Genomic DNA, 144179 nt, shown 5'->3' with positions numbered 1-144179 from the left:
ATCCAGCAAAGCTATCATTCAGAATTGAAGGTCAGATAAAGAGCTTCACAGATAAGGAAAAGCTAAAGGAGTTCATCACCACCAAACCAGGATTATATGAAATGCTGAAAGGTATCCTTTAAGAAGAGGAAGAGGAAGAAAAAGGTAAAGATACAAATTATGAACAACAAATATGCATCTATCAACAAGTGAATCTAAGAATCAAGTGAATAAATAATCTGATGAACAGAATGAACTGGTGATTATAATAGAATCAGGGACATAGAAAGGGAATGGACTGACTATTCTTGGGGGGGGAAAGGGGTGTGGGAGATGTGGGAAGAGACTGGACAAAAATCGTGCACCTATGGATGAGGACAGTGGGTGGGGAGTGAGGGCGGAGGGTGGGGCGGGAACTGGGAGGAGGGGAGTTATGGGGGGGAAAAAAAAGGAACAAATGTAATAATCTGAACAATAAAGATTTAATTAAAAAAAAATTAAAACTAACTTTAAAAGAGATTAATATACAAATGAAGCCCATAGGATAGTTCTGGGCACTCTATCCCTAAATATTAATATTCCCAATGGGAGTCGGGCAGAATTCCAGGAAAGGGTGGCCTGAGATGCTCGAGGCAGGCCCCACTCAAAACCTTCAGAATCTGATTCTTACTGCCCTCCCTCCCAAGCACACCTCTTCGCCAACCTGACATTCCTTTAACAGGAGGAGAGCCTTTCATTTGAAGTTATGGCTAGAACAGAATACCTGGGAGCTTCCAGAGGATTAACTTTACACGGAGGTGTGAATGGCATGCATCTGATCCTTCCTTGGAAGGGTCAAAGGGCAGAGGTCAGGAGAGTAATAAGAGCCTGAGATGGAGATAAAGGGGGAGGAGAAGGCTGAAGTGGGGGAGGATAAGAAAGGGGCAGCTGAAACAAAGAAGGCAAACTTCAACTACTTTTATCTAATTCTGGACTAATGGCCTCTTCCTCGGCTCTAAAGAAACCCTTTATGAAGCCAATTCGCGTCTGAACGTTAATTAATGACCCCAGCTGGTGGCTTTCAGAGGGGAGAGTCTCTGCCCCCTATTCTCTTCTCTGGTCCCTGGGTCAAGGAAAACTGTGTTCTACCCCCTGAAGGAGGGCGACTGCCTGCCGCTTTGGGTCACCTTAGAAGAATGGCGTTATTATCCCGCAGTCAGCACTATCTTCCCTGACACATCTACAGGTGTACCCTTTCTTACTGTGCTCTCCCGGTTTCTTTTTCCCTCCGCTGTTGGCCTATGGATACAGGAGCCCGCCTGTTATTCACCATGCGGTGTATTGTTACCCGCTTTGATTTGCTGCTGTTTGAACCAGATGCTGTCTTGTAGCATTTAATCCCTTGAAAGGTTGAAAGATGCAATTTATGTGAATGATGGCTCTTTCTAAGAAGGCAAAGTCATATTGTACTTCATGCTTATCTTGAGCAGATTTCCCTGTCTCCACTCCCACCGGAGATTAATGAATCGAGAAGTACATTTTGGTGGCTTTAAACTGACTGTCTCCTGAGAAATGCCAGCTCATTCCAGTGATCACTCAGAGTCTGGAGGGTTCAGTTGCTGGTCTCTCCTTTCTGCACTGAGACATCTCAACTCTATCCTGCGTCATAAATCCAGGGAGTGTGAAACCTCCATAGAGGAAAGGCACTCTTCCTTGTGGCATTTTAAATGTCTAGAAAGGAACAGTCTAGAGAGGTTCCTTTTATTTTATTATTTTAATACTAGAGGCCTGGTGCACAAAATTCGTGCACTCAGGGGGGTTCCCTCAGCCCTGCCTGTGCCCTCTCACAGTCCAGGAGCCCTCGGGGGATGTCCAACTGCCGACTCCCCATGGGCCTACAGGTGGGAGAGGCTCCTGCCACTGCCGCTGCACTTGCCAGCCTTAAGCCTGGCTTCTGGCTGAGCAGCGCTCCCCCTGTAGGAGTGCACTGACCACCAGGGGGCAGCTCCTGCATTGAGCATCTGCCCCCTGGTGGTCAGTGCACATCATAGTGACTGGTCATTCCGCCGTTCAGTCTATTTGTATATTAGCCTTTTATTATATAAGATATTTTTATTAATTTCAGAGAGGAAGGGAGAGGGAGAGACAGAGCGATAGAAACATCAATGATGAGAGAGAATCATTGATCGGCTGCTTCCTGCACACCCCCTACTGGAATCAAGCCCACACCCAGGCATGTGCCCTTGACTGGAATTGCACCCAGGACCCTTCAGTCAGCAGGCCAACGCTCTATCCACTGAGTCAAACTGGTTAGGGCATGGAGAGGGTCCTTTTAAGCTAAATTTCTGTGTATTAAATCTTCTGTATATTTTGAACCATTTTCCCCCTTTGACTTGTATTAAAATTTTGAGATATATTGGGATGGACGTAATAAACAAAATCACTCTTCCAATTATTCCTTTTGCATTTTTAAAGCCTACAAGGAAAAGAAAACAAGAAAAACAGCAACCCTCTCAGATGAGTGGACCCAAGACGTCCAGCTTACGCTTGCCTGCCATAGAAGTGGAACCCCCAGATCAACTGGAGACAATTGCCATTATTGACCCTTACAAATCTACAATGAAATGTCAGACCTAATACTATACAGACATGAGGTCACGTAAGTAACCACCATTAAAGAAAAGCACATCTTATACAAATAAATCCAATAGGGGGAAAAGCACTTAAAACAGTACCTGGCACATAGGAAATGCTCAATAAACATCTTTAGGTAGATTATTTTAGTACATGACTATCATATAAAAATAACCACTGCCCTAGCTGGTTTGGCTCAGTGGATAGAGCGTCGGCCTGCGGACTGAAGGGGCCCGGGTTCGATTCTGGTCAAGGACACATGCCCGGGTTGTGGGCTTGATCCCCAATGTGGGGCATGCAGGAGGCAGCCAATCAATGATTCCCTCTCATCATTGATGTTCCTATCTCTCTCTCTTCCTCTCTGAAATCAATAAAAATATTTAAAATAATAATAATTAAAAACCAAAATAAATAAATAACCACAGACCCTTGTCCAGGAAAATGTTGGATTATGGCCCACCCCCAGTTCCCACCCCAGGCAGTTTCTGAGGAAACAAGGCTCCTGGTTTGGGGAGGGAGCGAGGTAGCCTAGAGAAAAGGAACAAGCCATTGGCAGGGGGTGTTTGGATGCTGAGATGTTTCTTGGCGGATGGACCTTTAACCTGTGTCCTGAAAGATGAGTAGGGGTTCACCAGATGAGCCAAGGAGAGGATTTCCACAGGCAGAGGGCGTATGAAAATAGCTGGGGAAGAGCAGTGGGAGGAAAGGGCATGCTGCAGGGAAGAGGACAAGGGATGAAACTGGAAGGTGAGCAGTAGATACTGGGGAGCCTTAAATGCAGCTTTAAGAAGTTTGGACTTTACTCAGTGGAGCTATGGAAGGGATGTCAGCAGAAGGTGTGTTTGCACACGTATTTGGTGTGTGTGGATTATGTTAGTCATCACAAACATTGAGGCTATTTAGAGGTTAAGGGACAATCTGGGAAAGAACTAGAGATTAGGTGAACAAGTTGAATAATAGAATGATGACCAAAGGAACCAAATCATTTAGGGACTAGGCAGATAGCAAAGATAAAGGCGGAAGAAGTTCAGGAAGGGGAAATCTCCCAGGAAGGGAGGGGTCAGGTATGATAAGAGTGGAAACTATTGAATGTTACTTCCTCAGTGGAGGAGATAGAGAGAGCTCCTCCTACACAGCGTTTATCGTTTATCGAAGTGCAGTGAGTCCCACAGATCCCCTGGGGTAAGTGGGGAGACGGGGAGGAGCAAGCCTGATAAAAATGCAGACTCCTGGCCCGGCCCCAGGCCTGAGAATCGGTGTGTACAACTCACTCTGTGGATGATTCTCAAGCATGTCCACTGGTGCACTACTCACGTTGGGTGGGCAGACGGGGAGGGGGTGGGTGTGAGGAGAGAACACGCATCACAAGCAGGGGTGACCCTCCCCTCCCAGGTGAGAAGCAGCCTGGAATCCAGAGCCAAGGCACTGTCTGATTTGGTTAGAGGTGGGCTCCAGATGTCTGCATCCTGACCAGTTCCCACTCCATTAGGGCATAGCTTTGTGCTCTCCCGAAAGCTAGGGAGCCCAGAGGAAACCTGGAGGGGTTGGCTTTGGCCATCGCACTGGTCCTTACTTGCCAGGAGCAAATGCTTGACCTCTCAGAGCTTCAAGCTAATCACTTTTTAAAAGAATGAGAGGAGTCTGCCCAAGCTCCCTCATCTGGCCGTGGAGGGAGTGGCTGAGGGGAGGGAAGGACTGCAGCTGAGTTGGTGGCCAGCCACAGGGACAACCAGCGCAAGAAGCTCCAAGTGAGAAGAGAGTTCGATAGCTTTGTAAGACATTCCCAGGGTGGCTTTAAAAGTCCAAGAACATGATGGGCAGGAGGAGATTTCGTGGGATCTTGAGTTGGGTGGAGGTTAAATGAGGAATATTTTCATACATTTATTTGTCAAAATGCATTGAGCTCTACGAATAAAATGTTGCGATATGTAAATTATGCCTCAGTTTAAGAAAACCAAGAAGATAAAGACATCTGAGCAGAGAGTGGTTGGCTGTTTTCACCTGTGGCATGGCAGCAGGCAAGGCCACGGGGAAAACCACTCGGTGGAGCCAAGCCTGAGACCCACAGAAGTTCTGGGCCAGCGCCCTCCTCACATCCCAACAAGAGCCAGCCATGCTCCTTCTAGTTACTCAGAAGCTGCTGTCTCAATGCATTTTGGGAAAGTTTTTGGCTTTTAGAGACAAATAGGATGACCTGAGCTGGACGGATGGATGGGGGGGATGTGGACTCAGAACCACAGCTAAAGTTATAATGAAAAGTGCAGCCATCAGTGAATGAGTGGAAGAACAAGGGCCCTGGGACACTGAGCATTGTGGGAAGTCGATCAGTGAACCATGTACCAGCTCACTGATCTGTACCTTCCGAAAGGAGCCATTTCTAGAGTAAAGTTTCTGAAGACAGATGTCTAAGTGTCACAAGCCTAGCGCCCAGGGCTGTTTGTAGCATGTTAATCTGCACTTGATAATGACTGTCATTTCCCCTTGGCTCCCTGAACAGTGCTCTCTGCTCAGAGAGGGGGTTCTATCAGCGTGGCTGCCTGGCTGTGTCTCCGTGTCCCTAACTACCCACAGGAAAACACATCTTTCTCTCTAAGCCACATGACCTCCTCTGGTGGAACAGAACACAGTTACTTAAGAGTTTACAGAACAAACATTACAAACCACCTCCCTGAGGGGGTGTTAGAGTCGTCACTTGTCCAGGCAGGAAGCTTGGAATCTGAGCAGCCACCCTTCCTGCAAAGAACCCTGGGGGGAGAGACTCCAGGCCCACGCTCATCTCCGGAGGCCAGAACCCTGCAGGGAGAAGGAATGAAGCGGGTGGGGGAATCCAGCTTTCTCCAGAAGATGGGGACACGGGCAAGTAATCCTGCTGGTGTTTCTCCCGGGAGTCACTATCAGGGGAATTTCAGTCTCCTTTATGGCTGCTGTAATTAAGACCATAACAGACGTTTCAGAAAGGCAGCTGGCATGAAAAGTCCAGGACCTTAGCTATCCTAGTGTCCACAGCACCTTCCCCCATGTTCTGAAAGGGAACTTTTCCAATAAAGCAACAGGAGAGGCGCTGGATGTGAATGGAGAGTGGGGGCACGGGGATGGAGCCTGAACGAGATAGCAGCAGAAAGCCAGCTGGTGGCCCCACCAGAAGCATCGCATTCAGCATTCCAACCTTTTTCTCCCGGGCCTTCTATCACACAGGGCAATTGCCCTCCTTTAATTAGCTCTGGAACACGGAGACCAGAGGACCTTGCGGAGACTAGGGGCTTCTTCTGGGTCACCAGGGGCTCCACTTCTTTTGACCAGTTAAAGGGCGCAGCTCTTTTATTACAGGAGTGTGACTTCCATAATCACTTTGCTCCCGCTGTTGAGTTGGTTGGCCCCCGTGAAATGATCGCTTTCATCCCAGAAATACCATGAGCTGCAATGGTATTCAGAAGGACACCAAACGGAGGGGGAAACATTGTTGGGAGACAGTTTACTGGTATAAAACTGTCTAGGCCTTTAGGGAACAATGGACAAGTTCCTCGTTTCCAACCCTGAGAACAGCCAGTAGTACAAGCTGCAGGCGTGTTCCAGGGCAGTTCCTGTGACTGGCCCTGCTTCTTCCCCTTATGGCCTCTGCTGGTTCCAATTCTGGACTTTAACCAGTACTTCCAGCTGTTTCACACAGATGCAAGCACAGACACACTCAACATACACGCAACCTCGCATGCCTTCCACCCCTGGCGGTGGTCTGGAGTTGCACTAAATATCACTCAGTGTCAGCAAACGGATTTTACAAAGATTAACCCCAGAATGACAGTTGGGTACCTACTATGTGTTCCTACAGTGATTGCAACAGTTATAGATGGGTGTGTTTTATTGCAGTCTCCTGCTTCCTTTGCCGACTTCGACTTCGTAATGCAGGCTGAGGGCTGGTTTTAAAGCCTTTGGGATGGGACTGATGCCAAAGTGCCCAGTTTCCCATTCGTCCTTGGACTTGGCTGCCTGAAAAACATGTCTAAAATTATCCCTAATTCTAAGTCCATTCTACACAATCAACCTCTCCAATATAATAATTCCAAAACCTTTCTTGATTCCTGCTTTTAATAAAGTACATTTACAGAGGATATGAATTCCAGATTTGATTTCAGACTCTGGGGATGTATATTCCTCTTCTGGAACTTGTATATCCGGTCCTGGAATTAAAAGGGGGGGGGGGAGCGGGAATGAGGAAAGAAAGAAAGAGAAAGAGAGGGGGAGAGAGTCCATAACATAACAAGCATTCCTTGTATTTCTTCTGTCTTCTACACGCTGAGCATGGAGGAGAGAGACAGGCTGATACACAGCATCTGGTTAAAGTCAGGTAAGTAACACTCTGGGGGGAAAAGCCTGAAGTCCTTTGCCAACCTCCTTCTCTATGTTTTTGCAGATGGATAAAAACTGCAACCAATAAAGGTTTCAATTTAGGTGATACTTCAGAGGAAAGAAGCACCTGGTTCAAACCCTGCTCTATCAGCTTCATGCCATTTCAAGCATTTGGCATAATTAAAGGCACGTAGAATCACAACACCCCCTCACTTCCCTCAGGTGTAATTATATCCAAGGAACATCTTCAGCCATAGGAGTCTCCTGAAAGGAGACGAGAGGATAGGATGGAGGCCCGAGCACAGGAAACTGAGCATGTGCTTTGGAGTGTAAACACCTTTCGCCGTTGCTCCCTGGGCCCAGGTACTGGGGCACCTCCTGCAGGGTCGCTGGAGAGGCTCAGGCCCTGCAGGGGGAACATGTGGTGGGATGAGGAGGACTAGCTCCTGTTGTGGTTTTGCCACCCAGTTGACCATGGATGAGATCTCTCACTGCTGGACCTTGGTTTCTGCATATGTAACATCCACCTCACCTGGCCCTGTGGTCCATATGAGCTTTATTTCTGCACAGAAAGGGGAAGGTCAGGCTAGGGAGCAGGGTCACCAAAGCACTCACCCTACTCTCAGAGTAGAGTACAGAGGACTTGTAGAAATGCTCTGATTTTTTTCAATGAGCCTCATCCCACTGGGATGTGGGAAACTGAATTTACTGCAACCCTCTAATCTCAGTCCAACCCCATGCTCTGGAACAACATTCTTTGTTCTTTGGATAACTCAGTCTTTCTTTCTTTTTCCTTTTTGGAAAAATGCCCAGCGTTTCAGATGTCTCTCCCCTTCCCTCTCTCACCAAGAGGGTGTCTAGGTGCATGAGGGAGGCTTACTGTATTCTCTTGGGTAGAGGGAACAGGCCTGGGTCCTCACTGGGTCTGCTGTAGGGTGGCTGGCTGGGCTGCTCCCAGGACTGGTGGCCACTGATGTGCAGCTTGTCCCATTCCTTGGCTCTCGGCAGTGTGGGCTGCTGAAGTATGGGTTGGGTAGCTTGCGGTTCATTTTCTCTCTTGGCTGAGTCAGAGCCCAGCTTTCGTTTTTCCTAATTTAGCCCCTCTTGGAACTCCGTTGGTGCTATTGGCCCCTGGGTCTGGTTGTGAGGCCAGGGCACAGGCACTTCATTGTGTATCCTTGGCCATGGGGCCATCTTGCCCACCATGGTCACCCTTCTCTGGAATATCCTCTAGCCAGACTCCAAGTAACATCTGTGCGCACCCTCCCCCCCCCCCCCCCCGCAGGGCAAGCAGGATATTTTGTGTTCCCTCCCCACCACATAGGAAATGAGGGTAGTTTGGGAAAGTTAAACCCCAACCCTTCCACTCCTAACCACGCTGTGCTGCTGAGTTTACTCTGATGTGGCCACTCCCAGATCAGTGTGGGGAGCCTGTCTCCATGCAGTCTTAAATGGAGGAAAGGCCTTGTGTTGATTTTAATTTATGTAACAAACCTCCCCCTCTGGATAGCCCAGAGACAGAAAATCAAGATCAATGTGTGTCTCCAGCATCTGTCTCCCTTCTCCTTCTCATGGTCCTTTAGAGAAATGAGCAGGCTTCCTGCCTTTACAATTCATCATTCTCAGCTAATCCTAAAGCACTTAGCCTCGTGGCCTAGTCATCACAGATAGAACCAGTACTTGCACCCCATGGAAACAGTTTTATGATCTGAGACCTACCTACAGGCTTGGTTCTTGTTACGCTAAATGGGAGCTAACGAAATGTAGAAAGTCCTACTTCTCTCTCAACAAAACCTAGTTTTGCAACTGTTATTCCTACAACATCCATTTTTGTTTGTGAGATCTTAAACGTTAACGTTTTTTTTGGCATTCATGCTGTAGAAATCTAAAAGGTAGACATACTAGTAATGTCTCTGACAAAATGGGAAGGTAAAGGGATAGGTCAGTCAATGAAATACCAAAGAAGCATATATAATAATATGCAAAAATGCTACCCCTATTTCAACCAGATAACCTTCAGCACTCTTTCCAACTCTAAAGAATTTAATCCTAAAATGGTACTTGAGAATGCAGTTTGGAAAGTATGACAAACTTTTCAGATGTGTACATATTTACTAACTTTATTATTATCATTATTATCAATACTCTGGTTCCAAAGCACTAGTCTCAGAAGTTGGCCTGGGGCAAATTTAACGTTGATGAATGGCGATTTAACAGGCTGATTCTGAACAATGCTTACCAGCGTCCAACAAGTTCTCTCTGGTAAAAACTGTTTCATGAATTATTTTAAACATCTGCCTTGAGCTACTTCCCACTCTCTAACGTATTGCTTTGAAGATTATAAATCAGATTCTGCTTGCTGTGGTCTTTCACTTGGATAACTCACTTTGCCTTCACTCTCATTCTTCCCTTATCATGTCTCTGTAAAGAATAGCTACTGTGACCTGGCAAAGGACTCAGAGGAGATGGTTCCTCAGCTGCTCAAGGAGGTGGGTAAATAGGCAACTCTACTACAGAAAGTGAGTTGGCCTTCTTGTAATCTCCTGACCTTCAAATGAATTTATGTTGGTATCAAGTATTGGAGACATAAATTTCCTAGTGCAAGCATGTCAAACTTTAGGCCCACGGGCCACATGAGGCCCACAATGACTATTTTTGTGGCCCAGCCAATATAACGGTACGTAAGAAATGTTTTAATAAAAATTTCATAACTTAATTTTTACAATATCCTGCTATACATAATTATTAATAACAAACTATAATGTTCGCTAATGACTGATTACTATAATCGTGTTGCATTCATTTCCCTTATGTGCCTTACACACAGGCACACTATTTCTCTCCACTAATACTAGCAGCGAATATTTTAGCAGCCGATTGCCATGTCATTAGTCTTGTACTGACTTGTTTGGTGTGCGCAACAGGAAATATTTTGCTTTTGGAGAACAAGAAAAATAGGTTTATTTGCGTTATGCTTATTAATTTGTGCAGTTATTCAGTGTCTGGTAAGTTAATGTTCAAGAAAAATATTAATTTTTAATAAAATGTTCTATTATTTTATGTTAATGATTACTCACTTATTTCAGCCTTTAGTATTCAGCATGTCTCTATTGAAATAAACCTATGTTTTTATGAAAATTAAAGCTTTTGTTTTTTTGCGGCCACATAAACTTAAACGTTGTTTATTTGGCCCATGTTAGCCTTTGAGTTTGACATGCTTGTCCTAGAGTAGTGGTTCTCAACCTTCTGGCCCTTTAAATAAATACAGTTCCTCATGTTGTGACCCAACAATAAAATTATTTTCGTTGCTACTTCATAACTGTAATGTTGCTACTATTATGAATTGTAATGTAAATATCTGATATGCAGGATGGTCTTAGGTGACCCCTGTGAGAGGGTCATTCGACCGCCAAAGGGGTCGCGACCCACAGTTTGAGAACCGCTGTCCTAGAGCCAGGCCACTGAGTTGTTCAGTGAAGCTACTAAATCAACCTGTGCTAGTTTGCTTTCTGGGCTGATGCCAATTACCTCCACCAAGTGAAATCAGTCAACCAAACAGGCTCCATCTCTGAGTTCAGTGCTCTCTTATTACCAGTGAGGATCATGAAAAACATCTGAGAGGGTCCTTGACCTGGGAAACTTACAGTCTAGTGGAGGACATAAAATTAATAGTGAGACAATCAGAAAACAAAATTAAACATTAAACAAAATTTGGGCGCATTTTCTGTAGGAACAATAGAATCCAAGAAGAAAAACTAGTCTGAGAAGATTTCATAGAAGGCTGTGAGGAGATCTAGATTGGAAAAAGCATGAGAGAAGAGAAATAACATAAGAGGGAAAATAACAAGGAAGGCACAGAGATGTGGAGATGAGCACGTGTTGGGTACTGTGAAGAGACTCACTTAACAAGAGGAGAAGGGAGAGAGAACAAATCGGTAGAAAAAGTAGTACAGACAACGAAGGATCTAAAAAACAGGGCTTGTGATAGACAAGAGGGTGCTATTTGTAGGTTCAAGCACAAAATGTGATGACGACAGCTGTGCTTTTTGGATGACTGGAAACAAGAGTGATTATACTAATATAGGGAAGTACCTGAAGCTAGAGAGGCTATTGTCTAGTTATTTGAACTGGGCTGTGGTAGGGGCAGTAGGTGAGAGGAGGAAAAGCAGGTTCTAGAGACATACACAACAAAGAAATAGGAATTCCTGATAATTGACTGAATATGGAAAATGAGGGAGAAGGAACTTAATGATTTTTAGTATCAGGAATGGGAGTAATAGTGATGCCATTGCGAAGAAAAAGCTAGCTAACAGGAAAGGAGAGCTGTCCTGAGTGGAAGAGTAGCAGGGGAAGGACCCAATCTAAAAGCAGAGTGGTTGGTTTCTACTGGTTATTTGGCGTCTTTCTATTAGTTATTGGTTATTTCTATTGGTTCCAGCTTAGCCTTCCAGCTGAAACAATCAACATAGATCCCAAAGATGCCAAACATCTTGGCAATGTGGATGGTTCTGTCTACTAGCAACTAGACTTATGGTTCTTCAATTGTCAATTAAAGAAGTCACAAGCCTCCCTATCTCACCAGATGGATGTGAGGGTGGGAGGCTGCATAACACTGCAGTTAAGGCTCTGGAGTCATGCTGACTGTTTTCAAATCTCTGTTCCACTGCTTACTAGCTGTGTGGTTGGGCAAATTACAAACACCTCTTTGTGCCCAGTTTCCTCATCTATAGGCAGAATAATACCAACTCATAAATGAGAAAGTTTGTGTTGAACATCTGACACTTAATACAATGACTCTATTTAGTAATGACAATAAATGTTAGCTATTTATTTCTATCAAATAAAATAAGTGCTAAAACAATATAAATGTTAATGCTTTCAAGAAAAAAAAAAGGTGTTTGTGGGTTTGTTTGTTTTTTGTAGAGACAGTGGGGTGGATTAGAAAATATATTGGACTTAAAGTCTCTATTCTCATCCTACATCCAATACCAATTAGTTCTGTTACTCAAGGCAAGGCTCTTGACCTCCAAGAAGCCCCAGTTTCCTTATTCACTTAATGTCAATAATAATACAGAATCATGGGGTTCTGAAAATAAAAGAGATGATTCATGTGAAGCTATTTTGTAAGCTATAAACGTTTTACAAAGGAAAGGTATTAATTAGTAGCTATCATTCATAGGATATTAACGAACCATACTGCATTTATGTGTGATGGTCAGAATGAATACTCAGTTCATTCCATCAAAATCTCATTTGCACAGGTTCCATGATTTAATTGCCTCAGAGGACGTTCAGTAGCCCTCTGCAGAGAAGTCCTGGGTGACTTTATATTGGGCTGGGCTTTAGACATGGGTGGCAGTAACTCTAAATAGAATCACTATTGAGCTTTACACATTTACTATTTATTTTGGTAGGGCAACCTCAGAGTGGGTTAGGCTTTGGTGGGGTAGAGTAGCCAGGTGAATGGTTAATCTGTGAATTTCCAGCTCTAATAAATCCTTTTAGGAACAGCCCCAGCCCTCCTCATTTCTAATGAATGTCCACCTTGAACTGTCCACCCCGGCCTTCCCCGGTCCAGCAATGCTGAGCCGTTAGTATACATGGCTCATATAAAAACAAAGCTTGGAAAGGCAGAACAGGAACAGATTCTGATTTGACCTCAGACTACTTGTGGAGCTCAGGGCTCTCGTTCCCACTCTGCATGCCAGTCTCAGCTCCCGGGTTGGCAAGATGGGAGCAGAGTTCACGGCGCCCTTCAATCAGGTGTGCTGCTTTAGGCAGCAAGGATGAACTTCCGTTATGTGAGCTCATAAGAGTCTGTTTCCTTAGTCTCTTTGTGTTCCTTTACAGAACTTACTTCTGTAATGGGCTTGGACCTGAAAGAAACAAGGATTTAAGTCGACATTACCTTCACCTGGCATATTAGAAAGACATCTCTTGCATCTCAGTACCCTCTCTCCCTTCCTTCCATGGCTTATTTGTGCAGTTCTAATTGTTTGGAGGTTACATTCATTTATTTGTAAGCTCAATTTAGGTATTGGAAATTCTAATTGTTGCTTGGCAAAAGGACACCAGCTTCATAATTTTCCCTACAAACATCCATTTGGGATAGCCATTGTGCTACACCTCAGTTACAAGACCAAGCTGAAGTCAGAAGTATGTTTTCCACCCACAAGCCTGCACAGCTCCATAAATCAAGACCTGTCCTTGGCCCCGTTCCTCCTGGGCTGTGGCAATCATAGTAGAGGGGACTGGCTCCAGTTCTGCTCAGACCTTGGGGCTCTGAGCAAAGGGCTCTACCTGCCTTGGCTCCCAGGAATCCTGTATCAGCAACCTTTGGGAATGAAGCACTCTTGGAGCAGCTGCAAAATGAAATGTAACTATGGTCTATTTCAGAAGGTGGGGCTTTTTCTTTCACTTCACAGAGTATCAAGGTGTGATTTGGAAATCATAATTAAAATACCCTTGTAGTGCTGTTGAGAATGGATTTAAAAGGTGGGGAACCACCAGATGGATTTTTGCTATTACTTTTCAACTGACAGTATTCACTGTCACTAAATATTTTATTTAATCAGGGTGGGGCTACGAATCTGCTTTTTATTCTAAACACGTTGGCATTTTCTTTTCAAGTGCATTGCATTCAATGTAAAACTATATTTGCACATGGAATTTATCTCTGTTTAAATGGATTCACCACATTAACACCTGATGTAATTATTTTACAGCAGGGTACCTGGGAACCACACTGTGGTTCTCAATCTTCCAGCTAGCCTGCCCAGTAGAGTGGATAGAGACAGAGGGAGCCGAGTGATTTAAGTAATTTGCAACGAGATCCCATTTCTCTTGCAGCAGGAGGTTTTCAGTAGGAGAGACTGCACCTTCTCGACTTTGAAAATAATTACCTTGTAAAAATTAAAAACCCCGAGAGACTTTAGCATAAAAATTCTGCTAAGCAGCAAAGTAGCAAAACCCCCTTTGGTCCTAGAAAGTGCGTTCATGTCAGTGTTGTCAGGTGCCTGGCTCTGCATTCCCAACCAATTCAGAGAAGCAGATTTCTGCGAGGACATTTTTACACAGAAGTATAAACTCTTCTGCAAGTCCAGCCCAGGGAGTCATGAGCAAATGAACCCACCACCCTTTCTTCTTTCTTCCAGTTCTAACAAGACGGAAGTTTCGAGCCATGATGAGTGTGGTCATGTGCATGGTTCTGCTGCTGCTCATTGAACACCACTGCACTTCAGGCTGGTCAAACAAAAGATAGATGGGAATACTGGCTTTCAGTCACTGTGAACCATGTCATCAGTGATGGTAAGGGGGAGAGCTTCTCCTCATTCCCTTTCCGGGTTCTTCTCTGTCCAATTTACTGAAACGTTCATGAGGGCAGCTGGGTCATTTCAGGTTTAGAAATGCAAAGTGCAGCACTGGCTCCCCTCACACCGGGTTGTGAGTTTATCATTTAACAGGTGCAGTTCGAAGAGCCTTAGATGGGGTCTGTGCAGCACGTCTTAATTCCCCTTCGGAAAATTGACACTCAGGCTCTATGGAAAGAAAAACCAAACAGACCAGTTAATAAAGTCTCATCATGGTCTAACAGCCTGTGCATCTGAAGGGGCCTGTGAAGCATCGTTCACTTTCTGGGGCCCTTAGACATGCTACTAACCTCCAGGCTCTGAGCCAGCGAGGCCACGTTACACTGTCTACTGCAACGCTTTCTCTCCTGGAGGGTTGGGCTGCTCCACCTGGCTGACCTGGTTTTGGAGTGTGTTGTTTCTGGGATGAGCACTTCCAGAGAAGGTATCCCCTGGAAGTTCTGCCCAGCCTCCAGCCATCCCAGAGTAGACTGCAGTATGCCAGGCCCCTTGAACTTGGTAATTTGGACTACTGCTCCTCCCTGAAAGCATTCCCTTTGTCCTTTATCTTTCACCACAGACAACCTTGGCTTAACCCCAGTACAGGTTCCACAGTAACCTGCAGACCAGTTTCTATATTGCTAATATTTCTGAGATAACTTTATTAGTTAGAATTAGTCACGTCAGGTTGTACTCTGATAACAAAGTAACCCCTAGATCCCAAAGTTGAACACAAAAAAGATTTATTTCTTGCATATGTTACATGTCCATGGCAAGTCGAGGGTAGGGGTGTATGTGTTGGGGAAGTTCTACTCCATCATTCACACAAGGATCCAGGCTGATGGAGGCTCTACTATCTGTAGGTGCAACATCTGGAACACAGGACTCCTGCGGTCTCCTCAGCAGAAAAGAGACTGGATGTCTCATCTGCTTTTCAACACTTCAATGCTTCAGCCCCGAGGTGACCAGTGTCCCTTCAGCTCACACCCCATTGGGCCTAAACCAGCTACACAGCCCCATCCAACCACAGAAGGCTGGGCAGTCTAGTCTGCCATGTGCCTGGAAAGATAGGAGAACCAGGTACTGGTGGGCGCTAGTATTATTTACCACAATGCTTATGCTTTTGTTTTAGGCATGGATTATTCATTTACTTAACATAATAAATAAATGCCAGGCACCACAGGGAAGATCTCACCCCTAGCGATGAGATGTTTCATGAATCTCAGTAACTTTGCTTCTGTAGCCTTGAGCAGCAACATGCGGGGTTCAAAGGAAGTTTTCTCTTTTTTTCTGTTTTTTTTTTTTCTTCTGGTTTTTTTTTTCCCCTCCCACTGAAGAGGTGGAGCACCAAAAACATGTCGAGGTGCACTGTCGGAGATAGCCAAGCTACAGGCAGCAGCAACCGGGAACCCTGAGTAGTGGGGCCACGCCGCCTGAAACAGCCTCGGGCTAATTAACCCCATGGCAGTTTGTGGTCCGTCTGCCCGCAGGCATGCAGATTCAGCCTTAGTCTGTGCTCAGAATTCATCTTTAGCATGGCAGCCGCGCCAGCTCTGAGATGCCAGAGTTTAACTTACTGGAACAGAAACCACATCAAAAGCCAGTCACGTGACAGTGCCAAGGAACGCAAACCCCACATCAGAACGCGCTGGCTAGTGTAGAAGTCCTGAAAAGTAATGTGTATTCTTCCCTGGGAATTAAGAACATGTGGGCCCAGGCCTAAGTATAAGCTACCCTTACAGTGTTTGGAATTAAGATTTGAGACACTTGGGCTTTAGTGGCCAGACCTGACCTAGCTACTAACTTCCAGAGAACTTAAATGACCTGCACACAGTAGGTACTCAAAAAGGGTTTTCTTTATGGTGATGACATGCTGGTGGTAGGGATAAAACTTGATTGATTTTACTCTGTTGGTTCTTTAGAGGATATAGACACATAGCCAGGTGCTATGTGTCTTAACTTCTTGGCAGTGAGTAGAAAAAGTTGCTAATTTCCAGGATCTGAGAACTATCAGCAAGCTTTAGTTCTCAACAACAATATTAGCTGGTACTATTTATGGTATGCTTCTAAGGCACTGTTTGAAGAACTTTACATAGATTATTTCATTTAATTCTCACAACTACATATGAGGAAGGTACTGTTGTTATTGTTTTATATACAAATGATAAAACTGAGGCTTAAAAAGACTAAGGGACTTGTCCAAAGTCACAAATTTAAGAAGTTGGGGAGCTGGGTTCTAACATAGGTCTGTCTGTCCATGTATGTTTCAAAAATAATTTCTTTTTAACAACACAACTAATAGAAAACTGTAAAAAATACAAAATGAAGAGGGAATGAATTAAATACTATTTGTAATCAAATACTCAGAGATACTTGCAGTCACAATCTGGTGTATGTATATTTTGGACTTTTTCTACTTGGATATTACTCACAAGTGACTTGAACTTTCTTAGGCTACTCTTGTTCCCTTCGGGCCTGGGTCAACTCTCAGTGATGTCAACATCACTTAGAATTAGCCCCAAAAGAACATAATCCAATACCAAAAACAAGTGCTGAACAATGCGGGTTTTACTAAAAGATTTGTAGCAACCTGGAGATTTCCTGCAGCCAAAGTACCAAAATTATCTCCCACCCATCCCTTTAAACAACTCATCTTTGATACTTTACTTCCTTTACACAGCTCTTCTTTTTCTCATGAAAAACAATTTTTCATTATCTCTCTCTCTCTTTTTTTTTTCTAATTTGTACCCTCATACCCCTACCCCCGCTGCCCGCCCCCTCAGGAAAACAGCAGATTCTTCTCAGGATCCTCTCTTCCTAATGACAGATGTTAGGATTGTGAATAAGGAAAAATTTACTCTTGTCTTTCTCACTCACACTTTCTTACAAAAATGAGTTTCTACTGTTCAGTAACCTACTTTATTTTTCTCAAGAGTATATCATGTTATAGAAGAGAAATATTTAAGCTCTGTTTATAATTATTTTCCTTGATTGATGAGAAAGGAAAAGCAGGTGTCAACCTGTGCACTGGGAAATTTTTTCTCAGCCTCGCCTTCAGGGATTGGGCCAAAAAGGCTCTCCGACATCCCCCGAGCGGTCCCGGATTGCAAGGGGGTGGTTCTCGGGTGGCACACCTCGGAATCAGGCTCCCTCCTCTCTGGTTCTGGGTGCATCACACGAGAACTGCAGCTGCCAGTCACTGCAGCTCAGCAGCTCCTGTGTTGAGCGTCTGCCCCTGGTGGTCACTGTGCTTCATAGCTACCAGTCAGACCGTTGCTTAGGCTTTTATATATATAGATCCTTTTGAGAAATGTGTCATTTTAATCACATTTAGGTTAATATTCAACATATTTTGGTTTATAGTAGACTATGTAAAAGATACATTATTTATAGGTCACCAAGACCTGGCCAGATAAATGTTTTATTTATACTTTTAACTAAACTCAGTTTTATTAAGCAAGAAAGTGCAGTGGCACCAATGAGTTAAACTCTATTTTCCCCCACATTATGCTGCATATTATTCTGATTATGCCTTTGGAGTAAAAAAGTCATTAAGAGAATAAACCTGAGCTCATTTCTGATGAACAGCTTTGAGGAGGTGCACCAGTGAGAGCAGACCAACTTCTGAGGCCCATGAGTTTCTTATATAAGAAAACTGAGCCCTAATCTGGGGGTTGAGCTGCTGGTATACATTCTGTTTACCTAAATTAGTGGTCTTCAGACATTTTTTATCACATACCATGTGGTGGAATAAAGATGGCCAGAAATTCTTTGGCAGACCACTCATTGAGAGATGGAATCTACACCTCCACCCAGATGGACTCAGATGGTTTTGACCAATAGAATATGACGGAAGGTACACTGTTTTCTTGCTCTGGGCCTTAAGAAACTGATAGCTTCTACTTCCTCTCTTGGAACATTCCTTTTTGAAACCAGCCTCCATATCATGAGGAAGCCTAAGCAGCCCAATGGAGAAGCCATATGGAAAAAAACTGAGACCTCCCATTCCCCCAACAGCCAACAGCCCTGGGTGCGGTCCCAACTGGGCCAGGACCAGCCTGCCATCCATGTGAATAAGCCATCTTGGAAGTGAATCTTCTAGATCTAATTGAGTTGCTCCAACTGATAGTGATTGAGGCAAAAATAAACTATGCAGATTAGTCCTTCACCAATTTCTGATCTACAAGATTGGGAACAAAATAAAATGGTGTTTTAAGCCACTAAGTTTTTGGATTGTGTGTTGCACAACAATAGATAACCAGAACACAGCTTTATCATCAAAAACATTTTAGCAATCTTTGTTATTTATTTGTTGTATACTATCCAGTTACATCATATACATTATAAAACAAAAATATAAAATAAAAAAGGGTTATTCATAACTGAAAGTTCTAAAATTTGCTTCTGATAGCTCAGTGGTTTGTTTTGAGCATGTACAAATTTGGTGAATATTGGTCTAGAAATAGGTGATAGTTGAGTCCCATCTCACTGCCAATAAATAATCTCCCAATATTAGTCAAGTGTTTAAAAATGGAGAGTGTAGAGATAGTATATGGTCCAAGAAGGGATAATTAACACCAAGTTTATGGAGAGCCAAATTTGACCCAAACAAGAATGCCCAAACTGTACTAGTAAGAATAGAAGGGCAATTTTTGCCACTTCTATATTTTTTCATTTTTAATTACCACAACCAATAAATTAAAAAAGCTTTTCTGATTGTTTTGTTTTGTTATTGTTGTTTTAAAAACATGGGGTTAAAAGTGAACCATTTACTGGAATCTTGCTGTGGCCTAGGGAGAATTTAGACATACTAGTTCAAAGCCATGTTACAATATGTGATTATTATTCCACATCATTATCTTAAACACAGTGAATAAAATTCCACATCATTATCTTAAAAACACATTAGCATATTTATTAAATTAAATAAATGATATTCTAATGAGTGGACATATCAGTTTTTGGCTCATAATGTATTATTGGGTATTCAGGCTGTTTTCCAATTTTTAGTGATTATAATAGTCATTCTTTTGTTTTTTAAGTATTCATCCAAGGATATGTTTTTATTGATTTTTAGAGAGAGAGAGAATGATCTGTTGCCTCCTGTATATGTCCCAATTGGGGACTGAACCCATAACCTAGGTATATGCCCTGACTGGGAATTGAACCCTCAGTCTTTTGGTGTATAGAACCACGCTCCAACCAACTGAGCCAGCCACCTGACGAGGGCTGTAATAGTAATTCCTGTAGGTAAATCTTTGCATGCATGCTTTTTTATTTGATTATTAGAGGCCTGATGCACGAAAATTCTGCAAGAGTAGGCCTTCTTTCCCTTGGCTGCTGGTACCAGCTTCCCTCTGGCACCTGGGACCCAGGCTTCACTGCACCCCGGCTTCATTGGGAAGGTCATCGGGAAGGATGTCTGGTCTAATTAGCATATTATGCTTTTATTATAGATTTCCTTTGGATTTATTCTTAAAAGTAGAATTATTGATTGTGGGAATACTGGATATAAATAAGTATTGTCAAGTTTTTCTCCAGAAATTTTGAACCAATTTATAATTTCTCCAACAGTATCCATTTCCTAGTACCCTTCATGATACTTGGAATTATAAATTTTAAAATAATATTTTCAATTTAATATAAAGATTATGCTCTACATATGATATGGATTTCATGTATTAAACTTATCCTTTCATTGAATTTTGGCTTTTTTGCCTATTTTTCCTATTTACTTTTATAAGCTGCCTCAGAATCTTTTTTAGGGGGGGCCGGGGGTGTGGAGGAATAAAGCATACTACAAATAAACAGTTTTAAAGAGGTAATATCTTAATTCTGGGGGAGACAGAAATGGCAGTTTTATTAGTCAATAACTCCTTTCATTTGCAAGTGTCATAAATAGAACTCCAATTGGCTGAAACAAAAAAGGAATTTTTTGGCTCACTGAATAGTTTCAGGCACAGCTGGACTCCATGGTTCAAATAATATCAAGACTCTCTCTATCTTTCAGCTCTGGTTGCCTCTGCTTACTCTCATTCCCAGTCAGACTCTCGTTCCGTGTCTGCAAGGACCCAGAGAAAGAGAGTGCATCTTTCCCACGAGCCTAACAAAAGGCCCAGAGGAGACTGCTCTCAGCTTCGGTCATGGGGCCATTCATGAGCCAATCAGTGTGTCCGGGAAAATAGGAAACTCTGATTGGCTGGGCTTTAGTTCCATATCTTCAGTTAGAAGCCTGGTGGGTTCTGCCATAGTCAAACTAAATGAATATTACAGAATTAAGAGCAAGGTGATTCCCCAAAGAAGGGATCCTGGGCAGAAAAAAAGCACATGTCCACGTGAGCAGATGTGCTGGGTTTTGACCACCCACAGCTCCCTCTGGGTCTTAATGAAGGGCGATGTGATACAATAGGAATAGGGTCTACGAGCCAGGAAGTCTGGGATTAGTCCTACCTTTTCACTATTACCTGTGGGAGCTGTCTGAGCTTCAGCTATCTCATTCATCAAAGGGAAAGATTAATCCCCACCGTACCTACCTCAAGGCAGTCTGGTAAAGCTCAAATGAGATTATGAATGAGAAAGTGCTTGCCAAAAAAAAAAGTATCATGCAAATATATGCTGCATACAAATACAACGAAAACCAGGAAATTCTGTGTATTCCCAATTGCAGGTTTTGCATGTGTACCCCCTTGAGAAATCAAATTTAAGAATTTAGTGCACTGTGGCTCTAAGGCCTACACACCCCATAACATTGGCTCTGTCTAAAGCAGTTTGTTTTAATTGTGCTGGAAGTCATGCTGAACTATTGTCCTCAGGAAGCAGGAAAGGGTAGTGGCCATAATCACCACTGAAGTTTGGAAACAGTACTGACGTCACACCATGCTAGTGTCTTTCTAGGAAAATTCATATCCTGTCTGTCTTTGCTTTCCATCTAATTAACAAGCCTGTGACCTTCCCTTGCACGGGAATGACCCACAGTCCAGCGCAAAGTGGCAGGAAGCACCCGAGAGTGTCTGGGCAGCCCTGGAATCGCAGTGCTGCCGAATCCCACTCGGGACAGGGCCAGAGAGAGAAGCCAGGCCTGGGGTCTCTCTAAGAGGCTGTCTTCTGCTGGGGAAATTTGTTTGGAAATGGCCGTATACAGGCAAGGAATGATGCATGAGGCCTGTTTTTTCCCCTGGTTACCTAGGGAAACCTGCACTAATTGTTCTCAGCCAACAACGTAGACTAGACCATGGTTTGTGCTGCACAGGAAAGCAAGGCTTTCACAGGAATCCTGCCAGGAAGTGGAAGGAGGTGAGAGCCAGCCTCAAACCAGGGAATGCTCTTGTGCAGGCAGCCCCTGTCTGCAGAGTGGTGGTTTAGAGACATACCAACCCCCCAAATGCAACCAGCTCCTTCCCCACAAGCCCACCAGGTTGCTGCCTAAAATCCCCACAATTTCAACATGCTTTCAGAGGCATTATCTCCCAAAAGCCCTGTTAAAATGCAAATAAGAGGTGAGGGTATGGTAGTGGAGGAAAAAGGCTAACAAACCCATCATGTCATTATCCTCCAAGAGCTGTAATCTGTGGGGGGCAGAGAGGGCAATTAAGTAGAGGCCAGAATGAGGACACCAGATATTTGAGGGGAATGAAGTCTTGAAGATAAATTTTGCCTGTCTCCGAGGCCAGTCTCTATAAGTTAAAAATTACTTAAGATGCATCTCCACAGACCATCACATCTCCAGGCACTTGGTCACGTCTGACCTCATCTCTTGATTTAAATAGAGAAGACAACAGCCTTCATCTGTCATTTTGACTGCGGATTTTGCCAAATGATTGTTTATATCTTAGTGCCCTGTTGGAAACTTCTGAGATTTGAGGTTCCCTGGCTGGAACTGGTTTTCAGTACAAGTCTGTAAAAACAAAATTTGAGTTTTCTGGATTTCCAGATGGTATCTGTTAACGTTGACACTGCTGCTTCGGGGACACTTTCAAGCTCACTTTCTTCTACACAAAACGAAGCTCTGGGCCCGAGGGCGGCTTCCCTCCATTTTGTGGAGCTTAGATTCCAGGTTGCCCATTCCTTTGCTCTTCTTATCAATTCTTCTTTTGCTTTCTCTTGCCAATTCTTCCTTTGCCTCTGATTAGTGACTAGAACTGTGTTTGCTGACTGTCAGGCCACTGCTTTCACTGGCTGTGCAGCCCCATGCAAGGATCCGTATTACCTCATGACATATGGCACAGTGCACACTTTGAAAGCTAAGAGCTGGAAAGTTTCTCTTTTGGCAAGTTTTCCCCAGTCGCCCAGGCAATTTCCATATGCAACACTTTCCACCCTCATTGAGCACAGAGTTTAGAGGGTTTGAAAGAAAAAGGCCTGTCAGGTTTTCAGGCCCATCAAAAAAAAAAAAAAGGCCATCTCTACCAGATGCCCAGACAACTGGTCAGTTCAAACAATGGTCTGAAGCACCAGTTCAAGCAGAGGAATTGAAGGGGCTCAGGTCTTATTCTAGGGGTAGCCTTAATAGTAGATTTTTCCCCCCAGGCTGACATTTAACCCACTTATAAAATCAAGCAATGAGACAGTCAGCTTTGGGACCAGCAGGGCTTCTGCTACTGAAAATAAATGCAACCAGTGAGGAAGACAAAAATTACCATAGAGAAGGGTGGTTGGTAGCCGGGGCTACCGGATGGAATCCAGGCAGGACCCTAATGGCAGTCACAGATGGTCCTCAGAGGGGCATGCAGCGACAGGAGAGCCAAGCCAACTTACAAGCTCTGGTCAAGCCAAGCGAGGCCAGATCATGTATGAAACAGCCTGCTCCCTTCGCCTGAGGAGGCCACCGGGGCCAGTAGCAACCAGGAAGACACAAGGAAGTGCACTGGGCCTCCCAGGACGCTCAGGACACATCCGAGGCCCTCCCTCATGGGAGCCACACAGCTCTTCCTCTCCAGCGCAGACACTATCTTAGTGTGAGATGGAGGAGGAGAATTTTTTTTAAAATATATTTTTTATTGATTTCAGAGAGGAAGAGAGAGGGAGAAAGAGATAGAAACATCAATGATGACAGAATCACTGATCGGCTGCCTCCTGCAGGCCCCACACCAAAGATCAAGCCTGCAACCCAGGCATGTGCCCTGACCGGGAATCGAACCGGGACCTCCAGGTTCATAGGTCGATGCTCAACCACTGAGGCACATCAGCTGGGTGAGGACAAGCATTTTTCTCATGAGAGACCAAACTCAACCTAAAGTGACTCTTTAAGTTATTGAAGCTTTAACTAGGTTGAGCAGTTAGTTACTTTTTTGCCTTCTAATCAGTGGACGACGATGGCTCAGGAGAAAGGCCAGGCAAGTTCTAGACATAATAAAGTAATTGTGTCTTCTCTGCACAGCAGCACTGCAGTGTGGGTTAATTCTGTCATCTTGCTACAGGAAAAGCTGCGCCTGCCCCCTCTGCTCCTTGGCCCACACTGTTGACCTGCACACAGGACACTCCGGGCTTTTGCTCCTGCTCAGACCCTCTCTGCGGATGGCCAGCTGGGATTGCACTCAGTCCATTTCTGGGCTCTTGGGTTCCGCGGTCCCTCACATGCGTTTGCTGCAAGTGGCTCACATGTTTGTCATTTGCTTAGCTCCTCTCTGCACATTCTCTTCCTAACTCCTGTCCCTTGGGGAGTTTTCCTCTGTTCTCTTCCACAGTTCCAAGGGGCAGGGCCAGACCTCAGACTGACCCCAAAGCAATGAAGGAAAATGCAAAAAGAAGCCCTTAAGCAGAGTCTCAAAGCTACATGCCAATTGACAAAATGCAGGTTCCTTGGGCCATCTTATATAGAAACAGCATACCTAGAATTAAGTCAAACATAGATCTAGCATTGAGGTCATTCTTTCACCTCATCCCCATTCTCACTCTACTCCTCCCTGGTATACTGTTTTTCCTTTTTGTTTGCACATTTGGTTTCTAAAGACTCTAAATAAAAAATAATATCAATAGCTAACATGTACTGAGCACTTGCTATGTGACCGGCTCTGTGTTACATGCTTGTCATATGAAGCCACATAATATCCTCTGAAGTTGAAAAAATACTTGGGATCTAAAACTAAATGGGAGAAACTGTGGTAGGGATGTGGAAAGGCGGACGGAAGCTGCTGGGTTGGAATATGAACAAGACACATACACTAACTAATACTGGACTCTCCTCTTTTCTAGCTAATTTCCAGACTTTCCTCTTCTGTTTGCTGCCAAAATTCCCCATGTGGTGGCCAACACTCAATGCCTCCATCTCCTATTTCCTTAACCGCCGACTTCCACCCCCACAGTTTTATTGAAACTTCTCTCGTCAAGGTCACTATGACTTTCTTTTTGCCAAACACAATGGTTTTTTCCTTAGTCCCCATTCTTTCTGACCTTGTGGCAATATCTGACATGGTTTTATTACCCACCTCATGAGGACCCTTCCCTACCCTCCTCTCTCCTGCTTGCTTATTGCTGGGTCCTCCAACATGCCCATGAGTGTGGGGTCTGCCAGGGCTCCTCTCACTTAGGCATCTGCTCTCTCCCGGTTTGAACCAGCAGATCTCGGTATGACTCCCAGATCAACCTCTCCAGCCCCCAGGCTTCTCGATACTCTATGGTTTTCCCACACCTTCCATGTCCAAAAATAAATGTGTCTTCTCCCCTCAAGTTACTCTTCCAAACATGCCCATTTCCAACATGTATCTAAGGCAAGTGCAAGCCCAAAGCTTTGGAGCCATGTCCTCTACCCCCTTCCACTCTACACACCCAGACTCCCAGGGTGGGGCTGCTGCTAACCCTTCCCACTTCTGACCCTCCTCTCCACCACTGCTGTCCTTTAGGTCAGACCCTTCCCACCTCACACCTCCCTGGTACATTGGCCTTCTAGGCAATCTCAGAGGCTCCACCTCCTCACATCTCAATATGTTCCTAAAACTTGTCATTTGAAAGCAGTTTTTGTTCATCAACAACTTGAAAATGTCTTTGATCTAGAGATTCTACTTAGAGAATTCTACCCCAAAGGACTAATCAGAGATATGTAAGAACAAAGATTCATGTACAAGAATATTAAGTGAGAACAAGTTAAGTGGACAACAGTGGGGGTGGTGAGTCCACTACAGGGAATATGGTGTGGCTATTAAAAGAATCGTACTTCGAAAGGATCTTCAATGACATGGGGAAGTGTTCATCCTTTATTGTTAAATGAAAAAAGCAGACTATACACAAGAAAGTAAGCATGGCCCCCATCTCAGCCCACTCTCCTTACTCATGACATCCCAGAAACATTCCTCTCCTTTCAGTTCTGTTAAGCCCTTTCCTTTCCCAGGGTATTTGCACATGTCAGAAAAAAACTGTGAAAGATTTTGAAATAAAGAGAAAAAAACTTGTGGGTGTCCTGACTAGCTTACCCATCCTGGTTACATCCATTTTTCATTCTCTCTGAGCTAGTTTATAACTCTATAAGCTGTAATGATGGAGTAAATGGAAAAGATAATTTTCCATATGCCAGTGAATTCTGTCCAGGAGAGGGACAGGTGATTTTCCTCCTCACCCAACTTGGCATCTCTTTATATTTCATTTCAGGTTCTTAACTGGTACTTTGAATTCTCCTTTGAATTAGTTGTAACATCTTACTGATTCCTTCATTAATTGTTGAGTTAAATACAATGTTTGGCATATGCCCATTTTATATTTGTCTAATCATTGATTTACTTAAAAATATATATGTTCTGTAACACACACCTGCCTGTTAGTCTCTTTCTTCCTCTCTTCACCTGGGTAACCCTTGCTCATCCTCTAGGTCTCAGCCTAAGTGCCACACCCTCAGAGAGGCCTCCTCTAGATCAGGTCCTCCACTATTTAGTCTCTCTCTCTCTCTTTTTTTAAATTTCTTTATTGGTTAAGGTATTACAAATGTGTCCTCACTATTTAGTCTCTTATTAACCTGTTCCCTCCTAACACTTGTTACAGTTTATAGTCATATATTCTGTGTGTTTACAAATGTCTGGGAGTCAAATTGCCTGTGATTTAAATGTCCTTCTTTATATTTCTCTTCATTTTACAAGTTTTCTATAATGAATATGTGCCCTTTTATAATATGTAATTGTTATCTCTAATCACTACTTTTAAAAGGAGAAAATTAAGGACCACTGGTGTTCACTGTCAATGGCCTCTTGCATCTCCATTGTGTCTCCTCCTACAACTCCTCCTGCCCACCCAGCTGGCTCCCTGACACAAACTCCTATTGCAATTATATTCTGCTCCACACAATTAGCTTACTGGAGCAGTCAGGAACAGCAGGACAAGCACCTAACGGCGTGTGTAGCATTCTGCTGTGCATGTGTGTGTGATGAGACCCTCAGAAGGGGAAACTGTCCTTCTTACTCTGGAGGAGTTTATAACTCAATGGGTGATAGAGGACATAAAAGAAAAATTATGTAACAATGTGAGGTACTACGGAACAAAGCTTGAGCTCAACAAGGGCCGGAATGGTCATGTGGCCTCACATTATGATCTCAGCCTTGCAATGTTTGTTAGCCTTGTGAGTTGAGCTAGAATGCAACCTCACAGAAGCCAGGACTTGCTTTGGCTTCTTTAATGTGACCCACAGTACCAAACACAGCCCAGGCACTCGGCAGAGGCTCATTGATTCACTTATTGTCCATGAAGACCGGCTGGGTCAAGTCTTAGCACTTAGCTTACCTGGAAGATGGAAGTTGTACTGAGAAGCCCTCCCCATTCAGCAGATGTGTATCCGTGTTTACCACATCTGTGTCCAGCTTGTTGTCAAAGTCATCTATCTGTGATTGCTTGATTCCTGCTGGGGCTGCTTACGGAGGCGATGGAGAATCACGCCGAGGTTGATGAAACTGAGCAGCCTGAGCCTGGGCGGGAGGTTTCGTGACCCCCTCCTTGGGGCCCCTCCTGATGCAGTGCCTGGGGAGGGCAGCCACGGCTGCTTCCTGCGAGTGCTTCTGCTGCTGTGGCCCAGGGCCAGACAGCAAGAGTGCTTCCAGGAAGGTGAGCCTTTGCCTCAACAGAAGCTGGACACCAGCCACTTCCACACACCTGGTCGGGATCTCTCCTCCTCGGTCTAGTCACAAGGGTGTCAAGTGTTGGAAAACAACTTGCTTAACTCTAGTTCAGAGCACTGAGGTCAGTGCTCCGCCATCATCCCGTTGTTTCACATCATGTGTAATCTGAGTCTTGTCTGGGGCCTCCTTCAATGTCCCCACCATCTACAGATGAACGTTGGGTATGGGACGCAACCCAGCCACGTCCAAGTCCATGTTTAGATTTGAAGTATAACCTGTGACAAAATAAGTAGACCAGTGGAATTTTGATTGGAGAGGGAGTTCTTTTTTAATCATAGTGTTCTATATATTGCATACCCTGCCTCCTCCAGGCAGGCTTAGAAATTTGCCTAAAAATATGTTTCTTACCCTTTTGACTTCAAACTAGTTTGTTACTTCCTATATCCTAAAGAAAGAAGGGGAGGAAGGAAAGAAGGAAGGAAGGAAGGAAGGAAGGAAGGAAGGAAGGAAGGAAGGAAGGAAGGAAGGAAGGAAGGTAGGAAACAAGAAACACCCTGTCTGCACAATCAGACCTTTCTTTCGAAAAGAGACACCAAGAATCTGGTGTCTCCCTTTTTGTCTCTCAGATTTGTGAGGCATTCCTTTCAGACCGATGTCAATAAGTCACTATATCATCTCCCAAATTCTGTTAGATACTGTTTTTAGGAGACACCGTGGGCAGGATGGGCCAGGGTTTAAAGCAGCGTGGCAGTGATTCCTGTTGTTGGAGGGACATCACTGGGTCACAATACCGGGCACAGAAGCCATAGACACTGAGTGGTGGCTGGAAGGGCAGCCAGGGTGCCAAGAAGTAGACTCTGGGGCACAGTGGGAGGCTCAGTGCTCGGTGTGACTCAGGAACACAGTGGGTTGCCTCTCTCTGAATGTGAAAATCTAGGGCACAACAAGAGCAGCCAGATGTGGGACTGGAATACCCGGGCAATTGTATTCTGCACTCACAGTGGGGCCTTTCATCCGAGTCCAGGAAAGGAGAAAAAAACTGCCATGTAAGTTCTGCAGCTTGGCCGCGATGATTTCCACGCACGCATGTGGGCCGCATTGCTCTGCCCCTCCTGGCAGATCTTTGGCTCTCAGAGGGGCTTGGTACTCAATCCCTTGGCTGGCTCCTGCGGCTCTGCTCTGGGGTCTGGATGCCCAGGCCTGAACAGCGCAGCCCAGTTCTCCCCAAAGATGCCAAGGGGGGGACTAAACAGTCTAATTAATCAGCTTTATTTCTCCTTTGCCATTGACTTCCTGTTTACTTCTCCTTCCAGCTTATATGAACCATTTGCAGCCACATGATGCTTTAAGATTCTCTTCATTCAGGGAGAGCCAAGAGACAAAACTGCAGTCTGCCTGTGAAAACAAAAGAAGCGATGGCTCCAAGGAGCTCTGGGCTGACTGGTTCCCCTGGTGCGGAGGTGGCTGCCGACAGCTTGGCCCTGCCATGTGATGATTGCCAGTTATTAAGTCTGTCTGGTGGAGGAAGAGGCCAGGAGAGAAACGACAACAATAAAAGGCAGAAAAATGACTCCCAGGGACTAAGAACTATAGGCCCGCGCGCGTGCGCGCGTGCGCACACACACACACACACACACACACACACACACACACACACACTCCTTTTAGAGTTCATAGCCAGGAGGATAAACACCATTTAATTTGCAAATGATTGCCATTTGGAGATGATAAAAAATTAAATGTCGCTGGCAGAAAAGTTTACACGAAAATCGCAAGATCCTGTGCTGAGAACATTTGTGAATCCTCCTCAGCAAGCTCCTGAAGCAACTGGACTCCATGACATCTATTCTATTCCATGGGCAGTTTGCTTTTTTTTTTTTTTTTTTACAACATAGAGGCAGTGATTCTCAAACCAGGGTGACAGGGTGATTCCACCCCTCCATTCCTGGGGACATTTGGCCATGTCTGTAGACATTTTTGGTTATCACGCTGTGTGTGTGTGTGTGTGTGTGTGTGTGTGTTAGGGTGGGGGAGAGAGGGTAGCAAGTACTATTGGCAACTAGTTCGTAGAGGCCAGGGATGCTGTTAGACATCCTATAATGCCCCTCCACAAAAAACATTCCAAATGTCGGTAGTGGGGAGATTGAGAACTACTGGTAATAAGGTGTCTGAAAGCAGAAAGGGGCAGAGATGTATTTGGCTTTAAATTCTGAAGGGTAAAGGGGCGGGGGGGGGGGCGGTCCTTACTAGGGAGTTCCCCAGTATCTGGACACACGGAGAGCTAATAAGATCTATGGAACTGGCGTGACAGTCTTGGTGTGATCAGACTGTCTGGAGGGATTTCTAAAATCTCGGTGGAGATGTGGGCACCCATCACTACCTTCTAGAGGCGCCTAGCACTCCGATGTCCATGTATGGGCAGCCACTGCCCTCTAGGGGAAGAAATGCACGGCTGCTCACCGTGTATGTTTCAAGGCAATGTGATAAACCCTCAAGGCTCCTTCTTCACTCGGGGTGTATAACCCCATTTTTGTGGTTAGGAGACTACTGGTTTCAAATCCCAGCTCTGCCATGTGCTCACACTAGCAAACCTTCAAACCTTTCTTAGCCCCACTGAGTCCTTTATAATTCACAGGTTGTGGGCATGAATGAGCAGGAACTATGTAAGGGTGGATCAGCATCACATAAGGAAATGTACATTGCTATTGTACCTCTAGAATTCTAAGACTGGAGATGCTTAAATACTAATGAACAGTATTGAGGCCTGTCACGTGTCATGCTCTCTTGTAACAGCTGAGTATGTAAAGTAGATATGACAAAACCCATGGTGTGTATGTGTGTGTGTAGAGGGGCAATAATAAACAATCAACAAATAAGATATAATGGAATTCCAGAGAGTGGTAACTGCTATGAAGAAAAGCAACTAGGAGAGTGGATAGAGAATGACTGAGATGGGAAGGTGGTCACCATTTCAGTTAGTCAGCGTGGTCAGGGAAGGCCTTTCTATGCCTGTAAGTCCAGGAAGGAAATGACCTTGTGAACAGAACTACCCTTGAACCAAGGCAATAGGGGCTTCTGTCTGCACCTGTGTGAGAAGACCCTGAGCATCCTCATTATTTAACACGGTTTGGGCTCCAGAGAACTGCTTTTGCACCTCTGCATCCAAATGAAAAACTACCATGGAGAGGATGAGCATGATGCAAGTAGAGGAAGGACAAATGACTCGGGTTAAATAAACATGTTGTGAAATAAACATGTTATGAATAATGTCTGTCTCTGTTAATCATTTAAGAATCACTAATCATGAACACCTTACTATGCACAATAATAATTAAATTAAATTGTCCTTTACATTTCACAAACTTAGATAAGAGAAAGGAGAAATAAATTGGGTTAGCCCAGTGGTTCTCAACCTTCCTAATGCTGCGACCCTTTAATACAGTTCCTCATGTTGTGGTGACCCTCAACCATAAAATTATTTTCGTTGCTACTTCATAACTGTAATTTTGCTACTGTTATGAATTGTAATGTAAATATCTTATATGCAGGATGTATTTCCATTGTTACAAATTGAACATAATTAAAGCATAGTGATTAATCACAAAACAATATGTAATTATATATATGTTTTCCGATGGTCTTAGGTGGCCCCTGTGAAAGGGTCGTTCGAGAACCGCTGGGCTAGCCCTTTTTCTCAGATAGTGCCGGGGTCCAACCCCAGCAGGTCCAGGGGTCCCCAAAGGTGTGGACGGAGTCGGCGAAGAAGGAATGACATGGAGACAGTGTTCAGTTGATCAGCAGCCTAGCCAGGATCTCCAGCCAGGATCTCCAGCCAAGTTCTGGTCTGGATCTCCAGAGAGGTTCTGCTTCAGATCTCCAGCCAGGTTCTGTGGCCATGTTCCCTCGCTAGGTTCTCCAGCCAGATTCTGTCTGAGATCTCCAGCCAGGTTCGGTCACCAGGTTCTAGTCAGGTTCTCTTGCCATATTTCTGTAGTCAGGTTCAGTCCAGGATCTTTTGCCATGTTCTCTCCAGCGAAGTTCTTCTGTCTGTAGGTTCTGTGCCTAGGCTCTGTCTCTCTTGGTCCTGTCTTCCAAGCCCTGTGTCCTTAGTTCTGTGTTCTGAGTTCTGAGTGTTTCTGTCTTGTTACAACTGTATTTATACCAGTTGATTCAATCCTATCAATCTCTATTACAAAGGTTAGGGCGTTTCTTATCTCCATTCCAGGGAGAAAAGATTATGTAGTTTAAGCATGATTGTTCGTAGTTAAAGGGATTAATTACCCGCCTGGCACTTAGTTGAGGGGTTTTATTCCCTCCCTAACTTCAGGGGAAAATCCCTACCTGGGGATTCAACCTTTCTCGGAGAGGTGACTTTGGTTAAAACACAGCGCCAAGAAGGTGAGCAAACATATTAAGAACCGTATGCCATATATGCCAGGTCCCTTGAAACAGCAAGAATGGACCGGCTCCCAGCAAGATAGCATCAATGCAATAGATGATTGCATAAAGAATTATTTCCCAGAGTTCTGAGCATCCATTTTGTGGTTGTTGTTCTTCTTGTGTTTGGAGATGTTTGGATTAGGGTGGTATTTGCAACATTTGCACATGGTATGTGAGAAACATTTACATTGTTAAATAATTCATATATCTCTTAAACTTTTATGTACATTGATCTAAATGTAAGATGCTGAAATCATACCAATTCTTTACTTTGACAGCCACATGAACACTAGTATTGAGAATAATTCTGTTAATATAAGAATATTTTATATAATTTAGATAAAGTTTCCAAGAAAGTTCTTCACCTTTATTTAAATAATTCTAAGTTAAAATACTCCTATCTACTGGTTATAATTTGCATTTATTAAATTTTAAGAAATTTTAATTGTTTAAGAAAAATAACTTTTTGAAAGCACCTGTGAAAACATTTTAGCTTTTTATTTTTTATACATATTTTCAGTTATTTTAAGAAAAATTAAAATTGACTTTTAGAGAGAGGGAAAGGAGAAGGAGGGAGAGAGAGAAACATCAATGTGAGAGCCAAGGATCGAGCCAAAACCAGGGCATCTGCCCTGGCCAGGATTGAAACCAGCAACCTTTTGGTGCATGGAATGACACCCAACCAACCGAGGCACACTAGCCAGGGCTCAGTTATATTTTTAATGATAATATACTTAAATTTGGTACACTTGAAGACAATAACATTTAAAAAATATTTTACATCACTCCTTTCAATAGAACACAATTATTTGAAAATGATTAATTTCCTGATTTCATCTAAGTGAAAACCAAAAATAAATTTTTGTGAAACAAACATGTTATGAATAGTGTCTGTCTCTGTTACTCATTTAAGTATCACCACCCACGAACACCCAAATATGCGCAATAATAATTAAATCCAATTGTCCTTTCTGTTTCACAAACTTACAGTCATAAAAAACACATACATTTACACAAATTTTTCAATTTTGTCATTATGAAGGCATTTGTCATGGTAAGAGGATAGAAAATAGGTTATGTAACAGTTTTTAGTGGTATGGGGGCCTCCATGTGTCTAGGCCCCACGAATGTTAGGGGTGGACCTGTGTAAGAGGATCTGGAGGAAGAAGCAATAATGCATTCAAAAGTCCTGAAATAGAAAGTGCTTGGTTGGCATAGTGAAGGGACAGAAGGGCCAGGGTGGCTACAGCCTGGGAGGTGAGGTTGAAGAGGTGGGCAGGGGCCTTGTGCCAGGGCAAGCCATTTGGATCTTCCTGTACCAACAATGTGAAGCCCTGGGAGAACTTTAAGCTGGAGAAGATGGTTTGGCTGCCATGTAGAGAATGATGTCCAGGGAGCAAGAACAGAGGCAGGGGCCCAACCAGAAGGCTGTTGCATTAGTTCTGGCAAGATGACAGTGATTTTGACTTGGGTTTTAGCAGTGGAGGTTTTGAGAAGTGGTCAGACTGGGAATCTATTTAAAGGAAAAGATGAGAGCATTTACTGATGGATTGAGTGTTAGAGGTAGGGAAAAGAGAGAATGATTTATAGGTCTTTGGTTTGAGCAATTGGTGTGTGGTGGAATGGGGAAATGGAGAATACCTTGTATTTGGAGCAGAAATTCTGGTTTTGTAGAAGTGCCTACATTAGTGATAATGGCTAGAGGAGAAACTAACAAGGCAGGAGAAATTTCTTCTTAACTTACCTTCTTACTTTCCCATCAGCAGCTTGCAGCTTATTACCCAGGTGCCCATCAGAGCCTGTCCTATTCATTGTCCATCAACTATCCCTGCAAGGTTTTGACAAGATGACTGAATTATTATCTACTAAACTCCTTTCCAGCCTCAAAATGCTATAATCTTAAGGTAAAAAGGTGGGACCCAGGAGTATTTGCGTTTTAGAAGAAGACTTTGTGAAGACAGAAGAGGAATCAATCTGTAAAGGTGGAAGTGTTTGGGTGAGTCTTCGAATTGGTCACCAACCACACTGCTGGCATCTGTATCCACCATCCTGTCTCTGTAGACACTTGGGTGCATATTCCCATACACATCCTATTTTTAGAACAAGCAAATTAAATTAGATGTCATCATATGTCCAAATAACCCACAGCTCCACGCACTCAAAATAAAGCCACAGAAGATTAGAACTTCAAGGAACAGTTGCTTTGACTCTTTGTCGCCCAGAGAAGGAGGCTAAGGTGCTATGTGACTGTCAGTGATGTGATCTCACAGTTGGCTAGTGAAAGGCATGGGTCCCGAGTGCAAGATTTATGTTACTTTCTGATCTATAGAACTTTATCATACCTCCCAAGAGCTCAAAGCTCTTTCATAAATACAGTAACATTGCCCTAGCTTGTTTGCCTCAGTGCATAGAGCATTGGCCTGCGGACTGAAGGGTCCCAGGTTCAATTCTGGTCAAGGGCACATATCCGGGTTGCAGGCTCGATTCCCAGTAGGGGGCGTGCAGGAGGTACCTGGTCAATGATTCTCTCATCATTGATGTTTCTATCTCTCTCCCTCTCCCTTCCTCTCTGAAATAAATAAAAATATATTAAATAGCCCTTACTGGTTTGGCTCAGTGGCTAGAGCATCAGCCTGCGGACTGAAGGGTCCCAGGTTGGATTCTGGTCAAGGGCATGTACCTTGGTTGTGGGCACATCCCCAGTAGGGAGTGTGCAGGAGGCAGCTGAATTGATGTTTCTCTCTCATTGATGTTTCTAACTCTCTATCCCTCTCCCTCCCTCTCTGTAAAAAATCAATAAAATATACATTATATATATATACATAAAATAAGCAAACACAGTAACATCAATCTTCACCACTATTCGTTCAATCCGCCAACAGTTATTTGAACGGCAAGCCCAGTGGTTTTAAGGACACAAAGAAGAATTGGGTGTGCTCTGAAGGTGCTGCCAGTGTATGTGTGTGGTGGGTGGGGTGAGGTGGGTTTGGAAGTGAGAGGGACACTGTTCAGTGATGTGTTGGCAATGTGCAAAGGGTCACTTGGGAGGACTCAGGACAGACTGGAAAAGAAGGGTAGGTAAGGCATCTGGAGCACCTGAGTAACACCGGTGATCTTGATCCGGCATCAATAAGGGTTCGGAAGTCTGGAGAGGGGCTGTGTGGAAATTAAATAAGAGTCCAGAGATGAAACATAATTTTGAGAGGCATTATGGGGAGTCAGAGAAGACTTAGCTAAAGGAACTAAGTTCTCCTTGTCTCAGGACCCCTTGCTATTTATTAACACAAATTGTCCTAAGGCAAGGTGGAGATATACACTTCAAAGGGTAGGGTTAGGTACAGAGTCCATTGTCAGACTGGAAGAATTTGCCTATAGCTGTTCAGGTGTTTGGCCAGTAGGAGGCAATAACATGTAGATTAAGATGCCCTGAACTGTCTGGCAGCAAGCAATCATCGCTTTTCAGGTTTGGGGAAATGCCCTCAGCCATTCCCAACAGGTGACAACATATGTGACTCAGTCCTTGTTTAGTCCCCAAGTTCCATCAACCTTTTGATGAAACTCTTGCACTTATGACATGCTGGAATTGGCTTCCGGCACCTGAGCCCTGGGTTGTGCTGAGGAACTACCAGGAGTTAAACAGGAGAGAAGGGAGGGGTGGTAAAGGCAGTTTCAGGAAAAGGGAAGAGCATGTGCAAAGGCAAAAGAGGAAGGCAGAATCTGGCATGTTTGAAGAACTGCAAGCACTTGATATCACCGGAGCATAGCGGGGGAGGGAGGGAGAAGACGATGCCGTGGGCAGAGCCAGGTATTGTTGTCTCCGTTATACTGGTGGTGAGTCTGTAACAGACTGGAATCTGCAGCAGAGTGATTCCCAGGACTTTGGGCTATTTACTGAGGAGTCGAGAAAGGCCTACAGGTGAGCTGCCTTTGAAGCACATCTTTTGCCCTCTGACTCCATCAGCCACCCCTCTTCCAGGGCAGAAGTTTAACCAGAAATCTTCAGAGTGAAAAACAAAGATGGTATGAAAGGTTTAGAATGGATGGAAAAGGCAGCCAGCGTGTGGCCGAGCCCTAGGAACAGGATCTTTCCCTTCTCTTTCCGCAGCCTCGGGCGCAGCCACCTCCTTCTGGATCTTACGTTTGCCTCACCCAGTGACGCTATGGCCTGAGTAATGCCTGGAGTCCAACCAAGACAATCCCTGAGTTTACCCATGAGGAGGGCAGAAACTCAGCAGTAGACTATAAGCCTATTAATCACAAAGTATCTGGCACGCACTAGTGTGGTAGGCAGTTAGACAGACATGAGCAGAGCCAGGACGAGGGGAAAGTACAGAAGGTCACTAGGGCAGCATATTGCTGTTCTTTGGTTTGGATCCCCTGACCTTTCTTCCCTAGAGATAATATCTAGGCCTCCCTTGTATTTCAGCTCCAGGCCCAGAAAAGCAGCAAAACCAGACAAAGCCAACCATAGCTGACCTCAGGACCAGCTGCCTTGAGTAATGACCAATCCATCAGTGGAGGCCACAAACCTGAAAGGGCACACGTGGAAGACTGGTGACTATTCTGTTGGGATCTTCCCCTGGAACCTCCCCTAAAATCTCCGCCCTTAAACCCTCAGGAAGGAGGACCCAGTGGACTCTCCCTCCTGGGAACATGTCCTCCTCGCCTTTCCCTTTTCCCTCCCAACCCCCAGGTGCAGGGCCATTACCTTCCTCACTCCCAAGCTCCTAGGGCCCTCCCTTTACCTCTATAACTTGTTTCCTCAGCCCATTTCTTCCACAAATTCCTTCTCCTACCTCTGTGGTTTTATAACTAGTGGTCTCTTATGGTCGGAGTCTTGGCCCTGCACTCTTTCCTAGCCAGAACTCAACTACTGATGTTGCCAAACCCAGGTCCAGTTGGACACCTGGTGCTGTTCCCGCTGCCGGCAACAGCGGGTACTTAATATATCTCCGTTGTCTGAATGAATGACATGAAGGCAACAAGAGGAATTCTTTGCCTTTTATTCCTCCTCGGCTTTCTCGTGTATTCCAGACCCCCAATCTGATGGCTCCGGTGGGAGAGAAAAGGTCCCTTGAGAGCTTTAGACAAGTCACCTCCTTCCATCCTAACCACACCCTTGCTGTCAGTATGGCAGGTCCAATATCTCTTACCCCAAACCCCTCAGGATTCTGATCCTCCCACCCCCGCACTCAGATTTTGGGAAGGTAATACTGCATAACATGTTTTATTCAATCAAACCTCAGTGAGTGGGGGAGCACCTTGCAAGGAAGCACATAATCCCTTTTCTTACTGAAACGTAAGAATATTCACACCATGTGGGAAGATACATCGCACCTTGCTGCCGAGTGAGTTAGGAAATGCTTCTGGTGTTCAGAATGTGGGGGTTTGGTGGTGGATCTGAATGACACCGTGGACCTGTGAAACCCTCACTTTTTGGATGAGGCAACCTAGGTTCAGAGAACCAAGATAAGGTGCTCAAGGTCACTCCACAAAGGCAAAGAGTCGGGATTCCGACACAGCTGCAGCCAGTTCCACAGCCCATGCTCTCTCCACTGCATACTCCCGGGCTGCTGTCTGGCCTGCGGCCCAGGGCCAAAGGGAGCAAATGGCAGCCGATTCTGGTGCTCAGCTGCCTTGAACGATATGCAAGACCAAGTTTTGAAAGAATTTTCTTTCTGGAACAGCAATGCCTCCATCTACTGGGTACACGCGGAATGACGCCTGGCCCACACAGAGAACTGAAGTTTGCCCCATAATGGATTCTTAAGAAGGGCGGCGGGATTGTCTTCCCCTTCGGTAACAGGTAACTGTCGAGTTGTGTTTTGGGTGCCAGAAAGCTGCTTCTAAATTACCCATACATAGCCCATCCTTAAAAACAACAACAACAACAAAAACTTCTACTTGCCAGAAACTCTAGAGTGAAAGGTCCAGCTTCACCATTCTCGGTACCGCCTTGTTACCACACCTGCCACCTGCCATACCAGCTGTTCCCCACTTCTTGCCCTCGCTGGGCCCTTCTGGTACCTGTGTTTTCCATTATAGTATTTGGAGCTGCCTACGGCATTTGTTTCTTTGCTTGCTTCCTCCGTAGACTCCCAGCTCCGGCACCTTTAGGATACTTAGAATATAAAGGGGATTTGGTCACTTCTGAGAGACGAAAGATTAGAGTAAATGTATTTCATTAGCTTAAGACACTAAAAAGTTTGTTCATTAATGATATTCACATAGAAGTCATTGCCAGACTCCTAAATCTCAGTGTAATTACACTTTTAAAGTCCTGTGGATATGAATTTTGGTAGAGGGCAGGAAAGAGCTTGGGGATAGTTGTTTCACTAAAGACGGAAGATTGTCAAAGAATCCCAGCATGCAGAATAATTTGTTCCTATGAGTGATTCTTTCCTTTAATTTTCCACATCATCTTTTCTTTGCTCAGGCAATGTCTTGAATTTCTCAAAATAAAGCCCCAAAATGAATTAGTCAAGGAAATAAGAAATTACACATGGAATATGGCACTTTAGAAGTTGGGGTGGGTTACAAAATAAACAGGTATAGTTATTTTTTTCAGGTTATTTTGTTTTGTGATAGTTTTATTTGGGTAAAATTTACATACCTTTTAGAGTAGACAATTCAGTGGTTTTTAGTATATTCACAAAGTTGTGCACCCATTGCCACAATCAATTCTAGAACATTTTCATCATCTCCCAAAGAAACCCCATATTGCTTTCACTATCAACCCTCAAGTTTCTGCTACTGACAGACCATCACCCCAGCCCCTGGCAGCCACTAATCTACTCTTTGTCTCTGTGGATTTGTCTGTTGTAGACATTTCATGTAAATAAAATTACATAATGCTAGAGGCCTGGTGCACGACATTTGTGCACAGGTAGGGTCCCTAGGCCTGGCTGACGATCAGGGCCAATCTGTGGGGCCACCAGTGGGGTGGTTGTCCTCCCCTGCCCCCGCTGACACCCGCCTGCAGGCTGGGGGCAGCTCCTGCGTTGAGCATCTGCCCCCTGGTGGTCAGTGTGTGTCATTCTGCCCTTTGGTTGAATTGCATATTAGGCTTTTATTATATAAAATGTGGTGTTTTGTGAACTGGCTTCTTTTATTTAGTATAATGTATTCAAGGTTTATCCATGTTGTAGCATATATCTGTACTTAATTTCTTTTTTCTTTTAAAAAATATATTTTTATTGATTTTAGAGAGGAAGGGAGAGAGAGAGATAGAAACATCAATGATGAGAGAGAATCATTGATCAGCAGCCTCCTGCACACCACACACCAGGGATCGAGCTTGCAACCCAAGCATATGGCTCGACCGGTAATCGAACCATGACCTCCTGGTTTATAGGTCGATGCTCAAGCACTGAGCCACGCCAGCCAGGCCTGTAGTTCATTTCCTTTTATGGATGAATAATATTCTATTATGTGGCTATATCTCATTTGCTTATCCTTTCATCAGCTGGTAGATATTTGAGTTGTTTCCACAGCAGCTGTTATGCATAATGCTACTGTGAGCATTCATGTATAGCAGTGGTTCTCAACCTTGGCTGCACATTAGAATCACCTGGGAATCTTTTTAAAATCCTGATTTATGGGCCTCATCCTCAGGAGATTCTGTTTCTTTGTTATGGGGTGGGGCCACAACATTAGTAACAAAGAAACAGAATCTCCGGAGGATGAGGACCAGAAATCAGGATTTTAAAAAGATTCCCAGGTGATTCTAATGTGCAGCCAAGGTTGAGAACCACTGGTGTATAGGTTTTTGTGTGGACATAAGTTTTCAGTTCTCTTGGGTATATATCCAGGGGTGGAGTTTCTGCATTGAATGATATAGGTGTGTTTATTTCCTCCCCCCACTAGATTAAAAGCACCCCCAGGACAGAGATTGAAGCATTCATCTCCTGTCCCAGGACTATGCACATGGATGCTCAGTCAATGTTGATTGACTAGAATGAATGAGTGGAAGATATTTGCAATTCTAACGTGAAACTTGGTAAGGAGCTGGGAGACTAGACAGGCAGTGTGAATAAAATGGCTCTTTAAAAAAAACAAACTGAAATCATGAACAATTTTAACACTGACAGGTAAAATTGCAATGCGGACTTCTCAGAACCCCAGCTCCACGTCTGAATAATGACAGCAACAATACCTCTTAGGGTTGTTGTATTAAAATTGTTTTCATCTGAGGAGGACGCTAACAGACCTGGCACGCACAGTAGGTACTCAATCAATGTTTTGTAGGTAAATTCATTATGGCCCTTCACCCACAAACCAATCCAAGCTTTGTCCTTCTGTGAAACCCTGCCTAGCTTTCTCCTTTAAAAGACTGGGTTTTCCTCTCACCTTCAGCTCTGTCTTTTGCTGCCCAATATGAGATCATTACGCTTGTGTCTACATTCAGGATACCAAAGCAGCTAGTTTAACAAGTAAAAGGAGGTGACTAAGCTAGTGAATCGTGCTCTGACGATGAGAACTGGAAGTGCCACCTCCCCAGTTCTGCCTGGCGACAGCCCCACAAGCTTGTGGTGAGCTGCGCACTCCTCAAGTCTGTGATTTTTGCCCTCAGTTGGGGGCTCGACCGATCTTGTAAAAACATGTGTTGTCTATTTTTAGATATCAAATAGACCCAATCTGCCTACCTCTTTTCGGAGTGTGATTCTTGAAACCATCTGGAGACAAAACCGAGTGAGGGAATTATATGTTTATTTTACTGTTATGTTTAAATATGTTTAAAAATAGGCATCTAGTTGAATCCTTTTAATGGTGGGTTAAATGTTGTGTAATAGGATTATTTCCACACTAAAACGAGTTTAAAATGACAGAATCTCTAACCTCAAAATATTAATGCATTTCAATTACTTTCAAGTTCAGGTACAAAATTCAGGCTAGAACAGAAAACATCACCTAGGTCAGTCTTACTTTCCTGACTGGGATAAAAAATAATATGTAACCAGTACATCAAATCAACAGTCTAAAAATTACCAGCCTCAGCCTATTATGTAAGCAGTGTAATTTTTTAAATTCAGGGTACTTCTAAAACACTGGAAGCTTTCTAATCTGACAAATGGGCAAAAAAAAATTTTTTTTCTTATAATCTTGTTTACACTATTAATTTCTTTATTATTCACTTTTTTAAATAAATAGAGCAGAGGAGACAATGTCATTTCCTGTTTATGAACAAATCTCTAATTAGCCCTGTGAGAACTGCCCAGTTTTGTTGCAAGGGCCAACAAGTCCCCTCAAGGTCCCCAATCTGTGGTGGCATTTGACAATTCACAGACATGCCCCTCTCCAGGCATCAACCAACAACTGAATCGTAAGATGGCCTCTCACCTTCATGCACCTCCACTCCGGCACCTCCAAGAATCACAGCCACAAGTCTTCCAGCCCCATTCCTGGGGGGCCAAGGAGGCAGAGTTTGTAACTTGGAACGGCACCCCATTTGGGAAATGTAGTTAATTCCTCTGTTACCATCATAGAAAGACCTAGAACTTAGAGAGGGCCTTGAAGAGAATCGTTACCCTTCCTACCACACACCACACACCACACACCACACACCACACACCACACACCACACACCACACACCACACACCACACACACACCACACACACACCATACACACACACCACACACACTGCACTGTGGGCCCAGATGGGAACATCAGGAGGTTGACCTGAGCCCACAGTTTAAGAACATTTTCACTGCGATCATTTGACCAGTTGTTATTATTGTTGTTTTTGTTGTTGTTGTTAGAAGGGGGAAAACAGTCAAGAGGGACGTGGGCATGTATATTTCTTGGAATTCAGAGGTTCATGGGGGAAGGGGTGGAAATCCATCAAAAATGTCCTTAGTACAAGAGTTGGCAAAACAAATAGCTCTCTCTCTCAAAAAAAAAAAAAAAAAAAAAAAAAAAAAAAAAAAAAAAAGCTGAACTGTGTAACAGGAGAAATTCTCTCACAAGAGAGCGTGTTCCTGAGCCAAGCTTCGGCAGAGGAAAATTTTTCCAGCATGTCAGGAACGAAACTGACATTCCACTAAGGAATAAAAGGGGCTGGAGGGAAGAGTAAGGGGGGAAAGGCAGCAGGATTCCGACGGAGCTTTCCATTTTAAATTCCAGACGGGCCCTGGGCGAGGGCTCGCCCCCCTCGGCAGGCACACCACGGCCGGTTTCTCTCTTGGGACCCCAGTGGACATTTCCTGTTCAGCCTCTGGAAATTCAAGCCAAAAATGACAAAACATCCTTTTCCCCGAAACCAAGTGCTTGGTTCAGAGACCATCCCCTCCGCACGTCCGTGATCTCAGCCCTGCCCTCCCCTTCCTTCCGCGGAACCCCTCCCTGACCAGCGGCTCGGCCTTCCAAGGAGAGATGATGGATCTGTAGCAGGTGGTGCGAAACCAGAGAGAAACGACCCTGGGACCAAGGCCGAAGAGGTAGGAACCAGGGGCTGGACATTCTTGCGATCCTTTGACGTTTATTGCGCAAAACGAGGCGCTTGTCCTTTAAGCCTCGGGCGAGGGCATTTTCGCGGATGGGTGTGTGTCGTGGGTGGGTGGACTCAGACAGAGAATAAGGTCAGGCGTTTCTTTTCCCACTCTCTTTCCAAATTTAACTTTAATGCCTGGGTCCCTGGGAGCACACGTTTTGTTTGGGTTCTGATGTGAAAAGTGTTATGGCAGAATTCTGGGAATTCCCTTCCTCCTTCCTTCCTTCCTTCCTTCCTTCCTTTCTTTATTTTCTCTTCTTTTCTTTTTTTACTTTACTTTTTTTTTTGAGTCCCTGGAATGCCAAGGAGCATTTACAAATACCTCCAGCTCTGAATAGATTCAGAGAGAAATGACCGGAATGGAAAGGCTGGGAAAAGGCACTTTCGCCCTGATGAACTGGGGCCCAGCTGTTTCCCAGGACCTGGACCGTGCTCTTCTCACTCCCCACTGCTCTCTCCTTCCCTCTCCCACCCACCATCGTGGATGGGGACACCCCTTGACTTGTCCCTCGGGACATGGACATGGAGATGTGGCACGTTGAGCATCGTGCTGCACGTTTCTGGGCAGAGCCCAGGGGCAGTGTCTGCGGCAGAGCTAACTGATCTACCCGGACAGCCGTATGTGGCCCTCGGCTTCCTTGGGGACATGCTCCCAGCTGTCGTCGCTGAAAGGCTAGCTGTGGCAACACATGTGCTGCCATTGGACTGACTGGAAGGGCTCAGCATGGCTTCTGGTGAGGAGTACTCGAAAATTGATGGAGCGGCCATAAATGAGACATTTCAAATGCCCTTTCTGGGCACTCCCACGGCACTGGCTTCTCTGAACCACACATTTTTCTCCTTCGCCACATGCTGCTGTGCACTGTCCTCTAACAGCCTAGCTAATGGCAGAATGAAATGAACAAATCCAGTTATAACCGATTAGTTGGTGATCCCAAGACAGCCACTAACTCTTGCTGAGCACTTGCTGTGTGCCCGGCATCATTCCAAGGGTGGTCGGTATCATCATCATCATCCCCACTTTACAGATGAGGAAACCGAGGCAAGAGACACAACTGGCAAGTGGCAGAGGAGGGATCTGAACTGAGGTAGCTCCAGTCTGGAGTCCATGCCACCATGCTCTGAGACCAGGAACACTGGGCTTTAAATCTTGGTTCCAGCATTGTCTAGCTAGGTGACTTTGGACAAGTTCAATGTCGTCAGCCTCAGTTTCCTCATCTGTGAAATGGGATAGTCATAACCCCACCTCACAAGGTGTTGTGAAAGGTAAGTTAACTGTAAAAGATTATTTTTCTGAAGCAGGTGAACAATGCAAACACATTTCCTCCCCCCTACCTCCCCCCCGACCCGAGAGTGTGCTATGTGAATGTGGAGGAATCCCTGGCAACTGAAAGGCTCAAGTTCTGCAGAATGTAGCAATGGGGCCCTGTTAGGTTTGTACCTTCCATCAGGGACATTGGGGTTCAGTTGCCAGCCAGTGCAAGACTGTAGCTGACAGCTTACTAGAGTCTAAGCTCCCTAAGGACAGGCTTCGTGTTTTATGTACATTTGTTTCTCTTAGAAAATGTTTCTTAAGCCTCCGTCTAAGGACATTGCTCTTCAGAAGGGACACAGGCTCCCCTTTGGGGAGGAGTTCAACCGGGAGCCTGTAGGTGCTCCAGGAGCCGCCTCTTCCCACTTCCAGCAAAGCAGCTACCTCTCTAACTGACTTACATGGCGGGGTGCCATTTGAAAGAAAGTTTTGAAAATTTTTCAACTGCTGGCCTGGAACAAGGAATGTTTTGTCTCAGCTGAAATGACTGATTGTGGGACTGAGTGGATTTTCAGAGGGATTCTAGCTTGTCCTGTCTAGACTTTCACTGGGGCCTCCCCATCTGCCTCCTACTTAATGATCATCTCCTGCCCTGGGGAGGTATGTGCCTGCAGGCTCGGGAGGTGAGAGCGAGCTTCCCTCTCGGGCAGCCCGTCCTCACGTGCAGGGGCAGACACGGGGCAGGGCCCCAGATGGCTGAGATTACAACCTGGCCTCTCTCTGAGTTTTTTCTGAATGTGCCCTCCTCACTTCTGCTCATAGTTATGAGCTGCCTGATCAATTATCGTAATAGCTAGTGTAGATCTTCCTTAATGATAACAGCTTCCTTATTGAGCCATTGTGCTGGGCACATTACACAGATTAACTCATGCCCTCCCCACAAAAGCCCTAAAAGGCAGCCTTCAGCATGATGTCCCCTCTGCTGATGAGGAAGCTAAAGGCAGAGACACTAAGCGACTTGCTCCAGGTCACACAGCCAGTTAGTGGTGGTGAAGGTGGGATTGAAGCGATAGCCCCTGAGTCTGAGCAAACTGCCTTGAATATTTTTGTAGCCCTCTTTGACAGAGGTAAGAGGAATACTGTGAATATAGTTCTTTCATATTTTTGGCAACGGATGCCCCTGAGAATAGGCTGAGAAGAACAGTGACAGAGCAAGGGCAAGAAGTTCCCTGGGAGGGAGGGTACCTCTGTGAAAGAGTGGACTCAGGATTCTTGTCCATCTCTGATAAACTTGACCTCTCCTCTGAGAGGTTGTGGGGTTTAGTGAGAAAGAGCCATCTCTGAAGCCAGACTCCCAGGTTCAAATCCCAGCTCCTCCACATATTAGCTAGGTCATCTTAGGGAAATTATCAAAATAATGATATCCTAATGTAGAGGGATGAAAATAACAGTGCCTATTTCACAAAGATAATATGATACCTTAGTCCACATAAAGCATTTAGAACTGTGTCTGGCACAAAGTAAGCACTCAGTAAATATGTTATTATGTGTAAAAGAGGTTGTGAGATTAATTTAGGTAAGGTAGCTGGGTGCAGTCTGGACATAAGAAGTAACTGATGTTTGAGACTATAAAATGGGCCCTAATCATTCGAACTGAGGATGAAAAGATTGTGCTTGGACCCCAGCCAGGAAGGACCCAGGTCCCTGGGAGATAACTTAGGACCCACGTGAAAGAGCTTAGATGTTCTGCCAGGGATTAAAGAGGCAGAATTGAAACGACACATCTTTAGGGTTGGCCTCGCCAAATTGGATCTTTGATTAAATGAAATGTAATTTATTTATCCTTGCCATTATGGAAATTAGTATCAACCATTAGACCTATTGTTATTTCAAAAAAATTGCTTTGTTTTTCTCAATGACTAAATGACATTGGCTGAATCACTTGTATTTTTGGAAGGATGACTTTAGGATTTCAAGCTGAGATATAAAGGTTAAGAGCTAAATATAGCTGATTTTAAAAAAGAAAAACAGTAAGGAAAGCGTGACTTACAGAAGAATGCTGTGGCTTTATCAAAGAACAAATACGTGAGCATAGCTTAAGTCCAGATTAAATTTGCAGTGATTTTGAAAGTAGGGTGCATGCGTTGGCCAACCTTTCCCAGGAAGTAAAAGTAGGCAAGAAGTAAATTAACAACTGCCATTTAGTGAGCACTTACTATGAGCCATGCCTTGTGCTAAGTGCTTCATGTGCGTTACCTCATTTGTTTAATCCTCATGACCACCTATCAGGTGAGAGCTATTATTACCCCCCAGTTTACAAATGATGATAGAAGGGTGAACAGAAGGAAAGAACATGCATGGACACACACAGCTGGTAAGTGCTAGCATTGGGATTTTAACTCAGGACAGTCTGGTTTGGGTATGGGTGCCTAAATCTCACATGATGGCTCTAGTCCATTGAACCCTCCCTAATAGAAGTCATTTCTGTTTTTTTGAAGGGCGCTGTATTTGGAAGTGGATGGAGAGGGCCATAACTCTTACAGCACAAGGTCTAAGTCAGTGGTTCTCAACCTTGGCTGCACATTAGAATCACCTGGGAAACTTTTAAAAATCCTGATTTCTGGGCCTCATCCTCCGGAATTCTGTTTCTTTGTTATGGGGTGGGGCCACAACATTAGTGACAAAGAAACAGAATCTCCGGAGGATGAGGCCCAGAAATCAGGATTTTAAAAAGATTCCCAGGTGATTCTAATGTGCAGCCGAGGTTGAGAACCACTGGTCTAAGTGTGACACTCTTAGCCGTTTTGAAGAGCAGGGGTCAGCAGGTGGAAAGGGCACGTGACAGGGGAGGCCACTGTACCTGTGTAAGCAGACCTTCAGCATAGCCAGGTGTGGGCGAACCTGTGAAGCAGGTTGTCTTTTTTTTTTTTTAAATGTATTTTATTGATTTTTTACAGAGAGGAAGGGAGAGAGATAGAGAGTTAGAAACGTCGATGAGAGAGAAACATCGATCAGCTGCCTCCTGCACATCTCCCACTGGGGATGTGCCCGCAACCCAGGCACATGCCCTTGACCGGAATCGAACCTGGGACCTTTCAGTCCGCAGGCCGACGCTCTATCCACTGAGCCAAACCGGTTCCGGCAGGTTGTCTTCTTAACCCTTCCTGGTGCACTCCCCGAGGCCCCCATCTCCAGGATTCCGCTCTCCTTTTCTTTTTTATTTATTTTCTCCTTTTTATTGAATTTATTGGCGTGAAACTGGTTAACAAAGTTACACAGGTTTCCGGTGCACAATTCTTTAACATATCATCTCTACACTGTACTGTGTGTTCACCACCCCAAATCAAGTCTCCTTCCATCACCATTTATTTCCCTACACCCTCCTTTACCTCTCTCACCTCCTTCCACGGACAGTCACTACCCTGTTGTCTGTGTCCATGAGTTTTTCTCTGTTTTGTTCAATCCCTCCAACCGCCCACCGAGTACTCCCCCACACAGCTCTCAGCCTGCTCTCTATCTATGCCTCTGCCTCTATTTTGCTTGTTAGTTCATTTTGTTCATTAGATTCCACATGTGAGTGCAATCATATGGCACTTGTCTTTCTCTGACTGGCTTGTTTCACTTAGCATAAAACTCTCCAGGTTCATCCATGCTATTGCAAAGAGTGAGGTTCCCTTCCTTTTTTACAGCTGTGTAGTATTCCAATATACCACAGCTCTTTTATCCACTCATCTACTGATGGACACTTGGACTGCTGCCAAATCTTGGCTGTTGCAAATAACACTGCAATGAACATAGGGGTGCCTATATTCTTTTGAATTAGTGTTTCCAGTTTCTTCAGATAAATTCCCAGAAGTGGAATTGCTGGGCCATAAGGCAGTTCCATTTTTAATTTTTTGAGGTAACTCCATACTGCTTTCCGCAGTGGCGGCCTCTCTCCTTTTCTTAATGGATCTGGTCACTCCCTAACAACACAGAGGGTCCCAGCAGTGGCCTCTCACTGAGCCCTGCTGTGCCCGTAATCCCCCAGGAGCCCATATCTAAAATTAATCCTAATTGTTGTTCACCAAAGCCTCCGCTTGACTTTTAGCAAACCATTAATTAATAAATGAAACAATATGCAGGTACAGCTCTAGTGGGAGACTTTGATTTCTCCGTGACCGCGAAGAAGAGAAGCATATTGGAGTAAGGAGACTCCCTAGGTCAGTGAAGGCGAACCTTTTGAGCTCAGCGTGCCAGCATTTGGAAAAACCCTGACTTAACTCTGGTGCCATGTCACATCTAGAAATTTTTTGATATTTTCAACCATGGTAAAACAAAGATTTATATTTTTGATATTTATTTTATATATTTAAATGCCCTTTAACAAAGAAAAATCAACCAAAACAATGAGTTCGCGTGTCACCTCTGACACGCGTGTCATAGGTTCGCCATCACTGCCCTAGGTAGCCCTCATCACACACCACAGTTGTTAAACTCTCCAAAGCTAGAAAGATAAACTCCTTGCTGAGGGCCTGCAGTCCAGATTGGAAGTTTTTCCTGTTACTTGATAGAGAAGTTGCTTTTTTTAAATTTTAAAACATTTAGAGCACCAACTCAGCTGGGACAGCTCAGGAGCCATTGAAGTATGTGATGTCCTTCCTCATGCTCAGAGCACTGTCTTTGTCCTCTTCTGTTTCCACTGGCCCTTTACCATCCACTCCTCAGCCTCTCACACCTACACTCCCCTTCCTTCCTCAGCTGTATGCAGTAAGGCCTTTAGGACCCTAATTCCCTCAACAACCTTAAAGCACTCATGTCCCAAGTGTGGGTGTGTTTACAACAGGATTCAATTTTTCTTTCTGGAAGCAAGATGACAATAGAATTTAGGAATCAGCCGTTTGGGGATGTTTTGTTTGTTTGTTCTTTTTACCTAAAGTTTATTTTTCTATTAAAGTTTACAGTCAATATTATTTTTTATTAGTTTCAGGTGTACTGCATAGTGGTTAGACAATCATATTCTTTACAAAGTGCTCCCCTTGATATTTCCAGTGCCCAACTGCACCATACATAGTTATTATACTACTAGAGGCCCAGTGCACGGATTCGTGCACCAGTGGGGTCCCTCCGTGGGCTGAAACCAGCATCCAAATCCCCCAGGGATGTAGTAGTGGGCCAAGTGGCAGGCAGCCGGGGAGGAGCTGCTCTGCTCATCCCCGCCTGTTCATCCCCGCCAGCTGAGTGTTTGACCCCATCTTCAACCGCCGACCCTAGCATCTCGTGGTCTGCCACACCCAGCTATGGAGAAGGGGGTCCCTACAGCAGAGACTGGGGCTAGGAGAAGTGGGGTGAGTGCCCGAGGGGAACCTGGGGCAGACTGGGGAATCGCGGTAGCTGTGCAGCGAGGCCGCCCACTTCGAATGCTATCCTACAAGGCCTGGGGTGGCTCTGGTCTAATAGGAGGAGGTGGGTGCTAGGGACAGAGTTCCTGGTCTCTTCTTTCCCTCCCTCCATCCCTCTGTCCCTGCTGCCCAGGGAGGACACGGTTGGAGGGGTTTATGGGGGTGAGGGGGACACCATGCCTGGGGAGCAGCAGAATTTGGGCCAATGGCCCGGCCTCCCAGTGGGAACTGCAGTTCGGCCCCACCTGCTTGTGATCTTTTATAGACTCAATCGCCTGTTTCTCTTTTCGGCCGTCCAAGTTGACTGCCCCCTGGTGGTCAGTGAGTGTCATAGCAAAATTCATGCACCGGTGTGGTCCCTAGGCCTAGCTGGCAATCAAAGTGTGAGCGTCTAGCATGGAAGGGAGGTCCCAACTGACCTCTGTGCCCTGGGCAGCACCTGAGCCCCCAGGCCCCCATGCACGCCCCCCCACTTGAGTCATCGGGGCCCCGCCTGACTCCCTTGGCGCCTGGGAGCCAGGTGGTGGCCTTGCCACCGAGCATGCGCCCCCCTCCCCCCACCACCGCTGGTCACTGTCTGTGGGGTGATTGGTGGGGCAATTGGGCCCTGCTCACATCCACCTTGGCCTGGCGCCACCCGCTCACCTGCTCCACCATCCCGCCATGGTCTCGCTTTTGGGGCCCATCAGGCTGGCAGTGCCTCCACTGCTGCCAGCGCCACATTGCCGATGTCCACCATGTTCTGCGCTGACCCCTGGTGGTCAGTGCACATCATAGCAAGCAGTCGAACTCCTGGGTCGAACTTCCAGTTGAGGGGACAATTTGCCTATTAGGCTTTTATTATATAGGACTAGAGGCCCGGTGCACAAAAATTTGTGCACTCGGGGGGGATGGGGGGGTTCCTCAGCCCGGCCTGTGCCCTCTCGCAGTCTGGGACCCCTCAGGGGATGACCACCTGCTGGCTTAGGCCCGCTCCCCAGGGGATTAGGCCTAAGATGGCAATCGGACATCCCTCTGGCAGCCTGGCAGCACTCGGGGGATGTCCACTTGCCAGCAGGGAGCAGGCCTAAACTGCAGTCGGACATCCTTAGCGCTGCTGAGGAGGCAGGAGAGGCTCCCACCACCACCGCTGTACTGGCAGCCATCAGCCTGGCTTGTGGCTGAGCAGAGCTCCTCCCATGTGAGAGCACCCTGACCACCAGAGGGCAGCTTCTGCATTGAGCGTCTGCCCCCTGGTGGTCAGTGTGTGTCATAGTGACCAGTCATTCCCAGTCCTTCTGCTGTTAGGGTCAGTTTGCATATTACCCGTTTATTATATAGAATAGAGGCCTGGTGCACGGGTGGGGGCCGGCTGGTTTGCCCTGAAGGGTGTCCCAGATCAGGGTGAGGGTCCTGCTTGGGTGCCTGGCCAGCCTGGATGAGGGGAGGATGGCTGTTTGCAGCTGGTCACATCCCCTTCAGGGTGGGGGTCCCGCTTGGGTGCCTGGCCAGCCTGGATGAGGGGATGATGTCTGTTTGCAGCTGGTTACACCCCCTTCAGGGTGGGGGTCCCCACTGGGGTGCCTGGCCAGTCTGGGTGAGGGTCTGAGGGCTGTTTTCAGGCTGGTGGGCGACTGAAGCTCCCAGCCTCTCCTTTTTTCTTTTTTTTTTTTTATTCTGGGATTAATTTACCTTCTATAGCTGTCGCTGGAGCTGAGAGCAGGCTCCAGCTCTGAGGGCATTGCTGGCTGAAAGCAGGTACCTGGGTTTGTTTAGATTCTATAATTGAAACTCTGTTGCCATCACTGGCCGCTCTAAGCTCTGAGGCTGCGCTGGCTGAAAGCAGGTTTCTGGGGTTTGTTTAGGTTCTATAATTGCAACATTGTTTCATCCGGAGCTCAGAGCTGAGCTGCGGCAGGTGGGGAACGTTGACTTCCTCCATCACTGGAGTAAGCAAGCCTCATGTTCATGTTCGCTTCAGCTGCCTGGCTGCTGGCCGCCATCTTGGTTGGCAGTTAATTTGCATATCTCCCTGATTAGCCAATGGGAAGGGTAGCGAAGTTATGGCTAATTACCATGTTTCTCTTTTATTAGATAGGATTATTGACTATATTTCCTATGCTGTACTTCACACCCCCATGACTATTCTGTAACTACCAATCTGTACTTCTCAATCCCTTCACTTTCTTCACCAGCCTCCCAAACACCCACCCCTCTGGCAACCATCAGTCTGTTCTCTGTATCTGTGAGTCAACTTCTATTTTGTTTGTTTATTTTTTCTTTATATTCCACATATATGTGAGAACATATGGTACTTATCTTTTTTCTAACTGATTTATTTCACTTAGCATAATGCCCTCTCTAGTTCATACAAGTACATGCTGTCACAAATGAAAAGATTTCACTCTATTTTTATGGTTGAGTAATATTCCATTGTATATATGTACCACAACTTCTTTATTTACTTGTCTATGACAAGTACTTCATTGCTTCCACATGTTGGCTATTGTAAATACTGCTGTAATGGACATAGGGGTGCATATATTCTTTGAAATTAGTGTTTTGGATTTTTTTTGGATAAAGACCCAAAAGTTGAATCACTGGGTCATAAGGCAGTTCCATTTTTAATTTTTTGAGGTAACTCCATACTGTTTTCCACAGTGGCTGTACCAATCTGCATTCCTACCAACAGTGCACTAGGGTTCCCTTTTCTCCACATCCTTGCCAACACTTGTTGTTTGTTGATTTATTGATAGTCCCATTCTTACAGGTGTGAGGTGATATCTCATTGTGGTTTTAATTTGCATTTCTCTGGTGATTAGTGATATTGAACATCTTTTCATATGTCTATTGGCATTTGTAAGTCCTCTTTAGAGAAGTGTCTTTTCAGATCCTCAGCCCATTTTTTAATTGGATTTTTTGTTTTTATGTTGAATTTTATAAGTTATTTATAATTTTGGATATTTATCCCTTATAAGATATATCATTGGCAAATATCTTCTCCTATTCAGTAGGTTGTCTTTCATTTTGTTGATGGTTTCCTTTGCTATGCAAAAACTTTTTAGTTTGATATAGTCCCATTTGTTTATTTTTTCTTTTGTTTCCCTTGCCCAAGGAGATATATCAGAAAAATACTGCTAAGAGAAATGTCAGAGATTTTACTACTTATGTTTTCTTTTAGGAGTTTTATGGTTTCAAGTCTTACATTTAAATCTTTAATCCATTTTGAATTTATTCTTGTATTGGTGTAAGAAGGTGGTCTGGTTTCATTTTCTTGCTATATCTATCCAATGTTTTGGGGAAGGTTTTTAAGGATTTTGGAATATGGGTCCTTCTAGACACCCCAATCACACTATGAACCAGCACTCATGTGGGGCCCATCGGTAGTTATGGAGAGTCTTAGCTTAATGACTAGGGGTGGAGTTAGGGAAAGGGAGGAAATCTGTTGTGTATCCCAGGCCACCCAAGATATGTGGGGTTGGGAGTGGTGGGCTTACACCTTCTGCATTTTCATTCCTGAAGAGGTAATAGGAATATTCCCTTCCTAGCCTCACCCTCTATTTTCAAAACAGGAGGTTTGAAGAGACTGAAGCAGACAGTAGCTGAGAAGGCAGACACAAAACAGAACAAAATGTCCCAAGGCAGCCGGGGAAGGCTTGTATACATGTTCATTGTTCAATGTGAGGCTCTCTTGGACGCTTGGAACTTTCCATAGTTTGACTTTCTGGCTAATTATTACCATCTGCGTGGTTGCTGGCAGCCGACCCTTTGCTGGGCCTGCCAGTCGAGTTGCCGGGCCAACCCGAGGGCTGCAGCAGCTGCTGCCAGCTGCAGAGGCCCCCTCAAGTGTTCTTCAGGAACAACAGGCATGCCCGCTGACTGCTGGCCCGGCCGCTGGTGAGTGGCTTGCTCTTCTGCCTGCCTCCTTGCCTCTTGCAGTTGGTTGTCCAGAGCCTAGTCTGGTTTCTCAGTCTCGGGTTTCCTCTCGCAGCAGGCCTGTGACATGTCTGCATATGTGAGTGAGCAAAGCCTGCTCCTTTCTTTGGAGTGGCTCAGTAACCAACATGCACTGCACAGCCTCGCACAGATGCAGAGATACGTCATGGAAAAAAGAGGCCTGCATATACTTTAGAAAATAAACAGCTGTCAGGACTCTAGGCACGTATGCTGTAGCCTGGTGAGGCATTTAGTTTGCTTCCAGAATCATGGGCATCAGGGCGGAAAGGGATCTCAGAGACTTTCTAGTCTAAACCCTTCATTTTACAGATGAGGAGAATGAGGCTTATAGTAGTCACTTCCCCAAGATCACAGAACTAGGGTCCAGGGGACCCTTTATCTCATAAAACCAATCTGTTGTGTGGATGCTCTTGAAAAGTGATTAAAACTATATGGGTGCTGGATATTTTCATTTACCCTTATAAACCCACTCTCCAGCCTTCTCCAGTCTCCTCTGTGTCCAGGAGGTTGATCTCCCTTGCATTTGACTTTCAGTTAGGTTCTGCCAAAGGAGGCCTCGGTTGGAAATCAGAGGGAGGGAAGAGTGTGATTCAGAGCTATTTATTCCCCTTTCTCCTTTCCTGCTGAGTTGGGGGTGGGGGGCGGTGGCGGAGGGGGCGGGCGCTGGCGGGCGGGCGGGGGGGTGGGGGGGTCCTCTGACTGAAGACCACAACTCCTCTCAGACTGCCCTCTCCACGTGGCTCTGTCCCTCTGACCCTTCAGGCCTAGGGAGGAGCAGAGTCTCCCCACTCTACGTCCCTGGGAAATGGCTATCTCTTGAGGTCACTCACATTCCACTCAGGCCAGTGGTTCTCAACCTTCTGGCCCTTTAAATACAGTTCCTCACGTTGTGACCCAACCATAAAATTATTTTCGTTGCTACTTCATAACTGTAATGTTGCTACTGTTATGAATCATAATGTAAATATCTGATATGCAGGATGGTCTTAGGCGACCCCTGTGAAAGGGTCGTTTGACCGCCAAAGGAGTCGCGACCCACAGGTTGAGAACCACTGACTCAGGCCTTTGAAACAGTCCCTTTATGAAACTCTCAAATTGGAGAGTGTTATCTGCCAGGGTTCTGACGGATACATGTGGCTTTGTTTGTAAGAGAAAGAAAAATCTATAGCCTTGACTCTTCAGATTACCTTGGCTTGACAGCTTCTCAGGATTTTTTATTTTTTTATTTTTTTTATTTTTGGTGCCCGTGACCAGAATCAAACCTGGGACCCTTCAGTCCACAGGCCAATGCTCTATGCATAGTAACTGAGCCAAACCAGTCAGGGCAGAATTTTTTTTTTAATGACCTTGAACTCTTTGAGGACTGCTAATCCAGTATTTTGTTTGACATCTCTCAATTGGGATTTGTCTTACGTTTTTCTCATTGTTACGCTGGGGTTGTGCGTTCTTGGGAATGTCACAGAAGCCACGTGCCATTTCATTGTGTCCCATCACAGGTACGTACTATCAACATGACTTATCATTGTTGGTGTTAATCTTGATTACCTGGCTGAAGCAGTGTTTGTCAGATTTCTCCATGTAAAGTCTTCTCTCCTTTCCCCTGTGCACTTTTCGAAGGAAGTTACTATGCACAGTTCATGCTAACTGAGTGGAAGTTAAGCATTGCCTCATTGAGGGTGGAGTATCTATATAAATTACTTGGAATTCTTCTTCATGGAATATTTGTCTCATCTCTTGATTTATATAGTTGTTAAATCATTATTTATATTCATAGAGACTCGTGCATATTTATTTTATACATTAAGTTTGTAATCCAATACTAATTTATTAATTTTATTGCTCAATTTGTCTCAACTTTGGCCATTGGGAACTCTTTTATTTATTTATTTTTTTTAATTAAATCTTTATTGTTCAGATTATTACATTTGTTCCTTTTTTTTCCCCCCCATAACTCCCCTCCTCCCAGTTCCCACCCCACCCTCCGCCCTCATTCCCCACCCACTGTCCTCATCCATAGGTGCACGATTTTTGTCCAGTCTCTTCCCACATCTCCCACACCCCTTTCCCCCCACAAGAATAGTCAGTCCATTCCCTTTCTATGTCTCTGATTCTATTATAATCAACAGTTCATTCTGTTCATCAGATTATTTATTCACTTGATTCTTAGATTCACTTGTTGATAGATGCATATTTGTTGTTCATAATTTGTATCTTTACCTTTTTCTTCCTCTTCCTCTTCTTAAAGGATACCTTTCAGCATTTCATATAATCCTGGTTTGGTGGTGATGAACTCCTTTAGCTTTTCCTTATCTGTGAAGCTCTTTATCTGACCTTCAATTCTGAATGATAGCTTTGCTGGATAAAGTAATCTTGGTTGTAGGTTCTTGGTATTCATCACTTTGAATATTTCTTGCCACTCCCTTCTGGCCTGCAAAGTTTCTGTTGAGAAATCAGCTGACAGTCGTATGGGTATTCCCTTGTAGGTAACTGAGTTTCTTTCTCTTGCTGTTTTTAAGATTCTCTCTTTATCTTTTGCTCTTGGCATTTTAATTATGATGTGTCTTGGTGTGGTCCTCTTTGGATTCCTTTTGTTTGGGGTTCTCCGCGCTTCTTGGACCTGTAAGTCCATTTCTTTCACCAGGTGGGGGAAGTTTTCTGTCATTATTTCTTCAAATAGGTTTTCAATATCTTGGTCTCTCTCATCTTCTGGCACCCCTATAATTCTGATGTTGGTACGCTTGAAGCTGTCCCAGAGGCTCCTTACACTATCCTTGCATTTTTGGATTCTTTTTTCATTTTGCTTTTCCGGTTGGATGTTTTTTGCTTCCTCGCATTTCAAATCATTGACTTGATTCTTGCGCCCCTCTGGTCTGCTGTCGGGCATCTGTATAATATTCGTTATTTCAGTCCGTGTGTGCTTAATTTCTAGTTGGTTCCCCAATATAAGATCGAGGGTCTTATTAGTTTTCGTGTAGATCTCATTAAGTTTATCGGCAGCTTCTAAACAGTTCTTGAGAGACCTTAAAAGTGTGGTTCTGAACTCTATTTCTTCCTTTGACAATTTTGCCCTGTTTCTTTGTCTCCGCATTTTGTTATGCTTCCTTGGTGCACCCCCTAGTGGTCTTTGTTCGCAGTCTTATAGATAAATCTTGATTGTTGTAGCTAATTCCAGGGAGGGTTTGACCTCCAGGCCAAGTGGCTATGAGAATCAGCTGTGTCAGCAGTGAGAGAACTTCTGTCCTCTAGGGAGGTGCTAATCTAGCCTTTGCCTGAGGCTATCCGGCAAATGCCTCTGTGCAGGGCTTGGGCGGGGCGGGTCGCACAGGATCAACAGGGTGGGCCGGAGAGAGCAGTTATGGCGGCTCTCAGTCCTGTCCCCAGGGGCTCTGCCTCTCTGAGTCCCAGCACCCCCTGCAAAGCTCGGAGAGAAAGCTGCACTCGCTCTGACCGAAGCCAGACAGTCCCACTTCTCCCGTTTGAGTCTGGGTCCCTAAAGACTCGCCCGGATCTGGTGCTCAGAGTCTGCGACTCCCTCCCGATTGAAAACAACAACCGCGCCCTCCGCCGCCAGCCCGCTCCGCGCACTCCGCACCTCAGAATTTGACTTCAGCACTGCGCCTCCTCTGAGTGTCCGTATGCGTTTCTCTTTCCTCCTAGTTGTAGGACTTCCACTCAGCCAGCGTTCCTGTGGTTCTGGGTGATGTCCCTTCCGTTTTTTGGTTTCACTTTTGAAGTAGTTGTTCAAAGCAGCAAACTCCGGCGTTAACCTATGCCGCCATCTTGGTTCCTGTCTATGTCTTTTCCCCGGGAACTCTTTTAATTGACTTCTGTGTCCCTTTGTTATACCCCCATCAACGTGGGTTTTGGTGGTTTCTTGTTTGGTTGGCTTTGAGCACTATCTTTACTGTCTATCTCTGTAAGATGATCAGGGCTCATCTTGTATGGTTCCTGCCCCGGTACTAGAATCAGCCATTTCTCCAAGCAGCCTTAGCTTCTTTTATTAGAGAACAGTATTAAACACCAAGATCTGGGTGCCAGGTATGCTTGTTGCTATTGCGGTGCTGTTGCGTCTAGTCCCTTTTAGTTAATAGAGCAAGAAGATACATGTGTGCATACTAACCTGTGCATATACACACATTTATAACTATTTCTATATGCAGCCATCTGACTCTCTATTAAGCAAAACATGAACTGATACTAATGTTTCCAACTCTAATCCATTACCACATCTTTCTAGACCTCCCTTTGCTTATCTGTAAGTTCCCACTCCAACAGTGAGAAATCTGGCTCCCACCATCTGCCATCCGTTTACTTCATTGTTCAATTGCAGTATACTAATCTAGTGGTATTAGAATTGTTAACACGTACTCCCCTGGAAAACAACTTTATCTCCTAGATTACAGTGTTTATATGTTCAATTCCTTTTGCTTTTAGTCTTACAGATGCCACGTATTTCCAGAGTTAGTTAGGTCTGCACCTTTTCCTCTCCAGCCCCTTCAGTGAAGTTGCTTTATACATTTGTAATACAGTTAGATTGTTTTGCCATGGTGTGCATTCGATCCTGGGATCTCCTGGTCTCCTCAATTGTTTTTCTTTAATTTGCACATATTAAGTTCACTCTTTGTGCTATAAAATTCTATGGGTTTTGACAAATGGGTAGTATCATGTTCCCACCATTATGGTATCATATAGAATAGTTTCACACCCTAAAAATAATCGCTGTGCTTCACATATTAAGGTTTGTGGAGAAATAACACCTGGGAAGGAAAAAGGAGCAAAAAAGTAAGATTGGGCAGGAGAGCCATCACTCTGTGATGTAGGTGGGACTAAGTCGCTGGCTGATCAATGCGGAGCTCCAAAGCAAAGACTGACAGTTTAGAGCAGCGGTTCTCAACCTGTGGGTCGCGACCCCTTTGGGGGTCGAACGACCCTTTCACAGGGGCCGCCTAAGACCATCGGAAAACACACATATAATTACATATTGTTTTTGTGATTGATCACTATGCTTTAATTATGTTCAATTTGTAACAATGAAATTGGGGGTCACCACAACATGAGGAACTGTATTAAAGGGTCACGGCATTAGGAAGGTTGAGAACCACTGGCTTAGAGGGATCCCATGTTGGGCAAAAATGGTCAGGCCTTTATACTACCACCTTGCTCAGCCATTGGCTGGGGCTTGCCAGAGAAGACTGATCTAAGCTCAAAAGCAGAGGCAGACCCTGAAGGCACTGACAGCTGGAGATGATCAGATCACCACATTCCTTGATGCTGGGTTGCTAAGGCCTCTCTTGGAGCGGGATCTGAGTGCTGCAGCGCTGTGTCACCAGAAATATCTTTGAACGTTCCAAACAGAGGTTGGCTGACCATTGGCCAGGAATCCCGAGTAAAGGATTCCTGCATCAGGTGGGATTTGGAATCAGATGATCCCATTGGCCCCTTTCAGCTCTTGGGCCCCAGGACTGTCCTTCGGCCTGCCTTGGTCCAGGCAACCCAGGTATTCTGTTTCTCATGTTCATTGTATCTTGCTCAAGCCCCTGCTTTCCTTCCTGCACTGACCATTTATGCCCTGTCCTGTCCTACAAGTAGGTCAGAGCTCCTCCTTTCTTTCCGGGACTCTTCATGGTGATTCCTGGGGACCAAAAGTTGGAGTCTATAGCTCTCACTTCCGCTGTCCACACCTTTTTAGATCCCTAGATGCTCAAGAAAATGGTTATAGTATCCATAGCGATGTGGACCACAGATTTGAGCATAGACAAGAAGCTTGCGCGTTGAAAGCTGAAAAATTCAAAGCTAAGACTATACAGAAACCAAGTCCTGATTGGACATGACCCCTCCTTGGAACATGGAAAAAGCAAAACAACAGTGCTCCCTACTGAGCTATGCATATATCACAGCTAGCAAGGTCTGATAGCTTTATTTTCTCCATCCTGACTCCCATGCCCATGGGTGCCCTGGGGTTTTCATCCGCAGGTGCAGAGTTTTCCGATGCAGTTCTGGTCTTTCTCTGCAGGGAGGTGGAGAGCGTGCAGACTTCCTGAAGAAAGAGTGGTTCTGTCCTCTTCTACCTGTGCTTACTCTTCCTTTTGTTTAACCTGCTTAAGGTTAGAAGCCTGTTTATTCCTGTAACTTGACAGCTCTGTCTGGCTCACAAATGCTCTCAGATAAATAATTCAGGTCTTCACATGACCTCTTAGGGCGGTCTTAACTTCTAAGCCTGAGGACATTTGTGTATTTACTTTGTCTCTCTTTAGAGGTTCCCTTTAAATATTTGCTTCTACTTTCTTCGTAGCACACTCAGACTCCACAGACTCTGTTTGTTTTGCCCAGCTAGAGAACAGTAGCTTTTTTTTTTTATATTCGCACTATTTTTATACAATGAACCTGGCATAATGATTTCAATTTCAAAGATTCACAAATTAAAGCACTGCCTGGAACCCAGGCCACCAGGCCTCTTGCCAGCCTTCTGGTTTTCCTGTCTGCTTTGTCATTTCTCCTTTGAATGGCTAAAGCGGGAACCTGCTGGGTGAGAGGGTGGAAATAAAGAATTGGCGGGTGAACTCTCCTTACCCTCCACCCCCAAGACCAGTCAGGGAGGTTGGCCTCCACGTTTAAATATCCAAAGGCTGCTCCAGGCCACTATTCCAAAGTTGCACGAGACCCAAACAAGTAACAAGAGTTAATATTCTAAGATGACACTTGTGGTCACTGAGTCCAGGATGTTGGAATTACAGGCAGGTTCTCTCTCTGAAAACAACACCAGGGCAGAAAAAAAAATAGCCTGCTTTAAAAAGAAAATCAATAAAAAGCACACAGAGAGCATACTGTCCACGAACCATTATGTAGGAATATAAATGACAAGTAAGTGAAATGAAAAAGGAAAGAAGTTTTTGGTTTTTTTTTAAAGTGCTTGCATTCCACTCCCTGAGAATACAGATTGAAACTGTGAACTTGGCGGCTGTTTCCACAGTAGAAGAGGAGGGTCACAGGTCAGAAGCCCGAGCTCTCTTCTGGAAACTGCCAACTTATTAGAGGTGACAGATGCATCACCTTGAAACAGGGAACAAAGACTTTTTTTTTTTTTTGCCAGAATTCCATTTTGCTGGCACAAAGTATTAGAGAACAGTCACACACAGAGTGGCTGGTGGAATTATAGAGGAATTTCTGAGAATTAGCCTTAGGCAAAAGGCATTTGGCTGGGAACTTGCACCGAATACCTACCCTGTAAGTAAGCATGTGACTTTCATCTGACTTAATTTTTTTCAGTCCGGAGGGTTTCAAGGCCCGAGAAAAGGTCCTGACCTGGGCTGTGGGCGTGTTCACTTTTCAGAGTAAACTGAGAATAAATTCAAAGACAAAGCACCAAAGGGCATTTCTCCCTTTGACGCGGAGTATAACTGAGATGGTTTTTAAAGTAATTTTTTAAAATTTTCTAATCAAAATAACGGACATGTAATCTTTCTGTTTGGGTTAAGTGTGATTGAAGGAAATCAGGATCGAGGAAAGAACAAAGGACTGGGTGGGGGTGGGGGGAATCTGAGTCCTGGTTCCAGCTTTGGCTCCGTTTCTGTAACCTTGGGCAAGTCCCTAGCATCCTGGCCTTGGTTCAGTTATATAAATATAAGAAGGTGGAACTCGATGGCACCTAAAGGCTTTTCCGGCTTTGTTCTAGGACTCAGTCTCTTCGTTTTGATTTTTTCCTTATGGTTAGGCAGTGCCAAAACAATGATGTGAGATGGAGGAAGCTTATTTGGAATAGGGCATTATTTTGCTTAGCAATGATGACTGGGGGACATGGGGGAGGAGGGAGATTTTAAGGGCAGATTCAGACAGAGCTAAACTTCAGGAAGTACAGGCACACCTCAGATATAATGTGGGTTCAGTTCCAGACCACCACAATAAAGTGAATATCACAATAAAGTAAGTCACGATGTTTTGGTTTCCCAGTGCATATAAAAGTTATGCTTATGCTAGACTGTATGTAGTCTATTAAGTGGGCAATCGAGTTATCTCTGAAAAACAATTTACAGGTCTTGATTTAAGAACATTTTATTACTAAAACAATGCTAACCATATCTGAGCCTTGAGCAAGTCATAATCTTTTTGCTGGTGGGGAGGGTCTTGCCTTGATGGCTGCTGACTGCTCAGGGTAGTGGTTGCAGAAGGTTGGGGTGGCTGTAGAAATTGCTTAAAATCAGAGAACAATGAAGTTTGCTGCATCAATTGACCTTTCCTTTCACAAGCTATTCCTCCATAGCATCTGCTTAAAAGATTCAGTACACCGTGTTGTAAACAGAAATAGCTTGCCTTTGCCTTCACCGCTTGGCTAACTGCTTAGCACAAGAGGCCTGGCTTTTGGTCTATCACAGCTTTGGACATGCCTTCCTCACTAAAATTAATCATTTCTAGCTTTGATTTAAAATGAGAAACGTGTGACTCGTCCTTTCTCTTGAACACTGAGAGGCCATTGTAGGGTTATTAATTGGCCTAATTTCAATATTATTGTGTCTCGGGGAATAGGGAGGCATGAAGAGAGGGAGAGAGATGGAGGAATGACTGGTCATCCGGGCAGTCAGAACACTCACAATACTTATCAAGTAAGTTTGCCACATATATGGGCATGATTCCTGGTGTCCCAAAACAACCACAACCACTGATGGCAAACTGCCATAACAAATAGGTATAATAATAACGAAAAAACTTTGGAATATTGCAATAATTACCAAAATGTGACACGGAGCCATAAAATGAGAAAACACTGTTGGAAAAACGGTGCCAATCGACTTGTGCAACTCGCAGTTGCCACAAACCTTCAATTTGTAAAAAAATGCAATCTCTGGCAAGTACAATAAAACGAAGTGCAATAAAGTGAGGTAACCTGTATTAGGGTTAGGGCTCATTTAATAGCACTCTTTATCTGTAGAGTAGGATGGAGTGATTGCTGGCAAGCCGCTAAGTAATACAGTTCTTCCAGGTACATGTAGTTTGACTACGAGATAATGGGACTCTTTTTCTCCCCAATGTAATGGCCAGAATGTTGATTAGGTTTTGCATTATCTGAGTCTCACAGAAATTCAAAATATTAGTGGCTAACCAATGTGTTATTCATTTTTTTTCTTACATAAAGGAAATCTGTAGGTAAGCAATCCAGGACAGGCTCAGAGGTTCCAGGGTGTAATGGATTCAGGCTCCTTCAACCTCAGGATTAAGCATGGCTGCGTGAATTCAGCTATCCCATCAGCATTCCAGCCAGCAGGGAAAAGAAAGAGCCCGCATGGGCTCACCTCCTATCTCAGTCCATTTAGCCACAAACTGCTAAAATAAAATGCCACAAACTGGATAGCTTATTAAAAAACAATAACAACAAACAACAACAACAACAACAAAACACCACAGAATTTATTTCTCTCAATTTTGGAGCCTGGACTTTCACATCAGGGCACCAGCCTGGTTGCATTCTGATGAAGCCATTCTCCTGGCTCATAGCCAGTGCCTTCTGCGTCCTCATATGTTCGAAGGGCAAGGGATCTCATCTTCTTCACTGGCTTCACATCCCTGGGTCTAAAGCCCCGACAGCCCATGTCTCTGTACCAGCCAGGGCAGCAAATCAGTCAACACAAGCATCTCTGCAGAGATGCATTTGGGTCCTGTATAGACCGCCTTTCATGTTATTTTATAGACTCCTTTTCCCCACCTTTATCTCAGTTTCTCTGCACCACAATAGGGCATGGGTTTCATTTTTTCCCTTTTCTTTTAAACCACCCTGAGCCTTTCTGCACTCACAGTAATAAACCTCTTCCCAACAGCCTGTCTTGTCCACCCAGTAGAAGAACAACTTTCCCATCCTCCCCCTCTTCTCGGGCCACTCCCCTTCCCGTTTCCCTTGGAATGACCCACTGGGGATAAAGACCTTTCTCACTAAGAGAGGCTAAGTGTTCCTCTGGAGAGACCATGGCTTTGACAGGGTCATGTTTGTGATATCATTGGCTTTTCAATCACATTGCCAAAGTATTTTCAGTAGAATGCATGAAGAATTTTAAACAAAAAAATTGTATCTGCTAAGAGTTAACTTTTCTTCAGCTACTTGAAATCCTTCCCATAAGACCTCAATTCAGTCTCATTACACTTTTATGAATTAACTAGAGGCCCGGTGCACAAAATTCGTGCACGGGTGGAGTCCCTAGGCCTGACCAGAGATCAGGGCTGATCGGGGCCTTCCTGCTGGCTGCCAGCTGCTGGCTGGGCCCTTCCTGCCAGCTACTGGCTGCAGAGGGACCAGGGGAGGTTGGCCGGCCCAGGAGGTTGGCTGTAGGAGCGCAGTGACCACCAGGGGACAGCTCCTGCATTGAGCGTCTTCCCCCTGGTGGTCAGTGCACATCATAATGACTGGTCGTTCCAGTTGTTCCGGCGTTCTGGTAGCTTAGGCTTTTATATATAGAGATGTGTATTTTCCTACCCCCCAAATACTCTGATGTGTATGTCTACAATGTGGCAACACCCTGAACTCAAGGAACCCTCTGGCTATAACAGAGTGAAGATAATGTATAAACAGGAAGTCAGCATTAAACATAAAAAAGGAGAACTACGTTGTAAATATAAGTTTCTGAGTTTTCTGATCTTTTCTGGAGACATTAAAATGTAGCCACATACATCTTTATTCTCTTAGCGCTTCCAATCAAGAACGACAGTTAATGTTGAACACCATTCTTTGTGTCACCCAGAGGCTCGTTCATTCATTCAGCAAACATTGTATACCAGCCAGGGTACAGGCACTGTGCCAGGCTTTGAGCTTGGATACAGAGATACGAAAGCATACTTGCCATTAAAGAACTCAGATTCTAGTGGAAAGACGAAGGAGTGAAGAGATAATTACAAAACAAGATTGGTAAATGCTATGTTAGAGAAATTAACAAGTGTTATGGGAACACAGGGAAGAAGGTGGTAACAGGCTTGTAGGATGACTACATTTATCAACAGGTGAGCGCCACGCAGGAACAGTGAAAACAACATAAATTTCCTGTCTTTACGAGGTTTACATCCCAGCGAAGGAGACAGTAATAACAAAAAAAGAGATGTAATATCAGGATTCAGGACGGTGTTATAGAAGGGGGGTTTGCTTTAGATCTGGAAGGGTAAATAGGTAGGTGTTAGTGAAAAACGACACTCCAATCTTTATAAAACCCTCTCCCTCAAAAGAAACACCCTAAAAACCTAAACACAGGTGGACAGATGGCTGGAGAGGAGGGAGGTGGGAGGCAGGAATGGCTGAGACAGAGCATAAAATATTCTGAAAGGGAGTTATTAGGCGCAATGGGAGGGATAGCGGGCATTCCCCCCCCCCCCATCTCCCATCCCTCCCCCCTCTCCCCAGGTTTGGAAGAGCATCCATTCATTGGTTGTCAAACCCAGAAAGGACATTAGAGGTAAAAATAAATGTGCTCCCTTGCTTTACAAATCCTATCTAATAAAAGAGTAATATGCAAATTGACCATCACTCCAACACACAAGATGGCCACACCCATGTGGACACAAGATGGCCGGCAGGGGAGGGCAGTTGTGGACGATCAGGCCAGCAGGGGAGGGAAGTTGGGGGGGGGGGACCAAGCCTGCAGGGGAGGACACCTGGGGGGACTAGGCCAGCAGGAGAGAGCAGTTAGGGGCAACCAGGCTGGCAACAGAGGGCAGTTAGGGGTGACCAGGCCAGCAGGGGAGGGCAGTTAGTGGCAATTGGGCCAGCAGGGGAGCAGTTAGGCATCGATCAGGCTGGCAGGGGAGTGGTTAGGGGCAATCAGGAGGCAGGCAAGTGAGTGGTTGGGAGCCAGCAGTCCTGGATTGTGAGAGGGATGTCCGACTGTAGGCCCGATCCCGGGCTGTCAGACATCCCTCGAGGGGTCCCAGATTGGAGAGAGTGCAGGCTTGGCTGAGGGACAAACACCCCCCATGTACAAGTTTCGTGCACCGGGCCTCTAGTGAAGAAATAATCTGGAGGGGTGAAGACGCTTGTCCCAATTCACCCAGCTAATCTGGGGTAGAACCAGGATCAACCCAGTTTCCTGTAGAACTCAGCCCAGGCCCACTCCTGCCCCCGTGCGGGAGAAGCTGGGGCTCAGAAGGCAGCAAGTCTCCCGCTGGGCGCACACCGCCAGCTACTGGTGCTTCTCTGCAGAGCTGCTTCGCGCGGGCGGGGGGGGGGGGGGGGGCGGGGGGGGGGCTCCCAGGCGCCACCACCGCTCTGGGCTGGGAGGGCAGAGAGAGGCGTTCCCCAGCCTGTCGGGCTCCGAGGGCGCGCCCAGGTCCCCCGTCCTCTCCACCTGCTGCCCGCCGCCGCCTTGGGGCTCCCTGGCTGGGAGGTGCGGCGCCCGCCCCGGCCCGGCCCGGCGTGACCTGGGCATCAGCATCTCCCTGCGGAGTGTCGGCGGGTGCCCGGGCGGTGGCGCCGGCTGAGCTCTGCAATTGGCCGAGAAGTTGGCCGCGTCTCCAGCCGTCCTTTCGCCGGCTTTCCCGGGGCCGGGACCTTGAACCAGGGCTCCCCGCCATCCCCGCCCAACCCTCGGCCCCACCCTTCCTCCCGCCCGCCGCCTCCTCCCCGCCCAGGGTCCGGGTCCGACCGGCGCGCCGCGGAGCACGGGAGGGCGCAGCGAAGGCGCGAGCTCCGAGCAATGGGAGGCTCCCACTCTCTAACCCCGAAGGGCCGGGAGCTGGCCGGAGAGAGGCCCCCGCGACCCAGAGAGACCGCGTGAGTCCCGGAGGCCTCCCCGGGGCCGCCGATCGGGGGTGTGCGTGCTGGCCGGGAGTGGAAATCCGGCGCCCATCTCTCTAGGGCTGGGATGGTGGGGCTCCCGCTCGCGCCCGCGGGGGCGCAGGGACTCTGGGGTCGGCCTGGTGGGACATCCCGCCCCGAGCCCTTCTGGTGGCGCGCCCGGCGCGGACCCCACCGCGACTACAGCGCGTCCAAGCGGGGCTGCTGTCCTGCTCCCCTTCTCGCTGCGCGGGTGCGAGAAGAGGACCTCGAGTTTCCACCCTCGGGGCAGCAGGAAAACACACGTGTCCTAAAGAGCTCCGAGACGTTCGGGAGACAGAGCTGCTTGTAGGGAAATGGGGAGATGAGCGTGGGAATCGAGTCTCCAAGATACCAGCTCATCCTGGCCTTCGGGGGGCCCAGGGGTTTGGGGTCCAGGGGTTTGGAGGCAGTGTAGCTGCTACAAGGGCTCCCTCTCTGCTTGTTTGTTCCGAGGGCTTCGTGGTGATGTCAGAGAAAGGGCTGTATTGTACCCGCAGCAACTGGGCTTTTGTTCTGGGACCGCAACAATTGGGGACACCGAGTGCTGAAATGCAAGCTGCAAAGGGACAGTTTTAGAGAGTGATTAGAGCAAGTCGCACGGTTTGAAAGATGGCCATGCTTCTTGCCAGAGAAAGGGTGCGTTGACAGCTATTTATTTAAGAACCCAAGCAATCTTTGTTTAATTAAAATAAAATGTAGAGAGTGTATGAGTCTTGGAGGTGAGGTAACGTCAAGAAATCCACACTATTTGAACTCAGCCAATACCAAAGCTGTTTAGTTTGAGAGAGAGACACTTGGCCATCACATATAGGCAGCCTAGGCCACCGGAGGGCTTTTTGATCATATTTTCAAGGCGAAGTAGCTTCCTGAATGTCCAAATGGTAGATGTGTTAGTTGTGTCTCCTGGTGTTTAGGTATGATCGCTAAACTAAACTTAGTTCAGGCAGTTTAAGAATAACTGAGGCTGATCGAACATATAAAATGTGGGAAACCCGGTTCTCAATACTGCGTTATTTAATCCCAAACACGGAGTTAGTTTCTCCTCTTGCCTCCTTTGACTGGTGAGGAAACAAGCGCAGAGAGATTAAGTGACCTGTCCAAGGTCACACAGCTAGATCGTGCACCCAGGTTGCTTAAATCCGGAGCTGGGCTGCAGCTGCCTCCTACAGGAGAGGTGGAACTATCTTGGGAAACAACCTTCTATCTCTGCTGGCAGAATACACCCCATTTTTTTCTTCAGTTCTTCAAGAATAAGGGAGAAATCAGAATTAACAGTGCTTAAGACCAAATCAGAGGAAAGTGCCAAAGTTGATTTAACTTAAAAAAAATTTATTGATTTCAGAGAGAGGAAGGGAGAGAGAGAAACATCAATTTGTTGCTCCACTCATTTATGCATTCATTGGTTAATTCTTGTGTGTGCCCTGACTGGAGATCAAACCCGTAACCTTGGCATATCAGGACAACACTCTAACCTACTGAGCTACCTGGCCAGGGCTGATTTAACTTTTTAAAAAATATATATTTTATTGATTTTTTTTTTCAGAGAGGAAAGGAGAGGGATAGAGAGTTAGAAACATCGATGAGAGAGAAACAGAGATTCAGCTACCTCCTGCACACCTCCTATTGGGGATGTGCCTGCAACCAAGGTACATGCCCTTGACCGGAATCAAACCTGGGACCCTTCAGTCCTCAGGTCAACGCTTTATCCACTGAGCCAAACTTTTAAAAAAACAAACGTAAGATCAGTAGAACACTGAGATGAGGTTAAGAGTTTTGGAGGCCGATAGCCCTGCTCCTTAATGTCCACTTCACAGGCTGTTCTGAGGATGACATAGGATCATGTATATATGAATAACAAGTTACAGTTTTATCTCTGAGCAATATATTGTTTAGCCAAGGATAAAAATTAACTATTTAATGTTTGTGAACATGTGGCAGGTTTTATTGTATAACTTGAAAGTAAATATTGGAACCACTCACTGATAGCGTGCTGAAGAAATGAACACAGTGCTTTCTGTGTAGGATTGTTAAGGTGCGGAATTCAATTCTCAGTTGTTAAATTATCCAGTGGTTTGGCAATAGATAGAGGATCTCTCTCTCTCTCTCTCTCTCTAATGTGTTTTCACGTGTACCTATATATTTAGCAAAGCTTACCTAAAAAGATCAACATAGAAGTTTCATCCTTGGTCTTCACTTGGGAATAAAGCCTGGGAATGCCCTCCACTACTCAAGTGAATACATTAAGAAGCACATAGCCCTGACTGGTTTGGCTCAGTGGATAGAGCGTCGGCCTGGGGACTGAAAGGTCCCACGTTGGATTCCGGTCAAGGGCATGTACCTTGGTTGCGGGCACATCCCCAGTGCGGGGTGTGCAGGAGGCAGCTGATTGATGTTTCTCTCTCATCAATGTTTCTAACTCTCTATCCCTCTCCCTTTCTCTCTGTAAAAAATCAATAAAATATATATTAAGAAAAATATCAGTAGAAAAAAGAAGAAGAAGCAGCACATAATGCCTGGCTGGTGTGGCTCAGCTAGTTGGGCATCGTCCTGTGTACCAAGAGGTTGCCAGTTCGATTCCCAGTCAGGGCACATGCCCAGGTTTCGGACTCAAACCTCAGTGTGGGGGGAGGGATGTAGGAGGCAGCCGATTGAGATCCCTTCCTTTCTCTCTATAAAAAAAAACAAACAAACATATTTTTAAAAAATAAGATTTTTTTTTAAGAGCACATAAGTGCACAAATGCCGTGCACTCATCAGAGTGTGCGGGCCGTGCTTAATGTGTCGACCCTGCAAACCACTTGGCATGGAGCTGGTGAAAGTCTCTTTAGAAATATGATTTCATGCCTGTAATATACATGAAAAGCAAAAGGTATGCTTTTTGTCCAAGGCCTGCCTTGTTCAGATGGACAAGCCACAAGTCTCTCCAGGGTCGAAGAAAGTAGGGAATTCATTGTTAATGCCACTCCTGCTGCAGATTTCCTGCCGGACATGTGGCTGTCGGATAACACTGGCCTCAAGGAAGTTCTCCTGCTCAGGCTGTTGCATTTTCAAAATCCATTGTTCCTTTTTCAAGTAGATACATAAATACATGAAACTCACAAGTAAAGCACTAATGTTGGCCTTTATCTTTTGAAAGAGAAATTATGTTTCAGAATGTTCCCAACGTACGTTTCAGAATAATTTAATCCAGTACTAAATGTAACCAGATAAACCTCTAAACAGAGCTCCATTGTGAAATATAAACAAGTAGGGATGTCTGATTTTAAGATGAAGCTCAACATTGTTAAATATCGTAGCTGTCTACTTTCCCCAGGCCCAAGGAAACAAGTGAGCTGGCTTTGGTAAAATCTAGGGGAAATTTCTCTTCATTTACTCGGGGAGCCTGCCTGCACAATGTGGTGATTAAATGCAGAAGCTGGAGAATGAGGCTGGCTTGGGCTGAAATTCCAACTAGATTGCATGCTAACTTAGTTCAGGAAGCTTTGGAAAGTAATCGTGTAACTCTTCACTTGGGCAAATGCCTGCATCTTTAAAATGTCAGTAAGAACCACAGCTGCTTCTTAAAGTGGTATATATGATTGGTGCAGGGCCTGGTTACCATGAACACATTCACATGTACATGTACCTATAAAGCAGACGCTATGCTAGGTTCTTTGGGATATGTGTAAATTGGCCTTTTGATTGTTTTTATTTCTCAAAAAAAAAAAAAAGCTTCATTTTGAAATTTTCTTTCTGGCTTTGTACTTGTGCCTTCAACACTTTCACAACGATTTTCTGCTCCTCAATATGCTTGATCCTGTCACACATTGAGCACACGTGGACCCGCCATAGGCCCTGCTGACATGTTTCGTTTTAGACAACCTTATTAGAGCTTAGGCCTCCCCGCACAAACTCTGCGAAGCCGACCGAGGCACATGTAGATCGTGCTGCTTCCCCAGCCTTCTTGGTATAAAGGTAAACAGTTCTAGTATTGGGCTCGGGGACAGCCTGGTTTTGCAGAGGCCGTGTTGTAGGACAGCCTCTGATGGCATGTCAAACGCTGGACCAGTCTGAATGCCTGCACTTACCATCCCGGGAAGAGGAGATGTGTATTGTTGAGGAAGGCAGCATCTCCATTGAAGAGGTGGACCTGTGTACAATTCAGCAAGGTGTCTTACAGAAGCAGTTTTCTCCTCTGTTAATTTCCATTTCCCAGAAAGATCAAGAGGATGGACATGTGTTGGGAGAGAAGGCAGTTTGGTGAAATGTTTGAAAGCACTGATTCCGTAGTTGATTGTTTTCAGCAATGTGTCCAGGGCGGGTTTTCTAAGAGCAGCAAATCATCTGCTCTTAGGAGAGCATAGAGCAGAGTCTATTATTCATTGGGGAATGTGGTGCGTAACTCATTCATCTAGTAGTTGTTGAGCTTGTGTGCTTGGTAAGATGTGCACCTGTTGTCAGTTCTTACTAAGTTTCTGGTCCCATCTGTGTTTGCATTTGGAACATAGCATAATGGAGTAGGTCAGTGGCAAAGTCAGGGAGGGTTTCTGAGGGCTGGAGTGTTGCTGCTGTGAACTCTTCCGATCGTGTGAATTAAATGCAGGTTCGGCAACGTTCTGGTGAACTTCAAAGTCAGCAACAGCTAAGCCGAAGTGCCTCTTGATGGGCAAGTCGCTGTGGGACAGATGTCCCTGACACGAAGAGGGAGGCACTGGCTTTGAACTTTCAGACACAGGAAAACGTGACTCAAAATAAGTAAACTTCGGGAACAATATTTCTGAAACCTATTGCTTTCAAGTTCGCAATATTGTTCACCGCTTTCTCACCGCACAATTTTTATTGTCATGAGAAACATTTACATTCCCAATTGCTATAGAAAATTTTAAATGTCCATGTAAAATGTTTTAGTGTACAATTAAGAGAGAGATTTAGAGGAAGTTTGTGGCAAAACCCCAGAAAAACCAGCTATATAAAGAAAAGTTCAGTGAATTATAGTGTTTAACTTGGAGGAGGAACTTGAGAGATGTGGAGATATATATATATATATATATATATATATATATATATATATATACATATATATATATATATATATACATATATATATATTTTTTAGGGGATGTTGGCTGGCTCCATCTCCAGGGAAGCCAACCCAAAAGGAAATGGTTTGAATTACATGACAAGGGAATTGTTTGTGTGTGAATGTTGAAGTTAGATATCATAACTTCTAGACTGTGAGGGGAGTTGAGTTAATACGGGAAGAAGAATTCCACTCTGAAAATCCTGAAAAGGTTAAGATAGATACTCTATCAAGGGTTGAAATTCTAAGGGGGTTCAAGTGTAGTTTTGTCCCACAGGTTCTTCCTTGTTTTAGCGTCAGTGGCCAATTGTGTCCCCCCACACCTCCACCCCATAGCTTCTCACAGCTGGTACATGTGTTAAAAATCAAGAAGAGAAAGGGGCGGAGGGAAAGGGGCACAGTTGCTGGTATCCCGAGCTAGCGAAGAAGATTCTCTAATGTCTGTGTTGGTTAGCAGCCAGAGTGGGCTGCAGGAGGATGAAGTTGTTAGCCCAAGGCCAGGAAGTGACCGGTAGTGTCTTGAATGGCCGTGGAACATGGAGATCCATCTTCTGAGGAAGCTCACTGTGGCTATTGTGGGCTGCTATTTTTCTGCATTTTTTTTAATTGTGGTAAAATATCTATAACATAAAATTCACCCTTTTAATCATTTTTAAGTGTACAAGTGGCAGTAAGTACATTCACAGTATTGTATATCCATTTCCAGAACTGTTTCATCACACCAACCAGAAACTCTGTACCAGGAAACATTAACTCCTGTCTCCCCTCCACTGGCCCCTGGTAACCTTTATTCTACTTCCTGTCTCTATCTGCCTATAAGTCTTTCCTATAAGTGGGATCATACAACATTTATGTGTCTGGCTTACTTAACTTAGCATAATGACCTCAATGGTTCATCTGCATTGTAGCATGTATCAGAATTTCCTTCCTGTTTATGGCTGAATAGTATTCCATTATACACACACACACACACACACACACACACACACACGAGGCCCGGCGCACAAAATTCATGCGCAGGTATGGTCCCTAGGCCTGGCCTGTGATCAGGGCCATCTTCCCTGGCTGCCAGAAGCTGCCACCCACCCCTGGTTCCCCGTTTGCCATCGGGTGATCAGAGCCTGATGGCCGGAGGGAAGGTGCCTAGAGGTTGGCTATTCCCGCCTGCTTGCTGGCCCCGCCCCTGCCACAGGTCACCTTCTGTGTGTGGGGCGACTGGCAGGGTGGGGGCCTTGGCCTGTCGCTGCCCATGGCCCCTGCCACTCACCTCTGGTTCCCCATTCGCCATCGGGCAATGGGAGCCTGCCTGCTGGGGAAAGGGACCGAGAGGTGGTCAGTGCACCTCATAGTGACTGGTTGAGTGGTCGTTCTGTGTTAAGGTCAATTTGCATATTACCCTTTTATTATATAGGATTATTATATAGGATGTATATATTCATTTGTTGATGGACACTTGGGTTACTTGGGTTGGCTCCACCTTTTGGCTACTGTGAATAGTTCTGCTATGAACATGGGTGTGCAAGTATCTGAGTCCCTGCTTTCAGTTCTTTTCGGTAAATGCCTAGGAATGAAATTGCCAGATCATATGGTAACTCTATTTTTAACTTTTTGAGGTGCCACCAAACTGTTTTCCACTGGACTTCAACATTTCACATTCTCACCAGCAATGCATGATGGTTCCAGTTTATCCACATTCTTTCTAAAACTTGTTATTTTCTGAGGTTTTTTTCTTTTTAAAAAATTAATAGCTAGCCTAATAGGTGTGAAGTGGCATCTCATTTTGCTTTGATTTGCAAAGAGGCACACCGATGTGCTGCAAGAATTTTTAAAACATACAATACCTGACTATGTAGTCAGGGGCACTGACCTCATTTCCTTTAGATTGTCAAACAAAAAAAATTACAACAGCCAACACAACAATAGCATCTGATGTGAATGAATCAATGTTATACCTATTTTTTTTCTGTCAGATCAGCAAAAAACATATTTTTTGGTGGGTGCAGAATTTTGGTATTTAATTTTTGTGTGCCACGAGATGAAAAAGGGTGAAAATCACCGCCCTACTGATTAGTGATGTTGAACGTCTTTTTGTAGTGTTTTGGTCATTTCTGTATCTTCTTTGGAGGACTGTTCATTCTCCAAATGTTCCAAACTTTTCCCAGTTTTGAAATAGGTTGTTTGTCTTGTTGTTGTTGAGTTATATGAGTTCTTTATATGTTCTGGGTAGTAATTCTTTATCAGATATGTGATTTGCAAATATTTTCTCCCATTCTGTGGGTTGCCTTTTACTGTGTTGATACTGTCCTTTGAGGCAGACATGTTTTTAGTTTTGATGAAGTCCAATTTATATATTTTTCTTTCTTTGCTTTGGGTGTTATAACCAATAAACCATTGCCATTCTCAGTGTCGTGAAGATTTTCCCTTATGTCTTATTCTAAGAGTTTTCGCTCTTAATTTTGGACCTTTTATCTATTTCGAGTTGTTTTGCAGGTGGTGTATGGTAAGGGTTTCTTCAATCTTTTGCATGTGGTTCCAGTTTTCCCATCATCATTTGTTGAAAAGATTATCCTTCCCTATTGAATGGTTTTGCCATCTTTATTGAACATCAATTGAGCATATATGTGAGGGTTTATTTCTGGGTTTTCAGTTCTGTCCCATTGATCTATATGTCTATCCTTCTGCTGGCACCACACTGTGTGAAATATGGGCTGGTGGTGTCAGGGGCCTGTCATATCTGAGGAGTGGTGAGGATTGGAGGTAGGATGGATGTGGGATGGGCTGGGAGGGTCTAGGCGGAAGTGAGGCTGGAGAGGTAGGTGAGGGCTGGGTGCTGAGGTCTTTGTGGTCATGTGGGAGTTTGGACTTAACTCCAGGAGCCACCAAAAAAAGTTTCTAGCTGAGGGTTTGGCCAAGCCACCATAGCAGCCCTGGAATGAACTGGGGAGAAGTATTTTCACAGAGAAGTATTCTCTCAACCAAATGGTGGGGGTGCCTGGAACCACAGCGTCTTGTCATTCTCCAGCACCTCAGTGCCTACCCCAGGCAGTGCATTCAGGGGCTAGATCTTCCTGTTTCAGCATCTTACCTTGTCTTTATTGTTGTGTATTAGCAATTCAGTAGCATGTAAAAATATTTTCATTTTTCCAGTTTTCCAAACTTTCTATAACAAACATATATTCCTTTCATAATCATAAAGTGCTTTCAAAAAATCTGAAAATTTAGAAAACCTCCCAAAAAGTAAAGAAAATTAATCAACCATAATCTCATCACCCAGAGAGATTCCATAGCTTGCTCGAAGTCTCACAGCTAGAGTGACACAATTGAGATTTACATCTAGACAGCCTGATCCCACAGACCTGTAGCCTAGCTGTTGTGTGATGTAAATCGGCTAACCCTTGGCCACCATTTTTGTTTTGGGGAGAGATGTTTTTAGTGAACTTTTAATTTTAGAATAGTTTTAGATTTATAGAAAATTTAAGCAGATATACTGAGAGTCCCAATAGATTCTACAAGCAGTGTCCCCTATTATTAACATCTTATATTAGAATGGTACTTTTGTTACAATTAATGAAACCATCATTGGTATATTATTAGCAACTAAAGTCTATACTATATCCAGATGTCCTTAGTTTTTACTTTGATGTTCCTTTTCTTTTTCAGAATACCGCATTACATTTCCTTTTTCATGTAAATCAACCTATCATGTTTTCCTTTGGGGTTTCTTGCTCTGCCTTTGGGCTTCATAAGTTCATCCCCATCCCAGGAGGAGATAACTTTTTTCTTCTAGTTGTTTTATGAATTCATTCTCTTTATAACAAACTATTTACTCTGTCTGAAATGTCTTGACTCACTAATGTAAGGTAAGGCTTTAATTTGTTCTTTTTCAAAATAGCTAACCAGTTACTCCCGTGCTAGTTTGAGGTGTTAAACAATCCGTTCTCTTCCCACAGCTTTGTGATACCATTTTTAAAATGTGGTATTACAACTGCTTTCCTTCTGTCCAACCCTTGATGGTTTTTCTCTTTCCATTCTCATTCACTCAACTGCATTGTTATGTCCTGGCACTGTGAATATGATTTATGATTTGTGTAGGAATTTACATGAGCAGAGGGAAGCCTTTTGAAATGTCAAAAATCTAATAAAAATGTTAATAGTATCAGGCACAGGACATTTGCCAGTCAGATGAGGGGAGGTGACCTTGTGGATGGAACTTGAGAAAAAAGGACATTCATGACTGAGCTTTTCTCATGGGTTTTCCATTGATCCAGATTCCAAGGTTTCCTGTATGGAAACATGGTGCCTTCAAATACTCTCAGGTCATCTGCAGGCTTTGTTAGGCTTACACTTTTCATGTACAGTCTAGACTTTATTTTTATGGTAATATGTAAAGATTTCTAGCAGATTTATATAAGGAATGGCAAATGATAAACCTCTATTCTCTCCTCCCCCTGTATCTTCCACTTCTACCTGTGGCGACTTGGTAACCTTGGAGAGTGAGAGCACCCCCTCACTTTCACATTTCTTTATCCTCAGAATTCTTACTTTTAAGAATATTTTGGATATATATTTTTTGGCCTATACATAGTACAATTTCACCTTGACCGATCTTGTGGTATGTCTGCAGCAAATGTTATTAATAACAATTGTAGGCAGAAGAAATTATTTTTGGCTTCAGGGTGTTACATAGAAGCTTTAGAGTCATAGCTATTTTCTGAAAGCAGAATAGTTCTGTTTCTAATATAATCCACACATCTGTCTTATACCGCATGTCCCCATAAAAGTCTGACAGCATGTTATGTCACTGAGGAGAGCTCCCAGGAATCTTGCAAAGATGCTTTGCTTTAGAGCAATAGCTCTTAAAACTTCTTTGGACCACAGATGCCCTAATAATATAATAAAACTTTTATAGACTTTTTCCAAATGAAATACACATACACAATACATAAAAGTTATGAGTGTCAGATATCCTGCAGCGTAGGCATTCTCTCATTTAATTCTCTCATGGACCCTGTGAAGTATGGCTTATTTTCTCCATTTTGGAGATGACTAAACTGAGGCCTGGAAAAGTTGAGAAACCAAGGCCACAGAGCTGCTAAATGGTAGAGCTGTGATTCCAGTCCAGTGGACCGGGCTGAAGCAGAGGAAACAAAATTACCAGTCCCTTCCAAAGCAGGTCTGCCACAGAGGCAACTCATTAACCAGCAGAGGCTTCTGTTTGTCCACTAGAAAATAAGTTTTTATGGCTCTTTCCCTGCTGATAACAGGAAAGTAAATGTTTGAGAAAGCATTGTCCGACCCATCCTGTAGGTAAATACCTATGTACTGTATTGCATTTACACAGAGCAGGTAGAAGGCCTCTCCTGGGTTTCTTTGCTGAATTATTTGTGCCTGAATCTTGCTTAAATTTTACTTTCCTAACAACTGCAAAATGTTATGTTTCTATGGCTACATAAAAATTGTTCCTAAATAGCAGTTGGAGAAAACAAAACGAGGAAAGGCTTAAATGGGAAGCAGACTGACATTTTACCTGCTAGACATCTTCTTCTAGGCGTTTCTCTGAGCCCAATAGTGTCTGCCCGTCTCTGTCCCTCCCCCTGTTCCTGCCTTTGCCTTTTCAAACCTTTGAGTTCACTGGTTTTCCCCTGCGGGAAGCCATGGTTCCTTATAAATGTCCAGGGGCCCGTAATGATGACATTTGGGAACACAAGTCAAGTTCTGAGTAACATGGGCCACCTTTACAGTTTATACCCCAAATGGAAGTTGGCAGGTTGCCTTGAGGACAAGATAGAACTAAGATGTGGGCCCAGATTTCAGGGGTAACTGACAATAGCGGGGAGAAAGAGAGACAGAGATAGTAGGTAGAGTCCGGAGTGGACCTCTCTCACCTGTTGTCTACCCACTTCCAGCTTCTTGCCAGGTAAAAGGCGCTGTTCTCCAGTCCTCCCACCAGGGGGCGCCAGCCACCATCTGCTTAGGTTTTTTTGTTTTTGTTTTTGTTTTTGGCTGAAATTAGCCTGAGGTGAGCAAGACTTTCTTCAACCAACTCTGTTGCTGGATGGGCTAAAGTGAGAAAGTCACCTGATACTGACTGAGGAGAAGAGATTAGATTAGGGAATGAAGAAGGATGAAATTTAACATTTTGATACTTCTGTTTCCTTCTGCCGGCTAGGATCCTACCTTGCATGGGTGTGTTGCTTCTCTTCACTCCTCCAAATCGCATGTTTTTGTGTGGCTTCTGATTAGTTGGAAGTCTTCATCCTCCTTCCTGTTGCTCGTTGGTGCTCACTGGCTGAATCCTGGCATAAACACCCTGTGTTGGATGCAGAGGAGGCTCATTGTGACTTTTTGTATCTGCCGAAAGATAAATCTTAAAGAAATTCTCTTTAAAAGTTTGAATTTGCGACAGCACTCTCTGGTGTCCTCTGGTGGCTGCTGAAGCTCCCCGCTGGCAAATGTGTCCTTTCAGAAGGTTTATTCAAGGAGAGGAAGGGGAGACTGGTGCCCCACCCCCCCAGCCGGATGCAGAGCCTTCCCTGTCAGAGTGGGTTACCCCGGCTCCTGAGGCATATTCTTCAGACGCCAACACCCAACACTCCAATGCTTACTGGACTGGCTCTTCCAACATCTCTTTTTCTCAGTCTTTGGTGCCCTAGAGCAGAGGTTCCCAACCTGTGGGTCGCGACCCCTTTGGGGGTTGAACGACCCTTTCACAGGGGTTGCCTAAGACCATCGGAAAACACATATATAATTACATATTGTTTTTGTGATTAATCACTATGCTTTAATTATGTTCAATTTGTAACAATGAAATTGGGGGTCACCACAACATGAGGAACTGTATTAAAGGGTCACGGCATTAGGAAGGTTGAGAACCACTGCCCTAGAGAGTACTTGGGGTACCTCAGGGAAAAGGCACTGTGTGAGGGGTGTGTGTGTGTGTGTGAGAGAGAGAGAGAGAGAGAGAGAGAGAGAGAGAGAGAGAGGGAGAGACTGGGAGGTCTGTATATGTGTTTGTGTGTGCATGTGCACAGCTGTGTATGTGGGAGGTATGTGTGTCCATAGGTATGTGTGACTGTGTGTGGGAGGTGTGTATATGTGTCTATGTGCACAGGTATGTGTGGGGAAGGTCTGTATGTGTGTGTATGTTCACAGCTGTATGTGAGAAGGGTGTGTGTGTATATGCACAGATGTGTGTGTGGGAGGTGTGTGTTTATGCACAGGTGTGTGTGGGAGGGGTGTGTGTATATGCACAGATGTGTGTGTGGGAGGTGTGTGTGTATGTGTACAGATGTGTGTGTGGGAGGTGTGTGTGTATGCACAGGTGTGTGTGTGTGTGTGGGAGGTGTGTGTGTGCACAGGTGTGTGTGGGGGGAGGCGTGTGTGTATGCACAGGTATGTGTGTGGGGGAGGTGTGTGTATGCACAGGTGTGTGTGTGGGAGGTGTGTGTATGTACACAGGCGTGTGTGTTTGTGCACAGGTGTGTGTGGGAGGTGTGTGTGTTTGTACACAGGTATGTGTGTGGGAGGTGTGTGTTTGTACACAAGTATGTGTGTAGGAGGTGTGTGTGTTTGTACACAGGTGTATGTGGGAGGCGTGTATGTTTGTGCACAGGTGTGTGTGGGAGGTGTGTGTGTTTGTGCACAGGTGTGTGTGGGAGGGGTGTGTGTATATGCACAGGTGTGTGTGTGGGAGGTGGGTGTATTTGTGCACAGGTGTGTGTGGGAGGTGTGTGTGTGTATATGCACAGGTGTGTTTGGGAGGTATGTGTGTTTGTGCACAGGTGTGTTTGGGAGGTGTGTGTGTTTGTACACAGATGTGTGCAGGCGGTGTGTGTGTATGCACAGGTGTGTGTGTGGGAGGTGTGTGTGTGTTTATGCACAGGTGTGTGGGGGAGGTGTGTATGTTTGTGCACAGGTGTGTATGGGGGAGGTGTGTGTGTATGTGCACAGATGTGTGTGTGGGAGGTGTGTGTGTTTGTGCACAGGTGTGTGGGGGAGGTGTGTATGTTTGTGCACAGGTGTGTGTGGGGGGTATGTGTGTTCGTGCACAGGTGTGTTTGGGAGGTGTGCGTGTTTGTACACAGATGTGTGCAGGAGGTGTGTGTGTATGCACAGGTGTGTGTGTGGGAGGTATGTGTGTTTGTACACAGGTGTGTGTGTGGGAGGTGTGTGTGTGTGTTTATGCACAGGTGTGTGGGGGAGGTGTGTGTGTTTGTACACAGGTGTGTGGGGTGTTTGTGTGTGTATGTTTGTGCACAGGTGTGTGTGTGTGCACGAGCATGCGCCTGTGCTGCCAGCCCTGACTTTCCCTCAGGTCCTTCCTCACAAGCCGTGGCAGCTGCACACACAGAGATGTCAGAGGCGATGGTTTCCCCCGCTGAGCCAGGCTCCATTCAGGGCTGTGCTGTGTGTCTGGGACAGAGGGTGAATGCTCTCGCTGACAGCATCACCTCCCAGATGGCTCACGCTCTGCACCAGGCAGAGGCTTTCTGACGCTGCATTGCTCATCGGCCGGAAGCTGTCTCCCCGGGCGCAGCAGCTCTCTGCCTTCCCCGTACATAATCTGGGGGGGGGGCGTGTGGACTGGGGTTTGCGTTTCTCTTCTGCAGTCAGAGCGTCACCAGCCTTGGGTTCCCCCCTCCCACGCTCCCTTCTCCCTCTCCCTGTCACATTGCTTCCTTTTTTGGTCATCCTGGAGCTTTCCTCAGCATTCATCCCTGGAGGAGGCTCGGGACATGCAAGACACAGCAGCCCTTGCATCGGGCTGTCCATAACGGGTCGGTTTCATGTGTCGCGTTCAGAGAGCATACGCAGGCCCCGTGGCGTGCCTTGCCCCAACGGAGTCACTCGATAGATGTTTTCCAATGAGCGGATTTAATTAAAGCGTGGATGCTGAAGATAAAGCCATTCTGAATATCTTACTGAAGAAAAAAAGTCAGCATCTAAGGGGGGAGAAGAAAGATTCCAGCACAATATTTTGACACTTTAATATCTGAGTTAAATAATGTGTTTAAATTTGGCTGCTGCTGAGGGAGAGTGAATTCTGGGAACATCGGAGGCAGCTTTGTACCAAACAGATGGACCAGGGGTAGCGGAATGCGGCTGGAGAGCGTTGCCGCACGGTCTCCGTGTGCCCATTCCTGGCACCAGCAGCCTGGGAACTGTGTCTACCAGCCGTCATTCCGTGAGGCTCACAAAGCGTTTACAATAAAGGGATTATTGAACCAAGAGGCCAGTGACGAATGGAAGTGCCCATCATCTTGGCTAATCCCAGTGCAGACGCACATTTCTGCACCCGCTGTCCGCTGATACCGCTGAGCGGACTCTGCCTGACCCTGGGGGCGCCTGCTGGCTGCGCTGCAGTTGGCTGGGTAGAGGCCGCTTCTCTGCAGTGGCTCCTGTGGCCGCTTTTCATCTGTCTCCCTCCCTGAGGACGCTACCCTTCTTCAGATCCTGCCAAAAGGCCCCGGATTTGTGACAGAAAATGGAGGGGTGGTGGTGAAAAGTGTAGAGAGATGATCAGGAAACATACATAGGCTGCTTGGGCCCTGTGCCCTGTGCTGAACCAAGTGTTCTCGGGTGGGAGGGATGGGGGTGGCTGGTGGAGTGGACGGACTGTTGAGTTAGGCCTGAGTCACTGTCCCACCCGTGCATGAGGAGCCACGGCATGCCTCCTGCGTGCCCCACACTGGGGATCGAGCCCGGGACCCTTCAGTCCACAGGCCAACTCTGTATCCACTGAGCCAAACCAGCTAGAGCTTAAAATAGTTTTAAATTTTTATTTACTTATTATTATTATTATTATGAGAGAGAGAGAGAGAAAGAGAGAGAAAGGGAGAGATTCGTTGTTCCACTTATTTATGCATTTATGGTTTGATTCTTGTATGTGTCTGGACTAGGGATTGAACCTGCAACCTTGGTGCAAGTGGGTCGACACTTTAACTAACTGAGCTGCCAGTCCAGGACTAAAATACTTTAAAAACAAACCATGACATTATTTGTATACAAAAGAATTCTTTGCTTTATCAAATAGTCCCTGTTGCCATTTAAAATGAGGTCCATTGGGTGGGGAGAGTTGTGTCTGTTAAGTAAGAAACATTTAAACCTGTGAAGGACTTCTGTGAGTTTATCTGAGACATTCCAACGATAAGTTATCATTGATGCAAAAAGACAGTAGGCTCAGTGAAGGTAAAGACTGACCTCTGTCAGGGAAGATACCCGCCTAGGACATGACTACTCACCATAAAGTGCTTTTTAGTTTAAAGTTTTAATTTCAGGCCATCCTTTGTGGCTACTTACTAGTACGTCTCTGAGTTTTCAAGGCCACCACCCAGGCTTTCCTCCCTGAGCTCGTCAGGTTAGCATGTGGCCCCTTTTCGCCCACATGTCTTTATTACACATACCGAGTGTGCGTACCCTTCAGGGTTGGGGGCAAAGCTAGAATTCACGCTTCCCACCCAAGAGTCATGAGTCCTCGTGCAGGCTCTGGTGCCTGAGTACTCTCCAGGCTATGCTTAGTGACTCAGGAGCTCATCTGCGCGTCTGAAAACCAGGAGACAGGGCCAGTGATCTCTGGCAGAGGTGCATTCCAAGTAAAAATTCCTCTGGTCTGTGAGACCTGGGGTTGATGCTTAGGTTTGGAGTCAGTGACATTACTTGTTCAGAAAACAATTTAAAACAAATACATTCTACTCGGTACTATCTATGCCTTGGCCAAAGGAAATAGAAAACACAGATTCTATTACTACGCTGTGGGGCTAAAAAAATACTTTTCCTCCCATCTTCTAAGTTCTTCTAGCTGAGCTAATAATCAAGGTAACAGAGACTGATTAACAGGAGAAAACCTAATTTTAACACACGCACATGGGGAATTCACATAGCATGAACATTCCAAAGACAGTGAAGCAAAATTGGGTACATATGTCATTTCGGATGAAGGAGGGGGGTGGGATTTTAGATGTCAAGAGTGAACACGGGCGATTTAGAGGTACTTGAGGAAGAGCAGAACACACATGGAGGGCAAATTCTTGCTTCGATGGGACAGAAGGGGTGATGTAGCTACCAGGCCCCTTCCTGGAGCTCTCCCATCCACCATACTCAATTCAAATTTGGCTGAGGTGAATATCTGAAGGATTCCTTTCCATCTGAGTCTCTTGGGCAGGCAAGGAGGGTCAAACATTCTTTCTTCATCTTTTATTTCCTAATAACCGCTTAAAATCAACAACCGAAAGAGTAGCTTTAGGGTGGCAAGACTTTAGTCCCCTTCAATATCATACATGATGAGGTACTGAGAAGAGCAGTAAGGAAAACCTATCTACTGAGCAGAACCGGTTAGGGCTGTTCCATATTTTTTTAAAAATATATATTTTTATTGATTTCAGAGAGGAAGGGAGAGGGAGAGAGAGAGAAACATCAATGATGAGAGAAAATCATCGATTGGCTGCCTCCTGCACACCCCCCACTGGGAATCAAGTCTGCAACCCTGGCATGTGCCCTTGACCGGGATTGAACCCAGGACCCTTCAGCCCACAGGCCAACACTCTATTCACTGAGCCAAACCAGCCGGGGTGTTTCTGTTCCATATTAAAGCACAGTCCAGTCCAGCACCTGGCCAGCTTAGCTTGTGCTCCCAGCTGCAGTCTATTGCACGTGGGGTCCACATGGCATGGACCAGGTGTCTGCTTAAGGCCACATGGCAGGCTAGCGCATGTGTGAGTGCAGGTCATGAACAAGAGAGCGCAAGCAAGAGCAAGCAGGAGAGAGAGAGAGAACTCTGTGTGGGGATCTTAATCTTCCAAGAGTTCAAGAGTTCACATGCTGGCAGTGGCTCCACCCTTCTAGATCATTCACTGTGCCCCAGGCTAGACTGACAGGCAAGCACCTTCCCTACCTTGCCCTGACTTCACGGCTCAGCTCCTTTTCCGCTTTGTTTGATCCCTTCCCCCAGGGATCTGCAGGGAGTGGACACCAGCTACCTGGTGAAGCTGCCCAGATGACCGTGCTTAGAATGTCCGCCTTCCCTTTGCTTCCTTTTCTTCAATATTAATAGACCAGCTAATTAAGACCATAACTGTTAGACCACCTCATCCACATAGCAGGTTTGAGTCTCATGGTTGGAGGAATTTTGGCTTTAGGACAAGGACACCACTGAGATATAAGATGAATTTTTGAAGGAAACCAAATATAATCCTCACAGTGATGTGGAATGAAATTAGGGCAGGTTCTTCCTATATCATTGCCTAAGGGAATTTAGATGCTGAAATGCTCCCCCAAAAGTTGTGTAGTTAATGCTGCGGCAAAGAGACCTAACGGTACAATAGTGCGAAGAAGACAGGCTTTTATTTCTCTCTCACTGAATAGTCATCAGTTGGTGGTTAGTCTGCAGGCTACTCTGCTGCACCCGGTCAGCCTGGCCTGGCCCCATTTGTCTTGCTGCTTCACCATCTCCCAAGTGTGGGCCTTGTAGGGGAGGAAAAATTTTCCCTTATTCCTTCCCAGGTTCTTTGGCTGGTCTAGTAACATACTACAGATCAACGAGAGAAAAACAAATTTAATTTTGTTTATATGGGATATGCATAAAAATATGAGATCCAACGGTAGTCAGGCACACTGAGGCTTATATGCCATCCCTAAGGAATGGGATGGGGTCTGGGACTTCAAAGGAAAGGAGGGTAACTCGCAGGAAGATAGACGAGCAGATATTTGGTAATTAGACATTTGCCCTGCCACACAGATATCTCGTATAATAGCTCTCTTTTTGAGACAGATGCCCTACAGGTAGTTAAGGAAGAGGTAAATGTTTTCCTAAATCTCCTTGGTCTTGATTGACTTTCGTTCAAAGTCATCCATGTGCCACAGTGGCACACTTTGGGGTGGCATATTCTGCGCCCCTTCATCCTCATCCACACTACAGAAGCTGGCTCACCCCCAGCCTACGGCACGGGGGAAGGAGAGTGTGAGACAAGCAGTCTTCCTTTTAAAGACATCGCCCCAAAGTTGCATGTACCATTGGCTCACATCCCATAGGCCAGAACTGTCACAAGGCCACACCTGGCTGCGGAGAAGGGCTCTAGTTGGGAAATGTGGCCTCCAGCTGGGCGGTCAAGTGTCCAGCAAAAACTCAGAGGGTTCCTTCCCTGGAAGAAATAAGGAAATAATGGGTGTGGGGGGTTTAGACTCTACCATGGTGGTCTTGTGGAAATTCAAAGGATGAGGGTGCAGAAGGCACACAGGGCTAAAGAAGCATTGCAATTTTTCTTTTTATCTTAAAGTGTGTGTGTGAGTGTGTGTATTCACTGGTACAAAGGAATAGAGCTATGAATTCAATTCATGTAGGAGGTATCTTTTGATCATTTTATCAAGTTTCCAGTGGTTAAAATTTTTCATTTCCTCTAGGACAGTGGTTCTCAACCTGTGGGTCGCGACCCCTTTGGGGGGTCTAACGACCCTTTCACAGGGGTCGCCTAAGACCATCGGAAAACACATATATAATTACATGTTGTTTTTGTGATTAATCACTAAGCTTCAACTATGTTCAATTTGTAACAATGAAAATACATCCTGCATATCATATATTTACATTCCGATCCATAACAGTAGCAAAATTACAGTGATGAAGTAGCAATGAAAATAATTTTATGGTTGGGGGTCACCACAACATGAGGAACTGTATTAAAGGGTCTCGGCATTAGGAAGGTTGGGAACCACTGCTCTAGGAAGATAGAAGAGGTCAGTGTGACCCCTCCCCTCACTTACCAAGTTGAAGCCAGCTGCACTGCTCCTGAGACAGAGGGCTCTCTCTTGTCCTCTGGGCCAGGCTCAGGCTGAATTTACCGTGAAGCTAAAGGAGTGTAAAGTTCAGGACCCCTCACTTGCACAGGTCTCCTCCGAGGTCTCCAGAGGAGCCCTTAGCATTGTGTTCATGAGGTTCTTTAGGATTTATGTTAAAAAGAGCTCCCATGTTTATGGCTCTCCAGGCAAGTGCCTGAGTAAAATGGATGTCACACTTGAGTCACCAGCAGGTCACTCATATTAGATTCACAGGCTGACCACTGGACATTCCTTTCCTTTCCACTCACTGCCTGTCACCCAAGCTTGCTTGCTGCTGCTTGTATTAATTTCTGGCAGGTCTGGGTTCTCTGTGTAAGAGCCCTTCATTGAGAACTTCCTTGTGACTGTTAGAAAAAAGAGAACCTTCTGCTTGTTCCACTTTCAGATTGGAAAATTAATCTTTTATCAGCCTAAAGCATTATTCCTGGCGTGGAGTTTGTATGTAGGGAAGAGGAGGTAGAGAGATGGATGCGAATATGCACACACACACATCATTGTGCATCTAATTTCAAGGAGGTTATGATCTTCTGAGATCCTTCTTTGCTAACCCGGATCAGGAGCCCCGCCTCCAGAAGCTGAAAATGTAGCCAACCTGACCAGTCCATAATAATACCTTCCTTGTGAGACTATGGCGCAAGAGGTTGGGGAGTAAATGTAAAGCACTTAGCAGATGGTGTCTGATGCAGAGTAAGCAGTTACTATTATTCACTTCTCTGTTGGGGTATGGATGATGGGACTAGTTTTTTGGTTGTTGTTTTTTTTTGTTTTGGTTTGGTTTTTTTTTTAATCCTCACCTGAGGATATTTTTCCATTGATTTTTAGAGAGAGTGGAAGAGAGAGGGAAAGACAGAGAGAAACATTGATGTGAAAGAGACACATCGATTGATTGCCTCGTGCATGCACCCTGACCAGGGCCCGGGCCAGGATTGAGCCTACAACCAAGGTACATGCCCTTGACCGGAATCGAACCCAGGACCCTTCAGGCCACAGGCTGATGTTTTATCCACTGAGCCAAACTGGCTAGGGCAGTGATGGCGAACCTTTTGAGCTCGGCGTGTCAGCATTTTGAAAAACCCTAACTTAACTCTGGTGCCGTGTCACATATAGAAATTTTTTGATATTTGCAACCATAGTAAAACAAAGATGTATATTTTTTTGATATTTATTTTATATATTTAAATGCCATTTAACAAAGAAAAATCAACCAAAAAAATGAGTTCACGTGTCACTTTTGACACACGTGTCATAGGTTCGCCATCACTGGGCTAGGGCAAGTTTTCATGAGTTCCTTAGGATAGAACAATCTCAGCTTTGGTTGCTACTATTTTCCACAGCCTGTTGATTTGCACCTTAATTTGAAGGCGAACATTTAAAAACTTATTCTTCTTATGTAGCCAAACCTGAGGTCTTTATTTTGTGTGTGATTTCATTAATTACTCCAAAGTATGGACAGTTATCCTTCCAACAGAGCTGTGACAGATTCTGTTGCTTCTAGATTGTTTTCTGCCCATGGTTTGATTTTTACTATTTAGCCATCTAATCCATCTGGCATTTTTCTTAGTATAAACTCTGAGCTAAGGGTTTATTTTAACTTGATCTTTTCCCCCATTGCCAACTATTGATGAAAGAACATTTAAACCTATAGAAAATGTTTATAAGACTTTATTTGAGCCAAAATTTTGAGAACATGACCGGAAGCAAGATCTCAACGGATTGAGAAAATGCTCCAGAGAATGGCAATTCTGCAGTTCTTTTTATGCAGATTACATGAAATCCACTGGTGATAGATAAGTGGGCATGGAAGAAAGCAAAGGGGAAATCTCTGGGATTGGATAAAAAGCAAAATGGAGAAACACATTTTTTTTTTTTTTTTTTTACTTTGGTGGGTAGAGGATAGTTAACATTTACAGTCAATAGAGATGGTGTACAGGCAGCAAGATAAAGGGTTTCATGGTCTCCTGCTCTGGTGCCTTCAGTTGTGCCTTTCAGGCATCTGGAAAAGAAAATTATTCTAGCCTTCACCAGTGATGCTCTCTGTGGTTAGAGCACTGGTCTGCCCACAGAAGGGTGTGGGTGCGATTTCTGGTCATGGGCAGGTACCTCAGTTGCGGGTTTGCTCCCGCCCCTGGTCTGGGCACGTGCAGGAGGCAACCAGTCAATGTGTCTCTCTCACATCGATGTTTTTCTCTCTCTCTCTCCTTCCCTCCCTCTCTTCTACTCTCTGAAAAGCAATGGAAAAAATATCCTCAGGTGAGAATTAACAACAACAACAAAATCATTCTAAACTTTCAAAGGTATGGCATCCTAGATGCATAAGAACAATAGACAGGGCTCACTTAAGGTAAAGATTTGACCTTTGCTAAGGAAGCTATAGGCCTTGGACTTGACCACCTGCCGTAACTGCCCAGTTCGGAATTTGGGATCAGCCCAGCCTATGTGGTTACTTTCTGTCGCTGAGCTTGTCGGGCCTGGCATGTGGCCTCCCGAGCTTGTCAGGTTTATTACATACCCCCTTTTCAGTCACACAACCGATTATTCTTCAACCATTTTATTAAATAATCTTTCCTTCCCAACTGCATTGTAACATTTTTGGAAAATCATATGATAAATTCCTATATCCTTTTTAAAATATATTTATTGATTTTTTAGAGAGAGGAAGGGAGAGGGATAGAGAGTTAGAAACATCGATGAGAGAGAAACATCGATCAGGTGCCTCCTGCACTCCCCCTGCTGGGGATGTGTCCGCAACCATGGTACATGCCCTTGACCAGAATCAAACCTGGGACCCTTAATCCGCAGGCGGACGCTCTATCCACTGAGCCAAACTGGTTATGGCGAATTCCTATATCTTATAAGGTCTTTTTTCTGGGATTTCTGTTCTATTTTACAAAACAAGGATATGCCTATTTTTGCATAAATGTGTCAATATCTTGTAGACCTAATCCCATTCTTGACTCTCTTAAACATTGAAAAATCCTAAGAAAAATCCCCTAAGAATTTTGAATGAAACTTGCATTGGACCTATACATTAATGGTGCAGTATTGCCACCATCTTTACAATATTTACTTTTACTAACTAGGAACAGTGTGATGTCTGATGTATTTACTCAGCTAGTTGGTTTAGTTGGTGAATAAATGACTGATGTTTTAATATTTGGAGTTTTAAAGCAGACACAAAGGAAACAGGTTTCCCCTCTCCCCACTTTGTACTATAACAGAGAACTAAAAGGACATATTTTGCTTCCATTTTCACACACATGTAGTTTCAGAACCAAAAAATGGCAATTAACCTTTCACTCTAAACAGATGAAAGCTGGAAGACACAGAAGGCTGCGTCTCGTCATGGAATTTGCTTCTTAGTTTCCCATCTTTTTATCTCCTAGAAACACAGGCAGATTATTCATCACAAACACATGAGTTACAGTAATGAAATGCCCCCAGCTCCCCAGAGTGAGGATTTAGGTAGAGTGGGTGTCTCAATTATTTTGGAAATCTTTTTGTGGTTTTATTCTTTCTCCTGGTAGACACTTCTTCTCACATCCTCCCATCAGTGAATCCCTGCTGCCCTTTCCAAGTGCCCTCCCAATCTGTCACCTTCTAGCTTCTTAGTGATAATGTTTCACACATTGAATATGGGACATGCACTCACTAGGATAGTGGGTAGAATATTGGCAATCAGGATGATCTCAGAAAATCTGGGCCATGTAATCAGTGTTCCTCTAGTCTTCCAGGGACATTTTTTTGGGAGATTTATTTTATTTTGGAGGCAGGGTAGAGGCGAGGGAATAAAATGGCTGCAGGATAAGGAATATTATTCTGTTTCTAATTCCTGAATTCCTTCAACCTTTTTAACTCAAGCCTTAGATTCCACCACCCCAGAAGCCAGATAAATGAAGCAAAGTAGACCTCTCCAATTTGGAATAATATTCATTGTTAGAAAATGAAATTCATAAGCAACTTAGAAAGGGTTCTCATCTGAGGCTTTCCATATCTAGGAGGGATCACTCCTCTCATTGCCCAGTGGGCTGAAAAGGAATGTAAGCTCAACAGAGAAAACAAAATGTGCTAAATTCTTAACAGTTATTTTTACAAGAGGACATACCTGTTTGACTGGCTCTGTGACTGCAATGTTGTTTGGCAGGAAAAAACAAACATATCTACTGGAATAGAAGGTATTTCTAACATTTAAAGATTGTTCACTGCTTGGGGTGGATCTTTTGTGTTTGTTTTTGGTTTGCTTGTTTTCAACTTTGGATTTGCAGTAGTTGGTGGGAAGAGTGAGGAATAATGTTAGGGTTATTTTCCTCATGTAGAATGGGCAGACCGACCTAATTCTGTTTATATCTTTTGTACTCAACAACTGTTTCTCTAATACTCTTACACTCCAGGGTAGAGAACTATCATGAATTTTCTTATCAAGTCAGTAAACATATCATCATGATATTTGATGGGAATAGAGAGAACCTCATAAAATGGCTCTAAAACAACACCAGTTTAACGTAAATATCATAAAATATATGCCCCCTCCCCCCGACACACACTTCTCTGAAGGCTGATACAATATAATTCTGCTATGTGGCAGTTCTGCTATAGGTCTCATTGTGACATAGGTTAAATGGCATACTTTCTGGGGAAATAAAACTTTACTTTTTGATACAGAACAAAACAGATTTGAGGGTATATCTGACAAGAGGTGTTCACCAGAGAAAAACCTAAACAAGGGTCTTTGAGCAGGCCCCAGGTGGGGAGCTGGGCCAAGTCTTTATTTATTTATTTATTATTATTTTGGCTTAAACAACGAAATTTATTTTCTCACAGATCTGGAGGTTGGAAGTCCAAAGTCAAGGAGTCGTTGGCCAAGTCTTTAATGGATGCAATCTGGTTCCTTTTACTCTTCCTGGCGCTTTGAAAGAGTACTGGTTAGCTATGGACACAAATCTGGCTTTTCTCTTTTAAAAATGAGGAGGCTCTCTTTATAATTTTCAATGTAGATGTGTAGAACAAATTCCCTGATTTGGGTGTGTTCAGGTAGTGTAGTGAAGATTCTATAGGGGATAATATCAGATCTTGCAAGGTTAAGACTGTCAAGTTAACATGGTGGAATATGGTCAGATGCTGTTATTGGCAATGTTGTCTTGCACAGACCTCAGCATGCTCTTGCCTAGTTAGACTGAGGTAGGTAAGGAAAGCAGGCCTCCTGTTGACAATGACTGTTTTCCACTGAGGGAGGGAGGTATCCTAGTTGTGATTTTGCAGCTGGTACCACATAAGCAGGAAGCAGGACTGTAGTCACAACAATTTTCAAGGAATGTCTAACTAATGGAATCACTAGCTCCAGGGTATTCTGCCTCCTTGATGTTTGATATAGTGCAGAGAGTACTGAAATGCGGGGGGCAAGGTTCTAGATTCAGCTGTGGTGTTAAATAGCTGTGTGACTCCGGGCAGGTGGTCGCCCTTTCTGGTTCATCCAGCAAATTGAGAATGAGAGAACATGCCCTGCTACATGAGAGAATGATGATAAGGGTCAAATGAAACTTTATTGATATAAGGTACTACTTTTAAAAAATATATTTTTATTGATTTCAGAGAAGAAGGGAGAGGGAGAGAGAGAAACATCAATAATGAGAGAGAATCAACGACTGGCTGCCTCCAGCACACCTCCTTCTGGGAATTGAGCTGCAACCCGGGCATGTGCCCTGATTGGGAATCGAACCGTGACCTCCTGGTTCATAGGTTGACGGTCAACCACTGAGCAACACTCGCTGGGCAATAGAAGGTGAGACCTTCATGTCAATATTCAAGAGGAAAAAAAAGCTAAGGATGGAGGGTGTTTAGCTTGGTGAGTGGGAGAAGACATTCAGTGATCAGGTTGAAGGAGGAACCACAGGAGGGATGCCGCACCATGTCTTGGAAACCTCATGCAGTGAAGAGAGGGCTTTCAAAAAGCGGAGTGGGGGAGTGGGAGAGGGTCCATTGTGGTTCCACAGAGGCACGGCATCCTAGTTGCCATTGGCCATTTCAATTTCGCACCAGCCAGTGCTTTTCCTAAACCCTTCAAGCTGCCCAGCCACTTTGGTTACCTCACCAATCTGACATTTAATCTCAGTTTAAGTAGATGTGTCTTTTGCTCATCAAATTCTCAAGTTGTTAGAAAATACAGATAAGCTGACTGGTCTGTCTGCCTGCCTGACCTTTCTGGTATCTCAGTAGTTATTTTATCTCTGTGATTCCTTAGTGTCATCCTGACCCTATCCTCCCTCCTTGCCTCCTTCACTCCCTCAACATCATCTCACAGATGCCATCTCGTTTCACAGGCTGGCTGTCGGGAACTCCATTTTCTTAGCAGGAGGTTTTCCCTTCTATTTTAAAGTGTTCCCATTGTGCTTGGCTTGCTTACAGCACTGATACTTAGTGAGCAAATGGAGTGAAGGAAAGATAAGGACACTCGTTCCAGTTTGGCTTCCTTTGCCCTCTGGGGGGAAGCTGTCCCCTTCTCTAGGCAGCTCGGGAGCAGGGAAAGTAGCAGTTTCACAGCCCCCCCGGGTTGTTGCCAGAATGAGTTTCTAAATGAAATGTTACTTGCTCAAAGCCTGATGACTTCACTCGGTCCCTTCCAGGCTCCGTGGGCCACTCAGGCGCACAGGTAGATAGATGGCTTTTGTTTGTCATGCACCATGTTGGCGTCCACCAAGTTTAAAACAACTTAGATTAGTGAGAACTTTAAAGATTGGAAGATTTTTATGAAACCCAGGATTTTGGTTTCTCTTGGAAAATTGTTCAGTGGTAACACTGGGCACAGGAACTGGGTAGGGCTGCCCCTTAGCCAAGGCAGTGCTTACCGGGTAGCGCAGCTACCACCCAGGCCTTGTCACTCCCTTACATTATAAAGGTAGGTACTTGTGTTTGCTCCCCCCACTACAGGGTCAAGTTCAGACTCCTTAACAGGTGTACAGGATCCTTCCCAACAAGGCCCCACCCCGCCTCTGCGCCTCACCTCCTGCCACGTTCCCACCGGCATTATGCTACTAAATGGATAGTTGTGTGCCTGTTTGAATATATATATTTACCTCAAAGACCCATTTCGCAGATCCTTCTGGAGCATCCATTAGCTGCAAAGTCTGTGCCTGGCCTGGCTACCATGGTCGCGTGTGTCAAGGGAGTTACCTTTTAGATTTTCATGGTGTGTTGATCCAGAGCTTCTGTGAAGGGCGGGAAGCAGAGGAAGGAAGAGAACAGATGGGGTCCTTTCTGTGCTTACGATCATGCATTTGCAGACATTTCGTTCCATGAAGTTGAGAACATAGCAGCAAAATGATTGTTTACTTTGGTTAGAATGCCTGTTGTCAAACATTGCCCACTTTCCCAGAATTACAAGAAAATTCGCGTATCAGTTATCTCCTTATTTGTACCTCTAGACAATGAAATCAATGTGAACGATGGAGCAGTGACTTTATTGCTGTCCACATTGAGTCCAGGAGCTTGCAGAGGAGTGGTTTTTTAGACCCGGAGCATTTGTTTCTCCAGTTTCAAGAAACTGCCGTATAGGCCAGGCTTTATCTTGTTGGGCCATCACTTGTCCCAGGTTCTGTCTGTGCTGGTACGAAACCTTGATTTCTTCAGGAGGAGTCAGGTTTAAGGAATTTGTCACCATAGCCAAACTCATAGGTTTTTTAGTAAACTAGACGATTCATTTTCTGCACATTTATTAAACACTTATGGAATGTGTGGCCATCCTAATCTCTGGGGAAACAAAAATGAATCATAAATCCCATGTGGTTGGTCCCTGCCATTTAAAGCCTATGGTGCAGAAGTGGGACAGAGAAGTAAACAAGTATATTATATATAGTATGCTAAGTATAGGGTGACCTTACATCCTGGGATGCCCTGGTTTATGTCTGTTGTCCTGGTATAACTATTTATGGTGCTTCCTTTCAAAACTACCCAAGGGCCACAGTAAGTCTTTCTGGATGTTTGGGGAATAGAGATGGTAAAAAGGATGGAGAAATCAGCAAGCTTTCCAAGAACCGGTGCGGAAGTTCAGGCAGTCAAGGTCAGAGAGCTGAAGGTGGAGGAAGCGGGGAGGACTGTGCAAAACTGCAGGCAAAAGCGAGATTGTTCCGAAGGAAGCAATTAGTTGGTTCAAACTAGTCATTTTCCCCCCCAAATTTATCCTGTGAAATTCTCCAGGACACTTGGTAAAAATACAGACTTCCAGTTCCTGCCAGCATTTTGAATGGGTGCTTTTAAAGGAGTGCCCCAGATGATTCTTGGACATAGTAAAGGATCAGAACCAATTCTCTACCAATTATGGCTAGGGATACAAAAGGCTGGGAGAATAGGGCGGCAGAAGCAGCAAGACTAGAGTTCAAGTCACAGAGCAGCCAGGCAGTGACCCTGGGTAAGAAAAACCCATGGGAGAACCAGTTGGGAGGCATTTACCGTAGATCTGTGGAAAACGGCGATGCGGAGAAATGGACAGATTTGAGAACTATTCAGGAGGAAGAATGAACAGGACCTAGGCCGTGCCAGTCACTCATTTACATGGGATACTGTTCTTTCCAGGCCGCAAAACACTTGTGTTAAACACAGGAACCTGGGGAACCTTATAATCGAAAGGTTTACGCGGTGTACCATAAACCTAAAAATACAGTTGGATAGTGTTGTGGCATAGTCATGTGAACCTAAAAAAAAGGGACTCCTGCTTACTTCACATCCTCATAGTCTCCAGAACCCTCATGGCAGTTGTGTTTATCTCTGGAAGGCGCTGGATGAGTTCTATACCCATCCTGACACCCCCAACCCAAACCCTGCCCTTCTGTTATGGTGAGGCAACCCGCCACGCCCCATCTGGCATTATTTTTGCTTAAACAGTCATGATTCGTCAACAAAGATTTGTTCCTAAGCTCTGGAGCTGCTCTCTCTCTCTCTCCCCGGGGGAACCTGCAGCCACCTCACAGATGCACCATAACCCTGGGAAATGATAACAGGACACGAGCCTGGTGTTTGAGGGAGCACTGGTGGGGAGCCATCCCTACTGAATGGAAAATGAAGAGGTCCTCGAAGAGTTCCGCCCTCAATCATTACGAGGGTTTTTATTTTGAAGGCTGCCTTCGCCCGGCCCATGGGCATACTCCGGAGCAGCAAGCGGAGTCAGAAATCAAAGGCTTGGAAGTTATGAAAAGAACGCCTCAAAAGGAGGATGGGAAACCGATCGGGCTACCATTTCACAGGGTAATCCTGCACCCTGTGCCCAAGACCTGGCCACAAAGCGTCCACGAGTGCGGTTTGGGGAGGGACAAAGCATCTAAGTTTCCAGTCCTTGGCTACGCCTGCAGCACTGCTGGCGGATTATCCAAATCCTGCGGGTGACGGGGTTGAAGGTGACCAGGCTGAGATCTTCCACGCTGTCAGAATCAGGGAGGGAAAACGCCGGCCAGCAGCGGCCTCAAAGTTTGTTTTGTTTTTTTGATAAGGGGCTTAACTTCTGTGCGATCCATCATCAGCAACGCCCTGAAGTCACAGTGGCGAGATGAAAATATAAAAATAAAAAGGGAAGGGGGGGAAGGTCCGGCGTGCGCGGGCCCAGAAGAATGGATCTTCCCAGTTCCTGACGCTGACGGAGCCCTGTGGGTGCCGGGGTCCTCCGCCCGCAGCCCCAAGTCGCAGCGGGGCAACCCCCTGCCCGCAGTGCGGACGCGACCAGCGTGGCGCCGCGGCGGGGGGGTCCGGCGGGCGCGCTACAGACATCAAAGCGCTGCCGCCGCGGCCGCCCCCCCCCCCCGCGCAAGTAGTACGGTCCGAGGGGGCGGCTCCCGGGGCGCGGCTCCCGCGGCAGCTGATGCGCACCGCGCCGGCGGGGAAGCGGGACCTGGGAGCCCGAGCCCGCGAGTAGCCGAGCTGCCGGGCGTCGCGGGCCGGGGCCCTGAGGAGGCCCCAGGACAAGCATCTTCCCGGAGGCAGTCGCCGGGCGCAGCGGGGCGCCGGGCAGCCCCATTTGGGCAGGAGGACTAGGAGGAAGCGGCGCTGCCGGCCGGCCAAGAGGAAGCGCTTCCACCCCGGCCCCGACGGCGCTCGTTTAACCACATCCGCGCCTCCGCTGGAAACGCCTAACGGCGCCTGTCACCGGTTCCCTCCATTTTGAAAGGGGAAAAAAGGCTCTCCCGTTCCCCTACCCTTAGGAGCTGGCGCCGGAGGATCCGCGCTCATGGCGTTCAGCCCGTGGCAGATCCTGTCCCCCGTGCAGTGGGCGAAATGGACGTGGTCCGCGGTGCGCGGCGGGGGCGCCGGAGACGACGAGGCCGGAGGGCCCGAGGGCGACCCCGAGGAGGAGGAGGACTCGCAAGCCGAGACCAAATCCTTGAGTTTCAGGCAAGTACACGCATCCCTGCCGAGATGCAAACGTGCTGCCATCCACCCACCCGCCCATCCATTCATTCATCCGCCCGCCCATCAGTCTGTGGCTCACCCTGTGTGCGTGTGTGTGGTCGCCCACCCACGTAACCATATTCGTGGCAATGCTGGTCCCCGCCCGGAACCAGGTCCCCGCTGTGCATTCGGAAGTTCAAGATGTTCCGTCCTCCCGTGCGTTTTCTTTCTCCCTTTTCAGTGTGAGCTTTCTGAACCTAACCCAGAATCTGCAGTCTCTCCGCACCCCGGTCGGCCTCCGTCACCTTCTCTAAGCTTCGCCCTCCCGGCCCCGGCCCTAAGCGCGCGCATACACACTCTCATACACACACACACACACACACACACACACACACACACACACACACACACACACGCTCACAGTGCCATTGATCACACCCGGTGGGGAAGAGGTCGCTCCCACTGTGTCCCCCAAAAATGCGGTCTTGGTAGAGAAGGTCGCGTGATGACAGGCCGCTGGCAGCTGGTGAGAAATGGTGGTCTCTGCTGTGCTGTCACTCGTGTGATTGCAGAAGGCAGGTGACCGCATCCTTCGCCTCGGGCCGAGGGAGTTAGAACAGGTAGCGAGAGGCCTGCCAGGGGAAAAAGGCATCGAGGCGAGAACTGGCTTAATTTATTTTTTTTAGAGGGAGGGGGGCCATCTTAATTGTTAAGGCTCTGGGAAAGGGCTCTTGGGAGAAAAGGAGCCTGTTGAAAAGAGCTTTTATTCCTGGGGTGTCCGAGGGAAGGATGCCATCAAAATAGATGGTGCTGGAAAAAGCTCCGGAGGATGGTGGCGAATCCAGGGAGACAGGATGCGCGAGAAAAGCCCGCAGCATCGCCCATGGCCAATCGGGGCTGAGGACCCGTGGGTTGTAGGGCTAGGCAAACATCCTGGACGTGAGCCAGCCGTTTGATAGGTGATAAAGGCTGTCGGAAATGCCGTTGAAAGTGGTAATTCCTCATTTTTCCCCCTTGGCAGCTCGGATTCTGAGGGTAATTTTGAGACCCCTGAAGTTGAAACACCCATCAAGTCACCTCTCAAGGACTGCTGTGATTCGTCACTCGGATTAGCAGGACCTGTGGCCAACACCCAAGGTAAGGAAAGACTTCCAGTGTCTGCCCCTTTTGTTTTAAAGTTTTGAAAATGTAAACGAGGGAAGGAAAAGTGTCGATTTAGAGCCATTAAAAAAAAAAGGTTTGGATGGTCTCCTCATTACGTAAGAGCTGTTTTTAAGCTCCCGGTTTATTTGAAATGTTGTTTGTTTTTTAGGATCCGGGTAGTCTGAGAGGCTTTCTTCCCCAAGTAGTTTGTACATTTGTAGGAGGAGATTGTCTTCATCAAACCTTCCTGCTGGGCCCTTCCCCTCGGCCCCTAAAAAACAAAAATGTGTGTAGGAATGCAGTGATGGACGCAAGTTTAGAATTTCCCAGGCTAAGTAGCTTTCTACAGGGTGTGGCTGGAGACAAAAATTATAGGTGAGAGTTGACGTTTTGTAGATAAGGCGGAATCTGAAGAGGCTGTTTCAGAACTGCTCTTCCTCACACAGGAATGGTGGTGAGCTGCTCAGTCTACCTAAGAACACCTGGTACAGAGATTCTCCCCGAGCCCCTCAGAGCCCAACCTTGAGCCTGCCCTTCATCTACAAAAGCTTCTGCTGTTCCACTTAATTAGTAGAAATCTTTTTTGTCAGGCAGCCAGTTTGGGGTAAAATTTCACCTGTCTTGACAGAATTCATTTATCTGTTCAGTAGAGTGCACTGTGATTCAGCAGTGAAAAAGTTCTGCTCTCACCCGTCTAACACTACGGAGGGCCATGGACCTTTAAAAGGGGAAGTGAAAGATACATGCCCGCTGTTCTTCAGTATTATGGAGGAAAGAGTGAAGCTGGGGAAGGAGGAATAGGGTCTATGGGGTGAGGGTAGCAGATGCTGAAGGGTAATTAGATGGAGGTTTAATGATGAGGAGACTTAGCAGAGCCTTGAAGGAAGATTGAGGGAACAGCCTTGCAGATGCCTGGGGAGAGAACCCTTCCAGCAGAGGGAATGGCATCTGCAAAGGTGTGAGACAGGGCCAGCCTTGACGGAGTGGGGCCCGTGGGGGGAGGGTGGCAGAGTGGCCGCATGTTTGAGGACCAGTGAAGGGACAGTGTGGCTGGAGGGGAGTGACAGGCAGAGAGCAGTAGTTGCTGAAGTCAACCAGGTAAGGGGCGGTCTGGATCATATTGTATTGATGCTCCGGTTTTCTTTCTGAGGGAGATAGGAAGCCTTTGGAGGATGTGTTAGCTGCCTAGGGCTGCCTTGAGAAAGTGCCGCAAACTGGGTGGCTTAAAACAACAGGGATGTACTAGAGTTCTCTCACAGTTCTGAAGGCTAGAAGTCTGAAATCAAGGTGTCAGCAGTGCCATGCTCCCTCCAAACGTCCCAGGGAAGAATTCTTCCTTGTCTCTTCTAGCTTCTGGTGGTTGCCGGCAATTCTTAGTGTTCCTTGGCTTATTACAGCCTCTGCCTCCTTCATTACATGGCCTTCTCTCTACTTGTCTGTGTCTTCGCATGGCATACTTACAAGGATACCAGTCATTGGGTTTAGGGACCATCCTAATCCAGTATGACCTCATTTTAACTTGGTTACATCTGCAAAGATACTGTTAGCAAACACTGGGAGTTAGGGCTTCAGCACATCTTTCTGAGGGAACCCAGGTCAACTCACAACAGAGAGCTTTGAGCACAGGGGGATTGTGCTTGACTTACTTCTAAAAAGGTTCGCTGGCCCGGCCAGCGTGGCTCAGTGGTTGAGCATCAACCTGTGAACCAGGAGGTCACAGTTGGGTTCCCGGTCGGGGCACATGCCCAGATTGCAGGCCTGCTCTTCAGTGTAGGGTGTGCAGGAGGCAACCAATCAATGATTCTCTCTCATCATTGATGTTTCTATCTCTCTCCCCTTCCCTCTCTGAAACCAATAAAAATATATTTTAGAAAGGGTTAGCTGGCTGCTGTCCGGAGAAGGGACTCTAGGATGGATGTTCTTTTTACCATCTTTCTCTATTCCAGTGCCTGCCACCCTACAGTGGCAGATAGAGCCAGCGTTCAGTTAGCCAGTTATCTAATTTTAATCTGATTATGACTCCCCCCCCCCCAACCATGATTGTATTTTATTGCTTGGTAACTTCCTCACAGGTTGCCTAGGGAAGCCAAGTTCTCTGTGGTAGACATCATGGCGAAGCTGGATAATCAGTGACATATCAGCTTTTTGTGATTGGGTTTTGCTTTAAATTGTGAGCTTCATTATGTGCTTCCCCTTCTGAGAATTGAAAATACCCTCCACTCACGCCAGCTGCTTTTTAAAAAATATTTTTTTATTGATTTCAGAGAGGAAGGGGGAGAGAGAGATAGATAGAAACATCAGTGATGACAGGGAATCAATGATTGGCTGCCTCCTGCATGCCCCCTACTGGGGATCCAGGCTGCAACCCAGGCATGTGCCCTTGACTGGAATTGAACCCGGGACCCTTCAGTCCGGGGCTGATGCTCTATCCACTGAGCCAAACTGGCTAGGGCACCCCCAGCTGCTTTTACCATGGTTTTAGACACAGCCTGCATGGGAACAGGCAAGACTGTGCATTGGAAAATTTGTGTGTGTGCTTTGCTTTGTATTTGTAGCACTCAGTGCCTGAAGATGCCACTTGTTCTCAGAACCTCCCTTTTCTTCTCTCAAGATTGGCAGATCAGAAGGGAGATTTGAAAGCTTGAAAGAACTATTTTGTAGCTTTCCCATCACATTTAAATAAAGCTCACAAGACTTGTTAAGTTGGTTTTTGAAAGACTCTTTGAATTGCCCTCAGCTTGGGCGGCCCCTTCCTCACCATTCTATTAGCTGGTAGTCTGATTCATCCTGACAGATTCTTTGCTAATTGAATAGTGGCCTGTATGGCCCAGGTCCGGCACCCAGAGCCATAGAGACCCAATTGTTTGGTCCTTTCTGTGCTACTGACTCATTATTACAAGTTTTGGTGACTTACACTCTCTAAAAAGTTTTCCTTCATGGACCAGGAAAGCTCTGTGGAGTAGTTCATGATTGGTGATGGTGGTGGGGGTTTGGGAGGGGGGTAGAGTCTGGGAAACAACCACTACATATTTTTAAATCTCTCAATTTAAGGTCTTTACATAATAGGACGATTGCTCTTTGGCTTGGTAGTATCCTGCCTTCTAGGGCTCCTACCCAACATCTAGAGCTAGACCAGAGCCCTGATGACACCTTTGTCACACATACACAGTAAATGTAACAATACAGACAAAGCACAGGTCTGACCAGGGAAGATGCCAGCGCGCAAAAATTCCTGGAGAATCATTTCAAATTGAAGTCAATTTTGGGGTCTGAATGATTCTTTCTCCCCGAATTGTTGATTATTTGGCTCCTGATAAAGTTAGTTTTTAATACTTGTGGTTCTAGGACATGGTGGGACACCAGGAGTAGATTATATAAGCCTTTTGGGGCGGGGGGTGAAGGGGGTAGGGGCGATGCTTATGGCCTGGTTTTGTCCAGTAGTTTTTAGACTATCAAAGTTGCATTGGCTGTGCTCTGCCACTGAGACCTCCCCCACTATACACCCACATTTTGTTGTTGTTGTTAATCCTCACTCGAAGATACTTTTCCATTGATTTTAGAGAAAGTGGAAGGGAGGAGGAGAGACAGAGAGAAACATCGATGTGAGAGAGACACATCGATTGGCTGCCTCCCATACCATGCCACCACTAGGGCCAGGGATTGAGCCTGCAACCAAGGTATGCGCTCTTGACTGGAACCAAACCCAGAACCCTTCAGTCTGTGGGCCGACTCTAGCCACTGAGCCAAACCAGCCAGGGCCAGATCCACCTTTATTTACAGATAGTTACTCTGCTTTGAGAAAGAGAATCTAAATCCATGCTGAAGCTGTGCTATGGCCTTGAAACAAGGAGTTAAACCTTCCCTGTTTGATGTGTTACTTAGAGGAATAGATTTTTCGAAGATATATAGTGTTCCTCCAAAATGGAAGAAAAGAGAACAGGATCAATCCTCAGATATTTACTGCTGGAGGCCTTGTAGGGAATTGGGAGTTGTTTGTTGACACAATTTTGGTAGTCTAGATCTGGAATCAGCAAACTATAGATCAAAGACCAAATCTGACCTGCCACCTGCTATTGCCTATTATTTTCTACTCAAGAGCTAAGAAGTGTTTTTACATTAAATATTTTGAAAAAAATATTTTGGGATGTGTGTAAATTATATGAAATTCAAATTTTAGGGCCTATAAATTTTTGTTGGAATGCAGCCACATTTACTCATTTAGATGTTGTCTGTGGCTGCTTTCATACTACAATAGCAAGGTTGAGTACTTGGAACAGAGATCCAATGGCCAGAAAAACCTAACAGAAAAGTTTGCTGACTTAGCAAACTTAACATCCTCTCCCTGCCCACACTTTCAGCAATTTTGATAAAAAATATAAAGTTTAATTAATTTGGCATAATGACTTAAAAAAAAGCAGCATGGCTCTACCTGATTGATTAACAAATGAACTGTGGGTGCTGGGTGCCATTAGTGTAGGCCCCCAGGTAAGACTTTAGGGATAGACTGCTGTGGGCTGGCTATTTGTCTCTCTGCAAAATGGAAATGATGTAATTGGTCTGTTAATGTACTTGATTCTTTGTTGACTAAAATATCTGAGGAGTTATGACAAAAGGAAGTTAGGGAAGAATGAGACAATTGTGGAATCATTTGCTGTAAGTACAAATATAGACTTTTAACTTTTGCCCGTTATGTGTTGTTGTTGTTTTTAAAATATATATTTTATTGATTTTTTACAGAGAGGAAGGGAGAGGGATAGAGAGTTAGAAACATCCATGAGAGAGAAACATCGATCAGCTGTCTCCTGCACACCCCCACTGAGGATGTGCCCGCAACCAAGGTACATGCCCTTGACTGGAATCGAACCTGGGACCCTTCAGTCCTCAGGCCGATGCTCTATCCACTGAGCCAAACCAGTCAGGGCCCGTTATGTGTTTTGTTTTGTGTGTGTTTTTTTTTTAAATATATTTTATTGATTTTTTACAGAGAGGAAGAGAGAGAGATAGAGAGTTAGAAACATCGATGAGAGAGAAACATCGATCAGCCGCCTCCTGCACATCTCCCACTGGGGATATGCCCGGTACATGCCCTTGACCGGAATCGAACCCGGGACCCTTCAGTCCGCAGGCCGACGCTCTATCCACTGAGCCAAACCGGTTTCGGCCCGTTATGTGTTTTTAATGTAACTTTGGGTGTTTGAGATTTGTAATTTGACTGTTGATATGGTATATTGTTGGTATTATTGTATAGTTGTTATGGTGTATTTATTGGAATGTGTTAGACTACAGATGTAAGATGTAGAAGGAGATCTCGTTAAAATCCAAGCCTTAGATTTTTTTCTATTCTAATGCTTTGTATTTGATGTATAACCTAGGAGGTATCCAGTTGAGTCTATAAGTATGGTTCTCCTAGGGCCGTGGTTGGCAAACTGCAGCTCGCGAGCCACATGCGGCTTTTTGGCCCCTTGAGTGTGGCTCTTCCTAAGCCTTAGGAGTACCCTAATTAAGTTAGTAACAATGTACCTACCTATATAGTTTAAGTTTAAAAAAATTTGGCTCTCAAAAGAAATTTCAATCGTTGTACTGTTGATATTTGGCTCTGTTGACTAATGAGTTTGCCAACCACTGTCCTAGGGATTTAGTATAACATCCTCTCCCTGCCCCTACCACAGGGATTGCTTTATTAGAATATCCTAGGACTATAATGGGACTAATAATGACTTTTAACATTACCTGGTTCAACAGTTTGACCCATATGGCTCCTTCTACAATATCCCAGGCTAATGCTTTTATTTTCTTTTCTTACTAGGGCCCTGATGTGCATCGTGCACATTGAATGGAAATTAATTAGAAGGTGGCTGGAGGGGCGGGACTGGGCTAGACAGGCCAGACACACCCTGGAGACAACCTTCCGTGGTCCCTCCCCGCAGGCTGCACCTGAGGCGGCACTACAGCTTGAAGGGCATCTGCAGAGTGAGCGGGGTCCTTCTGGCAGGTGGGGTCCCTCGGCAAGGCCTGCGGGGATCAGGCCGAAACTGTCTCTCCAACATCCCCTGAGGGGTCCTGGATTGCAAGAGGGCGGCTCTAGGGTGACGCACCGCAGAATCAGGCTTTCTCCTCTCTGGTTCCAGGGTGTGTCACCCGAGAACTGCCGCTGCCCAGTCACCACAGCTTGGCAGCTCCTGTGTTGAGCGTCTGTCCCCTGGTGGTCAGTGTGTGTCATAGCTACTGGTCAGAGCATCTGCCCTGGGTAGTCCTTACACATCATAGCTAGCGGTCGGACAGTCAGACTGTTGCTTAGCCTTTTATATATATAGATTTTGTATTTGATTGACTCACAGCTTAATTTTTATGTTTTATTGTTTTATATTATTATAAGATGTTTAAGGCTTGAAAACCTTAGCAGCATGACACAATTCCATTCCTCCCTGCCCCCCGCCCCCCGCCCCATAAAATGTTTTTAGGTTTCAACTTAGAGATTCCCACTAGTTAGTAAATGGGATCAGAGCCATATTTCTTTTTTGTTCTGTTTATCCCAGTGTAAATGAGCCATGTGGGGAGCACCTCTTCTTCTGTATGGTGCTGCATCTGAAGAGAATGTTTTTGGGAAAAAGTATAGTGTTTTCAGCAAAGACCTCAGAGAATGCAGAATCACAGTGTTTGAATAAAAGAGCTCAGGGGCCAGGGCAAAGTCAAAAGTAAAGATTTTAGTAATTGTCAAAGCAGTAATTTCCTTTTAAGATGAATAGTAAATTCATGTAATAGAAATATTATAATGATTAAACTCATTTCAGATTTGCATACCACAGTTTTGGGCTTACCTTAGCATCAAATAAAGCAATATAAAAAAAATAAAGCAATATAGCTTACTTTAATAGTTTCTGATGGTAAAGGCATTTTCTGTATGTGTCTAGTGGTGGTGGTGGTAGGGCAACCCTTCTAAAATGTGCTGCTACCATTTAATGCTCCACCTAAAAAATGGATGTGGCCCTGACTCGTTTGGCTTAGTGGATAGAGCGTCGGCCTGCGGACTGAAGGGTCCCAGGTTTGATTCCGGTCAAGGGCATTTACCATGGTTGCGGACACATCCCCAGTAGGGGGGGTGCAGGAGGCAGCTGATCAATGTTTCTCTCTCATTGATGTTTCTGACTCTCTATCCCTCTCCCTTCCTCTCTGTAAAACATCAATACAAAATATATTTTTAAAAAATGAATGTGGTCTAAAGCCATTTAAACATTTCAGTTAAAGAGTAGTTAATAGTGTCTTTTTCAAGTGACCAGTAAAACTGTTCATAGGAAACCCTGGAGGTAAGCATTTGTCACAGCCTCCTAAACTCAAGTTAGTGACCATGGTTTGTCCACCCCAAACATCCATCACCGAGGAGATTTGATAACTGAGAGTTGCTAAATTGTCCAATAATTGTTCAAGGTGGGCCTAGAAAGGGATTGCTATTTATAACTTCAAGATCTCATCTTCATTTTTGCGTGTACATGAACCTAATTTTGAGTTCACACAAACTCAGTTGGATCCCCAGGAGTTAGATTGATGATGGCTAAACCCAAGGGAATAGTAACAAGTTGGAGCAGTTCATTAATTCACAAATAAAAAATGTAATTTGACAGTTCTCATTGGCAGATACAGATACTGTCCAGGTATCCTCTTACCTATGTCTTTGCTGGAAATCTAACAACCAATTATTGATCTCCAGCTTTCCCACTGTAAGATTCCCACCTAGAAGACCACTAACTTTCTGTTTCAGCTGTATTTATTGGGTGTATTGGAAGCAAGTAGGTTTTTTTTCATAGTGTCTAATTTTATTTTTATAACAATGACACTATAAAATAGAACACACGTGATTTCCATTCCACAGATTAGGAAATTAAGGCCACCGCCTTTACTGCTGGTAGTAGAGTGGGATCTTAAATTCAGCTCTTAAGATCATAGATCCAGAGCTCTTGGAACATATTCTGTAGCTTCTCTCTCCAGGGAATGTGTGAAATCTCTCTTTACTGACTAAAGAGGAGACTTATCACAGGAAATAAAGATTCTTTTTTTTAAAAAATATATTTTATTGATTTTTTACAGAGAGGAAAGGAGAGAGATAGAGAGTTAGAAACATCGATGAGAGAGAATCATCGATCAGCTGCCTCCTGCACACTCCCCACTGGGGATGTGCCCGCAACCAAGGTACATGCCCTTGACCGGAATCGAACCTGGGACCTTTCAGTCCGCAGGCCGACGCTCTATCCACTGAGCCAAACCGGTTTCGGCCATTTTAAGATTCTTTATTTCCATGCCGAAACCGGTTTGGCTCAGTGGATAGAGCGTCAGCCTGCGGACTGAAAGGTCCCAGGTTCGATTCCGGTCAAGGGCATGTACCTCGGTTGCGGGCACATCCCCAGTGGGGAGTGTGCAGGAGACAGCTGATCGATGTTTCTCTCTCATCGATGTTTCTAACTCTCTATCTCTCTCCCTTCCTCTCTGTAAAAACTCAATAAAATATATTTAAAAAAAAAAAGATTCTTAAAACGTTGCCAGGATAGTATGATGGGGGAAAGCATCCTCTTAAGTATCCTTTTAGGTATAGTAGTTTAAAAAAAAAAAATCAGCAGGAAGTACATCTTCCACATGTGTTAACTTGGCATATATAATATATAAAGTATAAAATGTATTTTAGGAATTTTGGACATGAGTCATTAAGAAGTTTACAGCACAATTTAGATAGAGAGTCAGAAGCAAATAAAAAAAAGTATCCCTGGGTAAGCAGCACTGTTGGATTGAAAACATTTGCTTCCTTAATGCTTAGCTTCAGCTCATCAGTGAGAGATAAAGAGGAAATGGACACACTGAGTACTAGGTTTTGCTTCCTTCTCTTCCTGTGAGTCATATGTGGGTGAGGAGAGGCGGATGCATGAACATTTGTAGAGCCTCCTGGGACTCTGCACCTTTTTGGAATAGGAAGAGATGTTTCTAAGAGGCCTGGATTAGTTCTCTGTTGCTGCATAACAGGTTACTCCAAAACTTGTTAGCAGCTTAAAACAGTAAACATTTATTATCTTGCGTAGCTTTCATAGCGCTGGAAATGGGAAGCAGCTTAGCTGGGCGGTCTGACATAGAGTTGCTTGTGAGAACACAGTCATGATGTTGGCTGGGACTGTAGTCATCTGAAGGCTTGACTGGGGCTTGAGGACCCTCTCCTCAGGTAGCTCTCTCGTGCCGGCAAGTTAGTGCTGGCTGTTGGTGCAAGGCCTCACTTCTTCACCGTATGGCTGGATCTGTCCCTGAGTTGCTTAAGTGTTCTTCCAGTCTGGCTGCTAACTGCCTGCAGAATGAGTGACCCAAGAGCAAGATGGAAGTTGTAATGTCTTTTATGACACAGCCTCAGATGTCACACTGTTATTTACACAATATCCTTTTGGTTACTAAGTCCGTCCAAGGGTGTGAATGCCAGGTGAGACTCATTAGGGGTCATCTTGGAGGTGGCTACCACAAGGCCCTTTTCTATTAAAAATTTTTTTTCTATACCAAAGGGTATAATTTTTGGTATAATAACTTTTTTTTATTACTGTCCTCGTTTGGGGCCTCTTTATTGCCTCCCCCTCCTTTTTCTGCTGCCCCTTTTCTTAGAGTGAAGGAGCAGGAGGCAAGAAAGTGACTTAGCCTTCAGCCAGGGCCCCGGTTCAGTTGTAGAAGGTGTCTCATGTGCCCCGTGCACTGGCTGCTGTTGCTGTCTGGAGGCTCCTCTCTTGCTGCCTCTTTCTTTATCCTGCATCAGCTTCCCAGCTCTGCGTAGGCGGTTGCTACTTTGTGAGAGAGGCGGTTGGTATTTTGAATTCTCCAGTAATTATTTCTGAGGAGATGCACATTATGGTTGTTTGGCAGCAACAGAGTGAAGTTACACAATTTCAGATCTCTGCAAAGGAGGCCCATCTGGTAGCACGAGCCCTTTTCCCCTTGCTCTTCCTGCTGCAGTGGCTTGGGGATGTAGAATTCCTGTGAGGGGGGAGGGGGGGGGCAGCCCTCTCTGATTCTGTCTGTGGTCGGGGGTTTTCTGCTCTGTTTGAAATGTAACCTCAAACAAATCCGGGCGGATGCAAAACTCCGGCAACTCCTGAGTGGGAAGGGAAGACATTGTTACATGGCTCCTCTGGAGAAGGCTTTGGCTTCCTGATGGGCAGACACTTCCTGAATAATGGGCCCTGCCTCTTACCTTATTGTAATCTTGGCCATCCGAGGATAGGGTTTGGTTCCCTTTTTAAATAAAATAGCATAAGGTGCTGGTTTGGAAATGTGAAGTGCTTGCTTCATCCTTAGTACAAGGGTTTTCAGTTTATCAAGTGGCTTTGAAGATGATTCTTTACCAGAGCCTTGTATTTTAGAGCCAGCCTCTCTCTAGAGTTAGAAGATTATCTCTTGTCTTGAGAGAACAACTTGGCACCTGACTCCTTATCTCTTACGGAAAGCAGTTACTCCCCCACCCCCAATCCTTAGTTCCTGGGCAACGGTTTCATTTGATTCTGTTTTGGAGGGTGGGGAGGAGGAGGTTTGGACAGTTAGCTCATTATCTGGGTTGGGTCAGGGGTGTGTCGTGTTGATTTTGTCTTTCTGCTTTAAGTGGTAACATCCTAAAATTCTGGCACACCTAAGAGGATGTTCTGCCTTTTTCTGCCTTGACTCACTCACCTGGCACCCTGACTTGAGGTCCCAGTGGTTGTCAGGTGAATGTGAACTCTGCAGTCCCCACCCTTAGGTTCTACCCAGCCTTCCCAGAAAAGGCCTTCTTGTCCCATTGGCTTATCGCTGGACAGTCCTATATAATAAAAGGGTAATATGCAAATTGACCCTAACAGCAGAATGACCAGTCTCTCTGACATGCACTGACTACCAGGGGGCATATGCTCAATGCAGGAGCTGCCCCCTGTTGGTCAGTGTGCTCCCACAGCGAGAGCTCTGCTCAGCCACAAGCTTGGCTGATGGCTGCAAGCGCATTGGTGTGGTGGGAGCCTCTCCCGCCTCCTCGGCAGTACTAAGGATGTCCAGCAGCAGCTTAGGCCCACTCCTCACAGGACATCCCCCGAGGGCTCCTGGGCTGGCAGAGGGATGTCTGACTGCCAGCTTAGGCCTGATCCCCCCAGGGAGTGGGCCTAAGCTGGCAGATGGACATCCCCAGAGGGGTCCTGGACTGCGAAGTGGGCACAGGCCGGGCTGAGGGACTCCTTGAGTGCACGAATTTTCCTGCACCGGGCCTCTAGTAAATATATAGTGTTCAACTCCATTTTAAGGCTGATGCCCTTGACTAAATGGCTGAGAACATACATATATACAATATATTCAACTTTGGGGGAACTGGAACTCAGAGACACGAACCTGAAAAAACCCCTCAAACCTGCCTAAATGCTAATGTGTATCCTAGTAAGTCTCCTCAGGTCAGACCGTGAACAGAAAGGGTGGCATTATGCCAGAATCACATTTGTTTCTCTTCGGAAGCGCTTTATTCAAACTTGGGAGTAGGGACTGGGAGGGTAAGGGCAAGCATCTTTTTAAGGAGGAGGGTTCTTCAAAGGGAAGGGGTCAAATGAAGAACAAATGTCAATTCTTTACAGCTGTTGTATAGGGCAGAATGGTTTTATCACTACTTGTATTTACTTCTTTTCTGTATTAAAAAATATAATCCTAGGAGAAGGGCGTCCTTTATGTATTAGGCATTCCCTGGGCAGTAGGCACTGATTGGCATCAACTCTGTTTTGGGCACTTGGTTTTTGCTCTGGGGTAAAAAGAAGACAGTGTGAGTCTGGAGGGAGCTAGCTGCCTTCTATTTCCCAGGCTTCTTGGCTTCCCCAGATGTTTTAGCAGCAAATAGATAATTATCACATCAAATAGGTGATTTAGCAAGAGAAGGTGTGAGGGAGGAATGTGTAAAGTCAAATATTAAAAATTAGAATTTTAAAAACCTACCTTCCCAAACAACAACAAAAACACAAAGTCTTTTGAGCTTGACAATTGTCATATTTTTAGGATGGTTCATATATTTTTACCTATGTCTGTTATACGAGAGAGGAATGATGTCATTTATTTCACCTCCTTCTGTAAATAGATTTTATCTAGCACATTGTAGGCTTCCTCAGGAGAAATTTAAAATCCCAAATTGATGTGAAAGTGAGACCTACCACCTCTCTCAAGTATGTGTTCCTACAAGTGACACACATAAGAGGCTATTTGAAGCATTTTCTGAAATGTAAGTCTGTGGTGTGGTAGAACATTTTATTAGATATTTCAGGACACTGCTCCTGCTCTGTTACCCTCTGAGCCTCCATGTTCTTTTTTAAAAAACAACAGTTTTATTGAGATACTAGAGCAGCGGTTCTCAACCTGTGGGTCGTGACCCCTTTGGGGGTCGAACGACCCTTTCACAGGGGTCACCTAAGACCACCCTGCATATCAGATATTTACATTACAATTCATAACAGTAGCAACATTACAGTTATGAAATAGCAACGAAAATAATTTTATGATTGGGTCACAACATGAGGAACTGTATTTAAAGGGCCAGAAGGTTGAGAGCCACTGTACTAGAGGCCCGGCGCATGAAACTCGTGCACAGGTAGGGTCCCTCGGCCTGTCTGCCGATCAGGGCCGATCGGGGGGCTTATGGCTGCTCGCCAGGGCCTTCCTTCCCCAGCTGCCAGCTGGGGCCATCCTTCACTCTGTACCACCCCCTGGTGGTCAACAAATGTCATAGCGATCGATTGAACTCCTGGTCTCCCAGTCGAACTCCCGAGGGGACACTTTGCATATTAGTCTTTCATATATATATAGATTATTTACATGCCATACAGTTTACCCATTTAAAGGATGTACAGTTCAATGGTTTTTAGTATATGAACAGAATTGTGCAACTGTTGCCTCAATATAATGTTTAAAATATTTATCACCCCACCCCCACCCCATTCTACCCTCCAGTGCTAGGCAACTGACAATCTGCTTTGTGTCTCAATAGATTTGCTTGTTCTGGACATTTCATATAAATATGTACTCTTTTGTGACTAACTCTGTTTACTCACCATAATGCTTTCAAGGCTCATTCATATTGTAGCATGTATTAGAACTTTATTCCTTTTTATTGTCAGTTCTCCACTGCATGGCTATATCACATTTTGTTTACCCAAAATGTTCAGTTGATGAACATTTGGGTTATTTCCACTTTGGGGCTATTATGAATAGTACTGCTGTGAATATTTGTGTTCAGGTTTTTGTGTGGATATATGTTTTCATTTCTCTTGGGCTTATACCTAGTAGTGGAATTGCTGGGTCATAAGGTAACTATTTCTAATATTTTGAGGAACTGTCAAACTTTTTACAAAGTTACTGCACTATTTTACATTCCTACCAGTAGTGTATGAGGGTTTCAATTTTTCCATGTCTTTGATAACACCTGTTGCTATCTGTCTGATTGTAGTTATATTATTAGGTGTGGAGTGGTCTTTTGTGGTTTTGATTTGATTTGGTTTTGATTTGGAATTATCCTAATGGCTAATGATGTTGAGCATCTTTTCATGTACTTGTTAGCTGTTCACATATATTTTTAGCAAAATGTTTATTCAGATTCTTTTCCTACTTTTTAGTTGGGTTGTTTACCTTTTTATATTGAGTTGCAAGAGTACTTTATGTATTCTAGATACAAATCTTTTATTAGATATATGATTGTCAATTTCTATTCTGTGGGTTGTCTTCACTTTTTTGAGGTTATCATTTGAAGTTTTTTACACTTTTAATTTTGATAAAGTTCATTTTATCTATTGCTGTCATATCTAAGAAGACTTTGCCTAACCAATGGTCTTGGAAAAAGTAGAGGTGGAGCACGTTGGGATTAGAAATAGGGACCCTATGGTGAAACTGAAATAAGAGAAATGGGTAGAATGGGATTAAGTTCTGCGTAGAAGAGATTTTTCTCCTTACTAAGAAAGATTCTGGGCCTCAGAATATCAGTTTTATATGTCTTTATATGTTTAAAATGAATAGTGATGCATACTTTAATACACTGTTCTTTCCTTTGCTGTTTCCCTACACCATGTCTTTGAGATCCTCCTGTATTAGCATGTATAGGTCTACTTCATTGTTACCACCTATATAATATTCCAGTATAATGTTGCACCTTAAATCATCTATCAGTCTCCTATCATATTTTATAATAACACAAAAAAGTGAATACTTTTTAATATCACACTTAAGTGAACATCCTCATCCTTGTATATATGTGTGTTTAACCCTCTTTGTGTGCATATTTAAAATAAATTCCATAGTAGTGGAATTGATGAGTTAAAGAATCAATTTATTTTGGATTTTGGTAGATACTGCTAAATACTTCCTGAAAGATTCCCATGATGCTATTCACTATGAAATGTATGAGAGTGCCTACTGGCCCCCTTGCCTAGCAGCTGTTACTGAGTATCATTGATATTTTAATTTTACAAATCTGATAGGTTAAAAATGGTATCCTGTTTATTAATTGTATATGAATTTAAAGTGAGCATATTTTTAAAATTTGTTTTGGCCATTTTTTTAAAAAAATCGCTTATTTGTATACCCTTTATCATATGGAATTTATTAATTTTAGTTTAATGGAAGGCACCAGGAGTATTATTTTACATGGGAAGTGGTGAGGAGGATTGCTCTGGTTGCTTACTCCCTCCAATTTGTAAAGTCCTTAAGAACTGAAATTCTTCCTGTGTGTTCTCTAATTCTGACTGCATGAGTTTTTGTTTGTAAAATGCTCAGTCACCATGCCTACACAGTAGTCAGTGCTCGACTTCCTCCCTTTTCTTCCTTCACACTGGTTTTTCACTTTATACCAGATTTTGTGGGAGGCAACTTATTGTCTAGTGGTGATGACTCCGGTGTTTCCTGCACATCTGGTGTGTGAGCCTGTCTAACAGGGCTGCACAATGCCTGACCTCTGAATGGGGCCATCCCAAGGCCAGGGTCACTGGGCAGGCTAGCAATTTGGTTCCCCCTGCAAATCAATGTATTTTAAATAGCCAGTAGTTATTAGAGGAGAAGAGCTTCATGTAAATAAAGAGTGGAGAACGTTCTGCAGATTTAGGCCAAAGTTTGGCTGCCTCCTGACCTTATGACTTCACTCTGCACAACAAACTGAACCAGCCTTCAGAAAAGGAAGTTATTTTCTGAAGCTTGTTCCTAGGGGTTTGATTCTTTTCCAGGGTAGCCTGCCCAAGTCACTTCCTACCACACCCAGTGTGCTGACCAGACCCATACCCCCTCCAACTTTCACTTGATATTTAGTGTCCCTTTAGTCCACCCTTTAGTGCAGTCTTAATGTCAACATGTATGATGTAAGGTGACTGAATTTTGTTTAAACAAACCTATTTGAACTTGTGTTTTAGTGAGTGTTCCCCCTCAAGGATTTAGTCCACACTTAAAATTGCTTAAAACAGCACTTGTAACACATTCCTTTTGAATGTTCTCAGAGGTGACAAGTTTCATTCTTTGATGTTGAGATTTCCCCCCTCTCCCTCCCTCAGTAGTTTAAGAGTTTTTTAAATCCCAGTGTAGTGACTGGGGGCAGGGATTGAAGTTATAACTATACAGTAATGAGAGGGGCCCTTTTGAGGACCCTAAACACAGTGGCTCCTAAGTGGTAGGCTGTGGATTTTCTCCACCAGACAATGCTCTCACATGATTTTTCATTGAGTTTCAGAGTCTTCATGGACCCTTTGAAAATTTATCTAAGAACCCTTCTTGAATTACTGTAAAAGACATTCATTTTCATGCATTGGTTCTAAGATTTTGTTTTAAGACTTTTGTCTTGGAGTCAGACCTTGTATCTTAGACATGGATGTGAGATACTATTTGTGGACTTTGAGGTTAGAAAAAGGCCAGGGTGTGTATCTGTGCCATACAGGAAGCCTGTTTAAATTTTGGCAGCTTTTCTCACTTTACATGTCAAGTAAAACTCATACAGGGGACCATCTGTAGCTAAAGGACAGGAAGTGATAGATCTAAAAGGAGTGTCAGACAATGCTTCACCAAAAAGTTAAAACCTAAGGGGGAAAAGTCAAGCATACTTGAAAATAATGCCAAATCTGAAGTAATACACATTGTTTTCCAAGTGGTTGTGGTTTTCTTTCTTCTAAAATGAGATTATACATGTGAAAGCAGCTAGTCAGTTGGTTCTCGGATTATGTCAGCTGAATACATTTCTGAGTTTCAAATATATTTGTGATAATGGCATTTCCACTCTTCTAATCTAAGGCTTTCAAGGTTTTTCATAAGCTTCTATTTTAACGCAGTATATTTTCATTATACTGGAGTGCAAACCCGAATGTCTAGCTGTGAATCGTTTTTTTAAAATTTTATTTTATTGTTTAAAGTATTAAAATAGTAGTACATATATCTCCTTTTTTTTCCCCATTGACCTTCCCCGGCCTCCACACTCCCCCACCCCCCCACCCCAGTGTGTTACTTTTTTTTAAAAAAATATATTTTATTGATTTTACAGAGAGGAAGGGAGAGGGATAGAGAGTTAGAAACATCGATAAGAGAGAAACATCGATCAGCTGCCTCCTGCACACCCCCTACTGGGGATGTGCCCGCAACCAAGGTACATGCCCTTGACCGGAATCGAACCTGGGACTCTTCAGTCCACAGGCCGGCGCTCTATCCACTGAGCCAAACCGGTCAGGGCCCAGTGTGTTACTTTAATCTTTAAGTTTTTGCCATTTCATGCCTTTTCTTTTAAAAATATTATAAAGGGCGAGGGAAACATTTCTTTTTACAGAGTAGTCTACATCCTGAATGAATATAAGAGAGATCTGCTGTTTGAGAGCATCCATGGGCGATTCACACAACCTTTTAGATTTATGGGGGCTGACTATGGAAAGGAAGTTTCATTAACAGCAGCAGACGTGGCAGAAGTGGAAATGGTGGTCTATTTTTTAATTTCCTCTGTGTTTGCTTTGAATTCATCTACTGATCTAATCGCTGTCTGTGTTCACCAAGCCACCAGGCAGTGCGGTGCTTGTCAGACTCATCAAACTCATTTCAGGGAGAGAGCTCTTCAGTTCCCTGGAGGAAGATTTTAAGGAATCCAGGGTTTATTAAAAATGGAAGGATGAAGAGAGGTAGGTTAGTTACACAACAGTGCTTTCAGATTAGAAACAGGGACTGACAACTGTGGCTAGAACTCTTCACTGATGGAAGTTTGGGAACTGGAGCCTACTGAGAATGGGTGTTTTACTTAGTGAAAGTTACCTGTGGTGTGATGCTTGAAGTTTAGGTTCTATCTTATGGCAGCACTTAGGGATGTGGGGTCAATTGGTATTGGACATGCACTGTGTAGAGCATAAATTAAAAAAAAATCTTGCCCTAACTGGTTTGGCTCAGTGGATAGAGTGTCAACCTGTGGACTGAAGAGTCCCAGGTTCGATTCTGGTCAAGGGCATGTACCTTGGTTGCGGGCACATCCCCAGTAGGGGGTGTGCAGGAGGCAGCTGATTGATGTTTCTCTCTCATCGATGTTTCTAACTCTCTATCCCTCTCCCTTCCTCTCTGTAAAAAAATCAATGAAATATATTTTTTAAAAAGTCTTACTCAGACATACCTTGTTGAGTTATGTCATTAATTAGTTTTCTTGCTTGATCTCATGATTCCCAAAACAGGTTTAAGTCAATGAGCAATCTTCTCCCGCCCCGCCAGTACTTTCTGCTGGTGACTGAAGATATAGACCAAGGTGGGGTCTGCAGTGCCGAGGTGTAGGACTGACTGGCAAGTTTACTTACCTGGCACCTGGCTTGAGCTAGCCAAGACATGCCAGGCGGGGTGGTGTCTTCTTGGTGGAGCTCCCTTCCCCGCTGCTCAGTGTGGGGGGCTGAATTCAGATGAGGTTGTTGGTTTTCCTGCCCCGTGCCACCCTGGCAGGTGGCATGATTTCTGATACAATAGGTAAAAACCTTTATTTCCAAGAGCTACAGGCGGATGCCACGGCCAATCCCAGTCATAAAAGAGTCATGTAAAAAGATGTGTGAGTACTTTCCAAAACTTTTTCAGTGTTGCTCAGGTTTTTGATCCTGCATTAGGATTAGGATTAGGATTTGGTTTAGTGGGTCATCTCTGAGTTTCCTTTAAAATCATGAGATACTGTGATAATAACCAGTTTATTCAGTTTTTGCTGCTACTCTATCACTATTTCAGATATTTAAGTCAGGAAAGCACAATTTTAGTTTGTGCTTTAAACAAATACCTTCATTACACCTTCCTAATTAAAGCAATTCTCCTACTAAGACCCCCAATTAAAAAGAATCTTTATTTTTTACAAGTGATTTGAGAGAATTCCTGACCCAACTCAGAAAGCCCCTGTAAAGAAAAAATGAAGTTATTATTTTATGACTTATTGTCTTAGCAAAATAAGGGCTATTTTTTTTTTAAAGCCATTTCTGTGTCTGCTCTTTCAAATTTTTTTTATTTGGTTCTTTTAGATTTTCAGTCTAGAGAGAAGTTATTCTGAGCTGGCTGAATTAATTTTGAAACAGTTGAATTATTTAAATTCCATTCTGGGGAAGAGGGAGTACTTGTCTTGAACATCCAAAATTAACATCTACTCTCTGTGTGAAATCTGGAACCTGGAACTGTTAGGCAGTGCCCGGAACTGTCAGTGCCAGATCCCCTGCACCTGAGCTGTCAGCATCTAAAATTTCTTCCAGATCTGTCATTTTAACCTGCAGAATTTTAACATCAATCATATGCTTTGCAGTGCACCATGATCTACTAGCCTTTTTCTAAGTAGCTCTGTTTGGTATAATTATTATTTGTATAATTTGGGTAATAGCTTGGGAATGGAAAATTCACTTTTGGGTGCAGTACCGGCTCTTCCTTTTGTGGTTGTGCTGCCATAGAGATGCTTAACAAATGCAAAGAGGAAAGAGCCTACTTGTCTATGTGGATTCAGCAAGTAGAGAATATTTACCAATGCCAAAAAGATCATTCTTTAATAGATGGCTTTTGTGTTTTGTTTTAGACTCACAAGAAGTTGATGAACAGCTGATAGCAGAAGTGGTTGCAAAATGTTCTTCTGAGACTCATTCTAGACCCTCAGAAAATGAGGTTTCACAGCAGGCTATTGATTCTTACTCAGTCAGGGATTTCAAAGAAGAACCTGAACACGATAGTAGCAAAATTTCAGTAGTGAGGCCATTTTCAATAGCAACCAAGTCCACGGATAACTCAGAGGCAGCTCTTGGGACAGAAGCAGCATATGGCTATGTAACTGCCATCTCAGGCGAGGCTCTGCCCTCCAGCCCGCCAGAAGCCATCCAGGACAAGGCGATGACAGAAAGCACCATGGGGGTTACACTGGAGGCTTCCACAGAAGCTGACCTGAAGAGTGGGAACTCCTGTCCGGAGCCAGTGCCCAGCAGAAGCAAGCTGAGAAAGCCCAAACCCATCTCTCTGAGGAAGAAAACAGTTGGCGAGTTCTCAGAAACTTCCATGGAGGGCATGCCTCTCCCCCAGGCATCCTATCCTGATGAAATGGATGGGAACACAAGTCCTTTGCTAGGAGATGCCAGGACTCAGAAATCTGCCCCTGACGTTAGGGAAACAAGCAGCACTCCCAGTAGTGACACCAATGATTCCGGGGTGGAGCTGCTGGATGAGTCAAGGAGCTCACCTCTGAAGCTGGAGTTCGATTTCATAGAAGATGTGGAAAGCGTAGAATCCAGGAAAGGCCTTCCAAGAAAACTTGGCAGGAAACTGGGTAACAAACTGCCTCCAAAGGCACAGAAAGATGGCATCAGTAAGCCAGTAGGCACCAAAGGTTCAGAACCGCCCCCGGACCAAGCCACAGACGATGCCTCTCTCTCCCAAGCGTCTTCTAAGCAGATTCCCAGTTTCAGTCCCCTGGGTGGCCAGTCCACACTGCAGGACTCCCCTCCCCTCTCCTCTAAGGGATCCTACCCCTTTGATGAATCCACGGATCCCTTTAAACCAACTACAGCTTTAACAAATGGCGACTGTTGTTCTCCTGCTGGTAATCATGTTAATGAAACCTTAGAATCACCCAAGAAGGCAAAGTCGCGTTTAATAACGTGAGTGATGAGGGGTGTGGGTGTTGTGTTCTGTGTACACTCTGAAAGTTTGGCAGCCGTCTGCTGTGGGTTTTGGTGATCTGGAGTTATCTTTGAGGTGCAGGTGGGCAGACACAAAGCTTATGACTTCATATTGCAGTCTTCACTGTTTTAAAGCAAACTTTTGTGTGGAATCAAATACCAGAGGTTTCCTTTTTCAATGGCTGCCTGGTTTATGAATCCTCAGCTTATTCAACTGAGCTCTTTCCACCCTACCACCCCCACTTTTGGTACTATTGTCCTGTTTAACAAGATAGGCAGGTAGAGATTTGATGGTTTTCAAAAAACTTATCTGGGCTGTCAGGAATTGCTTTACTTACAGAATTCAAATGATATGCTAGCCACCATCTTCAGATTCTCTATGGATAAAACAAAAATTCCAAGCCTACAGATTAACTGTCTAGTGTCAAGAACTTGTAGAAAATGGTCCAAAAAGGTCTTATAGAAGTTTTTCACTTAAAACAGAAAGCTGTGATTTTTGTTGGAAACAAACCACTGAAAGTTGGGGAGAATTCTTATGTCTTTATGGTTAGCTTGTGGTTCCATCAGCAAGGAGGTGAATTTTCAATAAGAATCAGGAATATTTTAAACGATGACAGAAATCTGACTAGACTTTTGTTGTGTGTTGTGACACCACCCCTACCCTACCCCTTGCCCTGGGAAATCTAGAGCCACTTTTGCGAGCTCCTTGGAGTTTTCAGAGTGATGACCTCAGGCCACAGTCCATGTCAAGTTTTAGGTTAAATTTGTTATAGGGTTCCCTTATCACAAAACTAAGTGGTGACAATGTACCCCTTTGTGACACTGTGGCATTTTGCTAAAAATTGAATATAAGAGAGATCAGTGACATAGAAGATGAAGTATGAAAAGGGAAGTTGAGAAGAAATATCATGTTTTTAATTGTCACCATAGATCATTAGGGAAGAAATTTTTAGTATTCCTATGACTTCAAGAAAAATGCTGGATGGTGTGGTGTATTACACTAAAGGGAAAGGTTTAAAGAGCAGAAAGTATCAATCCGGACCAAGAAGCTCGAGCAATGTAGGAATCAGTTCTTCTGCAACTTCAGAATATCTAGGGGAATAAGATGTCAGTAATACTTGCTGATCTGTTCTCTGATTATATATGAGCAGTTAAATGGTTGCTGAAAAAGATGATCGATCAGGTGTCCTCAAAGTGCTCTTCTGTGTCTAAGGTTAGTTACTGTTGTCGAGACAGTGCTTGGGGTATGTGTTGGACAGGTCATTGCCTTGGTGCTTCCTGATATGGGTATCCTATATATGGGGTGTCTCTGCCCAGCGAGGTTGATAAGTCATTTCATTTGGGCGCCTTTCCTTCTGACACATGTTGAAGGCATGTAGCTATTGCATTCATGTTAAATGAGATTAGATCAAAGGGAAGGGAATTGATCCTACACCTTATTTTCCGTAGCAAGAAGCACCCTCTCTTGAGTCCTACCACCCTCACCTGGTAGCGTTGTCCTCCTATTCTGTTTTTGGTGAATGGACTTCTTGATCTAATAATATAGCTTATAGATTTTTTAAAAATTCTGTGCAATCAAAACTCTTGCCTCTGAGAAGGGTGCTTGACCTTTGTGTAACTGGGATTTTGTTTAGCAAAACCCTATTGGTAGGAAAGACTGAAAATATACATGTGGTGGTAGAATCTAGTGGAGAGTTAGAAGTTCTGTTAGCAGGGTACTTGTGTGACTTTTTAAAAGATGTATGTAATTGGTGTCTCAGATTCTTCTATGAAATGGAGACATCATCCTATGATTAGAATTTTTGTGGACCAAATAAAGTATGAAAAATCATTTTAGGTGTCTAGTGACACACACCTACAGCAGATAGAAGCAGATGCATCTTCGACTTTATTTTTATTCACGCATTGCCTTAGCTGACTAGACATTTAAGAGTAAATGTGTTCAGCAGTGAAATGCTTACTTTTTCATCTATAAGCTTGAGTATGTGGCATTTCTGAATGCTTCTATCACTCTTACTCATTACAGATGAGGTTCCTGACAGTCATTCACTCACCAGTGATAACATTCATAAATATGACATTTTAAATTTGTATCTCACCTCATAGAAAGAACTTTGCAGCCTTTACATCTACCAGACTAGAGATAAATATTCCAGGCTTTACATGATTTTTTTCTCCATCTGTCTGTCTCTTTCCTGTTTCTCATTTTGTTGGTGCCTCAGGACTACTGAACAAGTGAAATTTCTCTGTTTTCTGTTGTAAGTACCCCTACTGTGGTTTCTGTTTGTCCCTGGGACTGTTGGCAGTTCCTCTACCCTCCTCCCAGACCACCTCTCCATAGCATGTTGGCTTCCGGTTCTGAGTTTGACCTTCTGATTATTTTTTGCATTTCATTTGCCACTTCATGAGTCAGCTTAGCCTTGTGATTGTCTGTACCGGAAGGAGTGGCGATCAGCCTTCCAACCTGAGGTGCGTGAGCTTGCGCTCCCTGCCTTGGCACGCCTGTGTGGCGCTTTGATACCGAATGCTGGCTTGGCCCCAAAGATCATCTGGCAGGGGTTTCAGGCACTGCTCTGCTATTTAATGTTGGAAATAATTGGCTTTCATGATAGGATAAGGCTGCTGGGTTGGAGCAGGGGATAAAATGGAGACATCATACTATGATTGGAATTCTTGTGGACCAACTTGAGTTTGGCGGCAAGGGGTGGCACTCAAGCATTAGGAAAGAAAATCATGAGCCAGATAGTGGTTGTGCACGTTTTGGTAACGTATACGCTTGCCTTTTTTTTGGTTTGTTTCCCCACACAAGAAAAAATAGTTGCAAATTATTATTATTATTATTATTATTTTTTGTCAGAGTCGCAGTACTGGAAATTTTAAGTTCATTCAAACAAGAGAATTTGAACTAGTCTTTGGATCTCAAATTATGCGCTAGTTTAAATAACTGTTGGTTTGAGTTTTCTCTGGTTCCAGCCATAACGTTCTTTCCATCTTACTACTTAATAGGAATGGTAATAGTTTACACAGATATTTTCCTTTTTATACTTTCTGTTAACCCCAGTTCTACTTTGTTAGCACACATGTCCGGAGTTGTCTCATTAGACTTCTATGGCTTTTAGTGCAATAAAGGATTTTTAAAGAATCTAGTCCAGCGTGGTAATTTTTCTAATGAATGCCAAAGCCAAAGTGAGTGAGGATCAGATGAACTGAATGTCTCTGCTAAGGTGCTCTCTCAAAGGCTGTGGTGGTATGTAATGGAAAACTCCTCCTCATGAGGACGTCTTTTCAGAGAATGAATTGACTGTAGTTCTTTGCTTGGCCCGTCTCTCCAGAGAAGATTCAGAGATGTAAAAGCTGCTCCCATCTCTGACATGTAGATGTACGACTTGTGTGGTGCTGTATGCCTTGGCTTCTATCTGCATACACTGCTCTCTCTGCTCCATCTCATAGCTCGGAAGTTGTCAGTGAGATTCCCAACCAGCTTGGTTAATTTGTTTTTCTTTCAGGAGTGGCTGTAAGGTGAAGAAATATGAAACGCAGTCTCTTGCTTTGGATGGGTGTTCACAGGTAAGTCTGTCTATCACCAGAACATCTCTTAGACCAGTGGTCCCCAAACAACGAATGCATCACCCCTCCCCCAGGGTGGGGCATGTGGTTAATGGAGACTTCCCACTGGGTATTGGAATATTCAGATTTAAGAGAACCAGCATCCGAACCTGAGTTGATGGAAGTGAAGTAGACTGGGAAGTGCAGGTTCAGAGAGGAAAAGGAATGATGTACATTTCTGACTATTAAAGAGGTTGTTCGTGTCCAATTTTAAATACACTGTAGGATATCAAATCATTAGAATAATTACATTGAATTAAGCATGGTAGTATTTAAACTACATTAGATATTATATCCTTCGAAATTATTTAAACTGACGCTGAACAGTTTTTAGATGGCACTTGGGAATACAGTGGGGTACATAGATTTTTTTTGGTTTAATTTAGGAGGCTATGAACAGAATATTTGAAACCACTGCCTTGCACCACTTAAACTTCTTTCTCATAAATTTAGGCTAGAGAAGGTTAATTTGTCAAACCTCAGATTTGAAGCAGAAAAGCTAGGTGCTAGAAAAAGGCAACATTCTATGATTGAAGGACTCCAGCTTCTTCCTTCATCTGTACTCAGATCTGTGGTTAACTCTAAGCAAATAGTGGCTGCTGTGAGATGTCCCTTTCCCTACCTAATGGTCGCATCTGCTCTGTTGCCTTTCCCAGGATGAAGGAGCAGTGATCTCCCAGAGTTCAGACATTTCTAATAGGGACGGCCATGCTACCGATGAGGAGAAACTGGCATCCACTTCATCTGGTCAGAAATCAGCCGGGGCCGAGGTGAAAGGTGAGCCAGAGGAAGACCTGGAGTACTTTGAATGTTCCAATGTTCCCGTGTCTACCATAAATCATGCGTTTTCATCCTCAGAAGCAGGTATGGAAGTATATATTCATCTTTCTAATGTACGTAGCATAGAAATGCCTGAAAGCCTAAAGCCAAGGCGCCTTAGAGAGATTAGAGAATTTGGATTCTGATCTAAGCTTTGCTTCTTCACCTAGAAAAGAGACACAAAAAGGGTGTCTTATCAAATACCAGGGACATATGGATTAGTGTGGCAGGATGTACTGGAGGCACTAATGTGTGGGACTGCTTGAAATTTTTTATAATTTATTATAAAATTATAATAATTTTTTATAATTTATTTTAATGTGGCCACACCTCAAAGTATAGTGGCCTGTAACCATGATGTGATTATTGTGCTCCTTGTTCAACTTACAGAAATATAACTAACGTGTAATTCCTTACCATGTGCAGGCATTGTTCTAAGTGGTTTACATGTATTAACTCACTATTCTTTGCTACATACTAATTTTTCCCCATTTTTTTAGAGAAGGAAAGTGAGACACAGAAGTTAAGGTCACTTGTAAATGGCTACTAAATGGTAGAACTAGGATTCAGATTTTAGCAGTAGGTTCCATGGCCTTTTAATCTCAAAGCTAAAGTACAAAGAGCTTGTTTTCATTACACTAGACCAGGGGTGGGCAACCTTTTTGTGAATGCGTGCCAAAACCAGCAAAATCTCTAACTCAAAATTCTTCTGCGTGCCAACCCTAATTTTTTGAGAACATGTTACGCCTACTTGATATCTCTTAAGGTGTACATATGTGAAGAACCTTGAAGAAATAATAAAATTCATTCAAGCGACAAAAACACAGTATATGATGATGAAAAATACATTTATTTTTTTAATGTATACATGTACACTGAGAGTCCGACAGAAAACTTTATGACTCCATTTGATATTATCAGTGGGACTTTTGCTGCTGCATCACTGATGACAGAGATTTTACATCAGGTTTATATTTCGTGACCTTCAGAGATATGCACGAGCTACTACTTTCATCCGTCAGGCTACTCCTAATACGAGACTTAACAAAATTCATCCCTGAGAACAAAGATTCACAAGCGTATGTGGATGAAACCAACACTGGTCGGTCTAGGAAGGCAGGGAGAGTTAAGGCAGAGGCATAGAAATTGCTCTTCCCCTCTCTCGTCAATCCATGTCTATGGTCTTTAAGATAACTTGTTATGTAAAATTATTTATTTATCTAAGATACACCTACACTGAATTTATCTGAAAAATAAAAAAGTTCATATTAAGAAAAAATTGTAAATGGAAGATTATAAGAGAGGATTGCCCGTGCCAGCAAAAGTTACTGGTATGCCATGTTTGGCACGCGTGCCAGGATTGCCCACCCCTGCACTAGACCATTATAAATTGCCCTGCTCACAGATGTGGTAGACTTGAAATTGACCGATGCCCTATAAAATCCTTCTTAATGTCCAAATAAGAACCTAGATAGACTAACTTTCTTGCTAACCTTCTTACTGTTGGACTCTCAGAACATTCTAGAGCGGAGGCCCTCCTTCTAGGTCCCAAGTTGTATCTGTGACCCTAAACTTGACTTGTGAAATGTTTAGAACCATGTTCCTGACTATATTAAACATTATTAAAAAAATCAACATAATTTAATTTGGCGTTTTTATACCTAGAATTTAAGAAATCATGATCTCTCATCAAATGAGGGAAGCGGGTGGAAATCAGGACTTTGTGAGAGTTATTCTTCCAGCCTCCTCCCTGCCTCCAGGTCTCAGTTTTTCATCTATAAAATAAACGTGCCAGGCACTATTCCAGATTTCTTCCCAGGCCTCTTTCTGCTCTGGCTTCTTTCCCAAGACTTCATTTGCCATTTCCCTTTATACCACCTTACTCAGTTAGGTGGGCTACACTTATTTCTTTTATTTGAAATATCTTTCTTTGCCATCTCCTGTAGTAATTCTGCCCATCCCTTTGGGTCTATTTCAAAAACATCACTTGGCTCCCACCATGCTTTATGCTCCCAGCACATTTCTTCTTACCGTTCACGTGTTGTGTATTCATTATAGAAGGGAGCTTTGATAAGCTTCTCAAGGTTAAGGACTATGAGTGATTCATCTTTGAATTTCCTCGGCTGCAGGTGCATAAGTAGATATTTGTTGAATGATATTCTTCCTCACTTGGAGGAAATTCCTGCAACAGAAATTTGTAGAGCTGGGGTTCTGTTAGATACAGTGCTGTCCTCATAGTGGGTAGGTAGTATGTCACTGTGTGTAACTGATTATCCATATCAAGGGAGAAGCAGAGGTCATGCGGGTGGGAGTGTGAGGTGGACGGGTGTACTGACCCTGTCAGGTGAATCAGAGAACATTTACTGGGGAAAGTCACCTTGGAGCTTGGTGTTGATAGATACAGACATAGATGTGCACCAGAGAACGAGTGTCTCTCTCAGGGTTGGGAAGGAACCTGCCATGTGGGTAGAATGCCCAGGAGCTCTGTGAGAACAGGGTAAGTGGGAAAATGAAGTGGTACTGAGGATTTGGGGCTTGCTTCTGTAGGTGGAGGGGAGCCATTGAAGGTTTTTTCTTTTTTCTTTTTTTAAAATGCATTTTTATTGATGGAGAGGAAGGGTGAAGGAGAGAGAGAAACATCAATGATGAGAGAAAATCATTGATCGACTGCCTCCCGCACGCCTCCTACTGGGGATCAAGCCCGCAACCTGGGCATGTGCCCTTGACCGGAATGGAACCCAGGATCCTTCAGTCCGCAGGTCGACACTCTATCCATGAGCCAAACCAGCCAGGGCCATTGAAGGTTTTTAAGTAGAATAGTCACATTTGTGTTTTAAAAATAATTCATTATAGACAGAATATGCTAAAATAATAATTTGTTATTGCTTTGTGGGAGATTGTAGTCTTATAAAATTTTAAAATATTTTAAAATTGTCTTCAGTCCTGGTCATTGTGGCTCAGTTGGTTTGGCATCATCCCGTGCACTGAAGAGTTGCCAGTTTGATTCCCGGTCAGGGCACATGCCCAGGTTGCAGGCTCTATTTCTAGTGCAGGGTATATAGGATGTTTCACTCTCACGCTGGTGTCTCTCTCTCTCTCTCTCTCTCTCTCTCTCTCTCTCTCTCTCTCTCTCTCTCTTTCTCTCTCTCTCTCTCCCGTCCTCTCTTTAAATAACAATTTTTAAAAAATTGTCTTCAGTGAGAGCATATTCCTTTAATTAGAAAACATCTAGTGTTAGGTTTTTTAAAATGTCTCTGGTGGTAGAGTGGGAGGTACAAAATGAATTTAGTTTTGTGGGTATTGCAATTTGGAGCTTCTTGTTTTATCTGCTACTGCTACACTCCTTAGATTGAGGGTACCCTTTTGGGCTGGAGTTTAAGGCTTTGGTAATAGAACAGCATTCAGTGTTTCCTCTTCCTGAAATAATCCCATGGTTAGCACATGGGCACAAAGGGACAGACTTGCTGTTCTTTGCACCTGAAGATTGTGGATTCATTTATGACTAACTCCGCACTCCTCTTTCTTCTAAATATTTTGGACTTTTAGCATGGACAACACAGTGATCAATAGAAAGCCAGCGCCCCTGTGAGAGCTTGGGGTGCGTTCGTGTGTTGTAGATGTCATTCTGGGCCTGCGCTGGGGGTTTCCCAGTGCCTTTCACTAGGAAGGGGAGGAACCAGCTTCTTGGGTTAACTACAAAAATGACTCTGTGTTTTAGGCGTAGAAAAAGAGCCGTGCCAGAAAATGGAGAAAGATGGATCTGCTGTGCCTGTAAGTTCCTAAACTTGGCGGGTGAGGGGGGAGTTAAGTGGAGCTCAGGTTTTTTCAGCATTTGTTTTGAAGCTCATGTTAAATCTTTAAATAAATTATGGCCATTGTTTGGTGATGGGGATGAAATATAAATAAAACACAGTTTCTTCATTTGAGGGGCTCACACTCTATCCCAGATTCCCGGACAGCACCCCCTAGCACATGTGCAGCTGAGCACTTGAGGTAGCTAGTCCAAGTGAGATGTCCTGTAAGTGTAAAAATACAACCAGATTTTGATGACTTGCATAAAACGAAGGGAGGTAAATGTCTCTAACTTTATATTGATTACATGTTGAGATGATAATATTTTGGGCTAACTAAACTATGTTATTAAAATGAGTCTCACCTGTTTCTTTTTACTTTTTTCAATGTGGCTGCTGAGAATTTCTAAATTGCGTATGGCTTGCATTATATTTATTTTGAACAGCACTGGCAACAGGTACAGAATGGAAACGAACCACACCTGTGGTGAAGTTATATGAGAATGTGGTCCTCGGGGCTGTGGGAGCCAGGGCTCACCAGCTATGTGGCAGGGGCAGGAAAGCTGAAGCTGTGCTGATGAAAAACAAAACAACTTAAAGAACTCTAGAATAGATACTGATATTTTCCTTACTAAGAAAACCAAGTTAATAGAACAGTCACGTCCTTGATAACACAAAGGTCATGGGAGGCACAGGGAAGTTAGTTCCTAGAGGTGGGGATTCTGGCTTAGAGTAATAAACACTCACAAAAGACAGACTTTAAAAGGTATTAATTTAGAATCGGAAATGTAACAAGGCGAACCAAATGTGTTTGCCTAACGTAGTACGTTATCTCCCTGTAGGCAACTACATGGGAAGCCAGACTACAGGAAAGCCTCTTGACGGTAGACATGGCACAGGAAGTAATAGAATGATCACATGTCCGGGGTGTATCAGTTGTCCACAGCAAACATGTATTACGCCATCATTTTTGGATCAGAAACCCTGGGATGACTCCGAGTCTCATGGGCTGCAGTCAGGTGTAGACCAGGGCTGCGGTCACCTCCAGGCTCACTCATGTGGCTGTTGGCCCATCTCAGGTCCTCACTGGCTGTTGACAGAGCCATCAGTTCCTTGCCACATGGACCTCCCCGTGGCTTCTCACTGCGTGAAAGCTGGAGTCTTTCTGTAAACAAAGTGACATACCATGACTTTTACCATGTTGTGTCCTTTACGAGTGAGTCCTTAGGTCTAGCCTGCTCCAAGGAAGAGATTGCCTGAGAGGATTAGTACCAGGAGGTGGGGTCACGGGAGCCATTTTAGAGGCTTCCCGCCACAAGTGACTTTTGGCTCTAGTGATAGGTCTGTCCCAAGATAGTGTTTCTGAGGAGTTTTGGACTTCCGTCAGCATGTGGTCCACCCTCCCCCAAATGCTGCTGCAGATGGGCACGGCCAGCCTGTGGCTTTGCATTTCCCTTTTCTGTGGCCTAAGCCCAGAGTTTCTATACTGGATGAGGTCTGTGAAGCTATCTGCACAATTGTGTATTTTTGAGTATTTTTTAGAGAAAGGATGAGTCTATAATGACCCTGGCAAGTTCAAAAGCCACTGATCTAAGTGAACCATGGACTTTATGTTCAGTTCTGGTTCAAACAAAATACCAGAGAGCTGATTGATTATGAGAAATAATTAATAGATTAGTTATACTGACATTTAAGATTATTCCTAGGTCACTTTGGCTGGCATTTCAGATGTTACTTGATGAACTTTTCCCATTTATACAAAAAGCTTACTTGTATAGGTAAGGGGCAAATAGCCCCAAAAATGCATTCTAGGAAGGAAGATAGTACAGAACCTATATTCTTGTGAAAAATAAAATATTAACCATATGTGGCTCTCTAGAACCCGCGTTTATGATAAAAACAAGCTGGTGTATCAGAAAGGGCAGTGCTGCCAGACAGGACTGAAACAATAGCAAGGAAGGACCAAAAATGGGAGCATGGGCACGTTGTCAGGAACAAGTAATGGTGCACGCCTGACGGCATCACTGGGCTGGGGCACATCACTGCAGAGCAAGGACTTCCTGGTGCTCCTGAGTCGCCGGGCTGGGTGGGGTCAGGCACATTCACCATTTCTGTCTTCCTAGGCCTGAAACTTAGTAAAAAAAATTTAGAAATATTTCCATCCGAAGTGACTACATAGACACACAAAGCATCAACATGTAAAAAAAAATAGTTGACTTTCTTTGGGAAATGTATTTTCATGGAACACATCATCCCCAGAAACCCCTTGAAAGATGAGCCATGAGCCAGGTAGTGTTGTTTTTTGCATGTAGTTCTTTGGTGACTGACCACTATGGTAATCACACTTCCTTTTTGGGGATAAGAAGAAAACTTCTCTAGGCTATCTGTTAGACAGCAAGACACCCTGATAATCCTTAGAACAAGCTTTTCCTTTAGATAGCACTGTAGCTAGACTTGATTTTTAAAAAACCCTGCTGGGTTTTTATTGTGTGTGTTTTTTTACTCTAAACATGTTTTTAAAGATTGTGATCAATGTAGCAATGAGGAAATTACTGAAAGATGCTTGGGATTAAGAAGCTGAAGATTAAATGTATTAAATATAACCTCTTCCTCCCCCCCCCCCCCCAGGGACCTTTGGAGTCCCCTGTGGAGGAGGCCCCCGTGTCCGTGGCCTGTGGCGGAGAGAGCCCCCTGGATGGCATCTGCCTCAGTGAATCAGATAAGACAGCCGTGCTCACCCTGATAAGAGAAGAGGTAAATGCTTTCTTGTTCCACCCACTTATCTCTCCATTCTTTGTGAAGCCATGTGCAGCGGGCAGATTCCATCTCTGCTGGCCTCCGTTATCCCCGTTGGAAGTTCGTGTTTCCTGCAGCTTGTTTAGCTCAGATAAAGGGCTCCCTGTAAAACGCCACGTTGGTGCTGGGGTCCTGACATTGTGGTGTCCTCTTTATCTTTTAGCCTTGAAATTTTAAATATCAAAATTTGCTAACTTTATCCACATGAGTTTGTAAATTAGTGCCTTCATTTTACAGAGCACATTAGTATGTAGTATGCTCGTACATAAAAATTCCGTAAATTCTAGACTTGCACTAATATACAATTGTTTCTACCTTCATCGATTCATTAATTCAACTCTCAAATACCTTTATCATGTTTCTTGAGCAGCCTCTGTTCAGAAATAGGTCACTGCTAGGCCTTGGATGATCTGAAAAATATGAAAGACATTGTTATATACTAGTAATCAGTTATCACCCTCTCCTGTTATATTTCTGTGCTATATTTATGTACTTGGGTTGTGTATTACTTGATGACTCCACCCTATTTTAAAGCAGGTGGAGCAATTTTATTTTTATAATGTGATGAAAGTAGTTAAGTACCTGTGATACATGTCTCTTAAAGCTTTAAAAAATGGCATTAAGGACCTAGCTGGTTTGGCTCAGTGGATAGAGCACTGATTGACCTGTGGACTAAAGGGTCCCAGGTTTGATTCCAGCCAAGGGCACATGCCCGGGTTGTGGGCTTGATCCCCAGTAGGGGGCATGTAGGAGGCCATCAATCAATGATTCTCTCTCATCATTGATGTTTCTATCTCTCTCCCTTTCTTTCTGAAATCAATAAAAATATATATTTTTAAAAATAGCATTAGGTTGGTAATGAGAGATGTCAACTAATCCTGTTGTCAGCTTGGGTGCAGTGGTGAGGAGCACCCCTGCCCCCGCCCCCCGCCCTGCCCAATCTTGTAAATGAGAAAAATGACTTCACCTTCCTCCTGAGAGTTAAACTATGAGACGTCCCCCTCATGGATCACAGGAAAGATGGAAAGATGTGTTTAGTCACCAAAGCAGATAAGCTGGCTTCTAGTATCCTGATTAAAGGCACCAAAGTAAAAATGTACCAATTAGAAAGAGAGAAGCACAGAGAAGCAAATAAAAAGAGAACAAGATGTGCCCATCCAAGCCCTGTGCAAGGCAAATGGAGTTTCAGGCAGTGAATTTAGATAATTTCTTTTCCATTTAGCATGGGCATCCCGTGGGTTCTGCACAGCCTATAGTGAGATGGATGCACTGGCTGGAGGCATTGAACTTCAGACTCTCTCTTTCTGAGTCTATTTTTATCAAGCAATCAGAAATCTCTGCAGAAAGAGAATATGCTGGTCGTGCCAACTTCTAATGCTCTGACTTTGTGGCAGTTTCGTTTCTCATTCTAACTAAGATTGGCGCACTGGTGTCTCCTTGGGTTAAGGTGACTGTCTGTCAGATGACACTCTGCTCTGGGTGTCTTGTCCCAATCTGTGTTCTAGGCCTACAGAGCGAGAGCCAGACCCTGGCCTGAGGTTGAATTTACAGAGAACTTAGTTACCAATTGGAATTTTCCTAGGAGATGTTCTACTCACCTTTACTCTGGTGGCTATGTTTCCAGCATCCCATGTGGCTAAGAGTATTTTCCTAAATGCTTATGAGCATTAGATAGATGATGAGGTTTTACATTCCTAATGTATAGTGAATGACTTTGGAGGAACTGTTGTTTCAAGTCTCCAATCTTAAATTCAAGCTCTAATAGATTGAGTAGGTAAAACCAAGCTTTCTCTCTATTATAATCTAGATAATCACTAAAGAGATTGAAGCGAATGAATGGAAGAAAAAATACGAAGAAACCCGACAAGAAGTCTTGGAGATGAGGTGAGATTGGAGGTTTGGGGAGGTATTGGATACCTTTATGCATTGTTAGATTTAATACAAATGAAATGATGAAAGTATTTGCTTATCACAGAACCAGCTATTGAGAATGTGGGGCTATGCTATTTATACCTTAATTTGAGATTGATAATATCATTCCATGAGCATTGCTCACCAGGCATTATATTCAAATGCTGTAGTTTATTTTGGGGTGTTCAGAACATTACAAGTAAGCAGAACTCACATAATTTTTATCTTTGGAAATAACAAATTTGTGTAAAAATATCCCTTTGAAATACAGAGTAATAAGATTTCCTGACATTCAGTTATGGAGACATTATAATTCATAATATGTTTTTAAAATTTATCTTTATTGTTAAAAGTATTACAGATGTCCCCTTTACATAATACTTTACAAAATCTAATTATTCATGGTAGCGTCAAATCTCATAACCAATAAATAGATTATAAAAAGCATGTTAACAGGAAACAGAACTGATTGACATTTTAAATTTGAAATCTTTTTATTTTTGCTGCTCACTCTCTAGAAAGGAGATTTAGGAGCCCTGTAATAACTAGAGATGGCATCAAAGAAGAGGGAAAAGGCATAAATAATTTATACAGTCAGCACTTGAATGATTAGGAAATATTTTAAATAAATAAGTCCATGCTAATTTGTGTCTCTTGTATTATTATTATTATTTTAATTTTTAAAAGATGTTTTTATTGAACTTTTTTAGAGAGAGAGGAAGGGAGAGGGAGAGAGAGAAACATTGATCAGTTGCCTCCTGTACAAACCTGCAACCTGACTGGGAATTGAACCAGTGACCTTTCAGTGCATGGGGCAAAGTTCAACCAAATGAGCCACACTGACCAGGGCTATCTGTTTTTTGTTTGTTTGTTTGTTTTTTGAGCATTTACTGGGTGTACGGTGCCATTCTGGAAATGGTGGAGAAAAAGGAACAGCCCCTATCTTTGGAGAGCTTATAGGAGCTATATGTATTAGGAGCTTGGATGCAGGGTCAAAGTGATGGGCACGACCAGTGAGGAGAGGGGGAGCCATAGTTTCTCACTGAGGGATCACAGGGAAGAGCACCCATCACTTAGGCCAACATTATTGCATTTCACTTAAAGGAAGGTTAACATGACAGGATGATCTTTGAATAACTGAGTTGCTTTGGGGATTAGGATAGTAAAATAAAACTTGTAAATAAATCAGAGGGGACAGATGTCAGAAATGGTGGATTGCGGCCAGGAAAGCCTGAACACAGATCAGATCTATTAGGAAGACCCCCCATAATATCATTATAGTAGTTCCCCCTTACCCACCACCAATATGTTCCAAGACCTCCTGAAACTGCTGATAGTGCCGAAGCCTACATGTACTTTTTCCAGTACATTCATACCTATGATAAAGTTTAATCTATAAATTAGACACAAAAGATTAACAATAATAATCTATAATAAAATAGAACAGTTTTAACAATCCTGTATAATAAAAGCCTAATGTGCAAATCGACTGAATAGCAGAACCACTGGTTGGTGGGGGGCGGAGCCTGTGAGTGGGCGGCCCCGGCCATCCAAAGCGGGTGCCAGTGGGCAGAGGGAGGGGACGACGATGGGGGGGGTGGAGGGGCCAACAGGGGGCTGGGGCCAGCCGTCTCCCCCAGAGGGAGGCCACCGGCAGCAGGGCATTGGGAGGTAGGGCCAGAGCTGTCCCCTGGTGGTCAGTGCCTTCCCACAGGGATGTCTGTGGGGAGTGGACCTAAGCTGTCAGTCTGACATCCCCCAAGGACCCCAGGACTGCGAGAGGGTGCAGGCCGGGCTGAGGGACACCCCCGAGTGTACAAATTTTTGTGCACTGGACCTCTAGTATACTATAATAAAAGTTATTTGAATGTGGTTTGTCTCTCTCAAAACACCATCTTGTACTTTATTCATCTTTTCACTTAAAGGAAACACTTTATGGCTTCACTTTGACAAATCTGAATTGCCAGCATCAGTACTCTTGCACTTTGGGGCCATTATTAAGTAAAATAAGGGTGACTTGAACACAAACACTATGATACTGAGATAGTTGATCTGATAATCCAGCTAAGTGACTAACAGGCAAGTAGCATATGCAGCTTGGAGACACTGGACAAGGATGATTCACATACCAGGCAGGACTGAATGGGTTGGTGTGTGATTTCATCACACTACTCAGAACGGTGCAAAATTTAAAACATGAATTATTTGCTTCTGGAATCTTCCATTTAATATTTTTGGACTGTGGTTGACTGAGGGTAACTGAAGCTGGAAAGCGAAACCACGGGTAATGGGGGACTACTGTAACTTATTTTGTAAAAGATTGATTTGTCTAAGAAAACTTTATTGCCTGGAGGCAGTTGTTTCTACAAATAGAATGAAGGCTTATCTATACTAATAAAAGCCTAGGTGGTCCTCGTGCCCTCGCGCGACACCCTCGCGCGACGCCCTCGCGTCATCCAAAGATGACCGCCACAAGATGGCCAGCAGGGGAGGGCAGTTGGGGGCGACTGGGCCGGCAGGGGAGGGCAGTTGGGGGTGATCAGGCCAGCAGGGGAGCAGTTAGGGGGTGATCAGGTTGGCAGGCAGAAGTGGTTGGGGCAGTCAGGCAAGCAGGCAGGGGAGCGGTTAGGAGCCAGCTGTCCCAGATTGTGAGAGGGATGACATCCCCCAAGGGGTCCCAGATTGGAGAGTGTGCAGGCCAGGCCGAGAGACACCCCAAACCTCCCCCCCCCCCGGACAAATTTCGTGCATCAGGCCTCTAGTTAAACATAAAATCTTAGGAAAAATCTTATTGAACATTAAGAAATCTTGTATTAATGTTAAAAAAAAGAGAGAGATCCAAAGTGCATAAATGGGTTATGTAAATCTGTCAGTATTCAGGGTGCTGCAAAAATAGGTTTACAGTTGTGAATGCACAAACCAGATGTTATTATTGTATTATATTAATTGTATTATTTTCCAAGTGAACAGCTGTAAATCTACTTTTGCTCCACCCTGTATGTTAATGTGTTTAATTGGGAAAGTATTTCTCCAACTTCTGTTGTCTACAAATTCTCCTCTGATATTATTTTTTTTTTTTTTAAGGAAAATTGTGGCTGAATATGAAAAGACCATTGCCCAAATGATTGGTAAGGACATTTTTTTCCTAGGGTATGAGCCATAGGATCCATAGATGAATTTCAAATCAGGATACAAACTTCACTTTGTCCATCACTTAGATACAGTTGATTCTCATTTGCATTAGTTATGTTTTATGAAGTTGCCACCAACACCGAGTTAGCAAACACTGAACTGTTGCTTCTAGGGAAGTACAGGGTTAGGTTCCTGCAAGCTCTGGTCACACTGTTTTGAAATTACATGATCTTGTCTTATGTGTGCTTCTGTTTAAAGACATTTTATTTTATATATACTCGTAGTGTTGATTCATTAATATTGACCTCGAGGCCAACAGTGCTATATAGCCCATGTGTGAACAAAACTTACTGAGCATGTATTTTCCCCAGAAGGCACATCACAGCCTTCCTGCACTTAGGAACTCTAGACAGCTTTGTAGCACTACACTTGGGAGCTTTTTTTAAATACAAAATCACCAACAGAAAGTGTGTGCACGCGCGCACACACGCACACACACACACACACACAAGCACTAAATAGACTGTGGAAAGGACACTTGTTTACAATATAAAGCGAGAAGGCATCACCTTTCTCAACCTCGGCTGTTCTGCACATGTCTGTGAATGATCGGGAATGCACCAGAAGTACTGATTTGGGGGTTACAAATAAATTTTAGTAAGTAGGCAGATTCACAGGTGTGGAATCTGTGAGTGACGGGGATCAGCTGTAGTTGGGTTCATTTTAGAGGATGGCAAACACTGGGAGTCTGTGAAAAGCCCTCCCCCAGTACCCAGAGAACTGGCAGCCTAGGCACATCGTTCGTACCCCCAGGTGGTGCAGTGTCCTCACTCTACTGCTAGCGTACCTTCTGGTATCAGACCCATGGTGCCATTCCAAAACATCAGTGGTTGATCGTCCTGCACTGGATTTAGAACTTTCTAGCCAATATTGGAAGGACTGACTCCTGAAACCAGTCAGGTCTGTCTCTACTTAAGCATTGAAGTGGTATTTTCTACTGTCCTCGTCACCTAATACCTTCCCAGCACGTGGCCTTTGCCACAGTTGTTCCCCTCATCTGCTTGGGATCTGTTCAGATCTCTCCTGAGTGAGTCCACGCTCTATAAAAAGGGAACCCCCCCACCTGCCCTGCCTTGTTCCCCCCATCACTTGTCACCACATCTCTCTCCCATAGAAGGTAGGTCCTTGAGAGTGGGGACTTTGTAATGTCCACTCTGAGTCCCACCAGCGAGAACACTAGCTCAGGAGGGCAGCTGCTAACTGTTGATTGAATATACCTTTGCTTTTGATTGTGATTCACAGAAGATGAACAAAGGACAAGTATGACCTCTCAGAAAAGCCTCCAGCAACTGACCATGGAGAAGGAGCAGGCCCTGGCTGACCTTAACTCCGTGGAAAGGTCCCTTTCGGATCTCTTCAGGAGATATGAGAACCTGAAAGGAGTTCTGGAAGGGTTCAAGAAGGTAGCATGTCCTTTCTTCTGGAATCTCTTTGCTGTGGTGGTAGATCTTCAGATGTGTATGGCAGAGGAGTATGGGTAGCCTTTTAAATTGGGTTTTGGGGCCCCTGTTGGCCTGTATCTTCTGTTCCAGGGAAGCTGGAGGATCCCCTCCCCCCTTTTCTGTGTGGGTGGTGTGTCTTGGTCATTCCTCTCCTGGGTCAGGCCAGTAAACCCCAGACACAACCAGAGTGTGGCATGGAGTATAAGAGCTGTGGAACCCTCGGACTTTAGGAGAATTCTAGAAATGTTCATTTGATAATTCACCAACTTAATATTAGTAAAAGTAAAAGGGATTCTAGACATAGCCCTGGAAAGTTCAGGCTGCATATTCTAGAGAAAAGTAATGTTTCAAATTTAGGTGTATTGATTTAATTTACCATCAATGAGATAACATTTATAGCAGTGAACATTCTTTTTGTCCATATTAAAATAAAAATGAGACTGGCTAATTAATCTGTGGGAATCAGATTGCCATTCAGAGTTGAATAACTGCCTTCCTAAAGCAGGTGTACTAGTGTAACTGAACCTTGCTGTATGAAAATTAATATATGCCCCGTACCTATACACAAAGAAATTATTTAGAATTTCTTGGGTAGGTTTATTTGTGCCTGTTTCAAATTACCATACAGTATAATTTGAAGGCATCTGAATTAATTGGGTTTCCTTGTTTTTTAAAAAATGAGAACTCTGATACATGGTCTGTCACTAGCAGAAGGAGAAAATGACCTGTTTCTTTTATTTTCACTTGTCATTTGAGAACAGAATGAAGAAGCCTTGAAAAGATGTGCTCAGGATTACTTAGCCAGAGTGAAGCAGGAGGAGCAGCGGTATCAGGCTTTGAAGATCCACGCAGAAGAAAAACTGGACAAGTAAGAGCTTGCACATAACAATTTTACTTTTCATGATGTGAGAAGATTGATGGAGGCAAGGAAGAAATCACTGTTTTGCAACTCTAGATGACGTGTGTGTGTGTGTGTGTATGTGTGTGTGTGTATTTACTTTTTTGAATAGGTAGAATCTTCCCATGTTCTAATATTAAAAAGAATAAGAAAATATACACTATCTCCCTCCACCCCATGCCCACTCCCCTGAGTTTCCTCCTCTTTCCTCACCTGGGGTCATCAATATTTTATCCTCCCAGATACTCTTTTATCCCCCTCTATTTTCTCCCCCAGCTTTATTGAGACATAATTGACATATAACATTGTATAAGTTTAAGATATACAGTGTGTCAATTTGATATATTTATGTATTGCACCATGATAGTGTTAGCCAACACCTCCATCATCTCAATAATTACCATTTTTTAATGTTGTGAGAATCTCCTTTTTTATACAAATGATAGCATACTTTGCTTTTCTCTTTTAGCAATGTATTTTGGAAATCTTCCTATATCAATCCATGAAGAGCTTCCTTACCTTTTAAACAGCCGTGGCGTGTTCCACTGTTGGAATGATCATTCCATTGTTAGAATGTCCCTCCCGTTGGACCTTCAGGTTATTTAAAATCTGCTACCAACAGTGCTACAATAAGCAACCTTTTATGCTTATCATTAGGCCTGCATGGGAGTTATCTGTGTGATAGGAAAGGACTGTTGGGCCAAAGAATATAGGAATTTATACTTACAATACTGTCCAGTTGCCCTCCTTAGACTACTATTTATTTATATTCCTACACAATGTATGAGTGTCCCTTTTCCCTACAGCTTTGCCAACAGGTCAGATTTTTGGTTTTCTGCAAATATAATAGATGAAAAAATGGTATTTTGGTGTAGTTGGTTGGGTTTTTATTATTGTTGTTCTGGGGGTTTTTTGGGCAAGCAACAGAGCATTTATTTTATTGTAGTTTTGATTTATGTTTATTTTATGAGTGAAATTGAACATATTTTAGCAGCTGTCCATACAGATACTCGCTTCACTATGAATGACTGTTCTTTGCCCGTTTTTCTATGGTCAGTTTATATATGTGTTACCTATAGCACATTATTATACTTATATATTAAGGATGGCAGCCCTTTGTGATATGAGTGGTGAATAATTTTTCCTGCTTGTCAGTTATCCTTTGGCTCTGCTGGTAGTGGTGTTGATGTGCAGACATGTATTTTTGTTAGTGAAATTAGCAGTCATTTTTCTTACAGCGTCAGGATTTCCTGTCATAGGAAGAAAGATTTCCCCTGGGCTGAATATAAAAAGTTCTCCTATGTTTTCCGTTTAGCACTTTTATGGCTTACTTTTTTAATTCTTAAAACCAACACATTTGGAATTTATCCTGGGGAGTGGTATGAAGGATGCATCCAACTTTATTTTTTAACTAAAAAGTAATACATACGTGTACATTTTGCTCACTGTCTTCCTATTTGTAAAACCTTTTAAGTTCCCCCTTTCCCATTGCCACTCCCAGAGGTACTGCTATGGAAGTTTATTGTGTATCCTTCCAGTCTTTGTGCCTTTACAAATACCGCCCATACTAGCTTTGACTTTTAAAAAGTATAATGGAGGCAGCATATTACAAAGTTTCCTTTTTCATTTGATAGTATAGCATGGCCATTTTTCATGTCAGAACATACAGTGTAATCTAATTCACCATTGTGCCAGGTGGGAATGTTGCTGTGGATGGATTACTAACGGGGCACTGCTGGCCCAGAGTGTGTATACATGTTGAACTGTAGTGGTTACTGTCACATCGCCCTCCACAGAGATGGCCAATTTTCATTCCCCCAGGGAGCCTGTTTCCTTGCATCTCAGCCAATACGGGGCAAGATCATTCTTGTTAATTTTCCCCAGTCTGACGAATTTTAAAGATTTATCACCTTAATTTGCATGTCTCTGATTACTAGTGAGTTTTTACCATCCTTTTGTCAGTTAATTGGCTATTTATCAACTGACATTTATGTTTTTTAAGAAGTTTCCTTTGCCCCGCAATAGTAAAGTGACTTTAGAACTGTGTCGTAAATGAGATGGTTAGTATCCTACCTCTTTAGCTGTGATGATCCCGAGGATGACCCTACCTGCTATTGTACTGGGTTAAAACCCCACAAAACTCATTTGATTGCTGTAGAAACTGTCATGTGATTCCATTTTCCAGTGACATGAATTTTGAAGGACACTATGGCCTTTGAGATTAACTCTACCATTGGTTTGCGCCATGCAAACTTGCTTAGCAGTTGAATGTAAATTGAGTGTTTATAAGTTAAAATTGAATTATTTAGGTCATCGATCCCTTTTGTTTTCTCTTGTCATGAAGTCAGTTCGTTTAGGTTGTTTCACAGATGTCAGTGGTTACTGTCCTGACTCTTTTGCAGTGACTGATGACTAACCATGTGCTTTTTGTCCCTTTATTCTACAAACAAAACATAAACAGAGCCAATGAAGAGATTGCTCAGGTTCGAACAAAAGCAAAGGCTGAGAGTGCAGCTCTCCACGCAGGACTCCGGAAAGAGCAGATGAAGGTGGAGTCCCTGGAAAGGGCGCTTCAGCAGAAGGTACGAAGAGGGGTGTGACCACAGGGACCTTGGTTTCTGTCTCCCGCAGTGGCTAGCTTGTGGTGGATCTGGATAAAAGAGGCCTCGCCTTTTTGTCCAGACACTTCAATCCAGTTCCTTTCTGAGCCAATTCAGGGGGAAACAAGGCAAACCAGGAAATTCCCAGACACATTGGTGGGAACTGTCCACAGGCAGGGTGCAGAGAGGAAGTGGCATTAACTAAACTCAGGGACCAAATGCTGTTTAGTTGGGCTCTTAGGCTCCCTTTTAAAAAAAGTTCTGTGTGTGTGTGTGTGTGTGTGTGGTGTTTTTGTTTTTTTGTTGTTTTCTTTTTCTTTTCTTTTTTTTAAAATATATTTTATTGATTTTCTACAGAGAGGAAGGGAGAGGGATAGAGAGTTAGAAACATCCATGAGAGAAACATCCATCAGCTGCCTCCTGCACACCCCCTACTGGGGATGTGCCCGCAACCAAGGTACATGCCCTTGACCGGAATCGAACCTGGGACTCTTCAGTCCACAGGCCGACGCTCTAGCCACTGAGCCAAACTAGTCAGGGCTTGTTTTCTTTAATGTAATATAAAAGCTGTCTTCCCCTTAATTATCATTTTACCGTGCAGGGCACATTTGGCAACACCTAGAGATATATTTGGTTGTTATGACTAGGAGATGCTACTGGCATCTAGTGGGGAGAGGCCAGAAATGCATCCAAACATCCTACAGTGCACAGAACAGCCTGGCAAGGAAGACTTACCCAGCCCCAAATGACAGTGGTGGGTGGTGGAGCAACTGCTGAGGGGAATGGATTGAGTGCGGCCCAGATACTTATGTTTTTAACAGGTACCCCGGGTAATTCCTATGACACCAAGAAAGTCTGAGAAGTAAGGGGTTCGTGGACAAGCTGCAGAGGGCCAGCGACTACCCTCACCCCCTACTCAGTTTAAGTATAACTTTGTGCACATGAGCATTTTCCAGGAGGGAAGGTTTAGTGCTTTCCTTTTCTTAAAGGAGAAAAGATGTAGAAAGAGCCATGGAGTGAGAGCACAGCCAGTCTGGGGACTGTTGGTTATAATTTCCTTTATCTCAGGACGCAGTTGACCTGCACAGTCGTATCATTTGTCTTTCAGAACCAAGAAATCGAAGAACTGACAAAAATCTGCGACGAGCTGATTGCAAAGCTGGGAAAGACTGACTGAGTTTCCCCTGTTCGCTCAGTGGATCTGCGTTTGGCTGCTTCTGTCGTGACCACAGTTATCTTGCCTTATCCAGGAATTGTTGCCCCTTTGCAGAGAAAAACACTTTGAAAAAGCACATCCCACTGCTGCCTGTCCCGCTTTGCTGCGACGCACAGCCCTGGCAGAACCCGGGAGTGTTGCACCGTCGCCGAAGGAGTGGCAGCAGGCCGTCCTGGAGTCCTCACAGCACCGCCCATGGTCTGGTAGACAGGCTGCTACGTTGGGTTTGTGATTTCTCTGTTTTAATTCATTTTTTCTTACAGCTATGTACTTTATTAATATTTTTTCACACCACAGCTTAACATGAACAGCATAGTCTCCCATACTTCAAAGATTCCCATTGCCACATATAATTCACTCCAGAGGCATATAGGTTCTGAAAAATAATGTTCTCAGTAATGGGGAAGGGCAGCTTTTTAGGAGCTCTTCCTGCTTTACCATTTAAAAAAGGCTCATGGCTGAGGAAGCACCCACACCTTTCGTTCCCTGGAGAACTCTGAGCTAAACTTAATTCTTTCAGTTCTATGTTGCACACATATAAGCAGTTCGGAACTTTGCACATGAGCGGGAATCAAAGTCAGATGCAGAAGTGGAATTTTAAGGACCATTTATATATCAGGACAGAAGCACCACTGGGATGCCCATGACGATGCTACTTTGAATGTGCTTGGTGCCTTCTATTGCACATGCCAAAGGTCAGTTCTGGAGAAAGCAGAGCACGCCATGAGTGAGCTAGACAAGTCCCTTGGCCTCTTTGTACCTTAGTTTCCTTATATCTTGTGTAAAAGCTGCATTCCATGCCAGGCCTGAAGTGTTCCAAAGCTCACTTTTGTTATTAAATTGCAACCATGATTTATATATTGCAAAAAAGGAGTGCTGCAAACGCATTCCTTTCAATAAATTCTATTTTATTGCAGGTTAAATCTAAATACTGGAGGGAAAGCAGGCCTTCAAATGAACCCTCACATAATTCTCTCAGATTATTTCCACTGGGATTTTACAGCATCATCTCCTCCACCCATCTCCCCACAACCGCTCTGGGCATGATCCACCGAGGCGGGAGGGAGGGGAGGCCTGCTGCAGCCCTGGGTCCAACCCCACTCCGCACCCCTTTGAAGTGTTCACCTCCTTCCCCTTCGTCCTAACATGGCGCCACCACAGCCTGTCTTAATTCATTTGGAGGTCCACTTTGCTTTTCCAAGTGCGTTAAAATTGTGATTTTATGACTACGATTTGGGATCATCTCCTGTTCACCATGTCTCTGATTTTTTGTGTGTGTTACATATTTATTTCATCTTTTAACTTTAATTTTCAGTATTGGTGGTTTTATTTGAGGAGGTCATTTGGCTTTTGTTACTTTTAATTTGTAAACAAGAAGGGGCTCTGAGTATCCATTTACATACATATATAAACACATATATTTACATATGCTGCTGTTTTCCCCTGAAGTGTAGTCAAATAAGGACCTACAGAAGAGCCTATTTCCATAAATGTGGAAACTTATTTTGGAATAGAGTCCTGGCTCAGAACGCCAGCTTCAGGATTTGGGGGGATTGAACATGTGGAAACCCCCGACCCCTGTCATGACTCATGACCCCAGCTCAGGTTTCACGTCCAGGGAAGACTTCGCCATAACGTTTGTTCCTGGTATTGGACACTCCTCAGCCGTGGCGAGTGTGAGCGCGGCCCCTCCGGGTGGGTCCGCAGGCTGACAGCGGCTGCTTCCTGCAGGAACAGCTGAGGGGGGCTCCCTCGGACCTGGGTGTGGCTAGGCTGTCCGAGAGCCACTTCTTTGCTTCACTTGTTGCTACAAAACCAATATTTCCTCTTGATTATTTGAAATATGCCGAGAAAATCTACTTGTAAAAGGTTTAGTTGATCTTATAATTAAAAGGTAATTGTAACTCCATCAGCAAGTCAAGGGGAAGAAACAGTTGTTTTTTCACAAATGGGATGTCTTGTTCTTCAGATTTTTTCTTTTGAGTCAAAAAAAAGTCCTTTCAAACTTAAGACAGAATTTTTAACAAAACAGGCAGTAAAAATCACGTGAACCACTCTGAAAATCAGCACATTGTGAGTATTTTAAACAGAGGCCGTTTGACTCGCGGAGGCGGGAGTGCAGGGAGCAGGTCCGCACACACAGAACCCACGTCCTCAGGCTCTTCCTGGGCTTGCGTCAGAGGGGAGAGGCCGCTAACCCCCAAAAGGAAAATCCCCTAGCGTTTGATAGGCAAAACCAAACCTGCAGGTGTTTTAAAGCACTCTTGTCTTAACCTTAACGCCTGCAGGTCTTCATGGTCACATGCACTGGGTTCAGTACCTGTAAGTTTTCGTACTTTTCCTGTAAAACTATTGCATGATCCACCTTCAGCAATGAATTGTGCCAGGTGGAGAGCCTCTGTAAGTCTTTAAACGCGGATTTTCTTTTAGAAGCGTACTGTTCACAGGGGTGCAACCTTTAGCCCCAAGGAGGTCAATAATGCCTTTTAAAGCCAGAAGTCACATTTTATCGATATGCACTTACATAATTGGTGCTTAGGCTGTATTTTAAAGCCTATTGTCTTACCACTTTGTACAAAAAGAACAACAGAAGTGATGTGTGGTTGGAGAGGTGACAGGACAATCACTTGGGCTTTGAAAACAGTTCCTGGGTTAATGTGAGTGCTGGGCTGCAGTTTATTTAGCTCAGTGGAGCGAGGTGTCTCCAGGTGGCGCCACTGATTTCCTCCTTTGGTCCTCTCCTACCAAGAAAAGCAACTGCATTTTGCAGGAAGAAACATTGCTAAACCTTTTTGCTGCTGTATTTTGGTGACATGTCCATGTTTACTTGCTTTCTGTTGATCTGTTTTAAGCATGGAAGGCTTATAATGGTCTCCATCGTAAATCCTAGTCCTCTTTTTAGGTTTCTTGTGTATATAAAAAAGGTAGCTATGTGTTAAAACAGGTGACGACAATCCTTCCCCAGCACATGGGTAAAAGAGATTCCTTAAGAACTAGGCCCTAGAGTGAAGTTGCTGCACAAGGAATACAAGAGGACCCCGGTGAAGTAATATTTGCCTCTGGTCTCTCAGCCATGAATGACCATTACAAGAATATGTTCTTCCTTCTAATGTAATAGGTAGATATTCTCCAACGAGAATAAAAATGTAGCTTGTGCAGTTGGCAAATCAAGAGACTATACTGGACAGAATAAAGTATGTTTGTTTATTTTTCTTAAAAAATAAGCAACAACAAAAAAACCCCCACAAAACAAACAAATCAACTCCAAACTTTTAGAACTCTGGAGTAAGAAGACAGCCTAGAGTTGGCACCTAAAGAGCCAGACTCCTTATTAGGCAATAATAAACCCTGTTACAAGAGTGAAAAGACCTGAGTGCAAGTTGCTGGCCTAGATTGTGGTTGGGAAGTATTTGGTGATCTTGTTGAGACTCTGGGTCCAGAGACATTGCTTAAGTTTTTTACTTTGTCTGAGTGTAGATAGGTATATAGTCTTTATCTTAAAGTATTTTAATGGGAGACTGAACAGTTTGTTGCCTGGTTAGCCAGTTGGTTACAGTCAGACCTCCTGAGATGCACTATACTGGGGGAAGCTCCTGAAGGCCTGCCCACACCTTCTGTTCCGCAAAACTGTCCTGCAAATATTGAGAAGCCCGGTTTTCTCACGTGGTTTCCAGCTTCCTCAGACCCAGCCCAAATTAGGAAGTGCAGAAACACATCTGAGGCTCTGGCTGCCTCCCAGTGTGATACGGAATCTAAGGAAAGATTGTGTTTGGGTGTGAGGATGGCCCAAGTTGAATTTTCTTTCCAGCCAGTTACCCTTTCCACCTGCCCCGCACTTTGTGCAATTCCCACAGCAATACCTAGGTCTCTGTTGGACAGCCCAGCGGTAGTACTGTTTGTGAACGGGAGGAGTAAACTGCCCCCAGTGTTCCTGGGCTGTCTGTCTAAGAGCGGCCGGAGGGAAGCGCTCACTTTAAATAAAAGTAACCGAGGGCTTGCTGGGGCTTTAAAGCTCAAAATGGAATTTTTAACGCGCAAGCGTTGGTAAACTTGTGTGCACCAGTTGGAAATGACCGAGCACATCCTTTTCTCGTGGTGTAAAAGCCCCAGAGCTCCCTCTTTATTTCCTTTTGGTTTTTCACTACAGTTAGCAGTCATCTCGCTGAACTGTCTTTTCACTGTGGTTTTGTGACCAGGTGGGCTTCCTCTTGGACTTCATTTCTTACTTCATCCCCTTATTGGAAATAGAGAAACTAGGAGTTGAAAGAGTAAATGATTCAGCAAAGGATTTTAAAGTAAAGATGTATATATTCTGAAGAATTTTAAAGATAGCAGATTATTACTTGCTTATTAAAGAACAAATATAGTCTGGGAATCCCAGGATGTCAGGCCAAAGGTCTAAGAAGTCATTTTCTTCAGAGGTGTTGATAGAAATATTTTGAGGAGACTCTGTCCAAAAAGGTTTGACTGGCCTCCAGATCCCAGTGATTTTTAGAAAGCAATTTACCACTCAAACCGTGAGTCTCCCATATAGTAAAGCTAAAGGAATCGGACACTTCTCTGTAAGGATCTCCTCTGGAAGATAATATAAACAGCAGCATTTCTAGGGGAGACCCTCCCTGGTGCCGACCTAGCGTTCTGGAGACTAAAGATTGCACTTTTCGTAGTTCTTTGTCCAAATGCAATCCCATTTTTGTGCCTCTTAGCATGCAGTTAGATTTGGACAAACAAGATTCCTAAGGAATGACTTTATTAACTATAATATGGTTACAGCTATTAAATATATATATATATTCTGGTTATAGTTCTAATATAAAGATGTTGTGTGCAATGCCAACAGTCTTAACTCATTTGGAGGAGGCCAGATGTGGAGCTGAGGTGTGGCTTGAAACTTCCCTGTATCGATTCTTTAGAACTATGAAGATGTCACTTTCTCCCCCTCTGCCTTTCAGTGGTGTCTGAAATACACTGCAAAACGTATTTCCAAGTCACATGGTTAACCGATATTCTATATTAATAATTTCCAAGTGGACCTATGAAAATCTGAACTCGGAAACCACCCCCAGTCCAGATACAGGGCAGGTGTCACCATACCTGCAGCCTCAGTCCTGGTCCTTCCTACCCGATGGGACAGGACCCAGGCATTTCTCTAAATCTCAGAGGTGGCAGTAAACTTTTCAGTGTTGCTGTTAGCAAGTGTGTTTGCCAGTAGATACCCACGTGTACTAATGTGCCAACAAGTAAATGTTAATTGCACATCTGCTTCCACTGTGTCCCCACGGGTGCCATGAAGTGTGTGAGAGCCTCGTCTCGAGGAATGGATGCTGCATTGACTACTGCTATCAGGATGGTGTTGTGTGGAGTAATCATCTACATAAATTTTATATGCACAGTAATTTCCCTTTTATATGTCAGGTAAATATTTGTAAAAGTTATACTCACACAAATGAAATTATTATAATGATTACTAATATATTTTTTCCATGTTTCATTGCCTGAATAAAAACTGTTTACCACTGTTAAATTTGGGTGTGTGTATGCATTTTTTCCTGGTTATAGTGGTTTTTGTCCCCAAGTGAAAATTTACAACAGCCTCACTTTTATGAGCTCCATATTTTAGTTTAAAAATAGAAAAGATGACATTTTTCACTGCACTCATTTTGTGGGCTTTTATGCATTCGGTTGGGTGTGTAATTAAAAACAAAACGAACAAACTTTGGAATTCAGGCCTTACCATATAAATTTCCACGCTTTTGCATCTGTGCAAACAAAGTAATTGGGCGCTTGTTGGTTTTG

General features: G+C 44.3%; 1 protein-coding gene across 11 annotated transcripts; it reads left to right on the top strand.

Annotated features, from left to right (window-relative positions):
• The first annotated feature begins 41845 nt into the window (after positions 1–41845).
• TACC1 (transforming acidic coiled-coil containing protein 1) lies at positions 41846–143907 on the top strand. 11 transcript variants are annotated; one of them, XM_059685373.1, is made up of 14 exons: positions 41846–42195; positions 94666–94855; positions 95874–95989; positions 115023–116091; positions 119619–119679; positions 120375–120582; positions 124256–124308; positions 126957–127082; positions 128932–129008; positions 132120–132163; positions 133470–133630; positions 134431–134537; positions 137029–137149; positions 138276–143907. In XM_059685373.1, the coding sequence occupies exons 2-14, from the start codon at positions 94692–94694 to the stop codon at positions 138342–138344; spliced, it is 2376 nt and encodes a 791-aa protein (XP_059541356.1). In that variant the 5' UTR covers positions 41846–42195; positions 94666–94691; the 3' UTR covers positions 138345–143907. The 11 variants fall into 11 exon arrangements, 9 of the variants coding, with proteins under 9 accessions (XP_059541356.1, XP_059541359.1, XP_059541357.1 ...); XM_059685376.1 differs by lacking the exons at positions 41846–42195; positions 94666–94855 and adding an exon at positions 65400–65553 and having other exon boundaries at positions 120375–120495; XM_059685374.1 differs by lacking the exons at positions 41846–42195; positions 94666–94855 and adding an exon at positions 65401–65553.
• The last annotated feature ends 272 nt before the right edge of the window (positions 143908–144179 follow it).

The sequence above is a fragment of the Myotis daubentonii genome, chromosome 2, assembly GCF_963259705.1.
Source record: "Myotis daubentonii chromosome 2, mMyoDau2.1, whole genome shotgun sequence".
In the NCBI taxonomy this organism is placed as follows: Eukaryota; Metazoa; Chordata; class Mammalia; order Chiroptera; family Vespertilionidae; genus Myotis; species Myotis daubentonii.
This window is presented reverse-complemented; position numbering and strand designations above follow the sequence as displayed.

Excerpts from the sequence above, each read along its gene's own strand:
- TACC1 (XM_059685373.1), top strand. The coding sequence starts at position 94,692 with ATGGCGTTCAGCCCGTGGCAGATCCTGTCCCCCGTGCAGTGGGCGAAA. Across the intron at positions 94,856-95,873 it reads ACCAAATCCTTGAGTTTCAG|CTCGGATTCTGAGGGTAATT; the intron begins GCAAGTACACGC and ends CCCCCTTGGCAG. Across the intron at positions 120,583-124,255 it reads GTTTTCATCCTCAGAAGCAG|GCGTAGAAAAAGAGCCGTGC; the intron begins GTATGGAAGTAT and ends TCTGTGTTTTAG.